A 142940-nucleotide genomic window follows, 5' to 3' on the forward strand; every position below is an offset into this window, starting at 1 on the left:
AGTTTGGTATTCGGGGAATGTTGGGGGGAGCAGCTCACTGTTAGGCTCAATCGGCCTTACATACAGAGATGAATGCTTGTCTTGAAGGTATTCGCTGGTAAGCAAAACGTTTATTGCAGGCTATCACAATTTATACGACTTTGTTTCTCTCGTATATATGCTCAAGGAGGATATTATAATTGATGTCAGCCTTAGATGGACCAGTGTCGTCCCAACCTCTTTGGAGGCTCTGTGCAAGAATGAAGTGTATAATTTGGTACTACATGAAATTTCTCTACTCGGCTTTTTTATACTAGAAAACAAAATCGCTATTTTCCCCGCCCTTATAAAAACAAATATATAAATGTTGTAATTATAAAAAAGGAAATATAAAGAATATTGTCACTTAAATTTTGCTAAAAATATTGAAAATTAAGTCTTTTAGTGGGAATGCTTTGGAAAAAGAATGCTTTGGAATAAAAGAAAAAAAAGGGGGGGGGGGTTGCTAGCGGGATTAGATCAGTTGTCTCCAACAATACACTTGAGATTATTTCATCTCACTCATAACCTTATTTCATTAAAAATAGAATCATACCTTAGTTAAAAATTTCATCTCACTCATAGCCTTATTTCATTAAATATTAGCTATGGTTAGAATTCTATTTTTTTTTTTTTACAAAAAAAATTAAAAGAAAAAAAAAGGTAACCCCAACCAGCTATTGATTGTGATTATTTAACTATTGATTGTGATTACTGAAATTATGAAATTTTATAAGTAGCTATTTTATTGATTTTCTTATGCTAGAAGTACTTTATGTGATTTTAGGAGCTTTAATTTGATAATTGAGTTCAATTGGATAGCCAATGTGTAGCAAATTTTTGTTGGCTCCGACGGGTTGGCGTTTCATGTGAAGGGTTTAGGTTGCTCCGGTAAGGGTGGAGGTGGTGTTGACTACATCTGGTAGGGATGAGGGCGAAGGTGGTGGCTGGGTTGGTGATTTCTATTTTTAATTTTTAATTTTTTTCCCCAAAGCTAACCATAGTTAAAGTTTTTTTTTTTTTTTTTTTTTTTAACACTCACTAATGTCATATGTGAGTTAAATATTTTAATTATGGTCATTTTGTAGAATAAAAAAAAGGGAGGTCACCATTTATGCGTAGCAGAAGTTGGGGGTCACCGTTGAGAATTTCCCTATTATATATATTATACATTATATATAGCACATATTTACACATACTAAAATTTGAATATCTAGCTAGATTGTAGGTAATTGGGTAGGATTAAATCTCATTTTCAACGATTCCCATGACGAATAACTCTTGACTTTCTCCTAGTCACCCTAGATATGTTATCATCCATGCCTTTTATCTTTAATAGAGATTTCAAATCTTCTTCCATTGATGATCGAACATTGGATTTGAGTGCAATGTATGACACAACTAATTTCACAATTGCTTCAACAACTTATGAAGGATACTTTCCCTCCAAGCTACTATCCATAACAGTTTTCAACTTCTTACTATCAGACAAATGAGGTTTGGTCCACTCCCCCGAGAGTTTCTTGTCATCAAAACTAGGGGTGAGAAAGAAAGTTGGGTACCTGGTTCTGGAACCGGAACTGGTTTGGACTTTGCGAGTTTAGACCTGGAATTGGTGCCATTGGATTCGGTTTCGGGTCCAAAAACAAGGACTCGGCTAGAACCAGATTCTAATCCCGGGTCCTTTATTTTTGGATTCGGTTCTAACTGGGTACCTGGTCAAGGGTGTTCAAGTTTTTCAACTGAAAAAAAATGTAGGCCCATGTTAATAAAAATAGCAAACTTGTAATTCAATCTTATAATTTAATACGTCATATCACTTAATTGAAAAAACCCTAAGACTTAATACAATGTATTCTCATGTCTCCAGCCTCCTTCTCAAATTCTCTCTTATATTTTAATTATTTTTTTATTGGTTTCTACTTGGTTCTCTTCCTCTCTTCCCCCTTTCTCAAACTTTCGATAATTTTCTTTTACTTTTTTTTTGTTTATTTGTTCTGATCATTTCACCATGTTGTTCGAATTATGATAAAATCTCAAGTATGAGCATCTTCATCTTTAATTACATAGTTTATGTTTTCGATTTCCCACCATCAATGGAATCTAACATTTGCGTGAGAGAAGCAAAAATTTTTGAGGGGATTTTTGTTATAAATTTATGATATTTAATGTACAGTTAACTAGCACACGTCAACAACCAAGTACCTAGCTGGTTTCAGAGTCGGTTCGTATCGGTTCAAGTTCCGATTGTTGAAATTTGGGAACCGGTGAAACCAGTTCCAATTATGGGTCCAAATTTAAGGAACTGGTTTCTACCGGGTCCCGGTCAGGTTCCTAAGAAAGCAACCGGGTACTAGGTCAGGTATATATTACTCACCCTTAATCAAAACGGGTTGGATCAAGTGCTTGTAAGATAGTAAAAATTTCAACTAACACAATAAAAAAGTTATATACGTCACTCTTGACATATCAAAAGCCTATTAGAATTACAGTTATTAATATTATTATTATTATTATTATTATTATTATTATTATTTTGTCAAAACTAGACTCGAGTAAAAGCTAAAGCAATTATTAAATTTGGCAATAAATATGTTTTATTACATTTAACATTATCTAGATAAGAACGAATGAGTTTTAACATATTTAGGTACGTACAGCTGATAGGCGGTCGCACACCTAGCAAAAATAACCTAACTAACCACTACTATGTAGACTGGCAAGTAAGGGTCGAATTCCAAGAGACTATGGTTCACCAATAACTATTTAGACTCAAGTAATTACTAAGCAGAATTCAACAATGATCGATTAACTAAAGAACTAATGTATGGAAAATTCGAAAATAAACTAAAGAATATGAAGAAATCAAATAATTAAAACATCCAAGATCAAGTATCACCACAATTACGAATGATGCAATTATATTTCTACCCCTAACATACAATTCCAATTGAATGGGGAAAAGTAAACCCTAATCAATACCAAGGACCTCTCTCGAGTATCAATTGCTTCTCTGACATACAATCAAGCCTATTCTCATGGTATCATGCATATTAGAGACATTAAACACATTACTCTCACTTCCCAATCATCAATCCAACTATTCTCATGTTGAAAATCAAACCCTAGATTGATCTACTCAAATCCGTTTAAATCCAACTCTCGCTGCGATAGAAACAATGGAATAATCACAACACCAAGATTACGTCTAACCTAGTATTGGCATAATCACAATCAATTTAGCATAGCAATTGCAAAAGTCATTAGAGAATTTAAAGATTTAATTCATGCATCAATCATAATTGGGCTACCCAAGATCTTGGAATAGAAAATCTACTCACACATATTGAAAGAAACAATAACAATCATAAATATGGAAAACATAATTGAAAAGCAATTATAATTGAAAGAGAATGAAGTAGAAGTGAATACCAAGGATTCTTCAATTGAAAGGAATTAAATTGTTGAAGAACAATGCTCAAATCTTGTGCAAGGAATTAAAATTGCTTCAAAATGATAAACTAGAATTCTAGAGAGAGAAAGAGGAATAATGGAAAACTGAAAACTTCTTTCTAATGAAGATTACAAGGGGTATTTATACCCTTAATGACCTAAAAATAAGAAAATAATAATACGGAGTGTCGCATAATTGTGCCCGGTCTGCCCGGGCTGTGCCTGCCTGATCGGGCACTTAGGATTAAAGTTGCTAAAATTGCTTCCGCTGGAGTTCTTCTTCGCCCGGTCCAACCGGGCAGGTTGAGCCCGATCGGGTGCGAGACCAAAATCATCCTGCTGCCTTCTCTTGAGCTTCGTAGCAATGTCAAGCTTCTTCTACCACGCGCCCGGTCTGACCGGGCATGGGTTGCCTGATCGGGCGCATGGCACTGCCATTAGCCTGACTTCCTCTATTGCGCCCGATCTGACCGGGCATTCCTAGCCTGGTCGGGCACAGCTATAAATGCTGCTTTTCTTCCTCTTTTCTCCTTAGTCTTGGTTCGTTGTTTAGCTTGCTTATACGTCCTCATCCACTAACATCTCCAAATTGCTCTAAACATGTCCGAAATGTCCGGAAAACTCCAAATTCCTGTAAAACTTATAAAAATACACCGAACACACTAGAGAAGAGATTGTTAGCGGGAAATGGCTCGAAAGAGCCTAAAACCATGCAAAAATGTAATGAAAAGTTGGGAAGATATATGTATAAAACGTGTATATCAACAACATATCTGATTGGTGCCCAAAACCCTTGTTGCGACATGTGACTTACTCGCTAATAATGGACCTAATTTTGCCAAGCCAAAGTCTAATATATATGCATTGTAAGACTAAAAGCCAAAAAAAAAAAAAGTAAATAAAGGTTTGACATCAAATTGTTGTGCAAGATTAATTGTGTTTAGATAGTACACTATACTAATTACAAAAATCTACCCCTAAAAAATATTTAATTCCTGTATGTATATCACTTTAACATAATATAATACTAAATTCCAATGTTATTTTTCTAAAGATGCTTCTATATGAAATTTCACTACTGAACACCTTAATAGTTAATATGAAAACAATAATATTATTATTTTTTGTTTACAAATTTTCTTACTGCATCTAGCAGTATATTGCCAGCTTTTATGTCCCGATTAATCATACGATCATCCGAAGAATGTATGAAAGCAATTTCTCGGACAAATTCAATAATAATTTTAAGACGCAAGCCCCAAGTTAGTGATTGAGAACCTACCTCCTTTACGAAGTGGCGGAGAAAACTTTTCGACAAGTAAGTTAAAATAATTATTTTAAACTAATTCTAACTCAAAAGTAAATAAATTTATTATTTAAAATTATTAATAAAAAAATTTATTTAAACTTTAATAATGACTTATAAATTCTTAAAATAAATTCATATCTATACTATATATTAAAAAGCGTTCCTTTTAAAGGAACTGTGCCATGTGGCACTTTTCAAAGTATGCGTGCTATGTCACGATTCCACGTCATCATCTATAGTATATGCGCAACGTAAGTTAGCCACTTTATTTAACAAAATAAAATAGGAAAAATTGTCCGCAATAATCCCACCTTTGGCCCGTCCGCCGAAAATAATCCGACCTTTCGATTATTTTTTAATAATCCCACCTTTACCCCCGATCTTTTTTAATGGTCCCAACCGGTCACTTAACTTGGTGCAGCAAGTTACTTGACACGTGTTGGCACTCGATTAGTCTAAATAATAATAAAAAAAAATTTAAAAAGTTAAAAAAAAAACAATTAATTAAAATTAAAGCCACCCACCAGCCAAAACCACCTCCCCAACCACCGATCCCGGAGCGGCGACCTCCCCAGCCACCAATCCCGGCACGACAACCTCCCTAACGACCAACCCCGACCACCTCCTTCCCCGACCACCTAAACCCGCTCCTTCCCCGACCACCCAACACACCTAAACCACCTCCTTCCCCGACCACCCAACCCACCTATACCAGTAAACCACCTCCTTCCCCGACAAAAACGACACCCTATCACCAGATCCACCGTCGAAATCGACAAAACCCCAAACCTCCCATCGCCTATTCAGCCTCGCAACCACCCCCATCCCCTAATTTCCACTTTGCCGACATCCCCCGCCCCCCTCTGGCCGCGTCGACCTTCCCCTTTCCCGAATTCTAGCCGCGTCGACCTTCCCCTTTCCCGAATTCCAGCCACGTCAACCACAAACCCCCATTAAATCCTTGCCCCGATTCCCGAATTCCAGCCAACCCAACCACAAACCCCCATTAACTCCTTGCCCCGATTCCGCGTTGAACCCATCGGGTTTGGTTTGGTGGGTTTTGTGGTCTTGAATTAAAGGGTTAATGGGGGTCTGTGGTTGGGTTAGCTGGGTGGGGTCGTCAGCACGACGACTTCTAGGTGGCGGTGGTTTCAGGCATGGGTGGGATGGTGGTTCTAGGGTTTGAGTTTGGGTGGTGGTGGGAACAGTGGTGGCTGAATTGGGGTGACTGTGGTGGTTCTTGTTTTTTTTGTTTTTTTTTTTTAAACTTTTTTTACTTTAAATTTTTGGCCAATCAAGTAACGACACGTGTGAATTAAACTTCCAAAAAAAAACCTACTCAACCAGTTCCAGGTAAAATGGGACCATTAAAAAAGATCGGGGGGTAAAGGTGGGATTATTAAAAAATAATCGAAAGGTGGGATTATTTTCAGCGAACGGGCAAAAGGTGGGATTAAAAAATATGCTTTGAACAAGATTCAAACCCATAACCTTCAATATATATAGGTATAACACTTACCATCTCAACTAACTATTATTAATGTTTCAAGTTTCAAATAATATTATATATTCCTTACATTTATTAAGTAGATTAGAGGTAATATAATTCATTTATTTTTCACAAGATTAGAATGTAATTAGATATGATGTAAAAAAAAAGTGACATCCGAGGCAACGCACACACTAACTATACAAATGAACAAAATTGTTAAATTAAAGCAAGAAGTACACTAACTAGCAACCCGGGGCATCGCCCGGGGTACACACTAGTTATATATTATATATTGCACATATTTACACATACAAATAAGTGTTTTTAAATTTTTGTAACAAATTTTTTACAAATATAAGTGGTGTCAATCGACTCTAATGTCTTGAACTTAGCTCTGCCCCTGACAACTGTTTCATCATACCTTTTTTAGATTTTCATTTTTCACTTTTAATTTCTTAATTAAATTAAAATTATTTGTCATTGAAAATGCTTAAAAAAACTAGATTTTAAAAGCTCTAAAATTTGACTAATTGGATTTTATTTGGTTGCCAAATAAAAAGAATTTATAGTACCCTTAATTGGTTATAGAGTAGACAAAAGTGGAAAACTTAATTAATTAGTACAAGTTTAAATCCATAAAAATTAATTTTGAATATGAGGAAGCCTCGGTTTCTCAATTGAGATACCAGGGTTGTTTCACAAATGGCTTTTTGGCTATTAATTAAACATGTGCATGGGCCCCTTTGTTGACTTGTTGAGAAAGCATCTTTTAATGAGTTAACATCTTGTTGACGGTGTGACTAACATCAAATCCTCATGATTAAACATTTTATTGTTCACAACAAGCTTTATTAAGATGTAATACAACAAACAAAGACCAAGACTACGTATTATTGCCATAAAATTGTTGATATCAATCTCTTCTACTAGCAATTCATTAAAATTTTGTTTCCTCTTACCATTGACACTACCATCCATTTGAGAAAATACAAGAGTCCACCACTAAACAATAAATTACAACAATAAGTTAAATGATACTGCATTTAACATGCACAATAAAAGATTCCCAAAAGCCTAAAATTTTTGGGACGCTGTACTGATTGCAATCAAAATGCAGTATGATTTTCCAATTACAAACTGCAAATCCCCCTAAAAGAATAAAACCAAATTAAACCCTAAAATCAAAATTCTTAAACCTAAATTAATTAAACCTATAATCAAAGTCCAGTGTTTCTCGTATTATTTTATTTACAAACTTACAATCTAATTCCTGTTAATGACATATCAAAATAACAAATTCAAAATATACCAAAATTCATTCACAAACCCTAGGTTATTTTACCTTATTGCGAATTGATGACGGTGGACACCCTGAAAAACTTATGAAACATTGGTCAAAGCCAATCCTAAACAATTACTGGAAGACTGAGGATGACGACAAAGCATCTCGAACTTGGATGAAGAGAGTTGTAGACGAGAGCGGAATATGGCAGAATAGGTTAAGCAGCTCGATCTTGGATAGAAGATTTAGAATATGTTTGGGGTGCACTAAAAGAATTGACTACATTAAATTGACGCTGAAATTCCATCGTTTCCATTGAATTTGTGAATGGATGAAAAAACACATTCTTTTATCACATGAAATGACAAGTGTGTCCCTTTGAGAAACATACAAGTTTCTCATGTTGAGAAACTTGTATTTTCTCTTTTGAATATCTAGCTAGATTGTAGATAATTTGGTAGGATTAAATCTCATTTTCAACGATTTCAATGACGAATAACTATTGAGTTTCTTTTGGTTACCCTTGATATGTCATCATCCTTGTCTTTTATTTATTAAAAGGGATTTCAGATCTTCTTCCATTGATGGTAGAGCATTGGTTTCGATTGTAATGTATGACAAAACTAATTTTGCAATTGCTTCTGCGACTTTTGAAGGATACTTTCCCTCCAACCTACTATCCACAACAGTTTTCAACTTTCTATCGTGTGGAGCAAAAATAGGTGTCCAAGTCTACTTGTCAGAAGAGCACGACTAGAGTCCGAGGAAATGACAAAATCATCCGAAACACCTATTATCAGACAAATGAGGTTTCACTCCCCCGACCCGAGTGTTTCTTGCCATCAAAACAGTTTGCATCAACTGTTGTACTGTTAAGATAGTAAAAACTTCAACTAACACAATATCAAAGTTATACACGTCACTCTTGACATATAAATGACCTATTAGGATTAAAATTAATATTAATTTTTTTTTTGTCAAAACTAGACTTAGGTAATAAGCTAAAGTCATAATTAAGTTAGGCAATAAATAGGTTTTATTATATTTAACATTAACTAAATAAGAACGAACCTGTATTAATGTATTTAGGTACGTAAAACATATCTCATTAGTGCCCAAAACCCTTGTTGTGAAATGTGACTTACCCGTCAATGGGCCCAATTTTTCCAAACCGAAGTCTAATATATATGCGTTGTAAGACTAAAAGCAAAAAATGAAAATAAAAAAGTAAATAAAGGTTTAACATTAAAATGTTGTGTAAGATTAATTGTGTTTAGGTAGTAAACTATACTCAATTAGCAAACTCTATCCCTAACAAAGACATAATTCCTTTATGTACATCACTTTAATAGAATATAATCTTAAACACTAATATAATTCTTCAAAAGATGGTACTGTAAGAAAATTCACTAATATACGCCTTAATAGTTAATATGACAAAAACAATATTATAATTTTTTAAAAAATATTTTCTTACTGCATCCAACAGTATATTGACAGCTTTTATGTCCCGATTAATCATACGATCATCAGAAGAATGTATGAAAGCAATTCCTCGAACAGATTAAATAATAATTTTAAGCCGCAACTCCCATGTTAGTGAATGAGAACATCCTTTACGAAGTGGCGGAGCAAAGTAAATGAATATATTATCCTAATTTATTATTAAAAGCATTAATTTGAACTTTAATAATGACATAAAAATCCTAAAAATAAATTCATATTATATAATATATTATATATTGCATATTTACACATACCAAGTAAGTGTGTTTTAAATGTTTGTAACAATTTTTTTTACAAAAATAATTAACAACTACTTCATCATACCTTTTTTAGATTTTCTTTGTTCACTTTTAATTTCTTAATTAATTTCTTTATTATATATATAAAAAAAAGTGTCATTGAAAATGCTTACAAAAATAGATTTAAAAATCTCTAAAAGTTGACTAGTTGAATTTTATTTGGTTTCCAAATAAAAAGAATGTATAGTATCCCTAATTGGTTATAGAGAAAACTAACAAAAGTAGAAAAATTAATTAATTGGCACAAGTTTAAATCCATAAAACTTAATTCTGATTATCTAGCTAGATTGTAAATAATTGGGAAGTATTTTATATCATTTTCAACAATTTCCATAACGAATAACTGTTGACTTTCTCATGGTTAACCTTGATATGTTTTCATCCTCGTCTTAAATCTTTTATAGGGATTTAAAAAGGATTTCAGATCTTCTTCAATTGACTGTTCGAGTGCAATGTATGACACAACTAATTTCGCAATTGCTTCAATGACTGTTAAAGGATACTTTCTCTCCAACTTACTATCTATAACAGTTTTCAACTTTTGATTATCAAACAAATGAGGTTTGATCCACTCCTATCAGAGTTTCTTGTCATCAAACCGGGTTGCATAAAGTGCCATAACAATGTAAAAACTTCAACTAACACAATATCAAAGTTGTGCACGTCACACCTGACATATAAATGAACTATTAGAATTACAATTATTATTATTAATTTTTTTTTTGTCAAAACTAGACTTAGGGAATAAGCAAAAGTCATTATTAAGTTTGACAATAAATAGGTTTTGTAATATTTAACAATAGCTAGATAATAACGAACCTGTATTAATGTATCTACGTACAAGATATCCGATTGGTGCTTAGAACCCTTGTTGTGACATGTGACTTACCCGCCAATGGACCCAATTTTGCCAAGCCGAACTCTAATAATATGTGTATTGTAAGACTTAAAAAAAAAAGTAAGTAAATAAAGTTTAATTTTGACATCAAAATATTGTGTAAGATTAATTGTGTTTAAGTAGTACACTATACTCAATTAGCAAACTCTACCCTTAACAAATATATATTTTCTTTATGTACATCATTTTAACATAATATAATATTAAATACAAATGTAATTCTTCTAAAGATGCTTCTATATGAGAATTCACTAATACACGCCTTTATAGTTAATATGACGACCATAATATTGTAAATTTTTTTTTTCAAATTTTCTTATTCCATCTAGGCATCTAGCAGTATGTTGGCAGAATATATGTTTTGATTAATCATACGATCATCCGAAGAATGTATGAAAGCAATTCCTCGAACAACTCCAATAATAGTTTTTAAGCCGCAAGTCCCATGTTAGTTATTGAGAACATCCTTTACGAAATGGCGGAGCACGTTTTTAACAATGCAAGTGAGTTAAAATAATTAATTTAAACTAATTCTTACTCAAAAGTAAATGAAATTATTATCCGATTAATAAAAACATTTATTTAAGTTTAAATAATGACTTTAAAATCCTTAAAACACATTCATATTTATTATATATTATATATTGCACATATATACACATACAAAAGTGTATTTTAAATGTTTGTAACAATTCTTTTACAAAAATAAGTGGTGTTAATTGAACTTGTTGTCTTGAACTTAGCTCCGCCCCTAACCTAACACTGACAAAGTACAACATTGTGTAAAAAAAGTTGCTTTATTTGATTTTTTTTTTTAAAAAAAATAATAAAACTTAATATTTTACTAAAATAACGATAGGTATCGTCACCTACCAGAACCTATAGTGATTCCGACATTGCCAGTGTGCATGTATGTTGGTAGAATTTAGAAAACATATAACTAACGCAGCTATTCAATATATGAAAGTCGTGATAAATGCAAAGTTATATTAATCCATACATAAATTCTTGTTATAAGAGTGTAATCCATTGCCAAGAGAGTAGACAATTGTTTCACTCCCACTATATGCTAAAAAGATGACTGCATATAGAATTTGTATAAAAAGCGAACATACAAAGTAATTAACCCCTAATACTATAAGAACTAATTAATTATATATTACTAGCTTAGGCTCCGTGCCATGCACGGTAAGTCTAATTTTTTATTAAAAAAAATTACAGGTAACAAATAATTAATTTTAAAGTTTCATATATGAATCATTAAATATTAATTATGAACAAACAAATAAGATTTGGAATAATATTAATTGTGAACAATTATATAAGATAATTAAATAAGAGTTGGAATAATATTCTAGGTAATTGTATATGGAAGAGAATTAAGAACACCAAATAAATATGAATATATATATTTATTATGAACATATAAAATATTTGGAGTACTACTATTATTATTATACAAATATATTCTAAAAATAAATTACTTAAAAAAAAAGGGGGAGTTTTGGAGGGAAAAAAACAGCACCAGAATATGACATGTCTCACTTCCGATGTCTATTTTAGTATTAAGTTATTGATAAAGAAATAGATTTTGTGAAACTACCCATAACCTGTTTGTCGCAAATGTGATTAATTATACGTAAAATCATTTTCAACCCTGCTCTTTACATTTTATTTTTCTTTATTATTATAACTCACTCAATGCTACAATATCAAACTGGCCTCTCAATCAATCAAATAGGTCATGGTTTCTACACAAATGTAATATTTTATTAAATATAAAAGTAGTAAGAATATTGTCTCATTATAAGTCATACGACAAACACCTGATAGACGAAAAACACTATTCAAATCCAATATGTTTTATTTTAATCGAGAAAAGAATAACATGCAAACTAAAATTATAAAACACATACATGATAATCTAAAATCATAGGGTCTTACCCCATCAACAATGAGACATTCAAGGACAATCTTATGACCCAAAAAATTGCGTTTGGTCACAATACTATAAAGGTAAAATAATATCATGAGCATGATCCATATGAGTTGAATGAGAAGAATTTTTTAAAAATGTCAATCACCTAAGAGCATATAATCACAAGATATGTTCACATAAGCATAAGCTACTTAAGGAAGTTAAAAAAATGAAATAACTAAGGTATAGGCTATATATCAATCAATCAATAATCAATTAACCTATACTAAAAACGAACCTAAAGTGACACTTGTCATGATATCATTAAAAATTTTCCCGGCTTTTTTTTTTCTTTTTTTTTTTTGCCAAATTTGAATGACCACCAATTTTTTACCTACAATAATACTTATTTCCATTTTGACAACACATTTAATCCAATCATACTCAATTAATTTTTTTATTATTATTTTTTAAACATATATTTTATATAATAGGAATCTTTTAGTTACAAATATAGTAACATAGATTAAAATTAAGGTATTGAAATACTTCGTATACTTTTTTTTTTGAAAACAAAATACTTTGTATATCATTATCCAAGATTATTATAATATTGTCAATTTTTTTCTTCCAACTTAAAAATTATTTTAATTTAAAATAGAATAAAATATTTTGGTAGCATAGTTTGTATAAATCTTAAAATTATGCATAATGTTTATAAGAACGACCAAAAAAAATTATTTTGTTATTTATATGTTATAATTGGATTTGCACATTTGTCGAGACACAACTTTAACCATCAATATCCTTAATTAAAGACTATTATTTTGTTACAAATATTATTTTTTGGTAAATTATTGTTAAATTAACATTATTCTTTATAATTTTTGTTATAAAGTTTAATTATTACCGTGCATGGCACGGGACTTAACCTAGTTTATATACTAAAAGACACACTATGACACGTATTAATTTTTGTTGTATCCTTAATATATTTTTTTTTAAATAACTAATTACTATATTTTTTTTTGAAAGAAGTTATTTAAAAAAAAAAGTTTGTTTTTTTCAACTATATAAATAATCAATACTATTTACCAATTTTATGAAAATACGATTTTTTTTCGAGGATTGAATGGAATGAGTCATCACTTCGGTTTTTAATGAGAGAGATACTAAGTGTATTCTTTCTATTCCTTTAAGGCTTTAAGTGTGACTGCTTCAAAGGACATAATCACATGTGCGTTTTCGAATGATGGTTTGTATTCAACAAAAACTTCTTATATGCTTGGTGCAGGATGCAATCTGGACCTTTTCCATAAAGCTTGGGGCGAATTGTGGAGCCTAGAAGCATCTCCGAAAGTGAGACACTTCCTTTATTTGGAAAATGTGCACGAGTACTCTGCCATCTAAAGAGCTGCTAAAATCTTGCCACATAATTGATACTGCTACGTGTTTTTGGTGTGGGAAGGAGGATGAAACTGACATCCATGCGCTATCTTCAGATGTGAAAGTATGCAAGAGCTATGGGTGGACAGTGGTTGTGCGACTGCAGTGCATCAAAATGGTGAAACGATGTGTGAATTACTTGTGATATGGGGGCTGTTAGGAGAGAAGATTAAGCAAAAGGCTGCGGTCCTTGCTTGGTGAAAGTGCAAGTCTATGAATATATTTAACAAAGCAATAATATTTAGAGAGAAAATCCAAAAGCAATTGATTGTTCATTCCACTAAAAAACAATTTACACAAGCCTTAAATAGAAGCAAATGATAATAACTACCTACAAAATAAAATGCTAAATATTAGGAACACAACTCCACTAACAGCTAATCCCATACTCCACTAACTAAGTATTGCCAACTACATTATTCAATTAGGAATCCTAGGCTACCAAACTCCTAAACAATAGGAGTGGATTTTGATCATCACTCAACACTCCCCCTTGAGTCAAAATCACATACACCCAACATTGATCTGAAAAAAAGATAATTGGCAGGGGAAAGAGATTTTGTAAATATATTTGCCACTTGCTCATTTGTGCCAACAAAAGTCAACTTGATCTTTCCATCAGTTACTTACTGCAAAATAAAGTGATGTTGAATGTCCATGTGCTTTGTTCTACCATGAAAGCAAGGATTTTTAGTCATTGCTATTGCTGACTTGTTGTCACAGTATACCTCTGTTGCTTCATTTTGCTCAAAATTGAAGTTTGCAAGAATTTTTCTGAGCCAAATTGCTTGCCTTGATGCTACAGATGCTGTTGTATACTCTACTTTACAAGTTGAGATAGCTACAGTTTCCTGCTTCTTAGAACTCCATGTCACCATTGCTGAACCAAAACTAAAACAGTTACTAGAAGTGCTTTTTCGATCATCCATAATTCCTGCCTAATCGCTGTTATTGTACCCGACCAACTTGCAACTTGACACCTTCGAATACCAAAGACCAAATCTGAATGTTCCAGCTACATAGCGTAGTATTCTCTTGGCTGCACCAAGATGTTGCCTTGTTGGTCTATGCATATACCTTGATACGACACTCACGGAAAAAGAGATGTCGAGTCGAGTGTGTGTCAAGTAATTAAGACCCCCAACTAAGCTCCTGAAATACGTCGAGTCTGCATTCTCAGTTCCATCTTCACGCTGCAGCTTTTCGTTTGTATTCATAGGAGTTGCTACTTCTTCACAACAGCCCACATTGAATTTCTTTAATAAATCAGTAGCATACTTCTCCTGGCTGACAAATATACCTTCCTCACTTTGCTTTACTTCAAGTCTAAGAAAATATTGAAGAAGACCCAAATCAATCATTTCAAAGTTGGTCATCATGCTTGACTTGAACTCAGCAACTAATGACTCACATGAACCCTTGTAAATCATGTCATCAACATATAAACAAACCACTAGAAATTCTCCATTGCTTTGCCACTTCAAATAAAGAGTAGGTTCATTTTCACTTCTAGTGAACCCACTTGCAGAAAAAAATGCATCAATTCTGCTGTACCAAGCACGAGGTGCTTGCTTTAGCCCGTAGAGAGCTTTTCTTAACCTGAAAACTTTATCTTCATTGCCATCTAGAACTAAGCCTTCTGGTTGTGAGACATAAACTTCCTCTTCCAATGTACCATTTAAAAAGGCAAATTTAATATAAAATTGGTACACAGGAAGTTGCAATTGAGCAGCTAAAGCCAAAAATATTCTCACAGTTTCAAATCGAGCAACAGGAGAATAAGTTTCATTAAAATCAATACTTGGCATCTGTGAGCACCCTTTGGCAACGAGTCGAGCCTTTCTCTTCTGTATGCTTCCATCAACATTATACTTTGTTCGGAACACCCATTTCAAACCCACGATGTTCTTATCTTCAGGAGCATCAGCCAACTCCCATGTTGCATTTCTGTCAATAGCCTGCAACTCTTAAATTATAGCTTCTTGCCACTCCGAAATATAGCATCTGCTTCTTCAAAACTGGTTGGATCAGAAACGTACAAGGCAAAACTACAAGAATTATAAAGATCCTGCAAATTTCAAAACTTTCTTAGAGGAGTTTCACTATTGCTGGTGGAATTTGAAGGTATTGGAGATGCATTGTTACTATCTGTAGGTGTAGAAGGAGGTGTGCTCAACGGAGATGAATTTGGAGTTACTAGAGGTGTTGCATCAGTATGCTAAGCACTATCAAAATTTTCTGGAACATGATCACCTAAAATTTTCTTTTCTTCATCCTCCCAACTAGCTTCTTCATTAAATACAATATTTCTACTAATAATAACTTTGCCACTAATTGGGTTATATATATGATATGCATTGGAATAATGAGAATAACCAATAAAAATGCATTTATTAGAGTTTTTATCAAGTTTAGAGTGAAGATTAACCAAAGCATATGCTACACAACCAAAAAACTTTTATTGGCTTACCCGAGGCTTCCTAGATCTCCGTGCCTCATAACGTGTCTGATTGAAGACGGTTAGAGTTGGAGAGATATTGAGTAAATACACTAGTGTAGCAACTACTTCCCCCAAAAATTTGTCTGGAAGTCCCTTTGCCTTTAACATACTCCTCGCCATTTCAACTGTTGTTCGATTTTTGCGCTCCGCTACTCCATTTTGCTTGGGTGAGTATGGAGCAGTGAGGTCTCTGTGAATGCCATCCTCAGCATAGCAGGTATCAAACTCTTCAGAAACAAATTCACTGCCCCTGTTTGTTCGAAGGGTGATTATGCTCCTTCCACTCTGATTCTCTGCTAGGGCCTTGAAATTCTTAAAGTGCTCAAAGGCTTCAGATTTTCTCTTTAAGAAATAGACCCAACTCATCCGAGCATAATCATCAGTAAACATTAAGAAATATCTACTACCTCCCAAAGACTCAATTTTCATGGGACCGCACAGGTCTACATGAACAAGCTTCAAACTCACAGAAGCCCTCCATGATTTGCCAACTGGAAAAGAGGCTCTACTCTGCTTCCCATACACACACCCTACACAAAAATTAAGTTTTTCTATTTTTGAAAGACTAACAACCATTTCTTTTTGACTCAAAAGCCTCAAAACACGCACATTCAAGTGACCATATCTCAAATGCCACAACTCTGATTCAGTTTTCCCTTTGATAACTAATACTTTAGATGAAAAAGCATTAGAAACATCAAGTGGGAACATTTTATTTTGAGTCATATAAATATTTGCAATATAATTACCAGATTTCTTATCAATCACCTTACACACATCATTATCAAATTCAATTTTATATCCACTACTCATCAGTTGACCAATACTTAACAAGTTATGAGCTAAGTTGGGAACAAATTGCATATCATCAAGTAGCTTAACATCACCTTGTGCAGTTTTAATGCCAATTGTTCCTATGCCATTAACTTGAATCTGCTTGTCATCTCCAAGCCTTACTACCCCCTTCTTTGACTCATCGAGATCTTTGAATAACTCTTTTGACCCGGACATATGATTGGAGCAGCCATTCTCCAGAGACCACACAGAATTGCGCTTTTGAGTATGTGAACTAGGTAGGTGAGCCACAAATAGCTTGCTTTCGGTGTTGTTACCATCCACCTTTTCGGTGAAATTTGCTTGCCTTTGTTCACTTCTCAGTTCATTCCTCTGTTTCGACCAGCAGTCAGCCTCTTTATGCCCATATTTTTTACAATATCGGCATTCACCATGAAATTGAGTACGTCCTCTACCTCGACCATACCTTTTATCACGACCCCAGCCTCGGCCTCGAAATCCACATCTGCCTGTACCAAAGTTCCATGAATTCTCCATCTTCCCCTTAGAGGAAGACTCACCCTTTACTTGAAAGGCTTTCTCCTCCTCTTTTACATCTTCATTTTTTGTAAGCCTTACTTCATGTGCTAACAGGAAGCACATTAATTCATCAAAGGTATAAGTAGACATATCCTTTGATTCTTCAATTGCTACAACCACATGATTATAATCACTGTTTAAACTCCTCAAAACTTTGCTCACCACTCTTTCATTGCTAATGATTTCACCATATGATTTCATCAGATTAATAATCCCCGACATCTTAGACAAATAACTCTACATCAACTATTTCTTTTACTTTTTTAAACCATCAAATTTAGAACGAAGGGGTTGCAATTTGACAGAGATTACCTTCTTGTCACCAAAGTATTCATGCTTAATTATCTCCCATGCTTCTTTTGCTGTCTTGGCCGACGAAATTCGAGGAAAGATATCATCATCCATTACCGATTGGATGAAGAATAATGCTTTTGCATCTTTCTTTCAATTTTCACGCAGCTTTTGATCTGGTTCCGCCGGTGGTTCCTTCGGCTCCTTATACCCCGTCTCAACAATCTCCCATAACTCTTGAGATTTAAATAGGGTCTCCATCTTGATGCTCCAAAGGTGATATCTTTCACCTTTGAAAGAGGGAATTAAAGGCTGGGAAGAAGTATTCACTCCGTTGTTTGCCATGAATTTGCTAGTTTGATCTCAATGTGTTTGCACTCACTGAAATTTTTTTCTTCGGTTTCTCTCTCCTACTTTCCCTTTCTCCATACTGTTGAAGTAAAGGTGGACGGAACTTGGAATTCACGTGTAGGCCAAGATTAATGATTTTGTGGAACAAAGTTTCTTTTTTGACTTTTCTTTTGGTTGCTCTGATACCATGAAAGTGCAAGTCAAAGAACATATTTAACAAATCAATAATATTTAGAGAGAAAACCCAAAAGCAATTGATTGTTCATTCCACTAAAAAACCAATTTACATAAGCCTTAAATAGAAGCAAATGATAATAACTACCTACAAAATAAAATGCTAAATATTAGGAACACAACTCCATTAACGGCTAATCCCATACTCCACTAACTAAGTACTGCCAACTACATTATTCAATTAGGAATCCTAGGTTACCAAACTCCTAAACAATAGGAGTGGATTTTGATCATAACTCAACACTTGGGTCATATGGAAAGAGAGGAATGATAAGATTTATGCTAGAACTACCACCCCCAAGGAGATTTTGCTTGGCAGAGTTCTTAAAGCTGTAGAGGAGCACGGGATGTACAACAAAAAAGTGTAAGTAGTGGCCTCTAGCAAGCCCAATCCCAGCAGCAACAAATGGAGTTCGCCTCCAGTAGGTGTTGTAAAGCTTAACTCAGATGCATCCTTATGTGATGAAGGATGGGATGGCTTGGGAGTGGTTGCTCGGGACAATGAAGGGGATGTGTTGTTTGCTTCAACACGCACAATACGAGCTTGGTGGCCCCCAGAAATTGCTGTAGGTAAGGCACTTCTCCTTGCTATTAAACTGGCCAAGCGCTATGGGTATAAGAAGGTGTTCTTGAGTCTGACAGCCAAGTACTTATTAAACGTCTCTCGCAAGCTTCATTTTACTTGTTTGATTTTGATGTAGTATTAGAGGATATTCTGTCAATTAGTAGTGCTTTTACGTCTTTTTCTTGGTCTCATGTCAAAAGGGATGGCAACATTGTAGCTCATCACCTCGCGAAGCTAATAATGCCTTTTGGTCGAACAAATATGGGTGAATCATTGTCATGTGATGATCTCCCCTTATGTACTCTCGGACAAATTGTCCTTTGAATGAAATGCATTAGCTCGGCTTCCCCTTAAAAAAATAATAATAAAAATACGAAATTAATTATGGAATAATAAGGAACTATATAATCTTTTTCAAGAAAATGTAATTTTGGTGAAATATTTTTTAAGAATTTGATCTTAATCAAATATTCCATGTTACTTCAATTTTGTTCAAGATATTTAACAATTTTTATAACTTATGCTATAAATAAATTAATTTGTCAAAAGAAGATATGGGATAATTAAAATAACCGTGTATGGCATGGGACATAACCTAGTAATAAAATATATTCAGGTAAGTGTATAGTTATGTACTCCCTCCATTCCTAAAAGTTCGACTCACTTTGCATTTGCACGATCTCCAATGAACATATTTGACCATTAATAACTTCGGCTATGTATAAGTAAAATTTTAATAAAGTTTTTATTTGAAAAATTTATCATAAGGGGAATCTAACAAGATCAACTTTGTTAATTTATTTTGGTTGTATAAATCATAGAATGTTGTCAAAGTTACTTTATTTTGACCACATGAATAGTAAATGAGTCGAACTTATAAGAACGGAGGTAGTATAATTTTTATTTGTAATTTCAGTTATATGGTTATACCGTTTAACATTTATTGTAAAATGATATTTTAAACACAATTATATAAACTTTGATAATGATGTCTTTATGTAAAAACATGAAAGCCAATGAGAAGGATATTAAAATGAGAAGGATGAGAAGGAATCCTAGCCGTGCAAATCATTTAATCTAAAGTATAGCGTGCAACTGTTGCAGATTGACCAAAATAAATAAAAATCAACAATAAAGAATTTGAAAGGCTCGATACATATATCTGCAGATTTGCTTTCTTCCTCCATGAAAACACCTCCATTATTATGGTATCTCTCATTCTATCAATCTCTCACCCCTTTTTAAAAGGATATGATGTATCGCTATGATGAATTGAATGAGAAGAGTTACGTGGTTTAACCACGATGTTTTGAATTACGGAGTATATTAACCATCAAGAGTGACTCAAAAGTGGCTATAAATACTTATAGTCACTTCACTCAATTCCTTCTCCATTAAGCCAAGTTTAATATCTCTTTCTTTTTCTTTCTCTCTCTAAAATATTAACTATAAGAGTTTCTTTATTAACTCTCAAACACTTAGATTTTCAAAAAAACTCTCCACCAATGGATGATCTTTTACAGCCTATTTTGATACTTCATATTGGTGTCAGCAAGGAGGTCCAAGGGATAGGAGTTTTCTACATAAATGAAGTCCTCTAGAGCTTGTTACAATATCCATGCATGTAAGTGTCCACATCACCATTTGAAAATAGATAAACGAGCCAAATGGGGGAGGAATTACATGCATAGGAAGAGGAGTCGCTTGAATAGAAGAATTAACAAGCAATGGAGTGAGAGACCAAAAATTCTAGAAGATAAAGAGGGTCCTTCTGACCCTTGCGCTTTTTCAATGAGTGAAAATGCTGATCTCCTAAGGAATCATATCCTCCCTAAGGTTGATCAAAACGATCAATTAAACGATGCTCTGGTCTCATAGACATCATTAGAAGCGCGTCCACTTTAGCATGTTGTGAGTATGCTTGACACTCATAGGAAGTGGATATTGACATAATATGATTAGTGACAAGGAAAGTAGGGAGCTGTCAACAAATTTTTAAGGGACTTGTAAACCGTTCATAAGGCAACCACGATTAAGGGACAAGGATAGGCAACAACGATTGACCCGTGAAGGTTACACCTCATTCATACTCCATGAGATTACTAACTCCATATGGTTCAGAACCATGAAAGGAAGATCGCAGATGATGGTATAAAGTGAGTCGTGGAGTCACATTCGCTCGTATTGGCCTGCACTCGATATTATTGTGAAAAGTGATTACTGCGATCTCAAAAAATCTAGGATTCAATTTTCTCTAAACTAGATTAGGCTAGATTATCTAAATATTAAGGCACACATAATTCTAAAATATTAGTGATCATCACTTGATTAAACAATGCAACAAGATTAAAAAGGAACCTAAACCGGTCGTTCAAATTATCTTATTAGGCGTTATATTCAATTACATATTCCCTTTAAACATGAAATATGGTGATCAACAATAAATAATATATTCAAAAATAATAATGGAAGCAATTTAATCATAACATCGCTACTGAAATCATCAAAATCATAATAATAAATCCTAACATTCCAGCAATAAAATAATATTAAGTAATTAATAAATTAAACTACTCACGTTCTGTGCTTTTTTTAATTGCTACATCATGAATTAGTAACTTCAAAGAATACTTAATAAAATTGAAATTACATTAAAATAAAGTTGAATTGATTTGGTCCAAACCCTCAATCGTTCTTCTTTTCACGCCTTGATTTAAGTATGGAACTTCGGGTGTTATATGGACTCCTTGGAGTGCTTAAGGAGGGAATGGTGAAATTAGGTGAATAGGTTTAAGGCTTAGAATATGAATTAGCTTCGTATTTATTTATAGAGAAAATTCGAAGGGTGAGGTACGAAACCCTAAAAACGAGGCGCTGTAAAAGAATAAATTGCAATGTCACGACAGAACTATTGTGGCACGGTAGAAATTTTCGTTGCACGACACAATTGTTGTGACACATCAATTCTGACAAGGTACAATATCTATTTATAAGTTTAAAAGTCAAAAACCGTTAAAAGATAAAGATGGGTAAAAAAAATTGACATGGCATAGCGACGTTTGTCGTGGCATGACAATGTTTGACGCGGCTTAGCAATTCTGCCGTGGCATGGAAGATGATTTTTCTGATATTCTTGTTTAAAATTCGTTTTATCTTTTATTTTACATTAAGAGTGGGATAATTTGACATTGTTTTAGCTATTCTGAACTTAATTAGGTTTTTGGGCTTTAATATTTATTAATTGGGCTCAATTAATAAATGAAATGGATAAAAAGGTTTTTGGGTTGAAATGTGAATTAGACTATGCTTTGACTAAAGACTTGGACTGATATTTGGACTTCTTTGTTAACTGTGTTTGATTGAATATGAATTTTAAACACTCCCGAGATTAAAAATTTAACCTGACCGATTACTGCGGTGAAAGGTTGTTTATCATAGAGTTTGGTTTTAGGGAGATATTTTTAAGCATCTACAGGTTTGCAAGGTATGAGCCATGGAAATCAAAGCGATCTTCCCTCCTTCATTTGAGAGAAAATTAGAGGAACTGAGGGGGGAGATGCATACCCTGGTGTACAAGTGTAAATGCTAGTGTTGGGATGACGAGATCATCAACAATCATAGGATCAATTGGTTTCTTTTGGAGCCTACAACGATGGGTTCAAGGATTATCTCAATGATCCTGGTCTGAAGAATGATGTCGTAGAAAAATTCCAAGAAGACCTCGGGTACTAAGGGAAACATAATAAGTATATCTATGTATCTATTTAGCCTTGACTCCCAAAGAGCATATGCAATTCAAAATTACTATGTTTTGAAATGCTTTACTTTTGTATTTTTTTACTTGTATATATATGAAGTTAATGTTTAATGTCTTCTGTTTTCTCCATTTGCAATTAAATATACACAATGCTTCCTAACATTTTACAAGAAAGTCATATATACTTTGATTGGCTTCAAACGCCATCAACCATCAAAATTAGGGGGCAATTTGTTACGACAAAATTTTAAATTTTGACTTTTCTTGACTCTTTCTTGACTTTAACCTAATTGACCGAATTAAATGAACTTTAGAATTAGTAAAAGGCTTTGGGTTAGTCGATGGTAGCAATTAAAGGTGGGATGGACTTAATCAAAGGCCCAATGTGAAGAAAGGATGGGCTTAGGTGCAAAAGTGGACAATTCGATATTTCAAAGAGAGTTGGTGCCAAGAAAACTAACTGAAAAATAGTTATTAAAGTTAGCCAAAACTGCTCTAATTTTTCTATAAATAGACCGAGGCAAGGGGGCCGTATGAAGGACATGAATAAATCAATCAGCAACAACCATTTTATATTCTTTAAGCTTTCTTCTTAGCTTTTTTAGTTTTCCTTTGGCTTAGTAGACAAGCAATATTGTGGCTTTTTATAGCATGTATTGAAGATCGATTGTCTTTTCCAATTGTATGAACAAGGAGGTAACCTCTCCTTCAAATTGTACAATGATAGACCTGACTTTATTCTTTAATTAATGGAGAGCATTTGTATCTAATTTATGTCATATGTTTATCAACTCGTTTCTTTAAGTAGTCTAACATGTTTGATTTCTTTGGGAAGCTTCCTTATTGGGTGTTTTTTTTTTTTGGTTACGTGAGCGAGGTATCAATCTTTTGAAACACAGTAACTTGAGGGGCAACCCCCTAATTATGTTAAACAAGATACGGTATTTGACTTGTTGACAAAGAACAATGTTTTTCGGGGTGGCTCGGCTGGGGTTTTTAGGATTGGGCTAAGGTGGTGTGTTGTGATGGTGGCCTGGTCAGCTCGGGTGGGTTTCATTAGGGTGCTAGAAGTATGGTGAGGGTGTCGGTGATGGGGGTGGGATGGGGAGGGGGACTGCTGACGGTGGGGGTCAGGGTTTGCCGGTGGTCGGGCTGGGTTAAGGTTAAATTAGTTTAGGGTTTAGGTTTTATTTTTAATATTTTTTTATAATATTTTACGAATTGTTTATTAACACGTGCACGTGGTGAGCCCTACTAATGAATTTAATCCCAAAACCTGTCAAGTGGTGGTGAAATCGATTTTTTTTGGGAGTTTTTTTTGTGGTATTTTAATACAAGTTTTGGATATTGTTTTATAATTAATTTTTTAGCAATTATGTGATGTTATAAGTCAAAAAATTCTTATTATTTTGCACATATTAACATAATATTGTTGGATGAAGAACATAATAAACTAGTTTTTGCCCCGCCGTACAAAGAACTAATTCAGAATAATAAAACTTGTAAATAATAAAAGTTAATTAAATAAAGTTAGTTTAAATGAAATGACTAATGTACATTGAATTTATTTAATGTCTACCCTAAAAACTCTTGTATTAGATATATAATTTAAAATATTTTATAAATTACTGTAAGTTTTTATTCATTAAATTTTTTAGTATGTTATTTTTACGGAAATTTTATCAACAACTTCTATTTAAATCACCACTTTTGAGAGCAAGTATCAATTTTTTTTTTTTGAAAAAAAAACTATTACAAAACCTCAAAAAGTCTGAGTAGCACTACCACTAAAGATCTATTAACTATTATTAAACAAAACGTTGCTGGCATCATCGCTATCCATAAGTCATTCTCACATTAAACTTTTCCCGCCTAAATGCAAGGTTGATGTCATCTCTCTCTCTATCTCTCTCTCTTTTTTTTTGTTTTTTTAATAGTGTTACCATATTTAACAATTTTAAAATTCGAATATTAGAAACTTCTACATTACAATTTCAGCTCCTAAGAAAATGAAATAATTGTAAATAGCCCATTATTAAATGAACTTGGACATTGAAACATGTATTTGACGATATTGAACAGGTTTTATATCATAATATTAATGAAAATCTAAAAATTTAAAATTACAAATATTTTTGTACGAGGTGCATAATTCTTATTTATATATATATATTTTTTTTTTTCAAATGTATAAATTATATATTTTTTTGACGGGTTCAAATGTATAAATTATAAAAATAGATTTATATAAACCATGCATTGCAAGGGTTCTAACCCAATAATAAATTAAAAACCATATTATTCAATTAATCATTGCACAAAAGATAATGAAAAAGCACCTCCATTGAGGATTAATATTACCAATTCAAAAACTCAAGGTCAACTTAATAATCATCGGAGTAATTGATGGAGCACCGTATATATAAATAGTTAAATAATAAAAATGTTTAGTTGTACATACATTATCATACATTCATAATTCACAAACTTACAAAAGTCCTGTAACCTAAAAAATTCATTCAATTGCAATGCCTGTTAAGAATACAACTGTGGAATTAACAATTTTTAAATATCTAATTCAACAAAATAAAATATAATGCATCAATTTAAAATTAATGTAATACATCAAAATCAACTAACGTGTGTGACAGCATAGTTCATGAGTATAGTGATACTCCTTGCATATTGTTTGACTTATCGGAGGTTAGATGATATTGCTTTGTACCTACCGATTGCTAACTTGTGCGCTTGATGCCTTAGATTTTAAGTCTCTTAATTATATATTATTCAATGTGCAAGAAAGAGTCAATAATAACTAATAAGTTGATCTTTCCACGATAACATTTCTTTCTCAAATTTTTTTTTTTAATTATACTAGGTTAAGTATCGTGTCATACATGGTAACTTTCAATTACTTTTCTTTAATTTTAAAAGCAAGATGGGGGATATTATTAATAGGGCATCAAGTTACATCTAGTTCAGCAAGAGAAGAAATCTGGCTAAGTTAGGGCATGTTCACGTTTACTGAAGTGAGCTGAACTAAACTGAACTGAACTGATTGGAGCTGAACTGAACTGAATTGAACTGAAATGAATATTTTATGAGAGAGGGAATTAGGAGCTGAACTGAACTGAACTAAATTGAAATTAAGTAAATGTGAACAGGCCCTTATTAATTTGTAAATTGAATTTACTATAAAAGTATATTATTAGCAAAATAGATAATTTAAAATGCATTTGTGTGTATTTATATATATTTCATCAACAAATTTCCATCGTTTTTTTCTTGTTAACCAAATAAAGATCTAAATTGAACCGAACTGATTGGAGCTGAACTGAACTGAACTGATTGAAGCTAAATTGAAATGAAATGAAATGAGCTGAAATGAATATTTTATGAGAGAGGGAATTAGGAGCTGAACTGAACTGAACTAAACTGAAATTAAGTAAATGTGAACATGCCCTTATTAATTTGTAAACTGAATTTACTATAAAAGTATATTATTAGCAAAATAGATAATTTAAAATGCATTTGTGTGTATTTATATATATTTCATCAACAAATTTCCATCGTTTTCTTCTTGTTAACCAAATAAAGATCTAAAATATGTATTTAACCCGTAAATAGATTTCTTTTTTGCACACTATTATTCATTTTCTCTTATGTATGTATTTTTTTTTCCAATAATCAACTCACTTAAAATATTTTTTCTTAACTTTCTTGGCAAGCTTTTCATACATGATTAAATATTTTTTTTTTGTTTTTTTTAAAAATCCTTGTTTTATTAATGGTATAGTAGTACGTAACTCAACCTATGTCATAAATTATGTTGAGAAGTTTATGGTATTAATATATATATGGAGAGTGTGAGGGATAGCTCAAGTGGTTAGAGCTCCCCTCCCGATTCCAGGTGATACTGGGATCATAACTCATTACCCGCCCTTATGGCTCTCTAAACACCAAAAAATTAATATATATTTGGATGACACTTTAAATCTTTTCTTAATATTTTTTTTGAAGGAAAATCTTTTGTAATTTTTTATTTATGTATAAGATTTATTTCTTACATAGATATTAAAAACAAAAAAATAAGGGACACATAATAAAATAACACGTGTCATTGCTGGTGTGTCTTTTAGTTTATAGTTATTACTAGTTCTGTCCCCGTGCAATGCACAAGTATGATATAATAATCTATAACTAATACTAAAGTAGCAACCGCTGATATTACAGTTGACATCATCTTTCTTCAAATTGTACACATGTTGCTTTTCTATTAAATTTTTCCCCACCTAAAAGCTTTCATGATGTCATTTTTATTTGTTTTGTGATATTTCATAAGAAGCTAAGTAAATCTTTCAACAATGCAAGTTTATTCTAGAAAATTAGAATACAATAATTTGTCTTTGCATTAGCTCTAAGTTTCTTATAAAAAAATAGATATTTTGAGCTTGGGATTATGCATTGCACCTTGATTATAATACTAGAGTACAATAATTTATTATATTGAATGATAATATTTAAATATAATTTATTTTTAGTGATACGTATTTTCTTCTAAATTAAATTATGGAGTACAATCAACCTTACTTTAGCTTTTTATTAATTGACTTTCTTTGACCTAATTTGTAAACCCAGTTTTATTTTCAATATCTTATATTATGCGTTGTTAAATATGAATTATAAATTTTTCAGTAGCCATTGATATTATTCCTTTAAAATAATTTGTAATTAAGTTATTTATGCGCTTTAAAGTTAGGTTTTAAGGGATATTAGGTTGTTAGTGATTTAGTGGCATATTAATCTCCTCAAATAAAGTATATAGTAGATTTTTAGGAGTATTAGAAATTAGTTTATTTGGTGGAGTAAATCATGGCCCATGTTTATCCTCTAAGTACTAGCATTATCTACTTTTAAGTTTATACTGTAGGGAAAGAGGCATATGTGTATTTCATGATGGATGGAGTATGCAAGTATCAGTATTATTTTCTATTAAAAAAAAATCAGTATTATTTTCAATGTTTATTTATGTTCTCTTTTACTTCTTAGGGCCTGTTCATATTTACTTATTTTCAGTTCAATTCAGTTCAGCTCCAATCAGTTTAGTTCAGTTCAGTTCAGCTCCAATCAGTTCAGTTCAGTTCAGTTTAGTTCAGCTCTTAATTTCCCTCTTTCATAAAATATTCATTTCAGCTTAGTTCAGTTCAGTTCAGTTCAGTTCAGCTCCAATCAGTTCAGTTCAGTTCAGTTCAGTTCAGCTCAGTTCAGTAAATATGAACAGGCCCTTATTCCAACAGTAGGATGATTGATGGTTATGAAATTTTGACTTAATATTTTGATTTTGTAGAGTCTTTACAGCTCCTACATCAAAGGGTTTTGGTTATTCATCAATTCGGATGTTGTGTTAATTACTTTAAAGTTGGCTACTAGAGGGCAATTAGAAAGCAATATTGAATGTATTATAAGTATATCATTAACTATATAGGCTTATGATTTTGATGTGAATCGAGTCCCCTTCCTTATAACTATTTTTATTGCTTTATTTAGGTACTCTCTTGGTTTTACCTTACTCTTAAAGTAGGGGTTTTACAAGTGAGTTTTTAATAATGTTTTTATTATTTTCTTAGTAGTAGTTATGGGGCCTTGGGCTTCCAAAGTTGTGTTAATTAATTAGTGGGCTCTCTTGGTTCATTAATTAATTATTAGGGCTTTTTATTTAGTTTGCTTGCAGGGCAAGTAGGATAGATTTATTTTTCCTATATATACTAGTTGTATGTCAATTATTTTAACAGGATGTTTTATGAATTATAATTTGAGATTATTGAGCTTTTGCTTGAAGAGAACTTTGTTAAGGTTCAAACTAGTTGTTAACTAGGGTTTTGGGATCGTTACTCCTAAAATCAAACTTAGAAGTCGTTGCCTTCTAAGACTATCTTTCAAATTTCCACCATTAAAATCACTCAAATCCTTCCATCAAATATAAACCGTCAAAATACACATCAAATTGGTATCAAGAGCCTAGGTTTTGTAAGTTCTCTCGACTTACACGATTGATAAGAAGAAGAAAAAAATCCTTATTCGTACTCAAGCGGATGAATTGCAGAATTCGTTGGTATCTGTGCAAAAGGTACTCGTAACTTCTACATAGTAGTTTACTTGTTGGTATGTGCTCTTAATTTTCTTGGTGAGTTAGTGGAATTGCTGCCAAATTACAAAGTATTGGTTTAGTTAGAAGAATAAGTTGTGCCGTCATTATTGTTGTGTTGCAGTTATCGTAGTCGGTGGTATTAATTGAATTTTAAAGCATACTAATTTAAGGTGATTGTATTTTGGTAATTAGTTGCTTTGTTTGCTTTATCAAAATATTTTTATTGCCTTTAGTACGACTTGCTGCAAGATTATTATTTTTGGAGATAATTGGCCACGAATAGGACTGTGATTATTTTGACATCATGAGTACTTTAACAAAGGAAGATCTGGATACTATGCTTGTTGATATGATGAGAAATTTTAATGCGAGTCTTGAACGAATGAATGAGAAAATTGAGAAGAGTACACAAGAAATTGCTCAAACCAATCAAAGGGTTGAAACTTTGTCTACTCAAGTGATTGGGGAAGGAAGAATAATCAACAACGAACAACCTAGGGGAATCATGAGAAATTTTCCAATTGACAATGATCGAGATTTGAAGTTGTTGGAACTTCCGGAATTTACAGGTGATGGGGATGCCGAAGACTTTTTAGATTGGGTTCGTCAGATGGAAAAGGTCTTTGATTATAAAGGTTTTGATGAGCAAAAAGCCTACAAGGTTGCAAACCTAAAACTGACGAGATATGCTTCTCTATGGTTTGAGAATTTACGTGCCAAGAGATTGAGAGAAGATGAGCCACGAATTAATACTTGGAACGAGTTGAAGAGACAATTAAGGAAACGGTTCCTACCACGGGAATTTATCCAAGATCAATTCTTGAAGTTGAATCATCTTGAACAAAAGAATCTTAGTGTCGCTGAATACACTAAAGAGTTTGAGAAATTGTGCATGCTTTGTGATTTGCAGGAAAAAGAGGAGATGAAGATTGGACGATACATAAAAGGGTTAACACCTTCGATTTCTCACAAGGTGGAAACATCAAATTATGTGTTCTTTGATGATGTCTTAAGGTTGGCAGAGAGATTTGAGAAACAGGAGAAAGAAAAGAAAATTTCTTATTTCAAGGAGAGGAAGTCATTCTTTAATGGTGAGGGTTCGAATATCAACTCTAACAATTCAAACAATGAAGGGAAGATGATTGTTGTTACTCCCGAACAAGCTGCATTGGCGAAAAAAGTTTGTTTCAAGTGTCAAGGCATGGGACACATTGCTAGAGATTGTGGTAACAAAGTGACGGTATCCAAGAAGGAACATAGAATGTTGTTGGCTTATCTTGACCAAGAAGAGAAAGAGAAGGAGAGTACATGTTTGCTCAATACAGAGGAAGAGTTTGATTTTGAAGAGTTTGAGGGTCAAGAAAAGATTACTCCTGAACCTGAACATCACCATATCGGTATCTTAAGGAGAGTTTTGCATGCTAATTTTGTTCCTCCTACTACACATGAGCAAAGGAAAAATTTGTTCCATACTATATGCAAAGTGGGTGATAGGAGTTGCTCGTTGATTATAGATACGGGATCGTGCACCAATGTTGCATCTACTAAGTTGGTTGACACTATGAATCTTTCTACTAGGGACCATCCTACTCCTTACAAGCTTAATTGGTTACATGATGGAGATGGACTACAAGTTAAAAGGCAAGCTTTGGTGAACTTTTCCATGGGTTCATATTCTGATAGTGTATGGTGTGATATTTTACCTATGACTGCTTGTTCTATACTCTTGGGTCGTCCTTGGCAATTGATCGAGGGGTGTTATTTAATGGTGTTACAAATGTTTATTCAGTGAAGGTTGGGGATAAGAGAGTCCAATTACATCCTTTACCCCCTAAGGCGCCACCTATTCAAGCTCCTGCTAGAGAGTTGTTGATTATGCCTAAACTTAACAAAAAGGAAAGAAGGGCTAATATGTTGTCATTGAGAAACCAACACCCTTTTGAGATTGGTGAGTATGTTTTCTTATCTTTAAATGCTCAAAAAATCTTTAATAATTCTAGAGGTAAGAATGAACCATTAGAGGAAGGACCTTTCAAGATTGTGCATAGGGAGAATTATGATACTTTTCAAGTACTTCTTGGAGCGGGAATTTGCGCTACTATGAGGGCTAGTGACTTGGTACCTTGTCTTCCGAACGAAACTTGAGGGCAAGTTTTTTTTAAGAGGGAGGGAATGATGTGAATCGAGTCCCCTTCCTTATAACTATTTTTATTGCTTTATTTAGGTACTCTCTTGGTTTTACCTTACTCTTAAAGTAGGGGTTTTACAAGTGAGTTTTTAATAATGTTTTTATTATTTTCTTAGTAGTAGTTATGGGGCCTTGGGCTTCCAAAGTTGTGTTAATTAATTAGTGGGCTCTCTTGGTTCATTAATTAATTATTAGGGCTTTTTATTTAGTTTGCTTGCAGGGCAAGTAGGATAGATTTATTTTTCCTATATATACTAGTTGTATGTCAATTATTTTAACAGGATGTTTTATGAATTATAATTTGAGATTATTGAGCTTTTGCTTGAAGAGAACTTTGTTAAGGTTCAAACTAGTTGTTAACTAGGGTTTTGGGATCGTTACTCCTAAAATCAAACTTAGAAGTCGTTGCCTTCTAAGACTATCTTTCAAATTTCCACCATTAAAATCACTCAAATCCTTCCATCAAATATAAACCGTCAAAATACACATCAAATTTTATCTATCAATTTATTTTAAATTTTTGATCATTTAACAAGGAATTAAAGCTATTTATTTATACATACTTATGAAATATGAGTATAAAAATATTGTGTTAGGATTTTCACCTTCTAACAATGAATTTATGACAAATTTTAAAGGATCATTTGTATTTGTAGTTCTTTACTGCAATATTTTGTTATAATCATGCACCACACGGAACTAATCTAGTAGTCAATTGAAATAGAGTTAATTGAAATTAAATGACTTATGTAACACTTTTTTTATTTTTAAATTTGAATTTATTAATGTCTATTCTTTAAATTTTTTAAATAGATTTTTTTTTAATTTTTTTTTTTATTTTTTAAAAAAAGAGCATTTTGGAGGGAAAATTTTTCATAAAATCATGCCAAGTGTCACATTTGGTGATTACTTTAGTATTGCATCCATTTTTAAATACTTGCTCCACTTTCCTTTTGCGGCCGTTTTTAAATACTTGTTCTATTTCCTTATTTGGAAAGCTTTTATAATATTTCATTTCTCTCAACTAATGGGACCCGATTTATTACTTTTACATCCTCTCTCCTCCCATTTACCTTCCACTAACCCTACTATCTATATTTTATCACTTTTTGCAATTTCTCCTTAAAATCCGAGCATGGAGAAATGAAGCAAGTATTAAAAAATGGAGGGAGTATATAGTATAGATAGATTGATGATTGATTGATGAATATTTGGAGTTTCACGCTACTTTTTTTTTTTTTTTGAATAGAGGAGTTTCACGCTACTTGATATCAAATTAATCCAAAATAACACAATTTATTACATATTCAAAACTAATGACTAGATTTTCAATTTTTATACAAACAAATTATGAATGACAGCACAAACAGGCTTATAAGATTGTATAAGTTTTATTAATGATATTGCAAATAAAAGAACAGAAAACTCATAATATAGTAATTAATTAAGTAATTGAAGCTGTATAAAGCTCTAGGTTCACTGTCTAGGATAGTGTTTGGATCATGTTCAGGATTAAAATACTTAGACCTATCATTAGTGGGTCGTCTTTTCTGGCACTAATGTCTAATGTCGGTTATGTCTATCATTAATGGGTCGTCTTGTGATACTTACACCTTTTTTTTTTTTTTTTTTTTTTTGGGGGGGGGGAGCAAACTTATTTATTAAATAGCCAAAGCATCCATGATTTCAGAGTAATATTAGGTCCCAAATTTTTACCACAAGTCCACAATAATCATACAAAACCCATCGTGACAATTATAAGTATCCTGAAAACTTAACGTCTGTTCGTATTTAATGAAGTGAGTTGAACTGAACTGAACTGAACTAATTGGAGTTTTCACAAAACTGAACCGAACTAATCTGAACTGAGCACCCCTGAAATAAACAGGCCTTTAGTAATAAAAAAAAAAATAAACAAAATTTTCGATAATAAGAAAGAAGAACAAATATATATATATATATATATATATATATATATATATATATATATATATATATATATATATATCATACCATTGATCTATTTTGTTTTTACGTCTAGGAATAAAAATTTGAGCGCGCTTTCTGTGTAGGAGCTGAACACACTGTGATCAGGGTTACTTATTCATGGGTTACTCGATTGATAAGAGGTTACTTATTTAGACTCAATTGATCAGGGGTCACTCAATCGACCCTGTGTTATTTATTTATGGTAAATCATACATAAAACTATGTGTAAAAATTTAATTTTATAACACAACTTCCTTTCTTATTGTTTTGTTAATATTGTCGTGAAAACAAAATCTACTTGTTTTCTCTTAAAAAAAAATACTTGAAGTACAAAATAACTACTCTTACTTTGTTTTTTTTTGTTGTTTATATTTTCTGTTTGCACAAATTTAAATACAATATTATAATTAAAATATAATAAGTTAAATTAAAAAAAAATAGAAATTACATATTTAAAAAAAATCAAGAAGAATTTAGATAACTATGTTTTAAAATAGGAAATTTTGTAAAAAACTACCTATTATAGTCCAGAATTTGTGAGAAACTACCTATTAAAAAAAATGTTGTAATTAACTACCTAATTTTCAAAAATTGTTGTAATTTACTACCTTAGCCGAATTATGAAGGAGTTTGACCAAATTTTTCCGGCGTTAACTTGGTCACATGACCATCACGTGACACTTAATGACCCTTTTCTTTCACCAAGTGTCACTTGACCAAGTCAACGTCGGAGAATTTTGGTCAAACTCCTTCATAATCCGGCGTAAAGGTAGTAAATTACAACATTTTAAAAAAATTAGGTAGTCAATTACAACATTTTTTTTTAATAGGTAGTTTCTCGACTATAATAGGTAGTTTTTCACCAAATTTCCTTTAAAATATAGAAAAATTGTTAAATTTCATTTACTACCTCCATTAAATGTTATGTGCAACTTTGGGGTTTTAAAATATATATATATATATTGTTTTTTCACCATATACCTTTGAGTTTTTTGTTTATTTGTCATATACCCCTGAATTTTTTTGAATTTATCATATACCCCCGAATTTTCACAAAAATATACCATATGCCCTTGATGACTAGTGATTGCTATTTTCATCAGTTATTAGGGTTAATTATGATCTGAAATCAACCTAAATACATTCCACTACCCTCAAAACCACCCACATACATTCCTTTTTTCACCCCCAAACCACCAAAATTTCATTTTTCATCCTCAAAATCAATCATACGTATATGATTATGAAGATTTGGAATGGCTTCGGGGTTTGGAGAAAGGATATGAGTGGTTTCGGGGATGAGATAAGAGATCTAAGGTGGTTTTGATGCATTATTAATCAAATTCCATTCATCTTGTTGTCATTATATATGGTGAATTTTTGTAACAATTTAGGGGTGAATGATGAATTTGAAAAATTTGAAATGTACAAGGTGAATAAACAAAAAAAAATCAGAGGTATATAGTGAAAAAATAAATTTTTTATTTAATTTTTTTTATAATTTTTATTTTTACTTTGAAAAATTAGAAATTATCAAGATTTTATAAAGAACAAATGAAAAAAAAAATGAAGGCAATAGGTTTTTATTAAATTTGAACAGAAATCGCCGTAGTAGATTTTATGTAAACTATTTCTGGAAATAGAATTCTCCTGGTGGTATATCAAGGTGTCCAAAAGTTAATTGTTAGAATTACCCAAACGTCCTTTAGCTCTGCCTGGCAAAGGGATGTCTGAGGGCTCCGCTTGCACGTCTGAGAGCTCAACCTGCAAAACAAGGAAGGTTAACTGCCCCGGGGGTGTGACCCGGAAAAGCTCCTCCGATGCTTAAGTCAGCAACAATATTCTCTAGAGAGAGAAAGTAGAGAGATAATTAGGAAAAAGTTATCATCATTCATGATTGGAGTGCTATTTATAGTTATACTTTCAGGTGGCACAAGTTGTACTTGATTGGACAGATTAAGGATAAATCTGTACTTTGCAATAATTAATGATGGCTGAATCATAAAGGGGTATTTTTGTAATTTTAGGTCACTGGGCTTAGAAGTTAGACAATGAACTTGGCCCAAACATAAACTAATTATTAGTAAAATTAACTTGTGGTCTAAGGTACGAGTTGAACGAGTAACTTGTCCAATTTGCCGATCAAGGTTCAATTTATATTATAGTCACAAGCCGCCTACTGCCTTCAATAATTTGGCCTAATTGTTCGCACTAAACCATGGAGACAACACTAATCTAACCTTCAGTATTTTATTTATGGACAACTCTTATAATAATACTATAATAACTTAGAACAAAATTAAAACAATAATTCCTAAAAGTTTTTATCAATTTTGTCTGACTTTATATATACATAATATCTATCAAATATATTATTGTATTAATTCAACCCTTGTCATTAATTAAATTAATATCAGTACATGTTAGCAGGCCATGAAAGTTGTACCTGGCCCTTACCCCCGATACAAGTTGTCTTCTTGTGTAAGAACGGTCGTAAGTGTAACCGGATTTTCTCTCTTGTAACTATTAATTACCTGACTTTTTAACTATTACATGAGGTAACCTTAGAATTTTAAATCTCATTAAATTGGATGGAATACACAACAGTAATGTTAATTAATTTCATTATTTTTAAACTAAAATGGTACAAATGAAAAGAATGATTTGATGTTTAATTTGAATGGATGATGCGGGATGGTAAATGTTATGGTAAATTTTCAAATTGTAAATGCATTAAAATTTTAGGTTGGGTTCAATTTTAGAAACTATGTGAATTGAAAATAAAGTTTGTTAGATGTTGCCTTTCTTCATCGTATTCCGTCTTGAAATTGAGGATATAGAAAATAAGAAGAAGAGAGATATATATTGCGTGCTTAGACCCCCCATTATTGAGAAAGAGATCAGATCGAGAGTGAGTTCAACTAACGGTATTGAATTGTTGCAGAGGAAACAAAGTAAAACAATTAACGATGTTTGCTTTACCTTCCAATTTAATGATATTTTGCAAGTTTAAGGTTACTTCTAAAAGTAGTGACAAAGTTAAAGAGTTGCATAAAAAAAAAATCACATAAAACAAAAGGTTACATGCTATATATTTTCCCTAACAAAATATACATTAGTGTTGTATTTATGTAAGTTGAACCATGATTAATAAAAGAGTTGTCATTATTTGTTGTCATGGTATCATCTTTGATCAACCCATATGAGCTAACGTGCAATTTCTTGTATTTGATATTGCATGTAAATTCATGTTTGCAATAATTTATTTGATTAGTTTTTTAAAAATATATCAAAGTCGTTTTCATGTGAGAAGATGCCATAAATTGAAGTATAAAACGCGAACATTCTTCCTGCAACATTCAAAACAACATTCCTAGAAGTACATCTTCTAAATCAATTTTATCCTAACGAAGTAACTTAGATAATACAACATGGCAGACCACAAATTGTCCTCAATCTTTCTTGTTTTCGCCACCATATTTGCCATGGCAAATGCTCAAGGCTTGAAGCTTGATTATTACAAGACTTCATGCCCCGAAGCCGAGGAAATTGTTGAAAGAATCACTAAGCAATACGTTAGTCATGTTCCTAACTTTGCTGCTGGTTTGATTAGAATGAACTTTCACGATTGCGCCGTTAGGGTATGTCTCTTTTTATTTCTTAACTCGTCTTAAAATATAAATATCTGTTACAGAGTATTTTTCTCTATTTATAAATTTGATCGGATTTCAAATATATAAAAATAAATGTACAAATTAAAGTAACAATTAGGTGGTCCAAATTAGTTCTTTCAATCTATTAAAATCACATGTTGTTCATGATTGCAATTTTGTTTCTTATAACCACCAATAATTAGCTTATCATGTTTGCGTTGACTTTTAGATGATCATGTTGCCAAGTACATATTTAGTCAAATGAACGTGCAGTAATTGATGGTATTGATCCTTTCTTTAATTTGTAGGGCTGTGATGCTTCTGTACTAATCAATCCAACGTCTTCCAACAACAAAACAGAGAAGACAGCCATTCCTAACACAACACTCCGAGGTTTTGAGATCATTGATGCAATTAAGTCCGCTCTAGAAAAGAAGTGCCCTGGTGTTGTTTCTTGTGCTGATATCTTAGCTTTGGCATCCCGAGATGCTATTACCACGGTAATAATCCAAATTTTAACATAAACCTATCATAGTTTTATTCTTATTTATAAAATGTAAAATAAATTTCATATGTGAGTCAAGACTATGCAATCAATTTACTTTGTTGTATTACTAAAACATAGTTATTTATTTTCTTACAGATAAACGGTCCATGGTGGGAGGTTCCAACAGGTCGAAGGGATGGGAAAGTATCATTGGAATCAGAGGCCAATGCACTTATTCCATCACCATTTTCTGACGTTACTACTCTTAAACAAAACTTTGCAGCTTTAGGTCTTTCTGCTAAGGATTTGGTGGTTTTATCAGGTAATATTAACATACATTGTAGCAAATATATATATATATATATATATATATATATATATATATATATATATATATATATAAGGAAAGTATTATACATAGCCCTTAAGACTACATATAAGCATTAAAAACACTCTAAAAAATTGTTTACATGTATAAAATCATGACAAAAACAAACTAATTACGCTGATCTACATTTGTTTTTGTCATAAATTCCTAATTTTATACAATTTCAAGAGAGTTTTTAACGCTTGTATGTACTCCCTCTGTCTCTTTATTAGATCGGAGTCCCCTTTCTCATTTTTCACGGGAATTGAGGTTTTTGGTAAATTCCTTAAACAAGTACCAAAATACATTACTTGCATTAAATAACTACCGAGAGAAAAAGAAAGAGAGAGAGAGAGAGAGAGAGAGAGAGAGAGAGAGAGAGAGAGAGAGAGAGAGAGAGAGAGAGAGAGAGAGAGAGAGAGAGAGAGTAAATAGTGTGTCATAAATGACGAGAACATTTGACACAAAAAAAGATAGAGGATTCTAATAAAGAGATAGAGGTTAAAATTGTAAAAAATCACTTACTAAAAATGAACAGATTCTTATAATGAAACTTTAATATTGATTTGCCAAAAAAAAATAGAGGACTCTAATAAAGAGATAGAGGATTAGAGGGAGTATAATATTACCCAAAAAATAAAAATAAAATGACATTATTAGTTTATTACCATCTAAAAAGTCAATGCAGTTTGTGGCTCTCATATCATACACAGGTTGACACACACAAGCAGTCAAGCACACATTTACACAAAAGTTCTACTCCGTACAAGCATTTAGGTTTTGCAAAAACACAATTTTGTACATTGTATTAAAAAATTTCCCTTACATTTTTTATAGGTGCTCACACCATTGGAGTTGGTCACTGCTTCATCATCCGTAGTCGTTTGTACAATTTCACCGGAAAAGGTGACACCGATCCCACACTATCACCACATTACGCCGACTGGTTGAAAACTAGGTGTCTTCCTATTGCAAGTGATTCAACATCTTTTGTGTTTATGGATCGAATTACCCCTAAGGTCTTCGACGAAAAGTACTACACTATGGTAACCCAAAATAGGGGGCTCTTCGTGTCGGATGCCACACTTATGACCGATCAAGAAACTAAAAGTTACATCGAGACCCAAGTTAAGACCAAGGGATCAACTTTTGCTGATGATTTCGCGGTGTCTATGACCAAAATGATCAATATTGGTGTGCTTACTGGAAGCCAAGGTGAAATCAGGAAGACTTGTGGTGCAGTTAATCAATAGATTAAAAAATTCAATCTATTTGTTAAGGCTATTTCATTATATTCGTTACATTAAGTTTTTTTTTTTTTTTTTTATTTTAATTCTCTCATTGCATCATGTCTAGGACCAGAGAAATTGGCTTCACAAATTTTTTGAATTTGAACTTGTAGCTTATTATTAATGTTCAAATGAATAAATTTTCAAAGTGAATGATTTTAAATAAAATTTTGAGTGTATCAAACTTCAATTACTTATTCAAGAATAAGTTTTTATGATAAGGTGAGGCACAAAGACCATTTAGAAGAAAAGCCCACACATAAGCCTAAGAGAGATTTCATTTAAAAATCATATGACAACATAAGGAGTAGCTCACTTAAGTTATAAATAATTGTTCATTGTTTAATTATTCCATGTGGGACAACAACTAACACTTGCAACCTAACAATCTCCCCCTCAAGTGTGAGTTCGAAATACTCCCCCTTAAGCGGAAACTATATATGCACCCAAACCCTTAAAGCACTCCGGGTGCGAGAGGCGGCCTAACAAAACCATTGGGTTTGATACCATTGTTAGGAAGAGACGGCCCAACTGAACCATCAGGTTTGATACCATTGTTAAGAATCAAGGGAGAGACAAGGGGGAGGGAAAACCCCACCCATAAGTCCAAGTAAGGTTACATTCTAAAATAATATGATAATAGAAGGAGTAGCTCACTTATGTTATAAACTAATTATTCTTTTTTTTTTTTTTTAATTTTTCCATGTGAGACAACAAGTCACACTTGCAACCTAACAAGTAGATAAAAACAAGTGGGCGTAAATTTTCTTTACTTAACTAATGATTTTTATTTTCACAAATTCTTATATGCTGGTGGTGAGTCTAGCCATTATAAAGGTTATTTCTTTAGTATTATAGGGGCTACTCAATCAGTATTATAAGGGTTACTCGATTAGTATTACTGTGGTTACTCGGTTAGTATTGTACTTATTAATTACTTCGGTCTTTTACAAACGGTCACATGGTGTGACAAGTCGTACACAAGATGCATTGCTTTGGTTTTTTTATTTATTCAATCAAATTTTTAATTTTTAAAATTAAACCAGTTTATAACTGTAGGGAATATTTCAAGCATCCCACACTTGAGCCCCACTGTGATCATACACTTAAGTATGGTGGCGTCAAAAGGGAAGAAAGCTAGAGCAAAAGAGTTGCCAATAAGTTTTAGGAACATGTAAACTGTTCACAGGGTGAAGGTTAGATCCCTTCACGATCCTAGAGATCGTTAACTCCATAGTGGTCCTGAATCATGACTGGATATTCGGGGATGAAGGTACAAATCCAATCTAAAAGAGATTGAACCTGTCCGAAATATGCCTCTACTTTATTCTTCTCATATTCATGTGCGCTTTCTAACTAACATACAATCATTATATTAACCCTAAACCTGTTTAATCTATGTTTGTTGAATATCAATGCACAAATAAATGTATTATTGGCGATCACTTGAATTAAAATCATATTAGCCTAAATAAAATTATTAATTATCTTATAAGCGTAATTTCAATTACAAATTTCCCTTAAACCTGCAAGAGAGGGCGTGATCAAGAAATAACAATAATATATCAAGCAACATAATAATTATTGATACAACAAATCATCATCATCAAAATAATATTAATCTCATCAAAGAATTAATATTAGCAAGATCCTAGGCATGATACTAACAAGATTAATAACAAATCCTAGCATGTCACTAAACAATAAAGATCAAAGCTTTAGCCTTAACATGATACTAACATGATAGAAGAAATAGGAAGCAACCTAAACATGATACTAGGTTTTAATAAATAACATGCTAACATGATACTAGGAATTAGAATAACCTAAACATGCTTTTTAAAGAAATATAACAATGAAATTACTCACTTTGTTGCCTCATATTTCTTTCTATCAAAACAATACACACGTTAGTAACTTTAATAAAAATATTAAATAATATATCTAATCAAATAATTGAAATAAGATTTGGGACAAAACCCTCAGTATCAACCTTTCACATCTAGGGTGAAAGCAACTTCGAGCTTGGCTAGGTGTGTCTAAGTCTCGTGATGGACGAATGATGTTTTTGAAAAGGTAAGGCTTAGAAAGAGGGAAAAAGAATAATTTTCTAGCTTTGAGAGAAAGAATAGAAAGATGATTGTTGATGATTAAAAACAGGGAAATATGACCCTATGTATAGAGAAAAACGACCGAAAACAATTAGAAAAGAGTTAAAATTTGGACCGGAATAAATTCCTTTTGACGTGGCAAGATAAAAAGTATCGCGGCGCGATAAAAATAGTTTTTTGTAGAGTTTGTTTTTAATCATATATTTTGATCTAGAAGTCGAAATAAGTCATATAATATGTTGTCGGAAAGCTAAGCTCTTGAACTCTACTTTCCAACCCAATTAGAATCAGATTAAAATATTTTGAAGAATAAAAGATATGGACGAAATAGTATGGAATGATGTTAGTTTTGGATAGAGTTTCGTATTTCTTTCATATCTTTTTCGTTATAGCTCAGAATTAATATTATAATATATCATTATAGAGATACTTTCAAGGGCTATCCAACCATCTATGATTTAAATTAAAATTATGAGGCACAAAAATAATATCTTATCACCTTTCAAGGTCTTTTATTTTGAATAGAATTAGGACTTTCAAAAAGAGGATTCAATTTCAAATTCTTTAATCGTATCTTTTCAAAAAGGATAATTAGGATCTTTTAGAAACTTATAGAAGCTGCTAATTAATCCTAATTGGTTTAGAAATATAATTAAGATTAATGGACCCTCCACATGTCATTGGGTTGCACATCAAACTCGTTTAGACCTAGTTTAGTATTTTGACCGTAACTTCCTCGTTATAACTCGGAATTAGGCTTATAATATATCGTTGGAAAGGTCTTTTCAAACCCTATCCAAATACACTATTATTGGACCCTAATTATAGAATATACTAAACTGGATTAAACTTTTTTCATATATAGGATACGAAATGAATGATTTTCGAAAATAGAAATGAATTATTTTTATTTAAACATTTTAGACAACTGAAGAATTCACGAGACTCTTTCAAATTTCACCTCGCTTGATATCAATGACGTGAAATGTACTTATCACTAAGCTTGGTTTTTCGGGAGACATAATCAGATGTCTACAATAATGCTATTTGTAATTTTTAAAATTACACAAGTTAAATTTGTTTTGAATGGATCCCATTAAAAGTCCTAGTCTTGATGGTATTCAGCCTCTCTTTTACCAACAGTTTTGGGAAGACATTGGGGTGGCCATTCATGAGTTTGTTGTATAAATCTTCTCAGCCTCCCTTATCCCTGATAATGTTAACCATTCTTACATTTCCCTTATTCCAAAGAAATATCATCCTACTTCCATGTCTGAGTTTAGACCTATCTATAGGCCTTTGCAATACTATCTATCAGCTTGTCACAAAAATCATTTCTTCTAGGCGTGTTGCATCGTGTTATAAGTCCTTTCCAATCCAGTTTTATTAAGAACATGTGCATGGGTGATAATATCATTCTTATTAAAGAAGTTGCTCATCAGTTTCATAAAAGCAAAAAAGGTAAAAATTTGATGGCTTTAAAGTTAGATCTTGCTAAAGCTTATGACTATCTGGAATGGTCTTTCATTTCAGATACTCTTTCTTGCTTTGGTTTTCCCCTTTCTGTAATTAAGCTGAGGTATGCATTGTGTCTCTTCCATTCAAATTTCTATTCTTTGGGATGGAGAGATTACGGACAACTTTAAGCCTTTAAGAGGGATAAGACAAGGAGATCCCCTTTCCTCTTATCCTTTTGTCTTATGCATGGAAAGACTATCTCTTTTGATTGAGAATAGTGTGAGGAAATGTAATTGGAAGCCTCTCAAAATTTTTAAAAACTACAATCTTTCTCACTTATTCTATGTTGATGATGTTTTTCTATTTGGTATAGCCAATGTTCAAAACTTAAGTAATATAATGAGCATTCTTAATGCGAGTTTGGTGTTTTTTTTCTTGTTTAAAGGTCAATGATCTCAAATCTAGTATTATTTTTCCCAGTAAAATGGATTATAATATTAGGCATCAGCTTGCTATATTATGCAATTTCAAGTCTAGTTTCTCTTTTAGGAAATACTTGGGGATTACCCTTAGTTCAAATAAGCTGAAAAAAGGGGATTATTGACTTATAACATGATATAGCCCAATCATGTTCATAAAAATTATATACTCAAGAACGTTATTTGTGTCCAAATTAAAACTAACACCGAGTATTGATAAAAATCTACCGTTCACTTTGAAGGTTGAACCAAACATTAGTTTGATAAGGAACAACTGCAACTTTGCAAGAGGAATCTTAATTCATTTGGTTGACATGGGAAATAAATTTACATAGAAAGTTGTATTTCATGGGAATTATTTTCCAAATGAATTTCCTAGAAATTTCTGTAAGTTTGGTTGTGCAATGGAAAATTGGAATTCTCATGAATATTATTGAATGAACAAGGAGGGGCTAGGTAATTTACGTCCTACATTTTGTGGGAAGTAGAAATTCCCGTAAATTCCAACTTTTCCCATTTTTGTTTTTTTGTGTCAACCAATCAACTACCTAAATTACAAAATCCCATGAATTTTAACTTTCCTCATTTTATTTTGTCAGCCAAACAACAAGACTTCTAAATAGGTAGAAGAAATCAGGATCACCCTTTTCCTTTGATCCTTTCTCTATATATGTATCCTTTTTGGTACATTCTAGTTACTTTGAGCAAACACTAACCACTCTTTTATTTTGAAACCGAGAGAGTATTTACGTTATTACATGTAAAAATTAACTTAGCCTGTAGTTGTACATGTAACAATATAACAAGCTTGTCTAGGGTGGCGATTAAGATCAATTATATATTATAGTCCGAAGCCATCAGCCGCCCTTAATAATTTGGGATAGTTGTTTCGCTCCTAACCAAAATGCATGAGAGCACTAATTTAACTTCATACTATTAATGACAAACTATATCTATACAATAATATATCATTAGAAAAAACAATAATATTTTAAAAAAAATTGCCTTTGTTTGATTATATACATAATACATGTAAGACAGTAAGATAATATCAATCGAATAAATAATCATAACAATTATGTTTAGTCATTTACGGATTATTTTTAGAGTTGTTGTATTTAAGTTAAACAATCATCAATCATCATCATAATACGTTGTAATTATAACATCTTCTGTCCATATGATATAACATGCATTAATTTAATGCATTTGATATTTTGTATGTAAATGCGTGTTTTCTAATTTGGTTTTGAGATTGTACAATATTAATTTATCTCATGTGAAAATATGCCATAAATTTTAGTATATAATGCAACCATTCTACGTACAAATTTATATCATACAAACTAAATAATCCTAGAAAAATATACTCTTAGAGAAGTAAGCTTACTTAAGCTAAGATATATAGTTCAGTATGACAAACCTCAGGTTGCTCGCAATCTTTCTCATTTTTTCCATAGCGAATGCACAAGGCTTGAAGCTTGGGTTTTACGAGTCTTCGTGTCCTGAGGCCGAAGAAATTGTTCATAGGATGACTAAGCAATATGTTAGTCATGTTCACAACTTTGCTGCTGGTTTGATTAGAATGAACTTCCACGACTGTGCTGTTAGGGTATGCCTTTTTTATTCTTTTTTTTTTTGTTGCATACTTCCTCCGTTTCTATTTAGTTGACGCGTTTGATTTAGGCACATATATTAAGGAGAGGAGAGAGAGTGAGAGAATGAGAAAACAAGTAGGGTAACTTGTAAATGTAAGGTAAAAAAGTTACCCTAAAAGAATACGTGTCAACTAAAAAAAAATTTCCTAAAAAGGAATAAGTGTCAACTAAAAAGAAACGGAGGTAGTATATGTCAACCGAATTCTTTAAATCTTAAGTAAGAAATTATACTTTAAATAATCTACTACTGTTAGTAGTCATAAGTATTATTAGAAGTAATCTAACTTGGTTGATTAGAATGGAGTGTGTATTATTTGACAATTATGACTCTTTATTTACACTAAAAAAATAAACAAAAGAACTAACTAGCTTGTACGTACCTAAGGTGTTTATTAATTATTATATTATATTTAGTACCAACGAACTAAATTATAATTTGTATATTTTTAGTTTTGTACAGTACATACATTATAACAATATACATGGTGGTTAGTTCCTCATACAAGCTGTTATTTTTGTTTGATGTTTGAATTGAATTATTATCGTATAGTCATTAGTCAAGTGACTCAATTACGTCAATATCTTATTCAAACTCAATCAATAATATTCTTTAATGGTAATGTTACACAAATGTAGTAATTAATTAATGGCTTTGATCACTTGTTTGCAGGGTTGTGATGCTTCTGTACTCGTAGATCCATCTGCTTCTAACAACCAAACAGAGAAGACAGCCATTCCCAACGAAACGCTACGAGGGTTTGAAGTTATAGATGCAATCAAATCCGCTCTAGAAAAGAAATGTCCCGGTGTTGTTTCTTGTGCTGATATTTTAGCTTTGGCTTCTCGAGATGCAAGTACAACGGTATAGTTACAATCAAACTTTGAAAGCACCAGCTGCTAAGAGAGATTATTATGTTAATACAGAGTAATTATATACTTTCTGATAACTAAACAAATTACTATCTTTTTATACTGGCGCAGATAAGCGGACCATGGTGGGAGGTTCCAACCGGTCGAAGGGATGGGATAGTATCATTGGCTTCGGAAGCCAATGCTCTTATACCATCACCATTTTCTAATGTTACTACCCTTAAACAAAATTTTGCAGCTTTGGGTCTTACTGCTAAAGATTTGGTTGTGTTATCAGGTAATTTAATAAAGTAAAATTACATTATTGTCCGTTATACATGTTTATATATACACACGTTGTTGCATAAAAGTGAAAGTGTCTATTATCTACGAACGAGCAGGTTTTGTATGGATCTGATTTACAATAAATTATTCAAGATCCAAAATTTAATACTCTCAAATAATATAATCAGTATGGATCTGATTTACAATAAATTATTCAAGATCCAAAATTTAATACTCTCAAATAATAGGGAAAATCCCTATTTCTCATGGTGAGAAATGAAATTTGTTTCTCATGGGGCATTTTCGTGAATAAATCAACAACTTTTTCATTATTGTAGGCTCCACAATTGAATAAAGTTGTTGATTTATTTACGAAAATGGCATGTGAGAAACAAAATTTGTTTCTCACAATGAGAAATTGGGGCATCCTCCAAATAATATAATCACATTGACATAATCACTTTTTTAATGAAATAGTTATCTTGTTATAAATCATATTTTGAATGACAGAATCATATTTTAAACCATATTAGTGAAATGATATACTACCTCCGTTAACAGTTATTTGCAACATTTACTAAAAACGGGTGCTAACTATTATTTGCAACATTCCCAAATCTTTCCATTTTTAGAAACTTTTTTTAAATGAAATTACAAAAACACCCTTACTTAAAACTTTATAACATCAATTACATACTCAAACCTTAATTGATTAAAAACTAATCTAATCTAATTAAGCTTATTTTATCTTTCAATAATCATCAATCCATATTCATCAATTCATCATCTTCCCCATTATCTTTTTCTCTCTCCCTCCATCATCTTCTTCCTCTTCCTCCTCTCCATAATCTAATATCTCCATCTTTATCCTCTTCAACATTAACTTTCTCTCTCCTCATTCAACCACTTTTCATGAATGGAATAAGAAACACACTCAATTAAGATCTGGGATAATGGTCTTGGTTTTGCGGGTTCGGGATCTGAATTTGTGGGTTGTGGGTTAGTTCTTCTGGGTCTTGGTCGAGGGTGTCGCTGATTTTGGTGGTTTGTGGGGGTGATTTTTTTGGTTGGGTTCGCTGAGTTCGTGGGGTTGATTTTGGTGGTAGTCGAAGTGTTTCGGTGGTTCTTCGTTTATTTTGGTGGTTCGTGGGGGTGGTTTTAATTTGGTGGTTTGTCAAAGGGAAGTAGTCAGGGTGGTTTTTGGTGAGTCGTTAAAGGGTTTCGGTGGCGGTATAGTAGTTTTGATGGGTCGTCGGTGGTTTTCTTGGGTTTGTGGTCGGAATCCGGTGGTTTCGGTGGTGGTTTTGGGTTTCGGTGGCTTTGGTGGTTCTGGTGGTTGGTGGTTTTGGGTTTGGTGGTTCTGGGTTTTTGGTTAATTGTGTGTTTTTTTTTTGGGTAGTAGTAGGATTAATACTTAAGGCCTTAAGCACATACCCTTGTTTTTTAATAATCATACTTAAAAACTTTTGCCTAGGAGTCCGCGCATGTTCTTTTCGTTGCAAATAACTGTTAACGGAGGTAGTAATTATCTTTTGAATAATATAATTATTTTTTGAATGATTTAACTATTATTTGATACTTTTTTTTTTAAATGAGAAATTCAATGTTTGAATGATACATTTTCATTATAATCAGTTTCTAGATGATATAATCATTTTTGTAAGGATATAATCACATTTCGTATGATATATTATTAAATAGTTGGCTGCACAATAAGTTATCGTGCATCGGATCTATTTTAAATTTTACCTTTACGAAATTTAACTAACAAGTGGATGTTAAATTATTTGTTACGTACTTTTATATTAAAAACTTGTCCCTTAAATAATTTTACGTAGGTGCTCATACTATTGGAGTTGGTCACTGCTTCATCATCCGAAATCGTTTGTACAATTTCACTGGCAATGGAGACACCGATCCTTCAATATCCCCAAAGTATGCCGAATGGTTGAAAACTAGATGCCCGCCCACTCCAAGCGACATGAAATCATTTGTGTTTATGGATCGAATTACCCCTAAGGTCTTCGACGAAAAATACTTCACTATGGTAACCGAAAAGAGGGGGCTCTTTACATCAGACGCCACTCTTATGGATGATCAAGAAACTAGAACTTATATAGAGACCCAAGTTAAGACCGCCGGATCAACTTTTGCTAAAGATTTCGCCGAATCTATGACTAAAATGATCAATATTGGTGTACTCACAGGAAGCCAAGGTGAAATCAGGAAAACTTGTGGTTCAATTAATCTATAAATTGGTTACTTGTATTTTTAATGATGTTTTCATGCATTGCACAACAACATCAGAGCTTTAATCTTATTGGCGAGGTCAGCTACAAGAATCGAGAATTTTTCTTTACTTGTACTGGTCAACTATGATCCTCTTACTCCATTATTTGTTTTGTGGGTAGAGTTGTTCGTTCCTTTGAAAGATTATTTAATTTCTTGTATGTTTTGAATTTTTTTTTAATAAATTGTACTTGTTATGTTTCGTAGAGCTGTTATTCTTTTGATTTGTACTTGTAACATGTTTGAATAAGAAAAATTAATAGCTCCACAAGGTTATATGTTGAAAGAAAATTTGTCATAAAGGTTACATAGTCGACATTGTGAGAAAGTTTCTAATATATAAACGTGTTATGTGTATCCCATTTAAATTGTAAGGAGAGTTCTTTGACCGAATTTCAACAATTGACTATATTTTTCGATCATTTACCCTTTATTTGAATCATATTCAAATTAAAAAAAATTTATTTTTTCTTTAAAATAAACGACAATTTAAAAAAGATTATAATCCAAAAAGGGCATGTTGATTTTCTTGATATTGATAACTGAGTTATTAAACAATTATATTACCACTAACTAGTGGATAATTCTAAAAAATCTGTTTATAAATACATACTAATCTACACCAATGTTACAAATCATTTCATACGTAACAACCCACTTCTAGCTTTTTGGGAAATTATCAATGATACCCTTCAGGTTCTGAGTTTTATCAATGATACATATCATTAAACTTTCATTATCAGCGATTCTCCTATAATTTAGCCATAATGCTATAGTGATCATAATGTTAAACAAACGTTAAGTACCCTCAATATGACAGGGTTAATGGGCTGACTTGAGTTGACAAAAATGTCCCCCACTCATTAATACCCCCCCCCCCAAAGCACAACCAACACCATTTAATACAAAAACAAATTTGATCGTTCATCTCCTTCAGCATTTCCCCTGTTCTTCTTCTTCTGAGTAACCCTAATTGACGCTTGAGTGAAACTAGATCCTTGAAGATTTAGCGGTCTTTGTAATTCTAAAGCTTAGTGCTTACTTCTCTTGTGAATTTTGGTGATTTTGGTTTAAATTGTTAGGTTTAAGGTGGTGTATACATCTTTGTGTAATTCATTTGATTTTGTGTGGTAATTTGCAAGTGTTATTGTATTTTAATATGAACTATGCTCAATTAACATATGATCATGCTATCTTGCTAAAATATATTTTTAATCTTTTCAGATATTAAAATACATTTGAGTGTGGAATTGTGTTTGTGATTGCATGAAATAATGTTACTTCTAATTTTGCAAAGTAATGTGATGTTTTGGAGTGCTTATTTTCAAGTGTTGTTCGATTTAGCTATGAATTATGCTAAATTAACATATAATTATGTTATCATGCTAAATTTTTAATCTTTTCATATATTAAAGTACAATTGAGTGTGAAATTGTATTTGTGTTTGCATGAATAAGTGTTGTTACTTGTGATTTTGCAAAGTAATGTGATGTTTTAGTGTGGTTAAATTAAGTGATTTTATACTGATTTTGCATAATGAATGATAAGGTTTTGTTTTGATTTAAGTATAAGGTGCATAAAATTTATATTGAAGTGGACCTTGATCAAGATAACTTAATTGATCTAGTGTCTGAGTTTAGAAGAAACAAATTAGTTGCTGAAAGAGCTAACCAAGCACTACTTGAAGAACCTCCACTTGTTAATGAACCACAACGTGATGAACTTCCACTTGTTAATTAATGAACCACAACTTGATTAACCACCACTTGAAAATGTACAAGCTTCCAGCCCTTTTGAAGCTGCTCCTTCTGTTATTCCTACAAACCCTTCAAATTATGGAAGGAGCATGCTAAAACCTAGGAGAATATTAAGACTTACATACCAATCAGAATCTCAACCAACAATTCTTGTATCTCCTGTTAACTCTTCATTAGAAGACTCTGACCCTAGGATTATAAACTATGACCCGGATGCTCATTTCACTGAAATAGAAGACCTGTATGAACTGAACAGTGCTAACCAGTCTGCAGAAGAGTACAGAAGAGGTCAAAAGGAGTTTGAGAAGTATATGGACAAGGATGAGGGTAAGGGTCAAGATAAGGCTGAGGGAGAAGAAGTATTTGGTTCTTCTGGTACTACCGAAAAGGGAAGAGGGAAAACGGGTAAGGCAAAGGGAAAGGGTAAGGGTAAGGCAAAGCTCATAATTTCTAGTGGTGAAAAGTTACCCCCATCTCTCATTTCACCACACACTGTTTTCAAGACACTAGCTGTTAGGTTTTTCACCGGCACAGACTATTACCAAGCAACCCACTATCCTTCTTTCAACTAGACCAAACACAAAAGGTCCAAATCCAGCTACTAACCCCACCCATTTTAGTAGAAAAATTCCTAAGAGTATTGCTATTAGGAAGGGCATTTGTACTGCTGCTAAGGCTAGAGTCCCTAATAAGCCAAATGAGGTTGGGGAAAGCAGTAAACCAACTGTTAGGAGGAGAGTCCCTTTTGATATTGAAGATGATGGTGGGGGTGAGTGTAATACCCTAAAATTTTCTATTTTAAGTTTCGAGGACGAAACTTGTTTTAAGGAGGGTATATTGTAATACCCGAATATTTTATGATTTTATATTGTATATTTTATAAAAAAAAATAGTTATTTTTATTTATTAAATAATTAACCTAATTTCATATTTTAATTTTAGAGTTCGGAAAGGTTTAAAACCCTATTTTAATTTAAATATGACTCTTTATTAATTTTTAAGCGTATATAAACTATTTAACCCTAATAAAGTTTACTGGTTGTTTATTAAAAAAAAAAGGGTCTTATTCATTCACGCTCTTTGTCAGTTTTCCTATTCTTCTAGGCGTGGGTTTTTATGAGGTCGACAAAGAATGTAAATTATTCATTAATTCATCCTTCTTAATTCTCTTTAAAAACAATAATATTGTAGTTACTAAGCCTGTTGCCGTCTTTTTTCTTTTTATTGGAGTTGGTTGGATGATTTTGTATATTCTTTCATCCAAATTATTTTCCATCATCATGTGAATTCAAGATTTTTCGACCAAACCAGTAGAGCAACCATGCTTGTGTATATGTACTTTTGTGTTTTTGAAGCTAAGGTAATCACACGACCGTAATTAATTTTTTTATTTGTTTGATTATAAATTGTTAGTATTAATTGTACTCCGTATTGTTTAGTGTAAATTTTATGATTTATGAATTATATATGATCATGATTTATATACATGATTAGTGTGTGGTATAATATGATTCTAATTGCCGTATTATTTTGTGATATTGATTGATTGTGTTATTTTTCTAGGGTTTTAATGTTGTTGTTATATGGACTATTGTTTTGAGGTTTTAGGGTTGTTAATGCAAAGTATAATTTTTGGGTTGTGATTTATTTATTTTTGGGTGCTAGTATTATTTCCCAAAGAATTGAGATGTTTTTTTTGAATTGAATTGTTATGTTATTTGGGAACATGTGCCATTGTTGAGATTGTTTATGAATAATTATTTGATCAAGTATGAGATCAAAAGGTTGAGAAATTATTGTTTTGTTCTTGGTTTGAGGCTCAGCGTTATATACCTTAGTCCTTGGCATGTTGGTAATGAGATAATGATCATGAGTTAAGAATGAGGTACAATCTTTATTTATATATTTTTGTTCTATGGTCCCCTACATTGGGAATTGGCTCGTATGTGGTCTGGTTCAAGGTGTTTTCTGATTATTGATAGCTAGTATTCAATTTTTTATACTTGTTGGTTTGTTATTCGAATTACCCATGTCCAAGGCTAGTTATAAAACAAATAGCGTGGCATTTATGGGACAGATGAGTTAAGTAAAGGTTTGTATTATTATTTGAGGTTGAGTTGATAAAGGTTATTTTCAGAGTACAATGTGTAATGTAGTTCTAAACTACATTCTTTAAGTGAGCTATTAATGTTGATTATCCTATTATACTCTGTATTATGATATGTGATGATTACTCAGCTTCTTGCTGACGTGTGTGTATTGTTTTGTTGTGCTACTTGTGTTTGTAGCCATGTCTTTTTCTTATGATGGCCCTGCGATGATCTATTTTGGAATTTGTCCTTAATGGTGAGCAGCCAAGTTTGTCTAAACAGGTTGATCAAGTGGTCGTAGCTAAAGGAGCTCAAGTGTTTCGATTTGTTTATTATAACGAGTTTATGTAAAGTTGTATAAATAACTCACTTAGTTTATTAGGTTGTAATTATTGGGATTTTGTAAGCCTGAACACTTGATAGGTTGTTGAGTGTGGCGGTAATACGTACCTCCGATTTAGGTGTATGCTTCCGCAGTTTTACTTAAAGGTTGTTTATTTTTCTTTTATTTGTTGTTTATTATTAATAGTAAATCGGGAGTGTTACAGTGAGACTAGTGACTCCAGTGAAATCAGTAGTGATGATGAGGATTTCACTAACAATGGTGGAGAGTTTGATGATGTGAATGAATATTTTGATGGTGAAGTCATCCCTGAAGGTGATGTACCACAAGATGAGAGGGAAGAGGTAGGTTAGGTTCCCCACATAGAAGACAATTGGGAGCAGGGTTTCTGGTCCGGGTTTATAGATGATGATGATGATGATGGTAACTACTTCAAACAACTGTATGGGATGGTGAAATGTATGAAGATGTGAAGTTTGGTAAGATTGTAATTAGACGCTGGATGCCTTTCATAGACAAGGCTCATTGAAGGGAAACTTTGAAAGATTATGCAGTCCAAGAAGGGTTTGCTTTAAATGTTGTTGCTGCAGACAATACTAGATACGCTGTGACATGTAATGCTGATGTTGTGAGTGGAGATTGCATGCTAGTAGGTTAGTTGATGGTAAGACATGGGCAATAATGAAAATATGGCCGTATGTGCATAACTGTAGGAGTTTGGAAAACATGTAACCCTATTTTCATTGTGAAATGGGCTGATCCAAAAGTGATGGAAGATATAAGGGCTGCTTTAGACATTCCAGACAAAGCTTTGAATGAATTTCTCTTTTAAAGATTTGGGATTTATATGAAACAATCTTCATTGTACAGGCTTAAGAGGTATGTCACTCAAGAGCTGTTTGGTGGGCATGATGAGTCCTACTCCCTGATGCCAAGGTATGCCGACATGATTTGCCACACCAATCCTGAGTCAAAGGCATTTGTAGCTTGGGTGTTGAGTGAGATCATTCCTAGGATCAACTTGTTCACTAGTATCTTCATTAGTTTTGCTGGACAATGGAAGGGTTTTCTAGCAGGGTGCAGGCCATTGATTGATGTTGATGGGGCACATCTAAAAGTAAATTATGGTGGTATTTTGTTGTCTTCATTTGCATTAGATGACAACAATGAGATTTACCCAATAGCATATGCTATTGTGAGTGTTGAAGACAAAGAAAGTTGGTCTTACTTCTTGTGGCATCTTCATAATATAGTCAAGCAGTCTAACAGGAAACATTGGACAATTACATTTGACAGACAAAAGGTATACATATCTTACCCATTTTGACTTACCTTGAATGTACATCTGATGTTAGTACCTAACTCACATTACTTGCACCAACAGGGAGTTGATTTAATTTTGACAGAAGTGTGGCCTGATGCAAAGAGGAGATGCTGCTATAGACACTTGAGCAGGAACTATAAAAAGGAATTCCTAGGTCCTTTGATATATACCCTTTTCTGGAGGACATGCAATGCAACAAACAAGTTTACCTTCAAAAAAGCAATGGAGAGGTTGCAAAAGGAATGAGGAGAGGATGTTATGGTTTGGTTTTCTAATTTAGGTGATCAATCAAAATGGAGTAAACATAAGTTTGATCCAAATGTATGCAATAACTCAAACACCTCCAACTTTGTTGAGAGTTTTAACTCCAACTTAGGTGTTGACAGGTGTAAACATGTCTTAACACTCCTTGCAGGTAAAACTTCTAGCTTTTTCTCTCTATTATAACTCATAAAACATAAGTAGTGCTTCTGGGTTCTAATATCTATAATTGGCTGGAATTAGAAGAGTATGTATGGAGAGTATCGCTTCAAGGCATGAGAGAGCACAAAATTGGAAGGACAATGACTTATGCCCCAAGATTGCAAAGCTGGTCAGGGAAGTTAGCAAAGCAACCTCCACCTGCAGAGCTTTTCAGTCAAGTCTAGGGGAGTATGAGATACATGAGGGGAGGTCCCAGTTTCCTCTAAGTCTCAACTAAAAAATATGCTCATGTGGAGCTTGGTAACTTTCTTGTATCCCTTGCAGACATGCAGTGAGAGCAATGCTTCATTCCAAAGTTGATCCACACAATTATGTCAACTCATGGTATACTGCAAGAACCTACAAGCAAGTGTATAAATTTGGTATTCACCCAATTTCATATTCAAGTCAATGGCCACCAGTTGATGCTAACCATCCCCGACACATTCATCCACCAAGATGAAGAGAGGTGTTGGTAGGACAAGTAGAAACAAGAAGAGAGAAGAGGATGAAGACCAACTAGGGAAAAGGTCTAGAACAGTTAAATGCAGTAACTGTTGGAATTTAGGGCACAACAAGGAAACTTGCAAAGGGGGTTTCATTGGAAAGCAGCTACAATCAGTTAAGGCCATGCAATGGTTGTTAAAAACTTAAGAACAAGGGATCAGTCAAATGCAACAAAGGAATCTAGAGCTAAGTCAAATGCTACAGCATCTGACACAGAGATATAATCTTCACAATTGGGTAGTGTAGACACCCATTTGTGTCTCCCCAAAACCAAACTCGGTGATGAGTACCTTTCACGTCGAATCATAATCGAATGAAGTGAAAGTGTGGAAAGTCTAGTGTCGCGGATAGTTTTAATTTCTTTTCTCTTCTCTCTGTTTTTGAAAACTTATTTTAAGAAAACAGCCAATCCAGTTTGGTTGGTCCATGATATGGTTCCAATAGTAGTGTAGTTGGATAGGGCTTGACAAGAGCTTTTCAAAGATATATTATAACTTTATAAGCCCAATTCCGATGAATATTGAGGAAGTTATGGCCAATTTACTAAACTGGGCCCGTTTTGAGCCTTATATGCGGCCCAATGATCTAGGGGGGCCTAATATGATTTATCATTCCTAATGCAATTAGGAATGGTTTTAGTCTTCTAGATTCTTTTAGAAGGTTCTTTTCATTCCTAATTCAATTAGCATTGAAATTGACTTTTGTTGACTTTTCAGAGTTTTAATTAAAATCAAAAGCATTTTCGAGGAAAATATACGATTTTATCCTCTAGTACGGCAAACTTATCTGATTTTCGAAAACGCGTCAAAAACAAGCCTGGCGCCTATCTCCAGGCATTGGCGCCTGGAACCAGGCTTAGCGCCTGGCGCCAATTAGCTGGTGCTGGCGCCAGCTTTGTTTTGCGTGCGCTAATCTCGTTTTGTGTGCGCCAAGTGCTCTGTTTTGTTAATTTTATCTTTTTGGCTGATTTTCTCTATAAATAACGTATTAAAAACTTCGTTTTCATTCACCAGTTATCATCGACAATCAGTTTTAATTAGCATTCACCTACAATCAGTTTTCATTCGATAATTCTCTCATTCCCTCTAATCATTCACCATCATCTCCCTCTCTCTCTCTTTTCTAAATTAGTCTTTTACATACAAAATTTCGCATTCACAAGATCTAGAAACACCTAGCCGTATTCGAAGTTGCCTTCACCCTAGACGTGAAAGGTTTTAATTTCTGAGGGTTTGGTCCCAAATCTCTATTTCAATTATTTAATTTAATTGTTTGATTATTTATTTTCCTTGAAGTTACTAACGTGTGTATTTTGTTATTAGAAAGAGGTACGAGGCATCAAAGTAAGTGCTTTAATTGATTTTATTGATATTATGATGTAGGAATCATGTTTACATTGTTATTATGATATTCCTAGTATCATGTTTAGGGAAAATGTTATAATATCAAATATGCTTATTATGATTCCTGCGATGCTTCCTTTGTTCTTCCTAATATTTATGATTGTTAGTATCTTGTTAGGGTTAAATATTTGATTTTTATTGCTTAGTGACATGCTAGGATTTGCTATTAATCTTCTTAGTATCATGCCTAGGATCTTGCTATTGTTATTATGCTTTAATATTAACGTGAACATGATTATGATTATAATTGTTATGATTTATGATGATTATGAATATTTTTATTATTATTATTTTGATGATTATTATTTTATTTATGATGATATTATTATTGTTATGATTATTATAATTATTATTCATGATATTGATTATTATTATGTTGCTTTATTATATATATTTTTTGTTATTGCTTGATCACATCTTTTATGCATGTTTAAAGGGAATTTGTACTTGTAATCACGCTTAATAAGATAATTAGTAATCTTTTTTAGATTAATGTGATTATAATTTCAAGTGATTTTCAATAATAGATTTATTTGTGCATTAAATTCAACCAACATAGATAAACAGGTTTAGGGTTAAACCTATTGATTGCATGTTAATTAAAAAGCGCACATGAATACGATCAGAATAAAGTAGAGGCCTATTATTAGGGCAGGTTCAATCTCTTTTAGGTTGGATTTGTACCTTCATCCCCGAACCCTTATTTGGTTCTAGACCTTATGGAGTTGATGATCTCTTGGATCGTTAAGGGGTGTAACCTTCACCTCGTGAACAGTTTACAAGTTCTTAAAACTTGTTGGCGACTCTTTTGCTCTATCTTCTTCCCTTTTGGACGCCACCGTACTTTAGTGTATGATCACAGTGGGGTTCAAGCTAGGGGTGGCTGGAAAGCACTGACACCATGCGGCATCATCCAACCCCCGTAGATACATGAGGTGGGTGTATGCTAGCAGGTGGTCTTCTAGATTGGAGGTCCCGTCATAGGCTCCAACCAGAACATTTTTAACTTTAGCCGGCTGTACGGCTTCAGTTATTTCCCTAGAGAAAGCAGAGGGTTGATCCCCAAGGTGTTGCAGCCTAAGCTGCCAGTCCATCGGCTGATAGCCGTATGCCGCCTGTCCTCCAAAGAGGGCAGGCTGCATGTAAGGTAAAACTGGCGCCTGGTACAATGGTTGTGCCATGTTCTGGGCCGACTGAATTATATGAGGATCAGACTGAACCCGCGGGCTGCTTGCTAGAGTCTCATGTACAGACTGGAAACACCTCACAGAGGTATTCCAAAAGCTATCATGATAGGTCGACGTTGAGGCCGATTTTGATAGCTGGGTCCTCTTCTGCTCAATGTAATGCCGAGCATTAGATAATGTTTTCTTGCTACCATCCGGTTGTATGTGCCGGATGGCTTTTCTTGTGCCCGTTTCTGGGAAACGGAGCCGGGTAAGGTCAAATTGGGGCCGGGCCTTCTCCGTAGGGGCAGGATGAGGAGTCGGCTGACGGTCCCTGACCGACTTCTGTTTCCCAGCTTGGGCTGGCTTCTTGGCCGACTGCTCCTTTCTAGGAGTAGGCGACTTCTTTGAGGTGAGTTTTTCGATTTCACCCCTGAGACTACCTAGGTATCTCATTAGTTCATCTCGAGTGACGGGAGTCGATCCTGCCGCCTGGGAAGGATCACCCGGCCGCCCCGAGGACTTCTTTGGCTGACCAGCAGTTTTGCTTGGCCCTGCCTGGTCAGGGTGACGCTCCCGCTTTTCCTTACTGCGGATGCGTTTAGAGATGAGGGATCTATTTGGATCCACATAGGTTTCGACGTCAGCGTCGTCACCTGAGTCATGGTCCGTCTGGACCACTATGTCTTCTGGAGGCCGATTGGCCTCTGGATTCGGTACAGGTGCTTGTGAAGCCATTTCAGAGGTACTCTCCCCACAGACGGCGCCAAATGTTTCGGTGGTTTTTGTCCCTTAGGAGAGTTACAACACTGAGACTGGATTCAGCAAACGACGCCTGTACCTGCAAAGCAAACGGACCGCCCGATGGTCGGTGGTCCGCCTCCGAAGATTAAGTTAGAAAGCGTTCGGTAAAAAAACGTGCGGAAGTAAAGTTATCTGCTCAGATTCCAAGCTCAGGTAAAGTGTTGTCTGTTCTTTGAAAATGACAACTCTGTAGTAAGTGACGTATTGCGTGTATATTCTCTGTGTGTCATAAATGTAAGAATATCCCTATTTATATGGTCCTTTTGGAAAGTGTGCCCTCCCTAGGATCTGGTGACCTAGGAATTATGTCACGCCGCAAAACGGCGCCTCAAGGTTTGGGCCCTTGAAGGCCGCCAATCCAGGGGCAATGCCTGAGTGACACGTGTCACTAAGCCCAAAAGGCCTCTGGGCATCGTTTTGGTGCCACGCGTCGCCGCCTGAATGGTCCATGATGGATCATCAGTCTGTTTAGGGCAGAAGAATGTCCGCCCTCCACGTGTCATTATCTCATAGGTCCAAATGACACCTTTCCTGAGGACACGTGGCGTTTTCTGATTGGGCCACTTGGCGGGGTAAAAATACCCAAATCAAGTATCATGCCTAGGATCTTGCTATTGTTATTATGCTTTAATATTAACGTGAACATGATTATGATTATAATTGTTATGATTTATGATGATTATGAATATTATTATTATTATTAGGAAAATTTCACATTTACTACCAGGGAAAGGACCCTAATTCGCATTTGCTACCCCTTTAATTTTTTTTTTATTTTACTACCACCTAAATTAGAGCTTTTTAAAAATCACTACCACTTAACGGAATCTGTTACGATTTCCGTTAAGTTTATTAAAAAAATAAAAAATAAATTAAAAAATTAAAAAATAATTAAAATAAATAAAATAAACCACCCTCCCCCTACCCTGCCACCCCTTCCCCTCCCCTGCCACCCCCTGACCTCCCCCCTACTGGCGATCGGCGCCCAGAACTACAGCCGGCGCCGGCGCGTGCCCACCCCCTCCCTTTCCCCCACCCCTACGCAGCCAACGCGAACCCCCCTCCCCTTTTCCCGTTCTTGCTGCCCCGACCAACCACCCCGAACCGAAACCAAAACCACCCCCGGAATCCACCCCCAACCCGTTCCCTCCACCGAATCGACTCCCCTCCCCTTCCTTTACCGCGTTTTCGGCCTCCCCTAACCCTAAACCACCACCCCAAAACCACGAAAAACGAATTAAAGGGGACTGATTGGTTTTCTCATGAGGGTTGGTGGTTGATCGGGTGGCTAGGGTTTGCGATTTAATTTGTGGCTAGCTGGAGAACCTCCACGCTGATGGGTGAATAGGGTTCGAGCTGGGAATGGGGCTGGGAATGGGGTCATTTTTGATTCGTGGTTGTGTGAAGGTGTTCGCTGGAACCAGGCTGGGAAAGGGGTTCGTTCTAGGTGGTTGTGTGAAGGTGAGGAGGTGTTGGTGGCGTTTGGGAAGGAGGTGGGCTGCTGGTGGAGTTTCGCGGCTGCCGTGGGATTCTTTGGGCTCCGGCGTTGATGGGAAATGGAGGTTGGATGGTGGCAATGAGGGTGGTTGAAGATGGAGCGGTGGCGGTGAGGTGGTTGGACGGTGGTTGGGCTTCACTAACGGAAATAGTAACGACATCCGTCAAATGGTAGTGATATCTAAAATTTTGGGATTTGGGTGGTAGTAAAATAAAATAAAAAATTAAAGGGGTAGCAAATGTGAATTAGGGTCCTTTCCCTGGTAGCAAATGTGAAATTTTCCTTATTATTATTTTGATGATTATTATTTTATTAATGATGATATTATTATTGTTATGATTATTATAATTATTATTCATGATATTGATTATTATTAAATGTTGCTTGATTATATATATTTTTTGTTATTGCTTGATCACATCTTTTATGCATGTTTAAAGGGAATTTGTACTTGTAATCACGCTTAATAAGATAATTAATAATCTTGTTTAGATTAATGTGATTATAATTTCAAGTGGTCGCCAATAATAGATTTCTTTGAGCATTAAATTCAACCAACATAGATAAACAAGTTTAGGGTTAAACCTATTGATTGCATGTTAATTAAAAAGCGCACATGAATACGATCAGAATAAAGTAGAGGCCTATTATTAGGGCAGGTTCAATCTCTTTTAGATTGGATTTGTACCTTCATCCCTGAACCCTTATTTGGTTCTAGACCTTATGGAGTTGACGATCTCTTGGATCTTTAGGGGGTGTAACCTTCACCTCGTGAACGGTTTACAAGTTCCTAAAACTTGTTGGCGACTCTTTTGCTCTATCTTCTTCCCTTTTGGACGCCACCGTACTTTAGTGTATGATCACAGTGGGGTTCAAGCTAGGGGTTTAATGCTTGTCCCAATCTCAACCCTGGCAGCAACAATCAAGAAGCAACAGTAGTTTTTTAGGTGTTTTTTTAAAGTTATAACATTCTTATGATGTTTTTTGAACATGTTCTATAAGATTCAAGTGATGCAGCAACTTGTTTTTTTGGGAAATGATGTGGTGGAACTTGTTTTTTTTTTTTAGGAAATGACTTAGCAGAAGTACTTGCTGTGACTTGGCAGTAGTACCTGCTGTGAATTTTTGTAAGTGAATACAGCAGAACAGTCACTAGTAGAAAAAACATTATGGGAAGCGGTTCAAAACCCCAAATGGGAAGCGGTTTTGAACCGCATGGGTTTGGGGGGCTTCCCAATTGTCATGTAAATGGCAAGCGGTTCACAACCGCTTCCCATTACTAGAGAAATGGCAGCGGTTTTGGCGCCAAACCGCTGCCTAATATGGGTATACAAAATTAAAAAAAAATAAAATTTTTTTTTTTGGTTTTTTTCCACAAAAATTGATATATAAACCAAACATATGTAAAAACATTAATATTTTTATTAATTATTTGTTGTAATATTACATTTACATTAATAAAATTAATACAAATAATAAAAAAAACTGATGTTATAGATCAAACTTCCAGCCACGACTACCAACACCAACGTCCAGCACCACCACCCACCACGACCTCCACGAGCAGCCACCACCATCAGAACCCCAACTGATGACCCCCACCCACCAAACCCTCACCGAAACCCACCAAAACCCACCACTACCCCCCACCACCCCTCACCCACCAGAACCACCAACTAACCCCCACCCATCAAAACCCTCACCGAAACCCACCAAAACCCACCACGACCCCCCGCTACCCCTCACCCACCATAACCACCAACTAACCCCCACCCACCAAAATCCTCACCGAAACCCACCAAAACCCTAACCCAAACCACAACCCTCACCCACACAACCAGACCCCAACCAAACCACGACCAGACCCCACCCAAACCACGACCAGACCCTACCCAAACCACGACCCACCACCCACCACGACCGTACCCACACAAAAAATAAATCTAAAATCGAAATTTAAAAAAAAAATAAAATTCGACCCACCTTAAAAAAAAATCATCTAGCCCACCACGACCTCCACCCACCCCCATGAAAAGCTTCAAATTAAGGTTTTAAAGGTCAAATTCGACCATAAAAACTCTAGATCTAGAGTTTTCATGGTCGAATTTGACCTAAAAAACTTGAACACCCAAACGCATGCATGAATTTGCTTGAAATTGCACTCGAAATTTGCTCAAAATTGTCCTCAATCTGCTCGAAAACTTGGTGTTTTGGTTGAATTTGCTCGAATTTTTTTGGTTTTGGTTTGATTTTTTGGAGATGAGAAAGAACAAAGAAAAAAAGAAAGTGAAATAAAAAAGGATTGAAGGAAAGAGAAGAGGAGAGAGGGGGAAAACGGGAAAAAGAAAAAGGAGAGAGATAGAGCACCGAAAATGAAAGAGGAGAGAGAGAGAGAGCTGAGTAAAGAAAGAGGAGAGAGAGAAATAAAGGGAGGGGTGCACGGTTTTAGGTTTTTTTTTTAAATGGCCAGCGGTTTGGCCTTGAACCGCTTGCCAATTTAACTAATGGTAAGCGGTTCAAGGCCAAACCGCTGGCCATTAGTTAAAAGGGAAGCGGTTCGCGCCAAAACCGCTGGCCATTACACTTCCCTCTTTTTTTTTTTTTTTATTAATCTAATGGGAAGCGGATTTTGTAAACCGCTTGCCTATAACCGCTTCCCATCACATTTATTCTACTAGTGAGTGTTGCTTGATAAGTGGCATTTATGCCACTATTTAGATCCTCTAATCGCGGTATTTTTCTACGTTTGTCCCTTGTTTGTACCCCCTTTTGCTCCGTTTCTCTCTTTATTATGTTTGTGTGCTTTTCCTCGTGTTTTGTAGGCTTTTGGAGTTGATTTTGAGAGAATGAAGAGCTTGGAGAATTGGAGTTCATTTGAAGAGCTACAAAGGAAGTTAAGGAGCAAGCAAGCAAGGCCATGCGAACAGCGCGGGTCGCGCTTTCAGAATGGCGCGGGCGCGCCAAACCCAGCGCGGGCGTGCCTAACATTGGGGTCGAAAATATTGGAGGCAGAATGTAGGCGCGATTTGGGCGCGGCTTAGGCGCGGGCGCTCCTATCATAGGCGCGGGCGCTCCTAACATAGGCGCGGGCGCGCCTAAGTTAGGCGCGGGCGCTCAAGGGCCTGAACTCCAAAACTAACCTTTGTTCACTCTTTTAGCCATAACTTTTGATTTACACATCGGATTGCGGTGATTCAAATTGCGTTGGAAACTAGACTTGAAGAGCTTTCCAACGATAGGTCGCACGCTACAAGAAGCCTCCTAGAACAGAAGTTATGGATATTTTAATTTGAATGTCGCTGCCAGGCCGAAACCCAGATTGGCGCGGGCGCGCCATTCTACTGCGGTTCTATTTTTAGCCCGATTCTCTCCTATTTTTAAAAGAGTTTTGGATTGTGGGTTTCTTTGGGGGTTTTCTCTCTCCTCTTTGAGGGGTTAAACCCTAACATCTCTCCATTAATCTTCACATAAATTAGGCTTAGATTTAGTTTTAATCTTTGTTTTTATACTTTGTAATGTAGATTAAGAGTAATTTAGGGAATTTTAGAGAGAGAAAGTGAAGAGCTTCAATGGTGGATTGAAGAAGATGAAGATGCAAAGTGACATTGTTTTGGATTCCTTTTCAATACTTCAATGAGCATTCTAAACTCTATCTCATTTATTGTTCTTTCTTAATTTCTTGCTTGATTAGAGTAGTTGTTTAGTTTAATTGCTTCTCTTTGTTCTTCTTGTTGGGTTTTTGTGTTAGTTGTTCATGATTAGTGAGTAATTCCCTTTACTAAGGGATTGGTGATAGCATGTGGTGAATCTTGAATGTATTAGGCTAGACAAATGTTGGTTATATGTGATTAAATATACCTTGTAACCATGTTTTACTAATTACTCCATGTGAATGGCCAATCATGTGTTGTAATTGGGTGGATTGAACTAAGTTATGACGATAGTGTAACTTAGGGATATCCATTAGGTGATCGATTCTATGCAAAAACCTTAACTTTCACAGCTTATGACGATAGTATGAGCATGTGTTAAGTTGGGAAAGCCTTTGACCCCGATAGGTGGTTAGATGGTATTGTTGGTATTGCCTTATATGAGATATTTGGTTTGCATGTAAACTCATTTCCATTGCCTAACTTTATTGAAGATCATTGTCATGTTTGACCCTCTCCCTTGGTGTTAGTTTAACTTAATATTAATCTCATTTTGTTTATTGTTCTATCCATCCTATCTCTTTGACCTAGCTTAATTGGTGGTGGTGTTGATAGTGTTTATGTCGTCTCCGTGGTTCGACCCTCTACTTACCACTAAACTTGTTTAGTGTAGGTGTAGGTTTATAAATATTGTTTGGTTGAGGGTAGTTAGTCCAACGACCTAATTATCCTTCACCAAAATGGCGCCGTTGCCGGGGACGGCTTCCATTATTGTTGTATTACCTTATTGAGTCTAGGTCTTTGCGAATATTTTCAATTTGACAGGCGGTATTTTAGGTCGTTACTAAGACACCTCTATCAAATGATATTTGTAGTCCTAAACATGCAACTGAAAGAGTATAGAGGCAAGTCAAGGGTCGAACACAGGGAAACGATTAAGCACCGCTATTTATCTCCTAATGTTAATCTAATTCGATCAAGAAGTATGGTGGGTAAAGTAATGGCTAAGAGGGATAGAATAACAATTAAAACAAGCACTAGGGGGAAGGATCAAACATGCTATGAATTCAACGAAGGTAGGCATCGGAAAATAGGTTTACATGCAAACCAAATATCTCATACAAGGCAATACCAACAATACCATCTAACCACCTATCGGGATTAAGAGCTTTCCTAGCTAGCATACACTCACACTATCGTCGTAAGGTATACAAGCTAAGGTCATGCAATAATCAATCACCTAATGACTATTCCTAAGTCGCACTATCGTCACGATTTAGTTTACGTCATTCAACCACAACATGCGTATGGCCATAAACATGGAGTGGCTAATAAGTATAAGCACAAGGAAGATTTAATCACAAATATTCCAAATTAACCTAGCCTAGCATACATCAAACTCAAAGCATATCTTCACCAAACCCCTAGCAACAAGAAACTACTCACTAGTCATAACTACAACTACAATCATACTAAGCAACATTATAACCAATGAAATAGTAAGAGAGACAAAGTTTTTATCAACTAAACTAACAAAGGTAGAAACTTTAATCATAAAAACAAGAGAAAAGAGAGAAATATATCAAAACCTTCATTGAAATCCAAATAAAGAGCCATACATCATTCAATCTCCAAGCTTGACCATCCATCAATGTTGCAAAACTACTTCTTCAAAAACTAAGAGTAAAACTAATGTTGATAGACAATGAAAATTACACTAAAAACTATCAAGATTGTTCAATACAAAAGTGGCTAAAACAAAACCTTAGAAAAATTCCTTCCAAAAACTCCCCTCTAAAGTTCTATGCTGAAAAATAAATAAATCTCCCTATCATCCAATGTTGTCCCCCCTTTAGCCGTTTTTGCCTCCCCCTTTTAACTTGGGCTGAAATCGGGATTTGAATCAGCAGCAGACAGGCGCGCCCGCGCCCAACAATGGCGCGACCGCGCGTTAAATGATGGCGCGGCCGCTCCTCGAAATGCGCGCCCGCTCCAAAGTGGGTATTTAATGGTTGGTCCATCTCATCAACGCGCCCGCGCTCAAGGGATGCGCGCCCGCGCTTGCAGGTGGCGCGCCCGCTCCTCTGGTGGCGCGCCCGCGCCATTTGTCTGGTCTGGATTTCTTCCCGTTTAGCCCTTGTTCCTTCCATCTCCGAATCAACGGCATACACCTGCAATCATGGAACAGGAAGGCAAGGCGTAATACAACGAAAGGGGAGGGGAGTATAAACTACCTAAACCACATGAATACACATTACGCGCCACAAAGGTAGAATACTCGAAATGGGCGGATCATAGCAAAAACATATTGAAATGGACCGAATTATTACTAAAACTACTAGAAAAGACTATCCTAAGAGCGACATAAATGTCACTCATCAAATTCCCCCAAGCTAAACCTTTGCTCGTCCTCGAGCAAAGCTAAAGGCAAAGAAGATTGAGAAACGATTATCCAAACACAAGCATAGATGGATGGCAATCTTTCTAAGCACTAAGAGTAAGCACGTTTTTGGATGCCAATGGTTGATTGAAAGATAAGTTATGCTAAGCATAGAGAACTCTAACATGCTCCACTCCACCCGCATTCCATACATTCTTACCGCGTTCCCTCATCTGGATTCAAATCCACCCTTCAAGGTAGCATCTCATGACTCCACGAAGGAGCCGGAACAAATGAAACAAGGGTGACCCGACATCTTACCAAGTCATGCTCTCTCCATATGCTTGAAATCTAGCTCCCTCCACCGACTAGTGACTCAACCAATCCAAGTCGAAAGGACTTTAAAAGGGGGTTGTAATGTAGGCTAGGAGGTAAAGGTGAGAAAAAAAAAAAAAACATGAAAATTTGGTGGTAAATCCTAATTGTGAAGCAAAGAATGGCGCCAATTCTCGAAAACAACGTAGAATATCACCAATTTCCAAACAAAAATACGTCTCCCCCAAGCTTTTTCAACTCAATCTCGCAAAACTATAAATGAAATGCGTAGAATCTCTCCCCCAAGCTTGAATTGAGCATTGTCCTCAATGCGCAAATTAGGGAGGACACTACATCAAAATCTGTTTGCAAATTGGCAAAATTTTCCGATGCCTACCTTCGTTGAATTCATAGCATGTTTGATCCTTCCCCCTAGTGCTTGTTTTAATTGTTATTCTATCCCTCTTAGCCATTACTTTACCCACCATACTTCTTGATCGAATTAGATTAACATTAGGAGATAAATAGCGGTGCTTAATCGTTTCCCTGTGTTCGACCCTTGACTTGCCTCTATACTCTTTCAGTTGCATGTTTAGGACTACAAATATCATTTGATAGAGGTGTCTTAGTAACGACCTAAAATACCGCCTGTCAAATTGGCGCCGTTGCCGGGGACGGCTTCCATTATTGTTGTATTACCTTATTGAGTCTAGGTCTTTGCGAATATTTTCTTTTCTTTTTGTTTATTTTTTGTTTTAAAAAAAAAAAAGAAAAAAAAAAAGGAAATTCCAAAAATATTTGAGCTTTCTTATTTGGTTGCTATTTGTTTTGCCTCATTGAGTCATGGATCAATTTGTCCAAAATGAAATGTCATGTCCTTCTTTGCCTCAATTTGAATATGAGCCTTTTTGGGTATAATTTAATAGGTTTGAAGACTTCTCTAATTACCTTGGTTGTACTTTATGGGAGTCTTGTGAGATAATTTATTGGGGTTTGAATGAGTACACTAGGGGGGTGGTTGAAAACATATTTAATGGTGAATTTCGAGCCACATCTTCGGATGAGGCTTGGGATTTCTATTTGTGGTTTGCTCGGGATAGCAATGAGCAAGATAATTATGATAATTGTCGTGATTTTTCTAACTCTTGCATAAACTCTAATGATGATTCTTATGTTCCCCATGATGATCCCTTGATGCATGATGGCAACCCTTCCCTTTTGTATGCTAATTGTAATGAGATGCATCCCAATGTTGATAATGTTCATGATATTTTTCAATGTTCATCAATTATGTGCATGAATTCCAATGATGCTTCACACACCCCAAATTCTCAAATGCATAATTCTTCATCTTCCTTTCCTTTTTCATACACGATTCCTAATGAGTTCCCCTATGTGTCTAATGAGCCTTTTTGTGAGGGTAATTCAGTGGGGAGATCGAAGGAAGAAGAGTGTATGGAGATGCTTAAGGAGTTTATGAGAAAACAAGATGAAGAGAGGAATGAAAGGGAAGCTTGGATTAAAATGATGGAAAGTAAAATTTCCCAACTAGCCTCATCCCAAGAGGATGCCCTTCCTTCTTCTCCCTCCTCCCATTTGAGTGAGCCTAAGGGTAATCAAGAGAGTGAGACAACTCATTTGGAATTTGAGAATGTGATTGAGGATGATGATTTTGAAAGTGATGGAGGGAGTATGGATGGTGAGATTTTTCATGACTTCGTGAATACCAACCCCTCCACCCAATTTGAGCCTCAAAACTCTTCGCAACCCATTGACGATACAAAATTGATGCAATTAAACATTGATTTGAGGTTGCTTAGAGAAAAGTTTGGTTTAGGTGATGATGAGATACCAATGTTCATTCATGGTGACTTGGGGAATGTTAAAAATGATGATCATGCTCTTGTTGAGAGTGAAATATCCCAATTGGTGATTGAGAATACATCGAAAATCTTTGAGGGTATTGAAGATGAGTTAGAAGAGAAAGCTTGTGATTCAATGCTAGGTGGTGTAATTGAGGTGGTGAGTGCGATCCCAATTCAAACCCCTTCAACTTACATCCCTTTTTCAAGGAAGTTTAGCAATATTCCTTCTTTTCCCATCTCACTACTATATTTTCTTAAAAATAAACCAATTGAGGACCCCCTTGCCTCTCTATACCACCATGACCTTACTTTTGATTTCAATGATGAGCTTTCACCTTCCAAAATGCAACTAAATGAGTTTGTTCCCTCTTTTTCTTTTTCTTATTTTAATTTTTCTTTTGATTTTTCTTTTGATTCTTTTGATTTTTCTTTTCCCCCTCCCCTCAAGCGTAGAGTTTCTTTCAACTTTGTGCTTGCTTGTCATATGAGCATCGTATATGCTCTATTTCTTGAAATGTTTTCCGATGCGTATGACAAGCTTTTGCGTTCTTTGTCCGGTTATTTACTAATAAGGTCAATCTTGGACCTTAAACAAGACTTTCTCGGGAAGTAACCCGTGTTTATATTGCTTTTACTTTTCTTTTATATCTTTTAATTTTGTTTTCCTCTTGTTTATCTTTGTATATAGGTACTTGATGTCTATACTTTTGCGCATGACCTTGGACCGAGAACCATAAGAAGTAGCAAACCAAGGAATATTTGTAAATGGAAGTTGAAGCATAAAAGAAGAGCAATTTAATGGAAATGAGGAAAATGACTTAATTTGCGGGTTTCTACACCCACCTAACATTTTGGTTCACTCTTTCCATCTCCTCTCTTTTGTTGCTTTACCCTTTTATTGTCATATGGTTTGAAAGATAAATGTTTGTGGTTTTGTTGTTTCCTTCTTCCCTTTCTTGGTCTCTTGATTGCTTGATTTACCCCCCATACATACCAAGGTTTATTTTTGACTTTGGTTATTCTATATTTGGATGGCCATGAGTGCCTTATTGACTTGACTTTTGGTATGCATGGCTTTGTCGTTGATCATGCTCTCTTCTAGCGCAATTTGTATATACATTCTCAAGTTGTTCTCGTTTTGTGAATATTTGTTTGTATAGCGTCTTTTCCTTTGAAAACAAGGCAAGTTTGCATATGTGTTTTGATCCGTTCTTGTTTTGGTCTTACTACTTTGAACTTGTGTCCTTGAATGTTTTCCTTCCTAATTGGTAATGGTATGCACGGTTTGAGAGTGTTTTGGGTTGAGTTAAACATATTTTAATGCTAAGGTAGCGGTTTTAAGAACTTTGGGATACTTGTAGCCTTAATCCATGGTTGTGGTAAGACGGTGTCGCTCTCCATGGTGGATATGAACCCTTAGGTTGGTAATTGCTATACAAATCCCGTGTGAGGTTTATTTGTTCTAGCCTTCATCAACTTTGTTGAGTGGCGTATTTGGATCCTTGGTTATGCATTTTTCAATCCAGAGTTTGACTTCTATCTACCCGAGATCATGACCGAACCCTTTAAGGGAGGACATAGGCATTTTTCATTTTCTTATCCTTCTTTTTGTTTTGTTACAAAATTGGTTTTCTTTTAAATTTGCCCCTCTTGCTAACCCGTTGAGCCTATTTCCCTTTCTTGATTTTGAGCCACGTTACAAACCGAATGACCTTTTGTTCCCCTAAACCTTTTGTTTATGTGAAGCATGTTGGTTTGAGAATTGTTTTGTGTTGATTTTGAACGCAAATGAGAAAGTTGTAGTTCTTTGGTCAAGCAAGTGAGTAAACTGTGTTTCTATTCAGTGAAATAAGAGCAAATGCTTATGAAAAGCCGTCCTTACTCAAATAAGGTAAGGACCAAAAAAAAAAAAAAAAAAAAAAAAAAAAAAAAAAAAAACTTCATATCCCTCGTGTTTGAGCATTGAGGACAATGCTCCGTTCAAGTGTGGGGGAGTCCTGTTTCTTAGTCTTGTTAGTGTGTGTTTATTGAATAAGTGTGGGGGAATACCACCAAATTTTTAAATTTTTCAAAATTTTTCCCACCTTACACCCCAAGCATACCCTTACAACCAATAAAAGACCTTTAGACCCTATAGAGTTTAGTCTTTATCGATGGAGGAAGATAGTTGTCAAGCTTATAGAGAGAGAGTGCATAGCCAAGACGTCGGGATAACCTTCTCATCGTTTTCATTTCTTTATCTTTTTTTTGGTTCCTTCGAGGAACCATGAGAAGCCCACCTAATGCTTGACTTGAAGCTAGTGGAGAGAATGCGGCTAGCTAGTTTGGGATGAAAGGTGAATTGTACGGCTCTTAGTTCTCTATGCTTAGCTTAGTCTATGTTTCTTTCAACCCTAAACATCTTGGAATGTGCATACCCTTACTTGTTTAGAAAGTTGTGCATTCATTGGTGCTTGTTTCGTTCCAAAAAGTCCACCAAGAACGTCTTGTTTTTGTGTTTATTTTATTTGTCCATGCATTTCCTTGTTTGTGTTGCTTTATGTGTAGAGTTATGGGTTAAACTCTTTGGAAACCCTTACGAGAGCACACTCGTCCTCATAGGCGACTTTGAGGTTTAAATGGCTTGTTGTTTACGCTAAAAACAACCGTGATTCCTACGGAAGTGAGTTAGTGTATATTCTTTTTCACCCCTCTCCTTTTAGTGTTATTAGATCCTTTTTCTTTCTTTTTGTTTCTGCTTTTGTTCTTGCTTGAGGACAAGCAAGAGGCAAGTGTGGGGGAATTTGATAAGTGGCATTTATGCCACTATTTAGATCCTCTAATCGCGGTATTTTTCTACGTTTGTCCCTTGTTTGTACCCCCTTTTGCTCCGTTTCTCTCTTTATTATGTTTGTGTGCTTTTCCTCGTGTTTTGTAGGCTTTTGGAGTTGATTTTGAGAGAATGAAGAGCTTGGAGAATTGGAGTTCATTTGAAGAGCTACAAAGGAAGTTAAGGAGCAAGCAAGCAAGGCCATGCGAACAGCGCGGGTCGCGCTTTCAGAATGGCGCGGGCGCGCCAAACCCAGCGCGGGCGTGCCTAACATTGGGGTCGAAAATATTGGAGGCAGAATGTAGGCGCGATTTGGGCGCGGCTTAGGCGCGGGCGCTCCTATCATAGGCGCGGGCGCGCCTAAGTTAGGCGCGGGCGCTCAAGGGCCTGAACTCCAAAACTAACCTTTGTTCACTCTTTTAGCCATAACTTTTGATTTACACATCGGATTGCGGTGATTCAAATTGCGTTGGAAACTAGACTTGAAGAGCTTTCCAACGATAGGTTGCACGCTACAAGAAGCCTCCTAGAACAGAAGTTATGGATATTTTAATTTGAATGTCGCTGCCAGGCCGAAACCCAGATTGGCGCGGGCGCGCCATTCTACTGCGGTTCTATTTTTAGCCCGATTCTCTCCTATTTTTAAAAGAGTTTTGGATTGTGGGTTTCTTTGGGGGTTTTATCTCTCCTCTTTGAGGGGTTAAACCCTAACATCTCTCCATTAATCTTCACATAAATTAGGCTTAGATTTAGTTTTAATCTTTGTTTTTATACTTTGTAATGTAGATTAAGAGTAATTTAGGGAATTTTAGAGAGAGAAAGTGAAGAGCTTCAATGGTGGATTGAAGAAGATGAAGATGCAAAGTGACATTGTTTTGGATTCCTTTTCAATACTTCAATGAGCATTCTAAACTCTATCTCATTTATTGTTCTTTCTTAATTTCTTGCTTGATTAGAGTAGTTGTTTAGTTTAATTGCTTCTCTTTGTTCTTCTTGTTGGGTTTTTGTGTTAGTTGTTCATGATTAGTGAGTAATTCCCTTTACTAAGGGATTGGTGATAGCATGTGGTGAATCTTGAATGTATTAGGCTAGACAAATGTTGGTTATATGTGATTAAATATACCTTGTAACCATGTTTTACTAATTACTCCATGTGAATGGCCAATCATGTGTTGTAATTGGGTGGATTGAACTAAGTTATGACGATAGTGTAACTTAGGGATATCCATTAGGTGATCTATTCTATGCAAAAACCTTAACTTTCACAGCTTATGACGATAGTATGAGCATGTGTTAAGTTGGGAAAGCCTTTGACCCCGATAGGTGGTTAGATGGTATTGTTGGTATTGCCTTATATGAGATATTTGGTTTGCATGTAAACTCATTTCCATTGCCTAACTTTATTGAAGATCATTGTCATGTTTGACCCTCTCCCTTGGTGTTAGTTTAACTTAATATTAATCTCATTTTGTTTATTGTTCTATCCATCCTATCTCTTTGACCTAGCTTAATTGGTGGTGGTGTTGATAGTGTTTATGTCGTCTCCGTGGTTCGACCCTCTACTTACCACTAAACTTGTTTAGTGTAGGTGTAGGTTTATAAATATTGTTTGGTTGAGGGTAGTTAGTCCAACGACCTAATTATCCTTCACCATTGCTGTATTTACTTACATATGATTTTGTTTTTGTTATATTTCTCCAATTTTATTGGTTTTTTTTTTGTTTTTTGTTTTTTTTTTCTCATTGAAAACTGTAAAATAAAGTGACATGTTGCAATATAATACCAAAATAAAGCACTTCAAATTATTTCAAAGTAAATAACCAAATACAACTCAGTTCATTTATTTCAAACCAACATCTTAAAAGACTACTATTTCAAAACAATAATCAATAACACCAAATACATCACCACAACTAATTTCACAACTAAATACACAAAATTAGCAAAATCATCCACACTGTGCATTAACTCTGGTAATTTTGCTCGTAATACTAACAGGCTAAAGTCGTATCACCTAATCAAAAGTAATTCCTAAATCCTCTAACTAATGCAGATATGGAAGTAGGGTCAAATCCACAGGGAAACAAGTCCTTTTTATTTCTAATTAATTAAAGCAATCTAAATTGTAATGTAACCAATATTTTATAATCAAGGGAAACTAAACTACGGAGATTAAGAGTAAAGAGAAAATAATGAATACAGGCCTAGAGCATAGGTTCACCAATAAATAATATTCCAGGATAAAACATAATAATCAATCATCAATGCATAAATTAATCAAATCATAAAGGGCTTTCGCTACGTATTACAATCACATAATTAATCTACCGGTATTAAATCTCATCTCTCGAATCTCGAATCTCGACATAACCATTTATAAATTAACCTGCCTATTGAAACTAGACCTAAACATCAATTCTCATATCTCCAATCTCGAATCTTGAATCAATATTGTCAAACTCATGCATAAAAGATCTGCGCAAATCTAGTCACAGAGCATTAAATCAATCAATAGGAAATTAATCAGGCATTGACAATTAACAACAATAATTTACCCCTTCATATTATTTATGGATCCCCATAAACCCTAGAAAGAAATCTACACACGCATAATTAAATCTAAACTAATCAAAGCAATAAAAGAAGACATGATAGAATAAAGAAATAAAATTGCTGAAATTAATAAAGAAGAAATCGTTACCGAAAACAACGGAACTACAAAGTTGAGTTAAGAACAAGAGTAAAAGTTGAGAGAAGTCTAGAGAGAGAAAATACTTTAAGTGGAGAGAAAAAGTCTAAGAAAAGAGATAAGTGAAAATAATAATCCTCAAACGTACTTAAACAAAACTCTAAACAACTCCTAATTAGAAACTAACTGCTCGTCTAAGGAGCAGCTCCAGAAACACGCGCCCGATCGGGCTAAAGGTCGCTCGATCGGGCGGGCCTTTTTCTCTGCGTACCCTGCTAAACTGCTGCGCCCGATCAAGCACATGCTTGCTCGATTGGGTCCTTGCTTCACCTCGAGGCTTGAAACTTCCATTAGGCTTATTTCTTCGGCCTAATCCGGATATCCACTTAGGTTCTTGATCACTCGGTCCAAATATCTCGGTATCCCGATTACCGAGCCCTAAATCACCGGCTTAATAACTCTAACTGGCCTTGGGCTTCAAAGATGGTCGTGCTCCTCCAATTTCCGTAGTTGATCCATGAAAACCCGGGAAAATGCTCCAAAAGTGCAATTTCCTACAAAACTCAACTAAAATTACGAAAACACTAGAAAACACCAATTAGTAATAAAAGTGGCTCGAAAGAGCCAAAAACACTACTAATTATGACCAAGGGAAGGGGGTAAAACACTATATAAAATAGACATATCAAATACTTGAACAACAACTGATTCTAGCATGGATCCTTGTCTCCCTCCTATGTCCCTTGAAATTTGGTCTTCGCTTACCCACATAAAGAATTCACATAGCCTACACTTATAATATGGCCTTCTGCAGTTGAGTTTGAAAACCTAATATCCGCAGCTCTTGGTATTTCACAATTGCAATTCATGTCTCTAAACCAAGCAGCCCCACCATTCATGTTGCTTGAAGATGAACCCCTTTCAAAAGAGCCATTGAAGTTTAATCCTGAAAAGAACTGTAAAAGAGAAAGAAATGGAAATCAAAAATTAGAAATGAAAAGAAAAAGAGGGGAAAAGGTTATATAGGAATGAGGGAAATTAAATAAACAAAAAAAGGTGGAAAATCTTTTGGGATTTTTGGAGGGAGATTAAATTATGGCCGCTGGGGGCATTTAAGTATTTTCACCTTCCAACCCCCTTAAACCTGTCAAATTCGAAGCACTTACCGTTTATTTAACGTTATGGTCACTGTAGCTATTAAGGCAAAATTATAGGGTACCGCTAATAATGAATGTTTAATGATGTGTATCAATGATAAAAGTCATAACGTGGAAGGTAACATTGATAATTTCCCTTTCATTTTTCTTCAAAATCAACAAAAAAATCAATTCTGTTTTTTCCTTCAAAATCAAAGTTCATCTGCGAGTCATTCTTCATTTCTTTACTTCTTTTACAATTTTTGTGTGTTGATCAGTAATGGCTCTGAGTTTATGTGTACGACGATCACGGGAAGATGAGTATAAATTTGTGGAGAGAAATTCAATAGGGCACTACGCAAGGTACGACAGTATGATTGAACATCGGTTTATATTAAGAGAAGATTATAAGGGATTTAATAGGGTTAATGGCAGAGAAATTGTTTGGACTAAGTTTGTGTTAAAATAAGGAGTTAATAATTTTGATCATTTGTGTGCAGAAGTTAATTTGTTGCAGAATTTAGACCTTGAAAATATAGTGAAATCCTACCATTATATTAACCATTCTAACGATGGCAATGTATATGTTAACATAATTACTCAAATTTTTTCGGCGAATTTGAGAGATTACACCAGGAGACATGATATCTTAGCTGTATAGCAATCAAGAACTGGTGTAGACAGATTCTGCAAGGCTAGATTATCTTCATAATCGTACTGCACCGATGATTCATGGTAATCTTAAATGCAAAAACATCTTTGCTTTCAGAAGATCGGGCAGACTTAAAGTTGGTGTTAGTGTTGATGACACGATGATTCTTGAACCGGGGAGTACTATAGAGGGTGATGTTGATGCTGATGATGAAGCAGCAGTGCGCGCTGATCAAGTATACTGTTTTGGGAGGTGAGTATAACAGATGGTGACTAAGGGAGATAAACTCAGTACGTGTAAAATCGATAAAACTGTTGATTTTCTAGGCTAATACAGAGAACCAGAGCTGCAGAGGTTCATTCTTTTGTGTATGAAATGTCTATCTCCTAAATTTGTCAGACCTACTATAACTAAACTCTTGCATAACCCGTTTCTTGATCCGAGTACACCGGCTTCAGGCATGTCAACAGTGGGATGTAATACTAATAATATGATATGAGATTCTCTGTGAATAATATACCGCTTCTTGGCATGAGTGATGGGGAGCCTAGATCAGCACTGTCGTCTGGTACGGAAATAGTGAAGGAAGTTGACATTTTTTTTATAAGAAAAATACAAAATTTAGGTAAGTCTTCTCTCAAGACTGTACCCTAACTTATCTAAAGAAATAAAATAAGAAAACTTAGCATTTACATTAGGGTCAATGTTTACATAGCCTGTAATTTGATGGTCTATAGCTGCAACATAATCTGCTGCACGATTAGCTTCTCGATACACATGGCAAGAAGAAACAACCTCAAAGTGAGCCAAAAACTTCTTGATGTCATTCATTAGCAATTGAATTTTCCAAGGATAACGTGTTTATCCTGCAAAATATTTATAATTAAAAGGTTATCACCTTCAATAAAAAAGTTGTCGTATATTATGTTCAACATCTAAGAGAAGACTGTTACGGAGAGCTGTAGCTTCTGCAATAATAGGAGTCGAGTTACCAAGATTATAAGCACGACTAACTACATTATTTCCTGTATAATCTCTAATATAATAACAATTCCGGCTGACCTAAAGTTATTAAGAACAGAACCATCAAAATTAATTTTGAAAACACCAGGGCACGGGGGACTAAGCTTCTTGGATGGTGTTATGGTAAAGAGGAGAATAAATCTTGAGAGCAATGGCATTAAAAGAATCAAGATGAGAACGAATATTCAATTCTGTAAATATTTTGAAAGCTCTAGAATAAATACTCATATAATAGTAGAGGAAGTTGACATGGATCATTGGAAACTTATATATATTTCACGGAACAATGAAGGGGGGTAAATATGAAAGGATATCCATGACCTGCAGTTATATTCATGTTTCAAAGATGAAGTTCAAGTTCTAACTCAGATATGATAATGTTCTGCTAGTTATTAAGCAAAAATTGGAACCAAATATTGGCTGGCTGACAGAATACGAAATCACATTGATTTCAGGGGATACTTATGGTGATTCTCGACGATAGACCCCTAAGACATCGAATGAGCAGAATCAAGCAATTACTCCCTCGAGCAGAAGCCTACCCAACCAAGATGTGGAGATGCAGGAGACAAACAGCAAGATATTGCTTTGAAAAGCTGTCATTTGCTTTAAGCTCAATTGGATTCTTAAGTACAAAAAATTAGGCTTTCTTGTTGTCATAGTACAAAAAAGAGTTTGATTTGGAGGATTAATGAACATTGTGTAGTTTTTTTTTTCTTTCTGTATAAGCATCTTCTGTAACGTGTCTAGCTTTGCTTTTCAACTCTTTTATCCAAATCTCCTGAGTAAAAGCCGTTAACTAGTCATAAGCATGACCACCTCTTATTTCGTACCATTTACACAGGTCCTGTGTCCTATAATGTGTCCTGTGCCCTCCTCCAATTCCCATATGTTCTAGCCCTTTCTGTATTTTGACAAAGTATTGGAAATTACAATTCAACTCCGATCCCTCTTAATGCGTCCAGTGTTTTGCTGCAATTCTTATGAAGAGCTTGCAATCGAGACACTTCCAACATGTGTTGGGTTACATAGAAGGGTGGTGAATGTAGTACAGTATTGAAACGCCAGAGAAGAGAACAAATAAAGTACAAACCTATTTGAAATCAGTTAAGTGCTAATATGCAAATGAGGTTTAATTTGACAAGTAGTGAAGCTAGATGATGTTATTATAGGTCCATGCTTCTTGAATTGAGGCTAGGCCTCCAACTGATGTGGCATTGCGCTGCTGCATTCTTACCAAGAAGCAAAGGAGTGCTGCTGCCTATGAGACAGGAATATGCTGCCCGCCTAATGAAACCGGCTTAAAGATCAATCTTAAGTAAAGCACTCGCGGTCAGTAGAGATTGCAGAAGCAAAAGCCATCTCTTGGTCTGAAATTGGCAGCCCAGAACATTGAAATTGAATGTGGTGGAGACAATTTAACCATCATCAATTAAGTTTAAGGCTGGTGTTTCTCATTTTCTCAAGGCTCTTAGCCTCTTACTAATATAGTGTATAGGAGTTAATATTTGTATTATCATTTGTGTAGCTACCTTGTTTGATTCTTATTTTAAATTTTTAATGCATGAGCTTTTGTGAAGCCATTGAAGTGGAACGGATTAATATGGCACACCTGACCTTCAATCGTTAGACTACACGACTATTAGAAACAGGAGATAGAAACCCACAAATTAGAGCGCAAAGCAAGGCTCCATCCTAAAATCATTTGGTAATTGGAGAAGTAGCCTAGAATTATTGTAAACTGAATGTTTTTTTCTATCTTTTTTAATGTGAAACAAACAATACTGACACTTGTACTTAACATTAGGCCATGTTTTATTCACCTTATTTCCACTTAAGTTGTGATAAGGTTAATCAGGGCTACCGAGAAGAGTCAGAACAAATTAATGCAAGACATAAATCTGCTCATCATTCTCTCTGTTTTAGCTCCAAGGACTTTTTATTAATATCTCTGATTGTAGCCGTTATTTCTATTTGCTTGTAATGATCATGTAATGCTGATTGGCTATTTGCTTCACCAACTTATTTGTCCTGTAGTTGCTATATATTCAGCTGTACTGAGTCCTTGGAATAATAATGAGAATGACCTAAAATTCTTCCTGCCTCTTTTCTTCTCTGCTAATCATTCTTGCATTGCAAAGTTCTGAGCTTTATCTCCTTGCACTCATCGATCTGACTCACTTTTCATGGTATCAGAGCTGGAGGTGCAATATCGAGATTGTTTGCCTCAGTTTTCTTGTTCTTGCTGTAATACTGGTCATTGATAATCTCATTTGATAAATAAAAATACATCCTTTATTATATTTTTTAAATCCCTTTATTCATCTTATTCTTGAGCATAAAGTTCCCACCTTTGTTAGACCATCATGGCAGCTGATACTTCAAGTCCTTTGTATCTGCATCCAAATGATGGATCTTACTCCATTTCTATTGACAAGCTGACAGGAGCAGCCGATTACAGGGCTTGGAGAAGGTCAATGGAAATTGCTCTATCATCGAAGAAGAAATTGGGATTTGTTACAGGCACCGTTTTGAGGTCTGCATATGCTACTGATGCTGCTAAATCAGAACAATGGGACACCTGCAACTCTATGGTAATCTCCTGGATTCATTCTTGCTTGTCTGACACGATAAAAAAATCTGTTTTGTATGTTGGGACTGCTAGAGAAACATGGGTTCAATTAGAAAAACGTTTTTCTATGGCTAATGGCTCTAGGAATTATAAACTTAACAGAGATATTTATAACCTCAAGCAAAATCATGAATCTGTGAATGTGTATTACACATCCCTAACAAGTTTGTGGGAAGAGTTGGATGCTATGAACATCTTGCCTACTGTATCTGAGAACTCAACGGATGTGAGAAATTTATTGAATGCTATTTCAAAATATCAATAAGAAAGTAGACTGTTTCATTTTTTAAATGGCCTAGATGATGATTACAGTGCTATGAGAAGTCAAATTTTAATGTTGACACCCCTTCCCGCTGTTGAGTCTGCCTGCTCAATGTTGCAACAAGAAGAAAGCCAGAGAGAAATTCTTGAATTTGCTGGTGTTGAATCTGGAAGTTCTGCCATGTATAGCAGACAACAGGCAACACAGTCCACTCAAGGTCATGAAAGATCCTTGATCTGTGGAGCTTGTGGTGGTAAAGGTCACTCTCAGAAAAGGTGTTGGACTGTCATTGGGTATCCAAAATGGCACCATAAGTACAAGACTAATCCTGCTTCCAGTTCAGCTAAAAATGCTGAAAAAAACCCAAGAACAAAAATGGTCTGGAATGAAATCTTCTCCCAAAATTGCAGCAGCTGCTCATACAAGTGCTGGTAACAGTATTACTTTGACTCAGGAGCAGTTTGCAAAGCTACTCAGTCACTACTTAGCTGCTAATGCTGTATTTTAGCAAAAGGGAGAGAAAATAGATGAAGAGCTGGAAAGCTTCTCTAGAATGGTATCCTGTCTTTCTGCTGTTGTTGTGTGTGAAGATTGGATAATTGACTCCGGGGCATCAGATCACATGACTTCATCAGTGAAAAATCTGTCAACACCACAGACTGTTCATGCTCAGTTGAAGATAAATTTTCCAACAGGAGACACATCTCTTATTTCACATGTAGGCTCTGCTGAACTTGCCAATTCCTTGGTATTGAAAAATGTACTTTGTGTGCCAAACTTCAAACATAATATGTTGTCTGTGAACAAGCTGGTGAAAGATTCTCAGTGTGAAGTGGTTTTCTATGGTACTCATTGTGTAATTTAAGACATGAAATCAGGTAAAATCAAAGGCCTAGGAAAGATGAAGAATGGTCTGTATTATTTGATCAACAAACCCTTGGATCAGAACTTGAGTGCAACTCAACTGGTGGGTAACTCAGGCAGTGTTAATAGTGATGTCTGTAAACACACTTCATTTAGTGTGACATCAAAGAAGAGCAATGTTTCATTCACTGTTTGGCACAATAGACTGGGACATGCCTCAGTTGGTAAACTGAAACACATTGAATGTGTTAAGCAGGTCATATTAGAAAATGATTAAGTGTGCATAACCTGTCCAATGGCAAAATTCACAAAACAACCTTATAGATTGAGTGAATCTCATGCCAAAAAACCTTTTGAGCTTGTTGACATGGACATATGGGGTCCATATAAAGTGTGCACTAGAGGCAAATACACATACTTTCTGACCTTGGTTGATGATTTCTCCAGAATGACCTGGGTTTATCTGTTGCAGCACAAGTCTGAAGCTCTTACTCAATTTAAGGCTTTCAGCAACTATGCCAACACTCATTTTGATAAAAAAAATCAAAATTCTGAGATCAGATAATGCATTGGAATTTGAAGACAGTCATTGTCAAGATTTCTTTGCAAAGATGGGAATTGTGCATCAAACTTCCTGTGTAGATAGACCACAGCAAAATGCAAGGGTGGAAAGAAAACACAGGCATATTTTGGAAATTGCCAGAGCTATCAGATTTCAAGCTGGTCTGAACCTTTCTTTTTGGGGTGATTGTGTCATGACAGCTGTGCACATAATTAACAGACTTCCAACTGAAGTCCTGAAGAATAAAACTCCTTTTGAGATGTTGTTCAAGAAAATCCCTGAATACAGTCATATGAAAGTGTTTGGATGCCTTGCTTTTGCCTATACACACTCCATCAAAAAGGACAAATTTCAGGCCAGAGGTTTGCCCTGTATTTTCTTGGGCTATCCAGCTGCACAAAAAGGTTACAGGTTGATTGACCTGACCTCCAAAAAGACATTTGTCTCAAGAGATGTAATATTCCATGAAGAAATATTTCCTTATCAACTTCAGTCCTTTGATCATCTTATGCAACCCTTACTTGTTGTTCTTCCACAAAACACTGATCCAAACCTTCAGTCCTTCATTGACCTAGCTGATGATTGTTGTGATCAGGACAAAAATGATGAGAATGTTGCTGATCATGATGATGAAGCTGATACTAACCCAAACCAAAACACAGACCAAAACACTCACATTACATACACCACAACAAACCAGACACAACTCTAGACAAACTAGAGAACCAGCTTGGATGAAAGACTACATCAAACCAAACAACAAAAAAGACAGACAAATAGCAAATGTTACCCTACAAATAATTCATCCTGAGTTTCATTGTTTTCTTTCAACTATCTCAGAGACAAGTGATCCTGTGCACTATAAACATGATGTGAGAGAAATGCATTGGGTAGAGGCTATGAATCAAGAGCTTGCTCAATGTGAGAAAAATGGAACCTGGGAAGTCACATCCTTACCACCTGGCAAAAAGGTAATAGGATGTAAATGGATTTATAAAACCAAGTTCAAATCTGATGGTACATTGGAGAGACACAAGGCAAGGATAGTATTTCTGGGTTGCAGGCAACAATATGGAGTAGACTACAAAGAACCTTTTGCTCCAGTGGCAAAAATGACCACTGTAAGAGCTGTCCTTGTTATAGCTGCTATGTATGGTTGGCATACAACTCAGATGGATGTCACTAATGCCTTTCTTAATGGAGAGCTTCAAGAAGATGTGTACATGTCATTGCCTCAAGGGTATACTAGATTTGGCAGCAGAATTCAGAGCTCTTTAGATAATGATGTACCCTGCAAAAATAGTCAACTTGTCTGCAAACTGAAAAAATCCTTGTATGGACTAAAACAGGCACCCAGGCAATGGTTCTCAAAGCTATATGAAAAAATTCTCTCATTTGGTTTTTGTCAATCAAAAGCTGATTAAAGCTTGTTTACAAAAACTGTTGGATCAAAATTCACAGCAATTTTGGTTTATGTTGATGATTTGCTGATTACAGGAAACAACATAGAGGACATTGAAAAACTAAAGTCCTTCCTTGCATCTCAATTTCATATGAAAGATCTGGGAGCACTGAGATACTTTCTTGGTCTGGAAATAGATAGATTTGATAAAGGAATATTCATGTCTCAAAGAAAGTACACTGCTGATCTGTTGAAGGAATATGGTATGCAGGATGTAAAACCATTGAAGCTGCCTATGGATGCTCACTTGAAACTGAGTGCTGATAAAGGAACACCTATACTTGATCCAGCTCCTTATCAGCAGCTGCTTGGAAGGCTCATTTACCTCACTGTAACTAGACCAGATATATCTTTTACAGTTCAAATGTTGAGCCAATTCATGCATTCTCCAACCTCAACACATATGCAAGCTGCAAAACGTCTCTTAAGGTATCTTGCTGGTACAAGGAACCAAGGTATATTACTTGCCTCTTCCTTTGCAGCTCAGCTCACATCTTAATGTGACAGTGATTGGGCTAGTTGTCCAACCTCTAGAAGGTCAACTACTGGATACTGCATACTTCTTGGAGAGTCTCCAATTTCCTGGAAATCCAAGAAGCAGTCTGTAGTAGCCAAATCTTCAGCTGAGGCTGAATATAGAGCTATGGCTCTAACAGCTTGTGAGGTCACCTGGATAAAATCTCTGCTCAAAGATCTCACACTCAATCACCTGGCTCCTGTACTTCTCAAATGTGACAATCAAGCAGCACTGGCCATTGCAGCAAACCCAGTTCTCCATGAAAGAACAAAACACATTGAAATAGATTGTCACTATGTTCGAGATATGGTCAAGAGTGGTGAAATACAGACTGAGCATGTTCTTTCCTCAAATCAACTTGCAGATGTCCTCACCAAGATTCTGTCTGTCAAGCAACAATCTGATCTTCTTCTCAAGCTGGGAGTTCGTTCTCCTGCCTCACAGCTTGAGGGGGGGGGGGGGGGGTAATGCAAGACATAAATTTGCTCATCATTCTCTCTGTTTTAGCTCCAAGGACTTTTTAGTAATATCTCTGATTGTAGCCGTTATTTCTATTTGCTTGTAATGATCATGTAATGCTGATTGGCTATTTGCTTCACCAACTTATTTGTCCTGTAGTTGCTATATATTCAGCTGTACTGAGTCCTTGGAATAATAATGAGAATGACCTAAAATTCTTCCTGCCTCTTTTCTTCTCTGCTAATCATTCTTGCATTGCAAAGTTCTGAGCTTTATCTCCTTGCACTCATCGATCTGACTCACTTTTCACAAATCAACTAAAAAAAAAACCTAACCTCCTCTCTCTCTCTTCTCTTTCCTAAACTTTAGCCTCCCCTGTCAATTTTGAAGGGGCTTCTATCGGATTTCACCGGTGGAAAGCCCCAAATTTTATTTCTTTTCAAGTTTTTTAATTTGTTCTAGGTTACAATAATGTCTCTCTCGAAAGAGAGGGTTTATCTCCTTCGAAAGACAAGGTTTTTTCGATCTCCTTCGAAAGACAAGTGTTTTCGGACTCATTCAAAAGACAAGGTTTTATTTGTGTTTAATTTGGTCTCTGGTTGTGCGGGGCTACTATTGATTATGGCTCGGATTCGGGTTACGGAATCAAAACAAGAATTTTCTTTCTCACAAAATTGCGAAGCTGCGACGGATCCACTCAAAAAGTTGTATGAGACAATGAACCGAGAATGTGCCGAATTGTTATATTTATGTATTTGGATTCTTAGCCCTTCCCCGATTAATTCTTGTTTGATTTTCCTAAATTCGTTTTCATTATCGTTAATTGTCAATTGTAGATGTCGTATGACTATTATTAATGAAATTTAATGTCCTTTGGACTTCTTTCAAAAAAAAATCAGGGCTACCGAGTTTAATTTATAACTAAAATAAGTTCTAATAAGGGCTAATAAGTTCAGATAAGTTCTGATAAGATCAGATAAGTTTAGATAAGTAAAAATCAGGTGAATAGAACACACCCTTATACTCCGTGATTAAATTCGGTAATCTAAATAACAATTTTATTTATTTATTTGTTAAATTAATTAGTTGTGCTAAAAAAAATTTAAACCGCTTTTATCGGTTCAAGTGCTGATTTATGCACGTCTTTGCTTTCACTTTGGTCAGACCATTAAAAAAAACCAACAATTTATGAAATTAGACTCAATCAATGATCATCGTGTCTTCATTCATCATCATCAACAACTTCTTTTATCTGTTCCCAATTAGAATTTCAAGAAATTAGTATAAAATTACATTAATTGGTAGGAATTAAGGTGAGTATATATCAACTAAATTATAAAATGAGCGTGATTCAAATCCTTTTCCGGGTCGATGAAATCTGCAAAAAATATGAAAAATACGACGTTGATAAGCAAAGGGAGCGCAATGCTACCGGTGATGATGCCTTTGCACATATCTACGACACCATTGAGTCTGATATCGAGAAAGTCATTCATGTATGTGAAATTAATCAATTTTTGCGTGATTTTAATTTTACCTTTAGAATTTATGAATAAAATACAATGTATGTATATGTAGATGATCACCTTTGATAATATTCAAAAATAAATAATGTTAATGTAATGTGGAGAACAGAAATCGGAGATGGTGGCAATGGAGACGAATAGAGCCAAGGCGGTGGCGATGAACGCCGAGATAAGACGGACCAAGGCCAGGCTATTGGAAGATGTTGCCAAGTTACAAAAATTGGCTTACAAGAAGGTCAATTCAATATTACTTGCCTTTTTATGATTTTGTGATCAATCAAATATTACTTAGTATAACTTAGCTTCATAATTAATCAAATGTTGCACTAGTTTCTGATCTTTGCTTTGAATTTTGTGTTTATATGGTGTATATGTTTCTCTTTGTTAAAACTATTAATGGATGCCATAAAAGAATTTGTTCCTATTCTACTTGTAGACATGTTCAACATCATTTTCTGTCTCTTTTTTTTTTTTTTTTTTTTTTTTTTTTTTTAATATTCTATCTAGACTTCTAGCTAGGGTGTACATAAGCATAAGGAAATAATGTGGATACCCGAGTAGGCGAGTACAAAATGAAATCTTATTAGATGCTTTGTTTTTATTAAGTGATCCAACTCTCCAAGTAAAAAGATGAAGACCATTGCAGCTCGATAGCTTTGCAACTAGAGGTGTCAAAAACTGACTTGATTGATCCAATTTGAAACCAACCTATGTAAAAAAAATCCAATTTACATTTTCAATTTATGAACATAATAATTTTGCATGACAGAAATTTGGAAATAGACTCAACCTCACCAAACTCAATCTAAACGTCCGAATTGGAATCTTTTACCAAAACGGCTATTTTGACAAAAGTATTTACCAAAACGGCTAATTATAAAAATTAATTCCCAAACTAGCTAATTTATTAACTTGAAAGGAATTTATCTATTTCTTATTTCCTTTTAACCAGTTTGGTTCACTTTTTTTTTTTTTTAGTTTATTTTTATTTCCTTAAAGATTTTTTTTAAGTTGGAAAATTAAAGCAGTATACAAAACTACAAAGAACGTAAATAGTCGCAGACTTGCAGATCCCTAATCGATTAAAATAAAATAAAATTTAAAGCCCTAATTTTTCATCTTGATCATATCAGTTACAAAAATTTGGAATTTCAAGTCTTATTGTTCTATCGAGATCACCGTAAATTTATACGACAATAAGGGATTTTAGGGTATTGTTCATCGATCTTTTTCATGTCTATTAAATTAATTGTATACTCTTTGTTTATGTCGGCTAGAATGAATATTTTTTTGTTTAATGTGTATGATGAATCAAACTCACATATATTTATTTCTATCTTTGTGTGTTAAAAAAAAAGTTGTATTTTTTATTTCTTTTGTTGATTGGAAGTTTAGATCTTTTTTTTTTTTTTGAGTGGTTGTTTACGTTGTGTAACTTTTTTAATAATTGAGAATTGCTGCATATATATTATGTTGATTGTTATTGTTCAAATTAATGGGATAATTTAAACTATGGAGTTAGAATTTAAATAAAACCAAAATTAAAAAAAAAAGGGTTCAAAGGAATATAAAAAATAAATAGCCGTTTTGGTAAAAGATCCTCCGAATTGACACTTATATTTGCAATAATATAAATACGATTTTCATTTAATGTGACTTTAGATGATCAATTTGTGGTTATAGGTAAAAGGACTCTCAAAAGACGATATGGTTGCTCGAGGTGACTTGGCTATTGCGTTAGGCGAAAGAATCCAAGGAATTCCCGATGGAGGAAACAATGCCAAAAATGATGGATGGGCGAGTTCAAGCAATCCTAATAACATCAAGTTTGATATGCAAGGAGGTACGTTCATATATAGTCTTCATACCATGCAAGTATGACTCCTTGTATAACAAAATATAATTAAGCATCATAATATTGATATGAATCACGTGTGGCTTATTAAAGTGAGACGGAAAAAGCATGTGTATAAATATAACTGATAGTTCGCATTATATAGAGATGATACAAGGGGTAAAAGTGATTCTACGGTTAACTCTAATGATTGTTTGGGTTACATCAATGCAAACTTCAGATTTACACTTAAACGATGGATTTTTCCAAGAAACCGAGCAATCGAGTCAGTTTAGGCAAGAGTATGAAATGAGGAAGTTGAAACAGGCAAGTACATGTCCATAAACATGTTACATTTAGTATTGAGGTTTGTGTATAGTAGCTTGCTTGAACAAATTTTGGTATCACTATAATAGGATGAAGGTCTAGATATCATATCTGAAGGACTTGAGACTCTGAAGAATCTGGCGCATGATATGAATGAGGTTAGTCTGTCATTTTCTAATACTTTGTACTTTATGTTGTCTTTCACAGACGACACCAAAAAGAAGTAATTTTAAGGGATGTACATAGCAAATACATCGTATTAAGTTAGTATGGTGTTTATTTATTTTATCGGAAAATTTCATCAATAATCCAACCTTTCACTCATTCTCCCAAAATAATCCAACCTTTCGATTAACCTTGAATAATCCTAAGTTTTCCTATTATTCTCTCCAAGCAACCTTAGCAGGTCACCTTACCCTTTATAACCGGTTACCATCCACGTGGCACTTCTTAATTGGTCAATTTTTTTTACTTAAAAAAATATTTTTAATTGAAAATAAAAATTAAAAAAAAATAATTAAAAAAAAAAATAAATTCTTTCTCCTTTCCCTTTCCTGCCCGTTTCTCTCTCCTCTCCCTTCCTCCATTATCACCACCTAAAACACTCACCACCATTTACGGACTACAGTACCACCACCTACAACCACCTCAACACCACCTACATCACCAAGGCCACTCAACACAACATCCATCCACTACCAATTCAAGTACCAACCCACAATTCAATCGCAAACGATGCCCTCAATATCATCATCGATCACCCACAACATCAACATCGTACGACCGCAACCCAATTCAGCCCCAAATTAAATTGAGAAAGAGAGAGAAGAGAAGGACAATGGTGCGGGTTAGGGTTTTGGTTTCTAGGTAGGTGGGGTTGGGGTTTCGGGTTTTGGGTGGGACAGGATTTAATGGTTTTGGGTTGGGGTTTCGGGTTTTGGGTGGGACAGGGTTGGTGGTTCGAGTATGGGTAGGAGTGGAGGGAAGGTTTCGGCACTACAAGAAAATAACCTTTTCGTTGCGATTATATTAACCTTTAGTATCGATTGTAATTGCAACAAAAAACTTTCCCAACGAATGGTCATTCGATACAATATCCCCCGTTGCCTTAGGCTTTAGTAGTTGTTTTCAATATCGCTGGGGTTAACCTCAATAATCGATACGAAAAACTACATCCAATCGTGGTGATTATTGTAGCGATTGCAATCGCTATAAATGTGTAACTCATTTTCTTCAAAAAAAAAAAAAAACATGCGTATGATCTTTACAATATTCGAACATGCAACCTCAAACTCTTATATTAAATGTTTCACCAATAAGTTATGACATAATTTATGTATTATTTGTCAAACAATATTTATATATCTAGTGTTGAAAAGGCTTTTCGTATCGATTTATAGGATTTAGTGGCGATTGTAAATGATACGATTTCTCAAAATTATATAAATGTGTAAAAATAGTGTGGATATGTATTATTATGTTTTCCGTATTGATTTTATATGGGAAAACCATGGCGATTGTAAAATGATACGACTTCCTTTATTATTTCACAAACAGACTTGCATATTGTAGCGAATGTACAATCGCTACGAAATAATCGCTACGAAAAGACATTTTACTTGTAGTGCGGGTCTGGGTTTGGTTGTGGTGGGGTAAGTGGTGGCGGAGGTTGTGATGGAGGCGGGGAAAGGGAGTGGTTGGGGAGAGGTTGTTGGGCGGTGGTGGCGGCAAACCAGGTAGGGTTAGGGAGTGGCTGGGGGGAGGTTGTTGGGTGGTGGTGGTGTTTAAAGGATGGTGGGTATCCATCCTCCATTGATGTCACTATGTCAGGTCTTGGAACTAAGGAGGAAGAAGGAGGAAAGAATAGGAGGAAGAAGGAGGAAAGAATAGGAGGAAAAAAAAAGGGAAAATAAAATAAAATAATCTAATGTTGACTTATTTAATTAGTCGGTTGCAGGTAAAATAGGTTTGCTAGGAGAGAATAATAGGTGAACTTAGGATTATTCAAGGTTAATCTAAAGCTTGGATTATTATAGAAGAACCAGCGAAATTCGTACCAAGGATCTATACTCTATACTTAGTATTTAAAAACCATAACCAAGAAACTAAGAAAGACACATGTCCCCATCTATTCTATTACGTATTACACTTCTCTAACCATAGTGCCACATGTCATCTTACACTATTAATTTTTTATTACACCATATTTTTTTTAATTTACTACTAGAAAACAGGCAAATTCCGACGGACTGGTTCCGACGGATATGTAATTCCGTCGGAAAATTTGAAATTTTCGACGGATTTTTTTTCCGTCGTATATTTTCGACGGATTTAAGCAATCCGTCGGAAATTTCCGACGGAATATAAATCTGTCGGAATATTTGTACTTTCCGACGGAATAATTTGTTGGAAATTTCCGAGGATTTTCCGTCGGAATATAACTTAAAAAAAAAGAAATAAAAGATATTTCTTAAACCCTAACCCTAACCCCTTTTTCTCTTCCGCCTCTTTTCATCTTTCCCTCTCTTCTTTCCAGTCATTCTCTCTCCTGGTCCGCCTCTTTTCTTCTCCTTCCTCTCTTCTCTTTCTCTCTCCTCCTGGTCCGCCTCTTTTCTTCTCCTTCTTTACTTCTCCATCTTTCTTCTATCCTCTTCTGTCCGCCTCTTTCTTCTTTCCTCTTCTTTCCCCTCTTTCTTCTATCCTTGACCAACAACAACCAACACCACCGTACCTACTTCACCAACAACCAACAACAACGGAGACTACAACACCACAATTACTGTGCATCAACAACGATGACTATGACAACATCGGCTACGTGCGACAACGTTAATTGCGAGAATCATCAACCGCACAACTGCACAAGTATTGTAGATCTTGTTTAATTCAGAATAGGTTGTAGATCTAGTTTTATTTTTTGGTTAATTTCTGATTATGTTTAAATTTTGAAGTAATTGTAATATTAGGTTATAAATTTTATGGATAATTGTATATTTATTTAATTAGTTTTACTGTAATTCGTTTTTCCCCTGTTTCGATTTTTTTTTTATTTAATTTCGGAATTAGATCTGCTGGTTTCGATTTGGTTTGGTGCTAATTTCATATTATTTGTGGTAGATTTCGATTTATTTTTTTGTGGACGGAGGTTTGGGGCTGGTGTGAGGTGAGGCCGTGGTGCTGGTGGATGTTGGGGTTGGTGTGAGGTGAGGATGTGGCGCTGGTGGAGGTTGGGGCTGGTGTGAGGTTGGGGTTGTTGTGAGGTGAGGTGAGGCCATGGGGCTGATGCTGGTGTGGGCTGGTAGTAGGGGTTAGGGGGCTAGTGGTGTGGGGTGGTGGGAGGCTTTTTTTTTTAAAAAAAAACCATTTTCCGACGGAATTTCCGTCGCAATTTTCCGACGGAATGCAGTCCGTCGGGAATTTCCGACGGACTGTTTCGGGCCTGAAAATCACTTATGACGGACTGAATTCCGTCGGAATAGTGTTTCCGACGGAAATTCCGTCGAAAAACTCCCATTTTCCGACAAAGGGTTTTCCGACAACCAGTATCGACGGAATTTCCGTCGGAAAACAAGGTGTTTCCGACGGAATTTTTCCGTCGTTATTTGTCTGTTTTCTAGTAGTGATTCTTTCATTAAACTTATACTTCATCTTTCATACACACTTCATCTCTCCCCTTTAATTCAACCTTTTCCTATTCTCTCTGTAATTTTAGTCCTTCCACCTTCTATTTAAGCCTCTTTTTCGATTAAAGTTCCAAAATTATAATTTCTTTAATCATGTTTCCGATTACATATTGTACCCTATAATGACTTGCTGATATTTCCTCACTTATCTCTCAATACAATTTTTCCGGTTACATATTATACCCTATAATGACTTACTGATATTTCCTCACTTATCTCTCAATACAATTTTATATGAATAACCCGTGCATTGCACGGGCCAAAAGGCTAGTCGATTATAATATGGATTACTAGAAATGATCTCAACTTTCTCTACTTATATGCTTTATTTTAACCAATTACGAGTGTGTAAAACATTAGCCATTCCGCCTTTGCCTGTTTTTATGTTGCATTTTTTAACAAGATCTTGGTCAAAAGAAAGTTTTATTGGCTAATTATTAAGTGCTTTAAGCCTCTAATTATTAGTAATAAAAACCTTGTGTTTAAGCTCACAACATAGAATTTGTTTCGGAAATCATGTTGATTAAATTGAGATACATTGTTTTCACTGATAAATACAAATAAAATTGTTTGGTTTTCTATGGTGTACTAATAACCCTTTGTTTTGGTTCCTTCTTATTCATAGGAGCTAGATAGACAAGTTCCCTTGGTTGATGAAATCGATACAAAGGTTAGATTGCTTAGCTTCTTCTCAATTCATTGTAACTTTATAATTATTATACTACCTCTGTTTTTATTTAGTTGACACGTTTTGATTTTAGCACTATTCACACATCTCCCTTTGACCATGTTTTATGCTTTATACGTAATGAAAGATATAGTCATGTGGGATCTTATTAGATTTGTTACGTTATATACTTTAAAATATCAACTTTTCATAATTTTGTTTATCGATAATTAAAAATATTAATGATTGAATAAGTGCATTAGCAAACGTGACTAAAAAAAGTGGAGGAAGTATTAATCATTCATCAATATTTGTAGCTAGGGAAGAACTTAAGTTTTAACGATCGACGTAAAATAGTAAAATACCTAAACCGAAACAACGTAGCATCATTTGACTATATATTAAGGGTTTAAAGCATGAGACCGAGTTATCTTTAGCATGCAAGTAGATCGACTAATACTTGCTTTTATCTCTTGTTTCTATGCTAATTAAGGTTGACAAGGCCAACACTGATTTAAAGAACAACAACGTCAGGCTCAAACAAACACTTCACCAGGTACAAATTACTTTTTAACAAGCTGCGTACATATTTGAAATTTTTTAGATATATCCGGGTCTATCTATTTATTTGCTTGTTTAGGTCCTTTTATCTACTTAAAATTTGATAGACAATATGAAAATTTTGTATGTATGATCAGATAAGATCAAGTCGAAACTTTTGCATTGACATCATCTTGCTATGCGTGATTTTGGGCATTGCAGCTTATTTATACAAGTAAGATTTTACTTATCCTATATATATCCATCTATTTTATGAGAAAACACATACTACTAGTATGATACTAGTACAAAGCTCACTTAAAATATAACTATTTTTTATAACTAGTTACTACCTCCATTACACATTATTTGCAACAATTTGACTAAAGTAGAGAGGAAAAACGTTTAATCGTTGCAAATAATATATAACGGAGGTAATATTTATATAGGTAAACCTCGCTTGCAATACTCTCTTTTGTTTTTTGGTTAAACGTACATGCATGTACTTTGTATATGATATTGACTCTAATCTTTTTAGTCGATAATTTATAAATAAAACTAACAATACGATATTCCATTTTTGTAGTGTTTTGCAGTGAAACGATTTCAGAGCTTTCATGGACTCTGGCAATGGTCTATATGTTACCAAATTCATTGGTCTCTAACTATGCATTTCCACATTGTTATGTTATCACGTTCACACACGGAGTACCGAGTATTTTAACTTTTCTTTTACGAGTATCAGTGTATCACTTATAAGTTATAACGTGTATGGGATATCGTCTTTTTTTTCCCTATGTTCATTACATACATAAATATATACTAGTATTCATGATTGATGTAAAGCTTGAAACTATTTATGTGATTTTGGCGTATGACGACTTTAGAAAATCTATCTATTTAAATTATAAAATAAATAAATAAATAAATAAAAGTCTAGCTAATTAAATATTGACTGTGTCACTTGATTTGCTAAAAGGAGTAGTTACCAGCTAGTCATCATCTAATTCTAACGGATACCCCCAAAAGTGTATTAAGTTGGAAAAAACAAATGTCGTTTTAATTATTGTGGAGTGATTGAAGCACTGAAAGTTCGTAATAATTTTGACAATTTTTTCTTCTTTTTGTTGATCTAATTAACAATTATAATGTATAGCTTAGTGGTAAGATTGATAATATCTCAACTAAACCAGAGTTCAAAAGTTATTAGGCAATGTTTTTTTTTTTTTTTTTTTTTTTATCTTTAAGATTTAAGAATTAAATATTTTGTTGATTTTGGATTAAATTTCTTGTAAATTGTTCATCTTGCTAGCTTTCATAGTTATAGAGTTATAAATTCAGGAGTAATCCATCTATTCTCTATTATATCATATCACTAATATATAAAGTTGGTCTCACAATCAGATTACGAGACATCAACACTTGGCTTTCTAGTTTTTCACCAAGTCGAGCCATGTAGGCAACAAATAGGTATTATTGTGACGCATAGGATGCTAAGTGCAAATTTTGTATATATATATATATATATATATATATATATATATATATATATATATATATATATATATATATATATATATATATATATATATATATAGTGTCTTAACTTTTAAATAATGTTTTATGCTTGTAACTCATTACTATTTTCATCATAAAATTCGTTTGAGAAAGTTCTTTAAAATGAGATTCATTTAAAATATATTTTACTATCTCAGTTTCATATTTTTTGCAACTTTAGAATATTATTTTATGCCTCACAAATAATACCACAAAGTTGCTAAAAATATGAAATGGAGGTAGTTATAAAAAAAATAAAAAAAAATTTAAAATCAGTAATAATAAGTTTTAAACGGAAAAAAAAAAATAGTTTGGTAAAATTATCAAGTTAATAATAACATAGATATCTATTTATAAATAAAACTACAAAAAGTACACTATTATATAAATAACCGATATGATATATATTGTATGTTTTATTATTTTTTCATGTATCTGGTTTACAATAATTTTATTGTGCATCGAACATTTTGCGAAAAGTGACCCTTTTTCGTACAAAAGTCACCTTTATTTAGACAAAAGTGACCCATATTTTCACAAAAAATGACTCTATTTTTTCACAAAATGACCCTTTTTCACAAAAGTGATTTTATTTTTTCACAAAAGCGACCCTTTTTTTTTTACAAATGTGACCTTTTTTCACAAAAAGTACTTTTTCACAAAAGTAATTAAGCTACATATGCAAAAAAAAGTATCAAAATCACTACAATCACTCAAACAAATCAAAAGTCGCCGCCGAAACCACCGTTAGCGACGCCGATAGCGCTGATGAAACCATCGCCGATTCCACCCTTTCCAACCATCTCACCGAGAAAAGTGACGACGATGACGACGATTGTGCAATTCAAGCTTTAAATTGTGAAATTCCATATATATAACAAAAAATAATAAATAAAAAGGCAAAAACCTGTGAATCTCAAAATAAATATAGATAATGTAGGAGTTTATAGGTACTACGCAGCGGAAAATCATGAATCATATTCATACAGTACCTAATCCCAAGATCTAATGCATAACACATAAAGAACATATAATTGTACCTTTGAAGCGTGATTCCACGTGCGATCGAGTAAGAACAATGGGAGATAAATAACCCCAAGCGTGATTCCTCTACTTGGTCCACGGGCACAAGTTAAACCTCCAATAATGCTAGTTAGTCGTGATTAAACGCTTCAATCAACCTTTAATGGAGAAGAGAGACACGAGATAACCACGAACCACCACAACGAACACCACGAGCCACCATGAGGGGGCGCCGGACGTACGGACGTGAGGGGAGAGGGAGAGTCGTGAGTGAGGAGAGTGTTTAGGGTTTTTGGAACATGGTTGCCTTGATGTCAAATTTACTGTAAGTTAATTATGACTTACTGCAACCCTATGCATGAATCTTATTTATAGATCATATCTCTAAATAAGAGTCCATGTCAAGCCCAAACACCTTATCCTAAACACACTACTCTAGCCCAACACTCTACATGGTATGTCATAATCTCATGAGGCCCATTAATGGGCCTCTTACTTGTTTAACCCAATACCCTTGTGTGTGACCTCATAGGATCCTATCTATTGGGCTTTGGACCATTTAACTAGCCCAAAGATCATTTGTCATATCTAGCAATCAACAATGACGACCTAAAAGAATGAACTTATTATCTCCATAATAGTGATCCTTGATATATCTAGTAATTGCACTTATCGAAGACATAACTCCTTCAATCTCCTACTTTTCTAAGACAAGTGCGCAATATTCAAATTCCTTAAGTCAATGTGTGTCGATTTGATAATATGATTGCATCTCATGTCGTGATCATATTAGTCTACAAATCTTTTCTTGAAATACTTAGTTAGATTCACAGAACAAATGATTACTACGTAATGCATTTGAGCACGGCCATGCATTTTCTGAATTCTCCCTATTCAAGGGGCAAAGACACATTCCTAATTAAATAGGTAGACTCTATCCAATCTTGTGGCAACCAAAGCTCCCACTCAACTCATGAAGCAACCGGGAAACACCCTTTATAATCCCCAGTTACGGCTAGACGTTTGAGTGTACCACAATTAAATCAATCATTGAATGGAATCAATGTTCCACTCATGTCAAAGAAATCCACTAATATATCCAGAAGCTCTATACTTGAACTTCAAAGTAGGGCTATAGTTCGATCAAGCATCATTCATGCATACCCATGTGATTGACCAAGCTTCACTACGCTCCTATAGCCCATGAAACTGCGCTATCCAATCAATCTTACATGCTAGTCCAATTTATAAAATCATTTGTGTCCACTTTAATGATTCCGAACTAGGAACTTAAATAATGTATGAATTTAGTTCACCTGTGGGGTTTCATTCAACAGGTCATCAACCTGATGAGCCCATCAATTCATAGTTATTTTGGACATTTTATTTAATCTTGAAACCACGATTAAATAAGATTGAAACTTTGTTTCAATTGATAAACATAACTCTGCAAATGAATGTATTACACATGTAACTTGTTTTTCTCCAAAAACAAATACAACTTCTAATTACATCATTTGCCTCAATCCAGTTTCATTAGCATGTTTCTCATGCCTTGGAAATGGAAGGGGTTTACTAAGTAGAGTTCATGAGACATTCTCATAAACATGCACTTTGTAATTTCTAAATCTTATAATCATTTTCATCTCCATACACTAAGAATTTTTCTTCTCCCTTTCGCAAGGATTTATGGAATTTCTAATTTGTATTCCAACGTTATATTGGATTTTGATTGAAATATATCATCATTTGTTCTAAAAACACGTGAATCAAATAGATGAGTATATTCCATGGCATGCATGATGCATCCTTTGCAAATTGCATAAGGATCATCACTCAAAACATTTATTTCATCAACCTTTCTCAAAGTATTGAATCATTAAGCAATGTGCCATGTTACATGGGATTGAAACTCCTTTCAATATAATGTTGAACCTTATAAACATCTTATCAATATAAGATTCTTAACGAAGCTCAAACATCCATCAAAACCTATCTCTATAGATTTTGAATCCCAAATGTACTCATCATTCTCTTCAAGGTTTTTCATACAAAATGCATCAGCCATTACTTGACCCTTCAAGAAATGAATAATTTCTCTTTTTACTAGAACAAGAAGACTTCATAGATCCCACTAAAACATCTTGTACACACAAGACCTTTTCTTAATTTTACGAGAACATCAAACGATTTGATTTAACTCACAAAATTAAGAACATTAACTCCATGATGATAACTTCAATCCACTAAGGATCTTTTATGCATCCATAGGATTATTGTTTCTTCAAAACCATTCTGATTGTATCGTATACAAATCTTCTTTCATGAACAATTTCAAAAAAGTGTTTTGAAATCCATCTACCAAATCTCATAGGGTAGTAATCACTAAAATATCTTTAATAGATCTTTGCAACATGAGTAATATGAAGTTTTCTTCGTAGTCATAGTCATACTATGAATTAGTTGAATCCTTTAGCAAGTCTTTTCTTTAGTTAGAAAACATTTTTCTTTCTTGTCTGTTTTTCTTATAATGGGTCTCACCCAATTAGGCAAATTATTCAAGTGTCATACACTTGCTTACAGACTTAGAATCTATTTCAAATTTCCTGGTTTTTAAACCACTTGGAGTCATAACTTGTCAAATCATCTTTATTACTTGCATAATCATCATGTTCCAAAATGAATATTTTAGAACTCTTAGTCAATATGAAATCATATTTCTTTGGCTAAGTTTTACATATGCTAGTCATCATTGTGGGTTTTTATGCAACAATTGAAACTCATACAACAACTTTGTTTAGTTTTCAATGAGAAACGACAATAGAGGATTTGCACTTGGAATGTACTACCTTCAACACATGGTTATTAATGTCATTGCACTTAATGAGACCACGCATTGTCATTTGTAACATGAGGTAAATCATGCTCATATTGTTGCTTTGATTCGATTACTTCTCAAATTTCTCAAAGAGATTCGAAATCACTTTTCTTAAACTCTTTCAAGGCGCTCAAAATTTTCGAGATTCTTATACTCCCACTTTCCTTTTGAGGAGGCACATTTAGCATAGGGTGAACCAATCATGGTTTGAACCACGTTTGTTTGTTGCTTTTCTCAAACTCTTTCGAGATTTATACTACTCCCACTTGATTTTTTTAGAACAATTTCCATAAGGGCACCTACTTGAACAACAAACATTTTGTGCTAAGTATGATTTGTATAGTAGTACCCCGTGCTCTGTGTAGGAATTGATCGTGCATTAAATGATTTAATACAACATTTATTCCTTGCTTTGTAGAAAGACATAATAAGAACTTTTCTTATCCATATCACATATGAAGCCTTTGCTACAATTTAATTTGACCTATGTAGTTTGTTTAGTTTTGTAGCTTATCTTAAAATTATATCCCCTGAATAATGGTTGGAAGATAGGTAATTTTATCCATTATCAAAATATATCTCATATAGATTGATAGCTCCCTTCATAAACGCTTCACAAGGTTTTCTTTCGGAGTTTGTCGTAAAACGATTTCACAACTCTTGGATGTTTATCAAAGTCTTGGTTAAATTCTCATTATTACGATCATATCGCATTACTTTGAATGTGTTACCAAGTACATGTCCTGACTTAAATTTTCACAATTACAATCATATTGTAATGTAAACATTATCTTTTCAAGTTGATACTAAACTTCATACTGAACATTTTGAACTTTTCAAAATTTTCACTCTTATGCTTCAACTAAGCACAAGTAGTGATTATATCACAAATGAAGTTTCATTGTTCATCTCTAGCCTTTGAACCTTTGGTTTTTGAACATCGATATGTATTCGACCTTGAGTTCACATCATCATTTCTCTAAATGGTGACTTTTTCAATACTTTCAAATTACAATGATAATTACATATATCAATAGATTCATAATCTAATGATATTAAAAGTCCATCGCTTTGGATCTTCCGCATGCAATGTTTATTTTTCATTCGAATTGATTGACATATTAGAGACAATTTATATATATAGAAATGGTTTAATTATTTCAATCATATAGAATTTTAAACCTATTTAGCAATTTAAAACATATTATGACCCAATGAAGCATAGAATAACATTTATTTCACGTTTTTTAATCTTCGATGCTTCGTCATTACTAACATTGAATGGTGTTTTGATAATGGCAAGAATGAATAACATTTATTTAATTCTAGCCAATAACAAGGTAAGGTGAAATATAAGTTCTACTAGTAAAGTTGTAACTTTTGCTTCCAGACTCGTAGATTCTAGTTGTGAAGTAGCAACATTTGCTTCTAAGCTTGTAGATTTATTTCTCCTGTTTCAGGGTTTTTTCTGATCTCCTCGATACTGGTCGCGCTCTTCAGGCAATGAGACACGGACACCTGCAAAATGAACGAATATTCCTTTACCGGAATATTCGCCTCCGAAGATCAAGTTAGAGATCGGGAAACGGGAAGTTTAGAGAGAGAAAGTAGAGAGAAGTTGGAGCTCTTTAATGCTCTTTTTAAGGCTATGTAACCATCCACCCCTCCCATCATAAATGATTGGGGTATTTATAGGGGTGAGAGTGTGTGCCCCTTTAGGGTTTGTACCCTAAAAATCTGTGACATGATTGGCTGCGCAATCAGAGAGTGTCACGTGTCGCATGGGTGTGCCGCTTTGCGGCTTTCAATGACGTTCCTCGGGATTTGGGCCCTGATGTAATAAGGGTCCTTTCTCTTGTTGATTTCAGGTGCTTTTTAGGGCATCTAACATGCGTCATCTTGCCATAGGGACACGTGTTGCCCTTTGACTGGGCCACGTGTCACTACGGGAATGGACCACATTTTGGGGGTTATTTTTACCCTAAACATTTTCCCCTCAGAGGGGATGGCTCGTACGCTTACAGGCCGCCTCCTCTGATCCTCTTCTCGTCTTAATGCGTCCGAGTATGCAGAGACTTGAGCTTGTATGGTAGGGGTGGACAGATCATGTCCGCCAATTGAAGGGGCGGACGCTTTTTAGACCAAAAGTCGTATCTTGTTCGCATGGAATTTTTTCCAGACTGACAAGGTCCGGAAGTTAGGCGGCTGGATCTTGCCACCTAGGATTTTAGAAGAAAGTGCGGACGCTAGGTCTTTTGAGATGGAAATTTTAATTCCGTTAACTCAACCATCCATTTGGATGCGCTGTTAATCGTCCGTCTCTTTTTTTCATCCAAATTGACGGATCCCTCGTAACAACTTTTTGAATTCTAGGTTAACTTTTTCAAAAAGTAACCGTTCAAACTCTTGGGTGGGAAAGATGGTTTTACCATTTTGCCCCCATAAATTTTGTCTATAAATATGAGGGGTTTGACTTCATTTTGGCACTTTACAATATTGAGAATTCTAGAGAGAATTCAGAGCATTTCTAGAGAGAGAAAGTGATTTCCCCCTGAATCTTCAAGAGCCCCGCCGCGTAGTTTGAGTTTTTCGGTTAATCTTCAAGACCTTCAAGAACTTGACAGGTTTTCAACACGTACATAGGTAGGCCGTCTGTTTTCTTTTCCTTTACCTGTGTTTTTATTTTTTTACTTTTCATTTTTTTTTAAAAATCTAGCTCTACACTCGGCTTCGTCCGTTTCTCCTCATGAGGCCGACCATTCGCCTGTGGAGGGAATAATTTCAAGCGTTAACCCCTAGCTTGAACCCCACTGTGACCATACACTAAAGTACGGTGGCGTCCAAAAGGGAAGAAGATAGAGCAAAAGAGTGGCCAACAAGTTTTTTAGGAACTTGTAAACCGTTCACGAGGTGAAGGTTACACCCCTTAATGATCCAAGAGATCGTCAACTCCATAAGGTCTAGAACCAAATAAGGGTTCAGGGATGAAGGTAAAAATCCAACCTAAAAGAGATTGAACCTGCCCTAATAATAGGCCTCTACTTTATTCTGATCGTATTCATGTGCACCATCTGACTAACATGCAACCAATAGGTTTAACCCTAAACCTGTTTATCTATGTTGGTTGAATTTAATGCACAAATAAATCTATTATTGGCGATCATTTGAATTATAATCAAATTAACCCTAAACAAGATTATTAATTATCTTATTAAGTGTGATTACAAGTATCAAATTCCCTTTAAACATGTATAAAAGGTGTGATCAAGCAATAACAATAAATAATGTAACAAGCAACATAACAATAATAAATAATAATCATGAATAATAATTATAATAAATAATAATAATCATCATAAATTATAATAATAACCAAAATAATAATAATGATATTCATAATCAACACAAATTATAATAATTATAATGATAATCATGTTCATGTTAATATTAAAGCATAATAATAGCAAGATCCTAGGCATGATACTAACAAGATTAAATAACAAACCCTAGCATGTCACTAAGCATTAAAAATCAAATCTTTAACCCTAACATGACACTAACAATCATAAATATTAGGAAGAGAATAGGAAGCATCACAGGAATCATAATAAGCATATTTGATATTATAACCTTTTCCCTAAACATGATACTAGGAATCATTGTTGTCATTCAAAACATCAAATTAAGAAGAACATCCAAACATGATACTAAGAATCATAATAACAACCTAGCATGATTTCTATATCATAATATCAATTAAAACCATTAAAGCACTTACTTTGATGCCTCGTACCTCTTTCTAATAACAAAATACACACGTTAGTAACTTCAAGGAAAATAATAATTAAAACAATTAAATTAAATAATTGAAAGAGAGATTTGGGACCAAACCCTCAGAAATTAAACCTTTCACGTCTAGGGCGAAGGCAACTTCGAATATGGCTAGGTGTTTCTAGATCTAATGAATGCGGAATTTTCTATGTAAAAGACTAGTTTAGAAAAGAGAAAGAGAAAGATGAATGAATGAAAAAAAACTTGATGAGAATTGGTGAATGATTAAGAGAGAATTAGAGAATTAATGATTGCGAATAATAACTGATTGTAAGTGAATCAAAACAGAGTTTTTACGACGTTATTTATAGAGAAAATCAGCCAAAAAGATAAAATTAACAAAACAGAGTCTGGCACACGCAAAACGAGATCGGCGCCAGCCATTGGCCATTGGCGCCAACGTCAGCGCCAGGCGCCAATGCTGGCGCCAGGCGCCAATGCCTGGCGTGTGACGCCAATCCTGTTTTTGACGCGTTTTCTAAAATCAGATAAATTTTGCCGTACAGGAGGATAAAATCGTATCTTTTCCTCAAAAATGTTCTTTGATTTTAATTAAAACTCTGAAAAGTCAACAAAAGTCAATTTATCAATGCTAATTGAATTAGGAATGAAAAGAACCTTCTAGAAGAATCTAGAAGACTAAAACCATTCCTAATTGCATTAGGAATGATAAATCATATTAGGCTCTCCCCTAGATCATTGGGCCGTATATAAGGCTCAAACCGGGCCCAGTTTGGTAAATTAGCCATAACTTCCTCAATATTCATCGGAATTGGGCTTATAATATATCGTTGAAAAGCTTTTGTCAAGCCCCATCCAACTACACTACTATTGGACCCATATCATGAACCAACCATACTGGATTGGCTTTTTTCTCAAAATAAGTTTTTAAAAACAAATAGAAGAGAAAAGAAATTAAAAACTATCCGCAACATTAGACTTTCCACACTTTCATCGTATTCGATTATGATTCGATGTGAAAGGTACTCATCACTGAGTTTGGTTTTGGGGTGACACATTTGGGTGTCTACAGCCTAGGACTGAGGAGTCTAGAGTGGACGGAGACAAGTTGTTTCCTTCATGGAGTGGGTCCATTTCTAGTGCGTACCAACTAAACTCCACCTATTCTTCTCTATCCCTGCAGTCGAACATGGCAAGAACAATGCAAACGCATGATCGTCATGCGACCAGAAATCTAGACGGCAGTCTGGTGAATCCTAGGGTCCCTTATGACCCAAATAGCACAAATATTGAGTCCGGGTCTACTACCCGGACAACCACTTCCACGGGCACTCATCATTCGGCCGTGGAGGTTACTTCTTCTTTCGAGGAACGCTAAAGAGCTTAAGGCGTTTCTTCTGTGGTGGGAACCTCCGGGCGAACTCTGGAACTAAGGTTCCCCTAGTATGCCAACTCGGTCATGGATAAGGCCGAGTTTCTATCTCGTGAAGGACCTCCTTCCTCTTCTCGGGCGGACGCTGATCCGTCCGTCCCATCTCCTTCTCAACCCCATCACCAATATAGCAGGTCGGACAGACCAAGGATGGGGATTTTGATTAATGAACCGTCCGATCTGCCTCCTCGCAGTGCCCCTCCTACAGGAAATCAGGCGGCCACTGCCAAAGACAAGGGCAAAAGGCCGTTAATTCCTGAAGACTTTCCCTCAACTAGAGGCGGCCATAGCTCTAAGAGCCGCAGCTCGGCCGAGGCAGCAGATCTGGATAGGGTGCTGTCCTCTGAGTTTGGGAGAGCTCCTCACCAAGAGGAAGAGGAAGAAGTTGAGAAGGCGGCGGCCGAGGGTGAGGTGGCGGCCGAGGAGGTCGTCGCCAATATTGATAACTTTAAAGACCCGTACACCTGTCAGATATCGACTTGGCTCGCTACAAAGCTCGTCAAAAGTTATACGAGCTAACTAAGGAGGTAAAAACATATCTCTTTCCTCCTTCATGTCTCATTTTCGTCCATGTTAGAGTATTGGAAGGAACATACTTCTTCACATCATGCGGACGTATCTTTTCGTCCGTGTTAGTATGTTGAGAAAGCCCTCCTTTTTGAATTCTCACGGACGTAATTTTGCGTCCGTGTTGGCATGATGGAAGAGACCTCCTTCCCAGATCCACACGGACACTGATGCATTGCACTGCTTATATTTTGCTAACTTTTACATGCTCTTTTCTGCCGTCCACTCGAACCTCAAGGGCCAAACGAAAGCAGTTGTCCTCAGTTGCAAAAAATGACAAGGACGGGAAGGCGTCCAAGCAAAGGAAGACGGTCGCATCTAAGACCACTTCCACCATTGCGGCCAAGAATACGTCGCGGACTGCTTCTAAGCAGTCCAAAGGAGAACAACCCCGGCTGGGTGATAGCGGGGCCTCCAGGTCCATGGATCTGGCCGCCACGCCGGTCCATGATAAGTCCTAGAAATCCGATGATTGGGGTAAGTCGACCCCGGAAAAACCGACCGGGCCTAAAGTGACTTCGCCCGTCCAAAGAGTCCAAAAATCTGATTTGCTTGAGGCCTCTCAATCGGCCGGCGACCAGCCTGACCGGACAGGTGAGGAGGGTCACGAGCCTGCACCGCCTCCTCCATTCACCTTCAACCCTCTTACTTCTCTGAGCTTCTCAAACAGTCAGTTTAAATAACTTTGCACTCTCTTTCTTTTAAAGTCTTCTTACTTAAACTAAACTCTTTGCGCCCGTGTGCAGATATTACGGAGGAGATGAATATGAAGCTGCCCGGCCAGTCTCTTACTGGGGCAGACGGGAAGGCCATGAGGGAAGCCATGGCCAGGGCCGTTCCTGCTGAGCAGCGAGACAAGCTGCGGGGAAATCATGAGGGCATCCTAGGCCCAATGATCATTTGCAGTGCTGAGGTAGCTTTCTCGACTCTCTGCTTAGCCGATTTTTTCATTCTTATTTTGCTAACTCGTTTTCTCTTGTACGAAGCTTTTCCTGTGGCTGACTTCCTTCCTCGAATGGAAGGACAAAGAAAATGAGAAGCTGAAGCGTGCATGGGATAAGGTTCAAAAGGCTCAGGATACCGTTACTAGGGAAACGACTGTCCAGCGTCGGTACTTCGAGACCCAGATCAACGCGCTTTCCGATAAGGAAGTGCGGCAAGCTGAAGATCTGTAGAAACTGGGCAAGGCTCTTGAATAAGAGTCCGTGGCTAGGGACGTGACAGGGTGAAGTCGTATCTCTTAATCAAAAGTAAATACCTAAGTCCTCTAATTAAAGTAGATAGGGAAGTAGGGTCGATCTCCACAGGGAAACAAGTCTTTTTACTCCTAATTAATTATTATAATCAAATTATCTAAGTAACCAATATTTATAATTGAGTATGAAACTAAACTACAAAGAATAGGAATAGGGAGAAAACAATATATAAAAGGATCTAGGGCATAGGTTCACCAATAAATAATACTACATGGTAAAACATAGTAATCAATCATTGACATTGCATAAATAACACGATTAACAGGCTCTCGCAATTTATTAATCAACATAGATCTAACAGGCTCTCGCAATTTAGTAGATCTAAGTTCTTATTGAAAATCGCCTTTAATATCAAATTAACATCTGCTCAATTCATCAATTTAATATTGCTATACTTTTACAAGCCGCAATTGTAAAACGTTAAAACAATTCAATAAGAAATTATCATGCAATACCAACAATCAATAATAGTCAATCATCAATGCATCAATTAACCAGATTGTAAAGGGCTTTCGCTACGTATTACAGTCACACAATTAACTTATCGGTATTAAATCTCATCTCTCGAATCTCGACTAAATCATTTATAAATTAACCTGTCTATTGAAACTAGACCTAAACATCAATTCTCATCTCTCGCATCTTGAATCAATATTGTCAAACTCATGCATAAAAGATAGGCCTAATCTAGTCACAGAGCATTCAATCAATCAATAGGAAATTATCTAGCATTGATAATTAACAACAATAAATTACCCCTTCATATTATTTATTAGATCCCCATAAACTCTAGAAATAAAACTACTCACACATATTAAAAACTAGACAAATCAAAGCAATAAAATAAGACATGATTAAAGGAATAGAATAAATAACTAAGATTAAGAGAAGTAGAATTAAGAACAAAGGTTTAGAGAGAGAATTCTAAGAGAATAATTAAGAGATTAAAGAAAGTAAAGAGGAGAAGAAGAAGAGATCCTAAAATTGTATTACGGAGGAGTATTTATACTCCGTACAAAATCCTAAACTAAAACAAATTAAAACGACGTTAATCGTCTACTAAGAAATACACGCGCCCGATCGGGCGCGCCTTTTTTATCATAGTACAAATCTCACGCCCGGCCGGGCGCGTCACTGGGCGCCAGACTAAGCTTCTCCTGCCCGGCCGAGCGCGCCACCGGGCGCCAGCCTCTTTGGCCGGGCGGCTCATTTGGGCCACTTTTTGGATTTCGATTGGGCTCCAATTCTTCGGGCCAATCTGTGTTTCCTCTTTGGGTCTTGAATACTCGGTCTAAATGCCCCGGTATCACCTATACCGAGCCCTTAATCATCGGTTCGATGGCTCTAACCAGCCGTGGGTTATAAACTCTGGTCGTGCTTCTCCAATGTTCGTGATTGCTCCAAAATATCTCGGAAAAATACTCCAAAAGCATAAATCCCTGCAAAAGTCAACCAAATCTACAAAAACACTAGAAAACACAAATTAGTAATAAAAGTGGCTCTAAAGAGCCAAAAACACTACTAATTACGACCAAGGGACGGGGGTAAAATACTATATAAAATAGACACATCAGGACGCCATGAGACAAGAGAGAGATCAGGCTATCCTGGACGCCCAGCGCTGGAAGGAAGGGTTTGAGGCCTCTGAAAAGCTTAAGAGCGATGCGGCCTTAGCCCAAAAGAACTTGAAGGAGGCCTTGGATGAGGCGGACGCTCACCAGGCCGAGGTAGAAACTTTAAAGAAGTCCGTTGAGGACTTAACCCAACAGCTGAAGGCACCTCGGCCCCCTAGCGCGGAAGAGGTGGTCCGTATCGAGCAAAGTGCTGAGGAGATTTTGAAGAGCCACTTCTTCGAGGCGTTCGAGCTCATGGTGGACGAGGGTGAGGCAGCCTTTTATCAGGGAAGATGCTAAGAAGGCCTGGCAGCCTTCTCCTGAGCTAGACGTTACGCCAACTACCTCAGAAGATGAGGAAAATGAAGAGGTGGCGGACGGAGCTGAAGGCGAGGAGGAAAGCAAAGAAACACCTGCTGATGATGCGTCCCTTCCTGCCTTCGAAGAGCCCGTCCAAGGCCAAGACCCAGCTACCTAGAGCCTAGGCCGTCCCATGATTTCACCTTTTCATTTTTCTGCCTTTGTTAAACAATTTTTTATTTTATTTAAATGCCGCCTTTTTCGAGCAGTTTTTGTAAGATATTTTTCCGCCCTTTGAGCGGTTTTTAATTAATGCAAGATTTTCTTTTCATCTATTTCGTACTTAGAAAAATTTTACATACTTTTGCACTTTTGCATGTTTTTGCGTTTTCGTACGATGGGGGGGGATTCCCCTTTATTCGGCGTTGGTCTAGTCCATATTTTGAATGGTTTGATTGACTTGGTAGTCTTTATGCCTTAAAGGGTATGACTACTACCAAGTTAATTAAATCATAGTGATGATTGCCCTTGGACTAGGTGAAACACCGAATCAACTGATTATGCGGCCGTTTAATTGGCTTTGTGTGAGTCGTCTGTTGAAACTATCGCTCGGACATTCTCAAGAAATTTCAAGTATTATCTCAACTTAAAATTTCTAAGTTTGGTTGGGCTAGGATTCCTAGGTATGCCCTTGCCCCATTAAAGGGGGGTAATTGCGTTGGGCTAATTTGGTATACCTTGCCTTTACCATCCGTCCATGTAAGGGACGGACGTATATCTGTGACTTAAAGTCAGTTTTTCTTCTTCTTTTACTTTGGATTGCCCTAGCGACCGGGTTTCTATGTTGCAAGCAATCTCGTAACCTTTCTCACTTCATCAATCTTGTTTAGCCATTATAGGTCAGGTTGCTCTGTTACAAGCAACCTAGTTACAGGTTTCACTCGGCATTTCAGCTTAAACCATGAAAGTGCAAATAAGCATAAGTAGAATACCAAAATAAGATAACAATGTTTGACTTTTCATTAATTTGTCAAAATTACATTGTTGTGGTCGTACGGCTCTGATTACATTGCTCGGTCGATAGACCTAGCTGTATATACAAATTTTTGGCTAAATACTAAGAAAAGACTTAAACATAATATTTTTTTTAGATTATTAGTGTTCCACATTCGTGGGATCTGGCGGCCATCTGGCTTCAAGACGGTACGTGCCATCTCTAACTTCTTCCCTGATTCAGTACGGCCCTTCCTAGTTTGGGGTTAATTTTCTATTCTCATTGGCTCGGCCAACAGCTTCCATTTTTCTGAGCACAAGATCCCCTATCTTCAGCGGATGCTTAGACACTCGGTGATTATATGCCCTTGTCATCCTTACACGATAAATTTTGTGTCTGAGCGCCGCATTGCCCCTAGCCTCTGGAAGAAAGTCCAGGGCGGTATTCATGGTCTCCCAATTGGCTGACTCATCATATAACATTACCCGCAGAGTGGGCTCGTACAACTCAATTGGGAGAACTGCTTCGATCCCATAGACCAAAAAGAATGGAGTTTCTCCTGTGCAACTTTTTGTTGTTGTCCGTATGGACCATAATACGTTAACCAACTCATCAGCCCATAGGCCGCCCGCTTTTTCAAGCTTGCGCTTGATTCCATTTGAGATCAACTTGTTGTGGGCCTCTACTTGGCCATTAGCTTGTGGTCGGCCGACTAAAGCAAAACAATGAGTTATGCCCTGGTCTCCTAACCATTCCTTGAGCTGGCGCATTTCAAACTGAGGTCCATTGTCGAACACCATTGACTGAGGTACTCTGTAACGAGTAATTATACTCTTCCATATGAAGGCTGACTTATCCGCCCACTTAATGCCCCGGACGGCCTCGGCTTTGACCCATTTAGTGAAATAGTCCACGGCTACCAGCACATAACGTCTTTAGCCGGACGCTGGAGTGTACGGCCCTAAAATGTCCAAGCTCCATTTTTCAAAGGGGAGGGGACTGCTTATGGCCGAAAATCTGTTAGCCAGCCGATGGATTAAGGTCGCGAACTTCTGGCACTTGTCACACTTTTTCACCATTTGCATGGCATCTAACTTCAAGCTTGGCCAGTAGTACCCCAAATGGGTGGCTTTTTCTGCCAAAGCTCGTCCTCCAATATGGGAACCACAGTGCCCCTGATGGAGGTCATCCAACACATCATGCCCTCTCTCTGGGTGATACACTTAAGATAGGGCTTCACAAAAGCATTCTTGAATAATTCCCCGTTCTTCATCTCGAACCGGGCTGCTCTCCTCTTCATCAGCCAACTCTTTTTAGGATCGTCCGGAAGAATTCCATTCCTCAAGTAGGAAATAATTCCGTCCATCCAGGTTGAACTTCTATCTATGATTTGAAAAGGATCGGCATCAATACTTAGTTTCTCTTTTACTTCCCAAAATACAGATCTAGGAGTGTCACATGATGTCGAGGAAGCTAACTTGGAGAGCGCGTCCGCTTGATGATTTTCTGAACGAGGAACCTGCCGCAAAGAAAAATATTCTAGGCCCTCAGCCTCTTCCTTAACCATCTGCATGTATTTCATCATGGTCGGCTCCCTTGCTTCGAATTCACCATTGACTTGGCAGACTATTAGCCGGGAGTCTGAGCAAACTTCATTTTTGGTTGCCCAGGCCGCCTTACACATTCTTAGGCCCACTTCATTGTTTGAAGCTTGGAACTGAAATCTCATTGCGTACTCAAAATTATCTCCTTCACGAGACTAACATATGATACCAGCGCCACATCCGGTAGCTGTTGCGCTACCATCTACGAACACTTTCCAGATCTGGTCTCCGGCCGGCTGAAGATCAGGCCGAGTCATCTCAGCCAAAAAATTCGCAAAGGCTTGCCTCTTGATTGCTTTTCTTGGCTTGAACGTAATGTCAAAGCCTCTCAGTTCCAAGGCCCACTTAAGCATACGGCCACTGGCCTCTAAGGTTGTAAATGGCTTCTTCAGAGGTTGGTATGTGTAGACCACAATTGAATGTGCCAAGAAATACGACCGCTGCTTCTTTGATGCCATATACAATGCTAGGCCAAATTTTTCAACAGGGGGGTACTTAAGCTCGGCGTTGTGAAGTACATGACTGATAAAATAGACTGGGATCTGGTGGTTGTTCCTTTCAGTAAGCAAGACGGCACTTAGAGAGTGTTCAGAGATGGCGAGATATATGAATAACTTCTCATTCTTGAGTGGACTAACGAGCCGAGGCATTGTATGTAGATGGCTTTTTAGCTGTACGAACGCTTCCTTGGCCTCTTCTGTCCACTCGAACATAGCTTTCTTCTTGATGGTTTGAAAGAAATAACGGCACTTATCCCCTGACCTTGACAGAAATATACCAAGTGCTGCTAAAAAGCCGGTCAGCCTTTGCACCTCTTTGATCGTTCTTGGTGACTTCATGTCCAGGAGGGATTTAATTTTTTCAGGGTTGGCCTCAATTCCACGTTGATCAATTAAAAATCCAAGATATTTACCGGACTCAACAACAAAGACACACTTCTTTGGATTTAACATCATCTTATGCCGCCTGAGTTCGGTAAAAGTTTCTCGCAGATCCTTCAAATGGTCGGCCGGCTCTTTTGACTTGACAATCATGTCATCGATGTACGCCTCCATATTCCGGCCAAGCTGATCTCTAAAGACTGTATTAACAAGTCGCTGAAAGGTAGCAAGGGCATTCTAGAGGCCGAATGACATTACTTTGTAACAGTATAAACCCCTGCTCTGTCACGAACGCTGTTTTCTCTTGATCTTCTTCCCCCAGGGGAATTTGATGGAATTCGGAGTATGCGTCCATGAAACTCATCAGGGCATGCCCGACCGTTGAATTAACCAAGCGGTCAATTTTGGGCAAGGGAAAGTTATCCTTAGGGAATACCTTGTTTAGATCTATGTAATCCACACACATTCTCCAAGTTCCATTCGGCATCTTCACGAGAACTACATTAGCTACCCAGTCTGGGTAATAACATTGCCAAATGAAACCGGCGTCCAGCAGCTTCTTCACCTCAGCCGCGGTTGCCTGATTCCTTTCCTCTCCATGATTTCTTTTCTTCTGAAGGACAGGTTTTATCAATGGATTCACGGCCATCTTATGCACGACCAGGTCAGGACTTATTCCTGGCATCTCACCAACTTCGAATGCAAATACATCTTTGAATTCTTACAGCAGCTGAACTAACTCATCCCCAAGCATACCCAAAGCTATAGTGCCTACACTAACCGTCCGACCTGGTTGATCGGGGTCAAGCACTATATCTTGGTGACTATCGGCCGGCTGGGGCCTTAACTCTACTGGCCGGCCGACAGTAATTAGCTGCTAGGCTTGCTCTATCTTGGCCTCCTTGCGCTTCTGGCCGACCTGGTATGCTGGGAGTGAGGTTCCTTCTTCTTTTGGCTCGGACGATTTTGGTCCGCGTGTAGTAGGCTTAACAGCCAACTGATTACATTCCTTAGCCATTTTCTGACTTCCTTGGATCGTTCCAATTTTACCATCCGTCCTCTCGAACTTTAGCAACATTAGATGAGGTACAATGACTGCCTTAGCTGCATTCAGCGTGGGACGGCTGAGTATAACGTTATATCCAGTCAGCTCTTTTACCACAAGGAAGCGGACAACCATATCTCTTCCTTCCCCTTTTTTCCCAAAGCGGACGGGTAGGTCTATCCGCCCAACTAGGTGAATAACATTCCCCCCAAATCCTACCAACGGGCGAATGATGTCTTGAAGAGCATCCTCTGGGAAGCTTAGATTCCTCAGGGCGGCCAGGCTGATGATGTCGGCCGAGCTACCCATATCAATCAATATTCGTCCGACCTTCAAGTTGGCTATCTTCATAATGAATACCATGGGATCATTGTGCAAGGCTTTGACCTCCCCCCTGTTAGCCTCACTGATGGTTACTTCAGGAAAAGGGTTCTGCCTTTACTACATCCATTTGCATCACCTTTCCCAAGTTCCAGGCGTCCTACTTGATCCCTTTCATGGTGGGGCCGCCCGAGGCGAAACCTCCTGATATCACGGCCACAAATCCTGAATCAGTGATATTCCCATCATCTTCCTTGTTTTTTTTCTTATCATTTTTCTATTTCTTCTCGGACGTGTTGTCTGTCAGTGTGTATGTGAACTTGAACTTCATCACATAAGAGTCTAGCATGCCCTTCTCGGCTAGCTTGTCCAACAATCTCTTTAAATTGATGCAATCGTTCGTGTCATGTCCCACATCCTTATGGTAATGACAGTACTTGTTCTTGTTCCTGTACTGAGCCGAGCCTCTCAGCGGCTGGGGCTTTTAAAACTCGAACTTGTCTTTGATTTCCATCAGGATGGAGTAACAGTTGAACTCATAATGGGGCTCGTTGACAGGCTATAGTCGTATCACCTAATCAAAAGTAATTCCTAAATCCTCTAACTAGTGTAGGTAGGGAAGTAGGGTCGAATCCACAGAGAAACAAGTCTTTCTATTCCTAATTAATTAAAATAATCTAGATTATAAAGTAACCAAAATATTATAATCGAAGGAAACTAAACTCGCTTAACGAAAAAGTATTTATACTAAGCAAGAATCCTTCACGTCTCTAGAGGTAACCGATTTGTTGTGACGATCTTCCGCAAGCTAGAGAATACCGCCTGAAGGCTGCTACGCCTGTAACTGCCTCCAATTTCCGTTGTGATAGTCTTCAAAAAGATCACAGCTTGTTGATCCTTAATGCTGCTATGCCAGTACGTCGGCGCTTTACTGCTTGTGAACCAGTATGTCGATGCTTTTGCTGTGATGGCAATCCTCTTTTCTTTGGGAATAGTTGCCAACACAACTCTTGTATGGTGTATGACAATCCTATTCAGGGAATGTTTTTAATGCTTCATAACAATCCATCCTTGGAAATGTTGCAACGATGAAGCGACAATTCGTATCTCGGAAAATTTGCTAAAATCCATTTTTGGGAAAAGTTGCCAATGTTTCGTAACAATCTGTCATAAGAACTTTGCTACGATTGACAATCCACATCTTGGAATATAACTCTTGAAAGAAATCCACCTTGGAAATTTGCCAACGCTATGTGACAATCCTTTTAGGAAAATATTTCCAGAATTAACAATCTGCGTCTTGGAAAATTTGCAAAAAAGAGTCGACCGACAATCCACTTCGAGAAAATTAGTCACTTACTGAAATGAATGACAATCCACGTTGAGGAACCTTTGCCGAAATTTATGATAAATAGAAACCTATGACAATCCCTTGGGAAATTTTGCCATAGGGAACTGGGTGCATGACAATCCAATCTCGGAAAACTTGCCAGCGATGACAATCCGAACTTGGAAAAAATTGCCAAACAGAGAAGGAGCACGACAATCCACGCTTGGAAACTTTGTCAGAGATGACAATCCAATCTTCGAAAAATTGTCGTTGAAGAAGATGCACGACAATCCATTTTTTGGAAATATTGTCAGTTGGAGATGACAATCCAATTTTTGGAAAAATTGTCGTTTAAGAAGAATGTGCGACAATCCATATTTGGAAATATTGTCGTTTAAGAAGAATGCGCGACAATCCATATTTGGAAATATTGTCGTTTAAGTGCTTTCTTTTAAACCGATACGTTGGTGCTTGTAATGAGCTAGTGTTTTAGGCGCTTAAGCTAAGTTAGACGATTTTTTTTCAAGTCAATCACTTACTACGATTGTAATCGAGCCGACTACTAATCATGTCAATTGCTTATAGGGGATAACTGGCGTACCAAGGAACCCGAAATTGTTGTATGAGGTCGAGATAACCATTCTGAGAGGCTTCGAGCTCTGTCGCTGGTGAAATATCTCTGGCGCCAAGAATTGGCTTTGTTGCCAGACGCTGGGATCTAGCGTCAGGCGCTGAACTCTGTTGCCAGACACCAAATGTTGTTTCCAAACGACAGCCTTGTCGTCTGGAGCTGGAGTCGGGTCTTCCCTATTCTGCTCTTGCTGCCGCTGTTGCTTGGTTTTGCTTCGAACTTTGAGCTTGGTCGTTTCCTTTCAACCAAATCCGCTCAAATCTTTTGTAAATTAAAGCTCTTCATCTCTAATAATTTGTAAACCATAAAAATGCAAACCTGCATTACATAAATAAAGAGGTAGAAAAATATACGGGAACAATTATTTCATTAATTATTTGTGGGGTTACAACTCTCGTAGATCTCTTGATTCCTCTCTCCAAAAGGCTAGGGTTTTAATATGTTTATAGTACGGGGCCTTGTCGGCTTAATCCATACTATGTTCCTACAATGTCTGCTAGTAGGGAGGAGATGGGGTCTTTGTGACTTGTTCCATTTGAGCCTCCTTAAACCCTAGATTCGACCCTCTTTATATAGAGAGTCGTAAATTAAAAGATAATAATTTACGAGATTTTGAAGATAAATATCTTATATTTTTTTATATTATCTCCTTATTTACATATATCTGACACCTGATAATTAACAAAATTTCGGTGTCAACAAATGCCCCCTCGAGACCTGTTGTGAAGATTTGATATCGGATGCAACTTGGTCTTGAAATTTTCTTGTAGAATTTGAAAGCAAATTTGACATGCCCCCATTATTTCTACGAATTTAGATACTTGAAGAGTGGAGATGAAGAGCGAAAATTGTCCAACCGAGCGTGCCAATTTGTAAACCATAAAAATGCAAACATGCATTACATAAATTAAGAGGTAGAAAAATATACGGGAACAATTATTTCATTGATTATTTGTGGGGTTACAACTCTCGTAGATCTCTTGATTTCTCTCTCCAAAAGGCTAGGGTTTTAATATGTTTATAGTACGGGGCCTTGTCAGCTTAATCCATACTATGTTCCTACAATGTCTGATAGTAGGGAGGAGATGGGGTCTTTTTGACTTGTTCCATTTGAGCCTCCTTAAACCCTAAATTAGACCCTCTTTATATAGAGAGTCGTAAATTAAAAGTTAATAATTTACGAGATTCTGAAGATAAGTATCTTATATTTTTTGATATTATTTCCTTATTTACATATATCTAACACCTAATAATTAACAAAATTTCGGTATCAACAGTAACTCCGCTTATCTTGGAGGAATCTCCTGTATCATATTCACGTTTTTTTTGAAAAAAATCCGGGAATGTCCTCGCTGGCTGGGATGCACCTGCATTTATATCTTTGACCATAGGACTTTGCTTATCTTTCTTTAGGGTCGACCTAAGACTTAGTGTTGCTTGACTCATTGACTTGTCATGATTCAAGGTATGAACTTGACTCGCTGTGATTGACTCGAGGTTGACTCGACTCAAAGTGTTTGACACATGTGTTAGACTCAAATCAAGGTGATACCATGACATGACTCAACGTGTACATGACTCGTGTGTGCATTATATTGTGATCGTGGGACTCGAAAATGCAAAAAAGCAAAAAAAAATCCGTCATTTTTGTGGAGGGTACCGACTTTCTCCTGAAAAAGAAAGACACGAAAAAAGAATCGAAATGAAGTTTTTTTTTTAAGATGCATGTTGAATGAGCTTAATTCTTTAACGTTGTCTCTCACAGTACAAGGATTGTAACATCTTCAACTATCCTAGTTGACTCGATAATGAAATTATTTAGGTAACTTAGGCACGGAGGCTAAACACTTCATACTTCGATGCAATGATGATTATGATTGATGAGTGATTTTGTTATGACGAAGTATGCTTCAATGTTGTGTTAAGATTTCATGACAAAGGGTTCCTAAAGGAGGTATATTTGGTCATGTATCTGTGATGTGTGTGAAAGTGATACTAAAGTTAGGCCGCAAGAGCTAAGTGTGTGGGAAGATATTATTTTTAGAAGAGTCAAATAATGGTGACTCTTAGGCTGGGTAAGCTAATGATGTATGGATCAAGCCCCCAAGTCTAGCTCTAAATGAATAGGGATGAGCACAGGGGATCCCTTGATATGATCATAATGTGTGTGTGTGAATGTGAATATGAATACATGTTTATTGCAGCCGCACCTCGATGTGAGGTTGCCTACATATCCGTTAAGAATCAGGCCGAACGTAGCTCTAGTCGAACCTCGCACAAGTGTGTGTATACCTCAAAAAGGTCTTTTGAAGGGTTGCAACGTGGTTAGGCTAAAGGTTGAAGAAGAAGGGGATAAAAGGCTCAAGACCCTAGATAAGCCCCCAAGGTGTGCAACTTTGCTTTTGGAATATTTGTATTTTTATGCTTGAGGCTTTTAACTCTTTTTTAGCTCTCTCTTTTGCTTTAGCATTTATTTTATTTTAATAAGTGTGGGCAATCCTGATCATGCGGTCTATCACTCACTTGGAATTCATGTTTCTCAGGCACAATACATGTTCATGTCAAAGACATTGGAACACTTGCCCTTTTGTACACTTTTATTTATTTATTTTATTTTTTTTATTTTTATTCTTTTGATACACTCAAGATTTTTTTCTTTGAAAATTTCATAAGTTACACACCATCCCGTCCCAAAGTTAGGTAGATATGGGTTAAAAAATGGAGAGTCTATCGTTAGACGAGGCTCAAAGTGGTTTATAAAAAAAAAAGGATTGTATTTTTGAAGGGTGAAAGGTGATATGATGTGGCTACAAGGGGTACCTCAAATCATTGGTATACCTTATGCTTAGTTTGACATGATTTTTTTTTAACGCAATGTAATGAAATGATCATATGCAAGAAAATAAGTGCTCATTTTATTAAAGGAAAGAAAGAATCTACAAAATTAATCTACGGGGAATAAAAAGGTGCATATGCTAGACTTATTGGGGAAAGGGTAAATAAAAAAGAAAAAGAAGAGGTCATGAAATCTTGCCGTTGAAGCTCGTCTCTTGTCTTATGTTGTTTGCTTCATCATCACCCAGTCTTCTCGTTAGCTAGAGGCAATGGGATCTTGTTTGCTTCTATGAGATCTTGAATGAGATTTTGAAACCTGTAGCATTCATCAGTGGTATGACTGTTTCCTCGATGGTACTTGCAATAGGAGTTGGAATTCCATCTCGAAGATCGATTTTCTGGCGTGGATCCTCGGTAGGGCCAATAGGTTTGATTAATCCTTGATCGTAGAGACGGTCGAAAGCAGCATTGTAGGTCATTCCAATGGGTGTGAGTTCTCTCTGGGTTTCTTTTTATATCCTTGATTGTCCATGGGTAAGACACCATTATAGTCAAAGGTACTAACATTATTACTAGAGTGGGCGTTTTCGGAAGAAGAAGGATTGTCGTTCTTCTTTCCTTTCCAGCCACTGTGGTTACTATTGTTAGTAGCCTTTTGCTTTGCGAGGTCATCTTCGATTTCAATTCCGATGTCATAAACGGACTTGAAAGTATTCAGATTGTGTTGATATTTTAAATGCTTAGAATACTTCTCTTGGAGATTCTTGATAAACATCCTCACATATTCTTTTTCAGTGGGCACCTCAATCATCTTAGCGGAAGTTTCCCTCCATTTATTAAAGAAAGAAGTAAAGCCTTCATTCTCTTTTTGTCTCAGCATCTCAAGTTGTCTATAATCGGTTTCAAATTGAATATTTCACTTGTACTTATCAATGAAAGCGTTCACTATGGACTCCCAAGTAGAGGTTCTCTCTTTGTCAAGGGAGAAGAACCATTTTTGGCAAACGGTTTCAAGAGATAGAGAAAATATAGAGGGAAACACTTTCTTATCAATACCCTTAATACTCATTATTGTTTCAAAAGCTCTTAAATGAAAATAAGGGTTGTCAGTTGCCTTGAATTTCGGGATGTCGTTGGAATTAAACTTCTACGGAAGAAGATCTTTGTCCACCGAGACCTCTTGTGAGCTAATGCCTTGAAACTTGTAGTCACTAGACAACTTGCTTAAACTTTCTTGCATGAGTTCCATTTGTTGTTGCTTCATAGGGTCATTGATTTTGAGGGTTAAAACCTTCAATGCCTCAGTCACGGTAGTCAATTGATTCTTAAGTTCGTTGACTTCTTCTTGAGTTGCCATTATCTTTTTAGCTTTCCTCTTTTGACGAATTGGTTTATCAAAAAGTAAGACTTGAATAAAGGTGTTGTCCTTGACTAATCGCCCTTCTCTCCTTGACCAAGTACTGTGGAAAGAGAAATTAGGGATATTCATTGTTAATTATTTGACTCAACTCTATTCAACATGCATAGATGAAAGAAGGTATGAATAATGAAGGTTGTGATATGGAGAAAGCATGTAGAGAATGGAAAGGTGATGTAGATGGAGAGATGAAAAAATTAGGAATAGAATGTACCTCCAACTCAAATGACGGAAAAAAAACCGACTCATGCATGAACCTAAGACATGGTCATAGTGTGAAAAGAGTATGTACAAAGTGTGTGCTAAGACTAGTGAGTGTAGGTGACATGCTAAGACTCGTGTCATGACCATGTGGCCAGACTATGTGACTAGACCCAAGCAAAGACTAAGTTAAGAGTTCAGGTATATGCATTAAACTGGACATGCTGTGGTATTTTAGTCATAACTTTTGATCTGTGACTTTTATTGAGATGAAACCAACACCACATTAAAGATAAAACTCGGGGCTACAGATCCATAGGCTGTACGACTCGTATTTCTTCCTAGAACTTCGGCTATGACCAAAACAAGTTGACGTTTGTACAGTATACGGGAATAAAAATCCGGATTGACAAAAGGAACTATGACTCGATTTTAGACATATTTATTAGATAAAATTAATTAATTAATTAATTAATTAAGCAAATTCCTTTAGTCATTAATTAGTTTATTAAGACTTAATTACAAGCACAAGTCAAACCAAACGGTTAGCTTAGTCACATAATAAGTATGCAAAAGTAAGAGATGCACAAGTAGTCAAGTAGTCACAACATGATGCAATGAGTTTGCAACCTAACCATGGCATTAGTTCTCAAAAGTTCAGGATATGGGTTAGTCAAATAGGGTCCATGGTTAATTGTCCTGATGCACCGCGCGGAAGTCTGACCGTGAAGGGTTGGCGCGAGTGGATGGGACACCGCGAGTTAAAAACTCGCTTCCATGGTTTGGTGAATTAAACATTCTCGGATGTACCATTTGTTGCACAGAGCGTTCAATCTGGTAGATGGAGCATGAATTCCCAGAGGGTTATGTCCATATGTAAAACACATATAGGTTTCAGAAAAGTGAGAAAAACTCAATCAGGAAGTACGATCGAGCAAACAGTGCTAAAAACTGGTCAAAATTAGAACGCATATTTCTGGCTCGGTATTGGAAGAACTTGGCGCCAGCAAACAGAACCAGCGCCAGCTTTTGACTTTAGCGCCTGGCGACAGAAGCTGTTGCCTGGCGCTAACGTCAAAATGTTGGCGCTAGTCTTTGTTCGCTGACGCTAGTTACTACATGCCTCAGCAGCTTTCTGTGCTCGATAAAAAATTTCAGTTTCGCGTAGTATTATTTCGATCCTAGTTGTGAAAGATATTTCTCAAATTTCCTACGTGAAAAAATCCTATGTTTTAAATCATTACGGATGGTCTTTTCAATGAGATCTTTTTTATGCATATGACAATAACGTTAATCAAAATTACGCACATGAAATACTTAGAACTTTTCAAGTCTCTTCCACTCATTCTAAATCATTGCCGCAATAAATTTCAGGAATTAAAATAAAAATCCTCCCCAGTGGAGTCGCCAAAAACTGTAGGGAATATTTCAAGCATTACCCCTAGATTGAACACCATTGTGATCATACACTAAAGTACAGTGGCGTCCAAAGGGAAAGAAGATAGAGCAAAAGAGTCGCCAACAAGTTTTAGGAACTTGTAAACCGTTCACAGGGTAAAGGTTTCACCCCTTAATGATCCAGGAGATCGTCAACTCCAATAGGTCTGGAACCATGACTGGTAGTTCGGGGATGAAGGTACAAATCCAACATAAAAGAGATTGAACCTTCCCTAATAATAGGCCTCTACTTTATTCTAATCGTATTCATGTGCGCTTTCTGACTAACATGCAATCAATAAGATTAACCCTTAACCTGTTTATATGCTGGTTGAATATTAATGCACAAATAAAACTATTATTGGCGATCACTTGAATTATAATCAAATTAACCCTAAACAAGATTATTAATTATCTTATTAAGCGTGATTACAAGTACCAATTCCCTTTAAACATGCATAAAAGGCGTGATCAAGTAATAACAATATATATGAGCATCAAGCAACATAATAATAATCAAAATAATAAAAATAATAATAATAATCATAATCATGTTAAAGCATAATAATAGCAAGATCCTAGGCATGATACTAACAAGAGAATAACAAAGTCTAGCATGTCACTAAACAATAAAGATCAAAGTTTTAGCCCTAACATGATACTAACATGAATATTAGGAAGAAAATAGGAAGCATCATAGAAATCATAATAAGCATATTTGAAATTATAACCTTTTCCCTAAACATAATACTAGGAATCATTGTTGTCATTCAAAACATCAAGCATCCTAACATGATACTAGGAATCATAATAACAACCTAGACAATTAAAGTACTTACTTGGATGCCACGTACCTCTTTCTAATAACAAAATACACACGTTAGTAACTTAACGGAAAATAATAAACAACAATTAAATTAAATAATTGAAAGAGAGATTTGGGACCAAACCCTCAGAAATATTAAAACCTTTCACGTCTAGGGCGAAGGCAACTTTGAATTATGCTAGGTGTATCTAGATCTCGTGAATGCGGAATTTTGTAAAAAGAGGGTAGGTTTAGAAAAGAGAGATAGAGAAGCTTTAGCTTAGAGAGAAAAGAATAAGAATTGATGATTGTAGATGACTGAAAACGGAGTTTTTAGGAAGCTATTTATAGAGAAACAGCCAAAAAGACAGAAAATCGAACCAGAGTTCTAACGTGAACAACAGAGTTAGCGCCAGACGCTGACATTAGCGCTAGATGCTAATGCTAGCGCTAGGCGCCAAGCTTAGCGCCAGGCCGCCAGGCGCTAATTAAACTTTTAACGCGTTTTCTAAAATCAGATAGAAATTAACCGTACAGGAGGATAAAATCGTATTTTCCTCAAAAACACTCTTCTATTCTGATTAAAACTCTAAAAAGTCAACAAAAGTCAATTTATCAATGCTATTTGAATTAGGAATGAAAAGAATCTTCTAGAAGAATCTAGAAGACTAAAACCATTCCTAATTGCATTAGGAAATATAAATCCATATTAAGCCCTCCCCTAGATCATTGGGCCGCATATAATGCTCAAACCGGGCCCAGTTTAGTAATATGGCCATAACTTCCTCAATATTCATCGGAATTGGGCTTGTAATATATCGTTGGAAAGCTCTTTTCAAACCCTATCCAACTACACTACTATTGGACCCATATCATGGACCAACCAAACTGGATTTTCTGTTTTTATTAAAATAGATTTCAAAAACAGAGAGAAAAGAAAAGAAATTAAAACTATCCGCAACACTAGACTTTCCACACTTTCACTTCATTCGATTATGATTCGACGTGAAAGGTACTCATCACCGGGTTTTGTTTTGGGGAGACACAAATGGGTGTCTACACTATGTCATTCAAAAAATCGTTTAACAAAATCATACAGACCATAAGTTTCTAAAATAGGGCGGTGTAACCACCGTGAAGGAATTACCTTGCGCCCGGCTAGGAGTTCTAGTCGTTCCTTTTGCTCCTGGCTAGCAATACGGATCGTTGGCCTGTAGGGGAGTTGTAAATCTGGATCATACACTCCTCCCTCGAGCTAGAACTCCTACCGAAAATAAATCGAGCCCTCTTTGAAGCCATAGTAAAAATGGGTATGAAAAATAATTTGAATGGAATTTGAAAATTTTTTATATAAGATTGTAAAGGATGAAGAGAGGATAAAGAATATGTAAAAATATTTGGATTTGGGTGAGAAATGAAGAGAGAAACTTAGAGAGAAGGTAGAGGTTTTAAGGTTTTAGAGAGAGAAAGTTATTGAGGAAAAGAGAAATGAAGGAATAAAGAAGAAGGAAGAAGAAGAAAAAGAGATCGGGTGGCTCGCGCCCGGTCGAGCGTACCTGTCGCCCGATCGGGCGATCTGGATTTTTTAAAATTGCTGTTCTCACGTCCGATCGGGCGAGCTTTGCCTGATCGGGCGATCTAAATGCCAGATTTTCTTCTACTCACTCGCCCGGTCGGGCGCCCTTCGCCCGATCGGGTGATGTCTGTACGACGAGTTTCGCGCCCGGTCGGGCGAAAACACCCGATTTTTTAACCCTACTCTCGCGCCCGATCGGGCGAGCTTCGCCCGGTCGGGCCTGAGGGTAATTTGACGAATTTACTATTTTGTTCTTTTCTTCAATTTTTGGCTAACTCTTTTCCTTCAAACCTGTACAAACACTCATAAAACCCATTAAATTCCCTCATCTCTCCTCTCACAAGAAAAAAAGAGAAAGAAAAACTAGTCTAAAAAGCATTAAAATACGGGTTGCCTCCCGCAAAGCGCTGGTTTATCTAGGTCCCGCACGACCTTCTTACCAAGTACAAGAACTAGGACCCTTAACCCAACGCTTGGTCGGGTGGTTTCTCACCCGGTCGAGCGGTGTATAGGCAACGACGCGGCTTCCTGACGTACCTAGTGGGACGCTAATTCACCTTATCTGGTGGATCCTCCTTGACTTGGACTGGGGGTTCTTCAATGCTACGCACTAAAGATCCCTCTTCGATCGAGGGTTGCTTCAAATTGTCATTGCATTTAACACTTGCAACTCGATATGGCGAAACACTCATCGTAGGCTCAATTTCCACAATTTCCTTGATTGATTCCACCTTTTCGTCCTCAAAACCAAGATCGACACTGTAGAGGGCTCTTTCTATCGCATCAACTTCCTTCTACCATTTGTCTATTTCATCTGAAAAGGATACAACACAAGACACCGCCTCCAAGGGATCTTTTACAAGAGCTTAGGGCTTGTTAGAATAATTATGAACCACATTAACACTAAAGCACTTCTCCTCTGTCATGGGGCTTTTAGGGGTATTATTAAGATTAAAAACTAATTTTATCGTACCCTACTGATAGTGTTAATTTGCCACTTCTAACATCTATAATTGCTCCTGCAGTGTTGAGGAATGGTCTACCCAAAATAATTGGGGTTTGCTTATCCTCAGCCATATCAGGAACAAAAAAATCAATGGGTATGTAAAATTTACCTACTCTAACGGGAACATCCTCTAAAACACCTAAGGGGTATTTGAAAGAACGGTTGGCCATTTGTACAATAATATTAGTAACTTTTAACTTACCCATATTTAACTTGGAACACACAGATAATGGCATAACACTAACGCTAGCACCCAAATCACACAACGCATTATAAATCATTAGATTACCAATATGACAAGGGATAGAAAAAATACCCGGATTTTTTAATTTAGGTGGAGATTTATTTTGAAGCTAAGTACGGCACTACACTCTGCAGTGAAAGCTACTGTCTCTACCTCACTAATAGACCTTTTTCTTGTCAATATTTCCTTCATAAATTTTGCATATGCAGGAATTTGTGTGATTAGTTCGGTGAAGGGAACTGCTACCATCAAATCTTTTACCATCTCCAGAAACTTACCAAACTGCTTGTCCAAGTTTGTTTTCAAGTGATGATTGGGGAATGGAAGTTTGATAACTGGATTTTGAGCATTATTGCTCTTATCTGGAGTGGCCACCTTCCCTAAAGACGTACCCTGCAATGTAGAATTAGATATATTAGTACTACTCTTTAGCCCTGCGGGGCTATTAGCTACATTGTCAGGTTTAACGGAATCAAGATTAGCATTATTTATTAAAACAGGTTCATCATCTCTGGGCATAGGGGCCCTTCATAGTTTGAACCACTCCTTATAGTAATTGCATAGGCTTGATCCGTAGGCCTGGTCGGCTGTGCTGGCAGAGCTCCCTATTGACGGGCTTGTAGAGTAGCGAAAAGTTGCGCAATTTGATTATCTACAATTTTATTGTGTTCTAGAATTGAATCAATTTGTGCATCTCTACTCTCCATGTGCTTCTGCATATTAACCAGCATCGCTCTAATTTCTACCAAAGCAGGGACGTAAGATGAGGAGGGTTGTTGTGGTTAGTTCTTCTGGCCAACATTGGGGTGGTAATATTTCTGCTGTTGTTGTTGTGGCGCCTGTGATTCTTGTGGTGGTGGTGGATTTTGAACATTAGTACTCCGGTAGGAAAGGTACGGATGATTCCGGTACCCAGGATTGTAGGTGTTGGAGTATGGGTTATTCTGCCTATAAGCTTGAAAGGCTTAACTTGCTCCACGGAACTCCTAAAATCTTGCTCCCAATGACCTAAAATTCCACAATTTTCACAGAAAGCCTCATTAGCATTATTATTAATTGCAAAAACATTAGCTATATTAGCAGTGTTAAGATTATCTAATTTCTGGCAGATAGAGGTTAATTGAGCTTGGAAAAAGGATACAGAGTCAACACTATGCTTCCCCTTGTTAGAAAAGCCTCTGGGATTCCCATATTGGGAATTATGTATCGCCATATCTTCAATTACCTAACCTGCATCATCAATATTAAGATTCATAAACCTCCCACTAGCTGCAGAATCTAAGATTATTCTAGATGAATTTCCAATGCCATTGTAAAAGGCTTGGATTAACTGCCATTTTGCCAAATTATGGTGGGGGCATTCTCTTTGTAGGTCCTTGAACCTCTACCAAGCCTCATATAAAGTTTCATAGGCTTCTTGGGCAAAGTTCTGAATTGCACTCCGTAGTACGGCTATTCTCTCTACAAGATAATACTTGTTATAAAAATTCAAAACAAGAGTTTCCCAGTCAGTTATACCAAGTGCAGTTCTATTTAAACCATTAAACCATAATTTGGCTTTACCAATTAAAGAGAAAGGAAAGAGAATCTCCTTGATTTGGTCTTGTGTGACCCCAGCTTGTCTGATGGGGTATTACAGTACTGACAATAGTCTGCAATATGAAGATTTGGGTCTTCACCCCTAGCTCCACTAAATTGCTTCCTTTCTATCATCGTTATAAATTGGGGTTTAATCTCAAACTGTACCCCATCAAGAGCCGGAGTGGGAGTAAGGTGTGGAAAATCTGTAAGCTTTGGTTGTGAGTAATCACTAAGCTTCTTTGGAGCCGTCATATATGATTCTGGAAATGATGATACCTCTGAATCGCTAGAATCAGCTAGAGGATCTCGGTGATTATTATTATCACCAGAATCCGCCAGAATTTGCTTGTAGAAATTCTTCTGTTTATGGAAGGATCGTTCGATCTCAGGATCGAATGGGATGTAACCTGATCTGGAACATCTGGGCATAAACAAAGAAAACTAAAAGCAAATATGAGAGACTTGCCTCAAAGAACTAACGTTCTCTGAGACAAAAAGAAATAACCTAGACTATAGAAATAATCAGAAATAAAAATAAAATTGTTTCCCCGGTAACGGCGCCAAATTTTGATAGGCTATAGTCATATCACCTAATCAAAAGTAATTCCTAAATCATCTAACTAATGTATATAGGGAAGTAGGGTCGAATCCACAGAGAAACGAGTCTTTCTATTCCTAATTAATTAAAATAATCTAGTTTATAAAGTAACCAAAATATTATAATCGAAGGAAACTAAACTACGAAGATTCAGAATAAGGAGAAAACAATATATAAAAGTTCTAGGGTGTAGGTTCACCAATAAATAATATTCAAGGGCAAAACATAATAATCAATTATCAATGCATAAATTAATCAGATTATAAAGGGCTTTCGCTACGTATTACAATCACACAATTTATTTACCGGTATTATAACTCATCTCTCGAATCTCGACTTAACCATTTATAAATTAACCTGCCTATTGAAACTAAACCTAAACATCAATTCTCATCTTTCGAATCTCGAATCATTATTGTCAAACTCATGCATAAAATATCTGCGCAAATCTAGTCACAGAGCATTAAATCAATCAATAGGAAATTAATCTAGCATTGACAATTAACAACAATAAATTACCCCTTCATATTATTTATGGATCCCCATAAACCCTAGAAATAAGACTACTCACACATAATTAAATCTAAGCAAATCAAAGTAATAAAACAAGACATGATCAAAGGAATAAAATAAATAACTAAGATTAAGGGAAGAGAAATCGTTACCAAAGAAATCTGGAATTAAGAATAGAGTTAGGAACAAAGTATAAGAGAGAGAAATTAAACTAAAAGCTAAGTAGAGAGAGAAAATCTAAGAAAGAATTAAGAAAGAGTAAAAGAAGATCCTAAATTCGCTTAACGGAAAAGTATTTATACTAACCAAGAATCCTAAACAAAAACAAACTTAAACGACACTAATTGTCTCTTAACAATAACACGCGCCCGATCGGGCGTGCCTTTTTTTCTCAGATGTACTTCTTCGCGCCCGGCCGGGCACGAGATCGGGGGCCAGCCTTTGCTTCCCTCGCCCGACCGGGCGCGCCTTCGGGCGCTTGCCTCTTTGGCCGGACGACACTCTTGGGCCACTATTTGGACTTCGATTGGTCTTCAATTCTTTGGGCCAATTTGGATTTCCTCTTCGGGTCTTGAATACTTGGTTTAAATGCCCCAGTATCACATATAACGAGCCCTTAATCACCGATTCAATAGCTCTAACCGACCCTGGGCTATAAAAACTGGTCGTGCTTCTCCAATGCTCGTAGTTGCTCCATAATATCTTGGGAAAATTCTCCAAAAGTGCAAAACCCTGCAAAAGTCAACCAAATCTACGAAAACACTAGAAAACACCAATAAGTAATAAAAGTGGCTCTAAAGAGCCAAAAACACTACTAAATATGATCAAGGGATGGGGGTAAAATACTATATAAATTGGACATATCACTCGTACGTCTTGACTTTCTTTGACCCAGCCTGCTGGCCGTCGGCCACCCAGACTTGTTTTCTCTTGTTTCCTTCTTTATTTTGGCCAGCCGAGTCTTGCTGAGAAGGTTGTTTCTTCTCAGCCCTCTTGACCAGCGCTTCTAATTTTGTGAGCGAACAAATGTCCACCACCTCAATGTAAGCTTCGGCTTCCCGCAAAACATCTGCGTATGACCGAATCTTTTTTCTTACCAAATCAAACTTAAAACCATTATGCCTTAATCCTCGGAGAAATTTCGGAGTATGCCATTTCGTTCGGAAGATTATGGATTTGGGCCTTTTCTTGGTTAAATCTTTGGACGTACGAGCGTAGTCCTTCATTTTTTCCTTGCACAATTGTTGCGAAGTTGAGACTTGTTTTTCTTGGTGGAATGTTGTAGGAGAAATTCCCTACAAACAACAAACTGAGGGTGGTAAAACAATTAATACACCCGGCCGGAAGGCTATTGAACCAATCCTACACCACTCCTGTTAAGGTGGCCGGGAAGCATTTGCACCATGTAACATCATCTACACTTTGCAATTACATCAGGTTCCTGTACGAGGTGATGTGTTCCTTTGGGTTGCTCGTGCCATCATAGGCTCCCACGAGTACACTCTTCACCTTCGGCGGCTGAGGAGCAGTTAAAATATCTTGCGAAAATGGAGGCGACTTATCTCTAAGAGTCAGCAACTGCATCTGCCAATCAATTGGCTGAGGTTGAACAGGCTGTCCGGCCAGATAAGGAGTTTGACCGAACATCTGACCAAACGGTCCATATTCTCCGAAGACTTGGGGACTCGGCTGCAGAATGTCGTTAAGACCCTGAGGAGGCGTATACTGGGGCGATTGCACTGGAATGGGGGTTTGAGTCCGCACAGCTTGACTCCTACCAGAGATGGCCGAATTGCTATGGTTGAAAAAAAAATGATTGGAGAAATCATCCGGCATTGTTAGAGTCGAGGCCGAGTCCGAGTAAGCGGCACGTTCCCGTTGCTTATGCCAGAGATAATTCCTTGCATCCTTCCACCGTCTAGACGGCTCAGGCTCTTCTCTTCGAGGCTGCCTACTCCTCCCCCAGCCGGCTGGATTTTCGCCAACAGATCAGAGAAATTTGTCTGTGGTACCCTTGGAGATCAGAGAAATGGGGTGTTCCCAGCGTCTGTTGCATTAGTTGCTTTGTTTTGAGCTTTCTTTGGAGCCCTCTCCCCCTCCTTCCTGGGCGGCTGCCTAGAGGCAGAGGCTCTGTTGCTCTCAAACTCCTTTCGCAGCTTGTTGAGCGCGGCCTTCAGAGAGGCTGCGGTTAGGGGTGTTCATAACTGGGTACTCAAAAGTGCGGGTACCCGGAAGTGCGGGTACCCGGAAGTGCGAGTACCCGGAAGTGCGGGTAGTGATTCAAGCGGCCCATAACCCGACCCGATAATAGCGGGTACCGGCTTATCGGGTATCCGTTTTTACTGATGTATATTAGCTGTAAAAACCTGTTGATTTTGTATTAAAAAAAAAAAAGAAAAAAACCTTTTTCATTAAAAACAAATACTGAGATGTTTATTTGTTAAAAGAATATGATGTTTTCATTAAAAAATAACAGATGTGTTTGGAATTTTCTAATTACTTTAACAATAATACAATAATAAATTAATTATAATCACAAAAAAATCAACCACAATCAAAATCGAGCTTAAATCTCAAACTTTTACACCCCATTAAATGACAAAACCACAATTAATTAATAGGAAACTAATGAAATCAACCCAATTTCATAATTATAACTATAAATTGTCCAACTAATTTAAAGGTTGTATAGTTGCAAATCTGTCGAAATCAAACGAGCGGCGGCCGGAGAAGAGATGAGATGAGATCTAAGAACAAAAACAAACCGAGAAGACGATTCCCGCGCCTCTTCGAGATGAGATCTTTGCTACTTCAAGCATGATGATTTGTCCTCCTTCATTCCGAGAAGACGATTCCCGCGCCTCATCATGGAGAAGACAACGGTCGCCGAAGAGTGAGGAAAACGATCGCCGGAAACTGACTTCGGTGGTAGCTTGGAGTGAGTACGGTGGTAGCTTGTGTCGTTTGAGAAATTGAGAGTGAGTCTAAGAGAGGAGAGATGCAGAGAGCATAGAAGAGGGGTCAAGGGAGAGGAGAGAGAATAGTGAAGCGGCTCTCTATAGCTTGGAGTGAGTCAATATAACTCAAACCCTAAAGTAAAGTGCTGCCACTAAAAAAAGGAAAAAAATTTAAAAAATCCGGGTATTTAACGGGTACCCGCTATAGTCAGATAGCGACCCATTACCCGACCCAAAAATCTGATATTTTAGCGGGTCGGGTACCCGACCTGGTAAACTGGGAAAAAATAAAAATAAAAAAAAAAACCCGTCGGGTACTTTGCGGGTCAGCGGGTCAGGTCAAACGGGTCGGGTATTTTTTAACACCCCTAGTTGCGGTAACAGGAGGGTCATCGGCCTCTTGAAATGAGGCGGTTAGCGAATCGCTGGTAAGGATTGTAGGAATTATGTCCTTTACATGGTCGTCCTCGCCTGGACGAGGACCGGTATTAGGTGTCTGACCGTCTATTGCCATAACGGACGAGTATTCCCACATACGGCGCCAAATGTTTCGGGGTTTTTTTGTGATCTCCTCGGATACTGGTCGCGCTCTTCAGGCAATGAGACACGGAGACCTGCAAAATGAACGAATATTCCTTTACCGGAATATTTGCCTCCGACGATCAAGTTAGAGATCGGGAAACGGAAAGTTTAAAGAGAGAAAGTAGAGAGAAGTTGGAGCTCCTTAATGCTCTGTTTAAGGTTATGTCACCATCCACCCCTCCCATCATAAATTATTGGGGTATTTATAGGGGTGGGAGTGTGTGCCCCTCTAGGGTTTGTACCCTAAAACTCTGTGACATGATTGGCTGCGCAATCAGAGAGTGCCACGTGTCGCATGGGGCACCGCTTTGTGGCTTTCAATGATGTTCCTCGGAATTTGGGCCCTGATGTAATAAGGGCCCTTTCTCTTGCTGATTTTAGGTACTTTTAGAACATCTAACACGCGTCATCTTCCCATACGGACACGTGTTGCCCTTTGACTAGGCCACGTGTCACTACGAGATTGGACCACATTTTTGGGGTTACTTTTACCCTAAACATCTCCTTTAGCCATACTTCTTCATTTAGTTTAACCTCATTCTCAATAAGAGAGAACTAAACAAGACATCATATGTCCAAGAAGTGGCAATGTGCTAAATCAATTTCTATAATATACTTCTTAATTTAGAACATTTCTATTCATTTACCTTCCAACTATATGAGGTAGTTTGTAATTAATTGGAACTGGTCCATTTAATTGGAAACATTTGTTGTTCATAACAACTTTTAGCATGTAAGTAGTTCTAGGTTTGAGAATTAGCAACTTGTTTGCATTTCTTTAAAGCATTATATATATAATAATAATAAAATAAGAATGACATGTTACATATAAGTAAACACAAAGTTCAATTATGTTTAATAAAATTTAAAGTACCATAAGCGAATTAAATATTGGTAACTTTAAAGCATTTATTCAATTTTAATTTGATCCCTATTGAATAAAATGATTCCAAGATCCTTTATTTGTGAAATAATTGACCGGACTGAGGCCCTACCATCAAGTATTACATTTTCAAGGTGAGTAAACTCTTTACTGATTACAACTCTTTGTAACTCTTGGTTGAATAATTAATCATCACATTTTTAATTATTACCCTTAGCTTCAAGGTTCTAAATTCTTTAGGTAACCTTGTTGAGTATAACCAATCAAAAGCGTAGAACGTGATCTACCCCCACTCCCCAAAGATATAATATGACACCCAGCTGAGGCATGACCCATGAAAATATCAAAGGTTTCATCGGGTTTTTAATTGGAAAAGCAACCTCAATATTACAAGGACCTAGATTTAATATGTTGTGATTAAATAGTGAACTCTAGCACATCATCACAAAAAAACAATAAAATCTAACATGCATAATAAACTGAATGCATAAACAAGACATAGCATGGCCCCTAATCCTAAGAAAACTAACAAAGTAAATGCACCCACTTGAATTATCATGGATCTCATCCACCTTACTCCTTTGGGCCTTCATTTCATGGGCTTCTTGGATTAAATGCAACCTGTAATTTTACTCTATTCTATTTACTACTTAAATAAAATGAAATAAAATTACAAAAATACTTTATCGGTACGTAGACCGTACTAAGATTACAAAAATACATCACGATGCGCAAATCGTATTAAGCAATCTACTAGGCCATACTAGTCATTATATAGCAATAATCATCATATATTATAAAATTTTCACATAATAAATCACTCATCATGCTTTCCTAAACTATAACTTCGAATGTTCACAATTAAGGAAACAAGGCACCAAAATATCTCATATTTTTAATTAATGCAATTAGATAATGTTATGGGTAGAAATCTGTAAATGTAAAGTCAACGATAGTTAAGTAAGGTCAATGACGAAGACTCCTCTTGACGGGGGCATAAAGATGACGATACTCCTTCAGCGGTGACGGAAGACGATGTCAAGCAACAACCTCCTATTTTTTAGGAAAAGATAAGCACGAATGACTGAGTCCAATCTTAGCCTATCCCTCGTAAAGAATCAGAACATAAAGATATTATGTGTAACCAATGACCGAAAATCATGGAAGCAGCTCTATCTCCTTGCAACGACTAGAAATTAACCTAGCAATCATCTATATAAAGGGCATAGCAACGACGAGTGAAAGACAGAACAAGATAGCAGTATTCATTCTAAAATCCTATATTGTAAACCGTTATCTTTGATATTTTTCATAGTGAAAGTTTGGTAGATCCTCATTCTACCCGCGGTTTTTACCTTCATTGGGTTTTCCGCGTCACCAATCCCTCGTGTCATTTAATCGTTTTGATTTTGTTTTATCTTTGATTTTACTTAGTTGATCCGTATTCTAGATTTTGATAGTCAATCCCATTTAACAAAAATTAGCATAAACAATTTGGCGCCCACCGTGGGGCTACAACTAGGTAAAATCTAAAAACCCCTATTCACTCCTCAATATATCAGCTGACGAAATGACCCCGGAATAGCTAACAGAAGCCTATGAGAAAGTTCAAGCCGATCTTGAAGCGGCCAGGGAATCCAATGAGCGTCTCAGCAAGGAAAAGGAAGCATCGAAATCCGATGCAGCTACTCTCCATCAACAATTAGAGTCTGCCCAGAGCAATCGTCGTCGTCGGCTAAGGCAATTAGGTCTGATCCCAAGGATGCCATCGTTGTATGTCATTGAATCTCCGCATGACACCGACACCGAGTCCTGCGACGGAGGAATGAATCTGGACCCTCCAATTAGGAACAGCGGGCAAGGAATCATCCGGACTTCAGGGAATGACCAGGACAACCCGCAACCAGACCAAACAGAGATCATGCTCCAGAGGTTGGCCACCTTAGAGAAACAGAACTTTAGGGTACTGTCAATGATGAAGAGAATGTCAGGTGTTCCGATCCCCGTTCAGAGAGAAGCTCTAGATGGGTTCGCGACAACTCTATTTTGCGACGAGCTGGCCATGGCCCGGATTCCTAGAAGATTGTCGCTCCTAAAGTTCACGTCGCTTTATGATGGAACGACCTGTCCAGAGCAGCATGTCGAGTGCTACAAGCAGCTGGTGTGGCAAGCTTCAATCCCGTTCGAGTGCTGGGAGGCATACATGTGCAAATCGTACGGCACGACACTGACTGGCCCCGCTCTCAAATAGCTCGGAAAACTCAAACCAGGTAGTATAACTAGTTTTGATATGTTAGTTAACAAGTTCTATTTCCATTTTGAAAGTAGCAAGCAGTTCGACAAGCAGACAAGCGATCTATATCGGATCCTACAGGGACCCAAAGGAAACCATCAGGACTTATTGGTCTCGATTTAACAAAGAGAAGGTCTCGATCAAGAATGTCGACAACAGAACTACCATCGAAGCCTTCCTCCGTGGACTACATACAGATTCAGATCTGTACAAAGATATGGTCAAGTACCCCTGCTTAACATTCGAAGAAGTCAGGACGAAAGCTGTGGCCCAAATGCGCTTCGACGAGGATATCGCCAACCGCAGCTCTTATCCAAGTTCTAGAGGCTCGTCCGACCGCAAAGCCCCAAGCAACCAGAGGGGGTCGTGGCAACACCGGACCTATGAGGCATCAGGTAGATCACGCTATGTAAATGTTGTGCAGGTAGAACAGATCCTTGACGCCCCGTAATACCCCAAAATATCGGAGTATGGGTTCGACGTGAACATTGTGGCTGTGGTAAAGGAATTAGAGCCCTTAGGAAACAAAGGCGCTGGCCGATGAAGAGTAACAAGCCAAAGTCGGAGAAAGATATGAGCAAGTGGTGCGAATTCCATAGCGATCATGGCCACAAGACGGAAGATTGCTACGCCCTGCGAAGAGAATTCGCCTTCCGGTTAAAAAGAGGCAACCTCAAGCACATGTTAGGAAAGAAGAAAAGCAATGACGTCGGTCGTCCTCAACCAGAAACAACGACAAGTGGACCTCCAAAGACACCCGTACCTAAGGTAATAGTTAATGTTATCACTGGTGTGTAGGGAATGAATTTCAAGCTTTAATCCCACTAGCTTGAACCCCACTGTGATCATACACTAAAGTACGGTGGCGTCCAAAAGGGAAGAAGATAGAGCAAAAGAGTCGCCAAAAAGTTTTTAAGGAACTTGTAAACCGTTCACGAGGTGAAGGTTACACCCCTTAACGATCCAAGAGATCGTCAACTCCATAAGGTCTAGAACCAAATAAGGGTTCGGGGATGAAGGTACAAATCCAACCTAAAAGAGATTGAACCTGCCCTAATAATAGGCCTCTACTTCATTCTGATCGTATTCATGTGCGCTTTTCAATTAACATGCAATCAATAGGGTTAACCCTAAACCTGTTTAATCTATGTTGGTTGAATTTTAATGCACAAATAAATATATTATTGGCGATCACTTGAATTATAATCACAATTAACCCTAAACAAGATTATTAAATATCTTATTAAGCGTGATTACAAGTACCAAATTCCCTTTAAACATGCAATAAAGGTGATCAAGCAATAAATAAATATAATCAAGCAACATAATAAATAATCATAACAATAATTATAATCGTTATCAAAATAATTATAATATTCATAATCATCATAAATTATAACAATTATAATCATAATCATGTTCATGTTAATATAAAAGCATAATAAAGATAGCAAGATCCTAGGCATGCTACTAACAAGATTAATAACAAACCCTAGCATGTCACTAACCAATAAAAATCAAATCTTTAACCCTAACATGATACTAAAAATCACAAATATTAGGAAGAACATAGGAAGCATCTTAGGAATCATAATAAGCATATTTGATATTATAACCTTTTTCCTAAACATGATACTAGGAATCATAATAACAATTTAAACATGATTTCTACATCATAATATCAACAAAAACCAATAAAGTAATTACTTTGATGCTTCGTACCTCTTTCTAATAACAGAATACACACGTTAGTAACTTCAAGGAAAAATAATAATCAAAGCAATTAAATTAAATAATTGAAAGAGAGATTTGGGACCAAACCCTCAGAAATTAAACCTTTCACGTCTAGGGCGAAGGCAAATTCGAATATGGCTAGGTGTTTCTACGTCTTGTGAATGCGGAATTTTGTATGAAAACAAAGTAAGAAAGAATTGAATGAAAGAATGCTAAAGAATTAATGATTGTTGATGAAAGCTTGCGAATGAATAGAATTGGTGAGAATTGGTCCCTGAAAACGGAGTTTTTGATACGATATTTATAGAGAAAATCAGCCAAAAAAGATAATTTAACAAAACAGAGTCCGACGCACGCGAAACAAGGTTGGCGCCAACCCTGGCTAGCTGGCGACAGGCACCAGTGGCTAGCGTCAGGCGCCAATGGCTAGCGCCTGGCGCCAAGCCTGGTTCCAGGCGCCAAGGCCTGGGGTTGGACGCCAGTCTTGATTTTAACGCGTTTTCGAAAATACGATAAGTTTACCATACTGGAGGATAAAATAATATAATTCCTTCGAAAATGCTATTTGATTTCGATTAAAACTCTGAAAAGTCAATAAAGTCAACTTATCAATGCTAATTGAATTAGGAATGAAAAGAACCTTCTAGAAGATTCTAGAAGACTAAAACCATTCCTAATTGCATTAGGAAAGATAAATCATATTAGGCCCTCCCCTAGATCATTGGGCCGCACATAAAGCTCAAACCGGGCCTAGTTTGGTAAATTGGCTATAACTTCCTCAATATTCATCGGAATTGGGCTTATAATATATCATTGGAAAGGTCTTTGCAAGCCCCATCCAACTACACTATTATTGGACCCATATCATGGACCAACCAAACTGGATTGGCTGTTTTCTTAAAATAAAGTTTTCAAAAACAGAAAAAAGAGAAAAGAAATAAAAACTTTCGGCAACACTAGACCTTTCCACACATTTGTTTCATTCGATTATGATTCGACGTGAAAGGTACTCATCACTGGGTTTGGTTTTGGGGAGACACAAATGGGTGTCTACATGGTGGTTCCAATATTTGTGGACTAACCTATTCTGCAGCAAAGAGGATCGCAAAGTCCACAATAGATAATGCAAATGTCCCGGAAGAGATCAGAGATCCTTTGGAAAGGAAATTAGAGGCAATGTCAATTACATTCGACGATGACGACATCAATAGAGACCATGAAGATTCTTTGGTAATTTCCTTGGTCGTCGGGAATTGTCTGCTTCGAATGGTGCTGGTTGGCGGAGGAAGCTCCGCAAATGTCCTATTCAGAAGAACTATGGAAGATATGGGGCTGAAAGATGGCGACATCACCAGAAGGTCAACAACTCTGGTTAGTTTCAGTGGTGAAAGTATGTCAACTCTCGGAGACATAACCCTACCAACCTAAGCAGGAGGCCAAAACTCTCAAACCAAATTCAACATCATCGACTTCCCATCAGCCTATAATGTCATATTAGGTCGAACCTGGATCCACCGACTAAAAGCCATCCCTTCTACCTACCATCAGTCAATTAAATTTCCCACCCCAAGGGAGTCCAAGAAATTAAAGGAGAACCTCGTGAAGCCAAGCATTGCTACAAAACAACCCTTAAACCAACCATGAGAACCGCATAGCAATTACAGCATGACCCGACACCAGACAATCCCAACGACCTCGAGATCAATGAAATACCTTTAGACCCCGAAAAACCAGATCAGACCGTCCGTGTCGGAGCCAACCTAGCACCTGAACTCAAAAATACTATCCTAACCATTCTCCGAGAGAAAAAAGATTGTTTCTCCTGGTCTCATGAAGATATTACTGGTATAGATCCGAGCATCATCTCGCACAAGCTGAACGTCGATCCAAATCACAAGCCCGTCAAGCAGAAGCGTCGAAAGTTTGCTTCGGAATGCAATAAAATCATCAACGTCGAAGTGCAACAGCTAATCGACACCAGAAAAATAGAGAAGTCAAATATCTAGATTGGCTCGCTAATGTCATCGTAGTCAGCAAAAAGAACGACAAGTGGAGAGTATGCATCGACTTCACCGATCTCAACAGAGCATGCCCCAAGGATCCGTTTTCGTTGCCGCACATCGACGCCATGGTGGATGCAACAGCAGGTCATGAGCTCTTAACATTCATGGACGCCTACTCCGGATACAACCAGATCTTAATGAACCCCGACGATCAAGAGAAGACGACCTTCATGACCAACAAAGGTATTTATTGCTATAAAGTTATGCCTTTTGGACTAAAAAATGCAGGTTCGACGTACCAGAGACTAGTCAACAGGATGTTCAAGGATCAGCTAGGAGAAACGATGGAAGTATACATCGACGATATGCTGGTGAAATCCAAGAAGTCAGAGGACCACGTCGATCACCTCCGCCAAACCTTTGAGGTATTGCAAAAATATGGTATGAAGCTCAACCCTACTAAAGGTATTTGGGGGGGGGTATTGTCCTGCTGAAAAGTTTTTGGGCTATGTAGTAACGCAAAGGGGAATTGAAGCCAGTCCCGACCAGGTCAGGGCTCTAATAAATATTCAATCCCCCCGAAATGTTAAAGAAACCCAGAAATTGACAGGGCGAGTGGCAGCGTTAAATCGCTTTATTTCTCGATCTTCAGATAAGTGTCATCTTTTCTATAATGTTCTGAGAAAAAACAAGGGTTTTGAATGGACTGGCGATCATGAAAAAGCTTTACAAGATTTGAAGGAATATCTAATGACGCCACCCCTCCTGTCAAAACCCAAGACTAACGAACCTTTGCAGCTATACATTGTCGTCAGCGTTATTGCCGTCAGCGCGGTCCTGACAAGAGAAGATAACGAAGCTGGGCAGCTTCCGATCTATTACGTAAGTAAAACTTTGCTCCCAACCGAGGTAAGGTACACGTCCCTAGAAAAGTTAGCTCTTGCTTTAATTACTGCTGTTAAGAAACTAAGGCACTATTTTGAGACCCATCACGTAGTGGTGATGACTAACTACCCACTTAAGTCTGTTTTGAGAAAGCCAGATTTAACAAGACGATTAGGCAAATGGAGCATATCCTTGAGTACGATGGACATCGAGTATCAACCCAGGAGAGAAATCAAGTCCCAGGCACTAGGAGATTTTGTGGCTGACTTCAGCCCCGATTTACAGGTCATAGCCGACAAAGAAGTAGAAGAAATCAATAACATCCAGAAAAAGGGCAAATGGATCCTGTTAGTTGTAGGCTCGTCCAATCAACGAGGAGCTGGCCTAGGGATGGTGCTAAAGTCGCCACAAGGGGACATGATAGTATGGTCTATATCTTGTGATTTCAAAGCAACTAACAATGAAGTAGAATATGAAGCTTTAATTGCAGGAATGATCATCGCTAAAGACTTAGGTGCTATAGCCTTGAACGTATACAGTGACTACCTCCTCATCGTCAGCCAAATGATAGGTGACTTCGCAGCCAAAGATTCCAAAATGACAGCATACCTCAACGTTGCCAAAGAAAAAGCCAAATACTTTAACCCTTTCACTATCTCACAAATCCCAAGAGACCAAAATGCACAAGCTGACGCACTAGCAAACCTAGCCTCCGCCCTCAACAAGACCACCTTCACAAACATTCCTTTAGTCCACTTGCAGAAACCATCCGTGTCCACCAAAGAAATCCTGCCCGTCGACGACGTTAATGACGACGACGATTGGACCAAACCCATCGTAGATTACCTAACCAAAGATATCCTCCCCAATGACAAGGAAGATTCCCGAAAACTTAAATACAAAGCCTCCCGATACCATATCGTCGACGGAGTCCTGTTCCACAAGTCTACATCAGGGTTATCCTGAAGATGCATCCAAAAGCACGAAAAACAATCCATCCTTAGCCACTTGCACGACGGAATATGCAGCAGTCACGTTGGAGGTAGAAGACTAGCTAAGATCGCAAAAAGGCAAGGGTACTTCTGGCCAACGCTCCATGAAGACGCAATGCAATACGTGACCAGGTGCGACACTTGCCAGCGATTCGCCAACACCGTCCATAAACCGTCAAAGCCCCTCCACCAGACGATATCACCATGGTCTTTCATGAGGTGGGGAATGGACATCGTCGGGAAGCTACCTGCAGCACCAAGGCAAAGGGTCTATATGTTAGCACTAACCGATTACTTTTCTAAATGGATTGAAGTCCTTGTTTGAAACAGGTGACGGACAAGGAAGTTATTACGTTCATATGGACTAACATTATTTGTAGGTTTGGGATTTTGTCAGTGATCATCTTTGACAACGGATCACAATTTATTAGCGACAAAACTCGTTCATTTTTGCAGAGGTTCCGCATAGAATTACGGACGTCGACACCTAGGTACCCACAAGCCAATGGACAAGCCGAGTCTAGCAAAAAAGTCATCATGGAATCCATCAAAAAAAGGCTAAAAGCAGCTAAAGGAAAGTGGGCCGATGAACTCCCAGCAGTCCTATGGGCCACCCAAACAACGCCAAGAGAAATAACAGGGCAAACGCCATTCTCCCTCGTCTATGGTTGTGAAGTTGTTCTCCCAGTAGAGGCCGACTTCTCGACATCCCGCTTTCGTTTGATGACGGAAGAATGAAACCAGGAAGAGATAGAGGACAGCCTAGAAACAGAGGAGCTAAGGGAAACAGCATTAATCAGAATGGCAGCACAACAACAGATCGTCGCAAGAAGCTTCAACAAAAATGTCAAGGCCAAACATTCCAGCTAGGTGACTGGGTGCTCAGAAAAGCGTTCCAGAACACAAAAAATCAAGCCGACGGAAAGCTTGCCCCGTCATGGGAAGGTCCATACAAAATCACTCAAGTCGTCGGAAATGGCGCTAATCAACTGACCGACCAAAAAGGTAATCCCGTTCCAAGAAGTTGGAAAGCAACCCATCTCAGAAAATACTACTTCTAAGTAATCGTCAAAAGCACCCGTCGATAAAAAGGTAATATCTCTATTTTGTGAATTATTTTCCTTCGTTTTGCCTACTTTCTTCAAATTAAGTGTTCTGACTTAAGCATCGGAGGGTCGTTGGCCGTGCCAACGGCCAACAGCCAACGATACTTTAACCATGTTGGTTTTGCAGAACGATGATCGACATAGTCAAATCCATTTATACAAGGAGCAACCGACAACATACGTCAGCTACACTGACATCCTTAAAAAGAGTGAGGAAAGTTGTCGTTCAAACGATACTCGAAGCATAATGAAGCCCAAGGCAAACCTGACCTTAGCGTCTGACGCCAAACACCCGACACCTGAACAAATGAACTAGTCTTCAGTGTTCAGCGTCGACGCTGGAACGCAAGGGGCATTGGCGAACAATGCAACAAAAGGCCTAAAAATACTTCGACAACGTACATTGTATAGGTATAAAATATGTTTTTGTACTTCAGCATTTTCTCTTGTATTAGCATCACTCAAAGATTAATAAAAGATCGAAGTTTATAAAATGTTTTACAAACTTTTGACATGTCATTTTTTATAAAAAAATCACTTTTTCATGTGAATTCACAATTTTGAAATAACCCTTAAGTTATGCCACCATTTCAAATGTGCAGACTACGCATCAAAACAATGATAGAATGCAACGATATTTAGCATAAAAAGGAAACAAAGCAAACTGTCAAGGAACCACTTGCCCTCAAGTGGAACAAAGTACAAAAGCATAAGTCATAAAACCAAAATACAAGTTTCGAAGCAAAAGCAAAGTCAGTCAAACGCATACAAAAACAAAAGTCTGAACCATCACAAGCAATGGCCTTCAAGCATCGGCTTCGTCGGCAGCAACGGCCCCCGCAACAGAAAGCCCATCGACAACTTCCTTGACGATCTCATTAGCACGGGCATTGTCGTCGACACCTTCGACTTGTGGCTCCTTTGCGCCATCTAAAGGCTGATCCCCGACGAACGCGGGCTGATCTTCGACGACAGAAGGCTGAACTTCAACAGCAGCAACAGGTGAAGGAATAATGGTCGACGGACCAGAATCCACGGTCGACGCAACTGCAGCATCCTCCTCCAGTTCTTCAAGAGTCTCGCCATTGGCCAAAAAGCGATTGATAACCTCCTAGGGACGCCATTCCGAAGCCTTTCCATCCAACAACTGCTTCATCATCTTCGCATTCACCTTAATGTCCAACTCAGCATAGTCATCTAGCGCGTCGTCCAATTCCTTCTGTGTCGACGCCAGCTCTTCTTGCACCTTTGTCAAAGCCTCGTCCTTAGAAGCAATAACCCCAACCTTATCCTCTAATTGCTTAGCCTGCTCCTTTAGTTGATCTTGAAACTTTTGACGCTCTTCCTCCATACCCTTGATCTGATTGAGCCTTTAGTCGCTTCTCCAGGTCGTCCGCTTTCTTCGTCGCTTCGTCCAGATCCTTCTTAGTCATTTGAAAAACATTAACTGCGGTCTTGCGCTGTGCTTCGCTGTTATTAGCCGCGCTGTCCAACCTCTTCATCTCCTTAGCCAAACCGATCACCCTTTCCCTCAGCACCAAGGAGTTTTGTAGGCACTAATCAAACACAATCCAAATCATAAACCAAAAATTTAACCCTAACAGGCAAAAACATCACTTAGTGAATACTTACGTATAAATGAGTCGTAGCCACTTCAAAAGCTAAGTCCAACGCAGAAGTACCAGCCAGGTGTTCCCTCGAACCTGGAAACAATAGTTGATTCAAGCCGGGAAAGAGAGAGCGATGATCGTCCTTCCAAAGATCTAGGAAGTTTGCAGGAAAGCGTGCCAAGATATCAGGAACAATAGGTTCGTCATCAACCTTCTGCTGTTTGCGCGGAGGAGACGGCAACATAGTAATAGTGTCGGACTTGTCGACAGTCCTCTCTGAATCGTCGGAGTTTAAACAGGCTCCGTTTTCTTAGCAACCTCCCATGGTTGCTTTTCCTAGGGATTCAGGTCGCGCTTCCTCCTCATCCGCAAGTCAGCTTCTTGCTGAGTTAAGCTTCATCCTCGACGAACACCCTGAGCAGCCGACTCTGACAAAACATAAGACAGGGTAAACGAACACATAAGCAACGACACAAGTTGACATTGTTTCTTCAGAATCTTTGGTTTGTTTCGATGTGCTCACTAGAGTCTCTTGTCTTTGCCCCGTTTGATCACCTGTCGACTTCTTTTTTCTCACAAACGTTTTTGCTGAAGGGCTTATGGCAAGGAACTCTTTTACCTTCGATGAAGAAGTCTCAGATGCCTCGAGAAACTCCAAGTCCAACTCTGCATAAATAAAAATAAGATCAAACAATTTAGCCAAAATTAAACCAAAGGAATAGAACGTTGAAAAATGCTTACCCTTCATCGGCCATCCCTCCACATTCCGTCAACACCCAAAGATACTTTCTTGACGAAAAGAAACAACTTCTTCCAGTTCCTGTCATTCACGTCAGTATTCAAAACTAACTGACTCCCTTTTTGCACAGACTAACGAAACCACTCTTGGCCATCTTAACTTCATACCCTACAACCAAATCCGCCAAAGTAAAAGGATCCTCCCAATCTTTCAATTCCACTATTACCGACAAAATCCTCCAACCAGGAGGCATCAGTTGTCCAAGACTGATGCCAATAACTTCGAAAAAAGAACGAATTAGAGGCGGGAAAGGAAATTTAATCGCCGTCTCCGCAAAAGGATATCTAAAAAACACAACGAAACCCTCAGGATAATCCTCCATCGTCTGGCCAGGCCCCGGAATGTAGACAAAAGTAGTGCTAGGGAAGCCCGCCATCTTGACGAAATCACTCGTCATGTTTGGCGCCATCAACGATTTTGGCTGAGACTTCGATTTCGTCTGTGAAACAACCGTTCCTCTTTTTTCAACAATGCGAAGAGAAAACCTAGTTCTAGTTTTGGGAATTTTGCTCGACATTGCGCTTAAATTAACTAATGTAAAGAAAAATTAAGTGAATTACCTGGTAATTAAGACGCCAAGAAGTTCAACAATCACCGCCGTACGCCGCCACTGAACCACCAAAAGAATCCTGCGCAAGAGTTGAGAAAGCAGGAGTGCTAACTTGGGAAGCGGGAAGCGTGTAGCAGTAATTAAAAGGGGGAAAATGACGGTTAGAAAGAGAGTGGAGGAAGTGGAGTAACTTCTCCTGAAGAACGTGCCCAACATATGAAAGGACGAAAACGCCCCCAAGTAATTTGAATTTTTCTGCATTTTTCTGGTTTTTTATTTTTTGTTTTGCATTTCTTATTTTTAAGTAATTTCCAAAAGTGTATGTAGCTATCCACGTTTAGAAATTAGGGGCAAATTGTTATGGGTAAATCTGTAAATGTTAAGTCAACGATTGTCAAGTAAGGTCAATGACGAAGACTCCTCTTGATGGGGGCATAAAGATGACGATACCCCTTCAGCGGTGACGGAAGACGATGTCAAGCAACAACCTCCTATTTTTCAGGAAAAGATAAGCATGAATGACTGAGTCCAAGCTTAGCCTATCCCTCGTAGAGAATCAGAACATAAAAGATATTATGTGTAACCAATGACTGAAAATCATGGAAGCAGCTCTATCTCCTTGCAACGGCTAGAAATTAACCTAGCAATCATCTATATAAAGGGCAGAGCAACGACGAGTGAAAGACAAAACAAGCTAGCAGTATTCATACTAAAATCCTATAATGTAAATCGTTATCTTTGATATTTTTCATAGTGAAAGTTTGGTAGATCCTCATTCTACCCGCAGTTTTTATCTTCATTGGGTTTTCCGCGTCACCAATCCCTCGTGTCATTTAATAGTTTTTATTTTGTTTTATCTTTGATTTTACTTAGTTGATCCGTAGCCTAGATTTTGATAGTCAATCTCATTTAACAAAAATTAGCATAAACAGATAATATCATATATTATTCATACCATCAATAAAACATCATATATTTTAAATTAGTCATGAGATAGAATCAAATCTTATTTTAATCTTAAAAGATAAATCATATTTATACTCAAAGATTATCCGAACAATGTTAGGAAATTCTATCCAAATTACTAGCCACTCACAAAATTTTAAATCAATTATATCCAAAATTAATTATTGGATAATCACATTATTTAAATAAATTATTATCCTTTTGGAATATGCTCAGAATATCCTAACAAATCTTATCCAAAATTAACCACTTTAATTATATATAATTATCAAAATAACAACTTTAAATATGGATAATATCAAACATAACAACTTTTGAAAGATTTGATTTTATCCCATAATAAACAATATTTATCCAAAATAAAATTGGTTTTATCCCAAAATAATTTTGTAATTATTTTGAAATTTTTTCAAAAACTGTTTTTTTTTTTAAACCGTGCACCAGCCACCGTGGTGTGGCCAGCCGAAGCCGGCCATGGTGGTCGTACACCATGAGGTGTACCCTTCTCTACAACGGTGCACAACAGCAGCAGTACCACACAACCCTTGCACGATGTTGATGTTGTTCCCTTTGTTGACCCGTCCTCCTGCCCCACCTTATCCCTCCCTCAAAACCACCTGCAGCAGTTGCCGCTGCTAAAACCCCCTTTTTTGATTTTTTTTTAATTTAAATAAAACAAAACATATTTTGTAAAATTAAATTAATGTTAATGTGGTCCAATTAATTTCAAAATTAAATCACATTCAATCTTGAAATTAGGGTTCTTCATGAAATTAATCCCCAATTTAATTTAACTCTTAAATTAAATAATTTGATCATGAAAAATTCATAATTTATCATGAAATCAAATAGATTAAAATCATTAATTACATAGTAAACGAATTAAATCAAAACCAAAACACAAAATTCATAATTTAGGGTTAGGGTTTCGAAATTTTCGAAATTAGGGTTTGGGGGATTGAAATTTTCGAGTAATCTAGGGAAAAATTCGG

The 142940-nt window shown here is 36.4% G+C and overlaps 5 protein-coding genes across 5 annotated transcripts; 4 read left to right on the forward strand and 1 right to left on the reverse strand.

The window, feature by feature from the left end:
* The first annotated feature begins 29145 nt into the window (after nt 1-29145).
* LOC110695379 lies at nt 29146-30633 on the forward strand. Its single transcript, XM_021872616.1, has one exon. It carries the CDS (start codon nt 29146-29148, stop codon nt 30631-30633), a length of 1488 nt encoding a protein of 495 aa, XP_021728308.1.
* A 5736-nt stretch (nt 30634-36369) lies between these two features.
* Nucleotides 36370-38970, forward strand: LOC110695391 (peroxidase 27-like). Its single transcript, XM_021872628.1, has 4 exons — nt 36370-36659; nt 36980-37171; nt 37315-37480; nt 38363-38970. Exons 1-4 carry the CDS (start codon nt 36450-36452, stop codon nt 38776-38778), a joined length of 984 nt encoding a protein of 327 aa, XP_021728320.1. The 5' UTR covers nt 36370-36449; the 3' UTR covers nt 38779-38970.
* A 5211-nt stretch (nt 38971-44181) lies between these two features.
* LOC110695392 (peroxidase 27-like) lies at nt 44182-48311 on the forward strand. The gene is made up of 4 exons (XM_021872629.1): nt 44182-44474; nt 45191-45382; nt 45502-45667; nt 47493-48311. Exons 1-4 carry the CDS (start codon nt 44277-44279, stop codon nt 47906-47908), a joined length of 972 nt encoding a protein of 323 aa, XP_021728321.1. The 5' UTR covers nt 44182-44276; the 3' UTR covers nt 47909-48311.
* A 35405-nt stretch (nt 48312-83716) lies between these two features.
* Nucleotides 83717-91390, forward strand: LOC110695393 (syntaxin-72-like). Its single transcript, XM_021872630.1, has 8 exons — nt 83717-84070; nt 84210-84335; nt 85784-85943; nt 86176-86261; nt 86351-86419; nt 90570-90614; nt 91105-91167; nt 91310-91390. Exons 1-8 carry the CDS (start codon nt 83915-83917, stop codon nt 91388-91390), a joined length of 786 nt encoding a protein of 261 aa, XP_021728322.1. The 5' UTR covers nt 83717-83914.
* Nucleotides 91391-106817: 15427 nt separating this feature from the next.
* LOC110695380 lies at nt 106818-107363 on the reverse strand. The gene has a single exon (XM_021872617.1). The coding sequence runs from the start codon at nt 107361-107363 to the stop codon at nt 106818-106820; it is 546 nt and encodes a 181-aa protein (XP_021728309.1).
* Nucleotides 107364-142940: the final 35577 nt, after the last annotated feature.

The sequence above is a fragment of the Chenopodium quinoa genome, unplaced genomic scaffold (genome assembly GCF_001683475.1).
Source record: "Chenopodium quinoa cultivar QQ74 unplaced genomic scaffold, ASM168347v1, whole genome shotgun sequence".
NCBI classification, from domain to species: domain Eukaryota; kingdom Viridiplantae; phylum Streptophyta; class Magnoliopsida; order Caryophyllales; family Amaranthaceae; genus Chenopodium; species Chenopodium quinoa.

Bases quoted from the DNA above. Each gene is read 5' to 3' on its own strand.
- LOC110695391 (XM_021872628.1), top strand. From the start codon at position 36,450: ATGGCAGACCACAAATTGTCCTCAATCTTTCTTGTTTTCGCCACCATA. The intron at 36,660-36,979 runs GTATGTCTCTTT...TTTAATTTGTAG, and splicing joins TTCACGATTGCGCCGTTAGG to GGCTGTGATGCTTCTGTACT. The intron at 37,172-37,314 runs GTAATAATCCAA...ATTTTCTTACAG, and splicing joins CCCGAGATGCTATTACCACG to ATAAACGGTCCATGGTGGGA.
- LOC110695393 (XM_021872630.1), top strand. From the start codon at position 83,915: ATGAGCGTGATTCAAATCCTTTTCCGGGTCGATGAAATCTGCAAAAAA. The intron at 85,944-86,175 runs GTACGTTCATAT...TGCAAACTTCAG, and splicing joins CAAGTTTGATATGCAAGGAG to ATTTACACTTAAACGATGGA. The intron at 86,262-86,350 runs GCAAGTACATGT...TCACTATAATAG, and splicing joins AAATGAGGAAGTTGAAACAG to GATGAAGGTCTAGATATCAT.
- LOC110695392 (XM_021872629.1), top strand. From the start codon at position 44,277: ATGACAAACCTCAGGTTGCTCGCAATCTTTCTCATTTTTTCCATAGCG. The intron at 45,383-45,501 runs GTATAGTTACAA...ATACTGGCGCAG, and splicing joins CTCGAGATGCAAGTACAACG to ATAAGCGGACCATGGTGGGA. The intron at 45,668-47,492 runs GTAATTTAATAA...AATTTTACGTAG, and splicing joins AGATTTGGTTGTGTTATCAG to GTGCTCATACTATTGGAGTT.
- LOC110695379 (XM_021872616.1), top strand. From the start codon at position 29,146: ATGAGTACTTTAACAAAGGAAGATCTGGATACTATGCTTGTTGATATG.
- LOC110695380 (XM_021872617.1), bottom strand. From the start codon at position 107,363: ATGGTGTTCGACAATGGACCTCAGTTTGAAATGCGCCAGCTCAAGGAA.